This window comes from Salvia splendens, chromosome 18 (genome assembly GCF_004379255.2).
Source record: "Salvia splendens isolate huo1 chromosome 18, SspV2, whole genome shotgun sequence".
Taxonomy (NCBI): Eukaryota; Viridiplantae; Streptophyta; class Magnoliopsida; order Lamiales; family Lamiaceae; genus Salvia; species Salvia splendens.
Genome location: NC_056049.1, coordinates 10,051,785 through 10,165,833, shown reverse-complemented (window position 1 = coordinate 10,165,833; position 114,049 = coordinate 10,051,785). Strand labels below are relative to the sequence as shown.

Sequence of the window (114,049 nt, the reverse complement as noted above, 5' to 3'; positions counted from 1 at the left end):
TATAAAAGTCGTGCATCTAATACTTTTTATCTTTAAATGGAGTATATTTCAACATATTTGCTAAAAGTTTACTGATTAATTTTTCCCTGTATAAGATAAACACTGCAATTTATGTAAGATAAACACTGAAAAACATATAAACCATCAAGCATTTCCCATAGCATCTCTGACCAAAAAACCAAGCTAAGTACATGAGCCCATTCAGAAAAACATTGCTAGAGTTGGTACACATTTTGTAGAGAAAATGCCTAATTGCAAAAATGTGCAGAAAAGAAACAAGTTGGAAAATAAATCAACCTAGTCATGCTGCTGAACTTGTGGATGCTCTAAACTTCCCCTGCATCCATGCTAATCGCCTCTCGCTTTTATGAGGGATTTTCAAATAAATCCAAAGCAAAAAAGTATACAGTTTGATCAACACCTTGCATCTCATCCAATATTTTTATGCATTTGCTTATGGTGAAACGCTCCTCATTTCTCATGATTGCAGCAGCTCTCATCTTTGAAGCTGCAGCTATCTCCAACATAGCATCCACAATAGCATCACCTGTTGCTTTGCGGCTTCTCTTGTGCTGCCCTGAGTGAGGAATCCTTCAAATGGTGAGACCAGAGCACAAGAGATGAAAGCAGGAATGGACCTAATTTAAGGAATATCAGATATATTAAGCTAAATGTTCCATATGTTTTGTTTCAAAGGAGTAAGAAATAAGCCTGTATAATCTCAATTACAGTTAAAAAGGAAGAGGAGGATACTAGAAGCATGTTGCTGTATACGGCATTACACGGATGTTGATAAGCATGAAGGCCTCATATATGGACCAATACATGTGACTCAAAGCTATCAAAGTATCAGTAGATACGCATAATTTGCTAGATTGGGATATATCTCAGGTACTCGAGGAACGGTCATCTTACAAAAGGTATTAAACTAAATACATTTCAAATATACAAGAAGAGTTAGATCATTTAAGCATAGAATTCTAAATAGTTAATACTCAAGCATCACAGTGGGAATTAACAGTCAGGATAAGTGCCAATTCAGATAAAAATAAAGCATATTTTGCCTGCCTTGTTAACGTTAACCCTACTAATAACGAGTATGTGAGTCAGTTATAGAGTGCAGATAAAAATAAAACATATTTCAAATATACAAGAAGAGTTAGATCATTTAAGGAAACTGATTAGCTGGGAAGAAATAGAAATACCTGATGAGAAAAATGAATTTGAGATACGTACATTCAGCAATAAATTTTATTTATTTCTAACTTGTACTAATAATAGTACAGCTTTAAACTTATTAAAAAACCAAACAAACTTTTATTACATGATTTTATATGAGTTACAACGGCATTTATAATATTTCTCATAAAACTATTCTTTTATAGTACCTCCGTCCTTTATTTTAAAAATAGAAATTGTTTCCATTTTGATCCATCCTTTAAAAATATCATTTTAGGTACTTTTTACAATTTTAATTCTTGCAAAATTTAAAGGGCACGAGTATCATTTTAGGTCCTTTTATCATGTATGTCCAAAAATATCTTCCTTGACAAAAATGTGAAAATGTGTTTTTTGGAGGGCCTTTTGGGGCGAAAATTATCATAAAAAATGTGATTTTTAGGTAAAAAAAAGATATAAAACAAAGATTAGGTACTGTTTATATAGTTCACTCTACTAATTATGCATTAAAACTCATGCCATCTAAAAGTTTTCATTTTTCAAAGACAGAGACGGTATAGATATCATGGTTTGTAGAAATAAAGCACAAGCAATATATACATTGATCATGTAGAAATGTGTGAATGAAACATCTTATTCAATTTCACATTGCTATATATGAATGTGGATTTGTTACGTGCTAACTCTTATTTCATTGAAACTCATCATCATTCTATAGCTCTACAAAGGTGTAATATTTGAATAATACACATAAAAAAAATGAAAGTTGAACAATATGAACATCCCCCTCTTCAGTTACATGTCGTCCATGGATTGATGCTTGAATTGAGAGGGTAAGGGAGAGCAGCACACCAGGCACTCAAATCTGGCAAAATCCCTGTCAAAGCCATATAGTTTTCCCCTGAACCCTTTGGCATCTTCTTCCAATTCACCTTATAAAACACACAATTATAATTATAACTCAATTGGCAAAAAAACAAATGCAAGTGAAAGACAAGAAGCAACCCTACTTGACCAGGAAATGCTTCACACATGGCCCTAATTGCTGCATTCAGCTTCCAAGGGTCATTATCTCGAGACACCGCATCACCTTCCCCCGCACCACAGTTTACCATGAAGCGGCCTCCAGGCATCAATTTCTCAGAGAGTTGTAGCCAAGTAGCAGCCTGATCAAGAATAATCACATCATTACAAGTTTTCAGATAACAACAAAATGTAGGAAAAGGGAAGAAGTTGTATACACCTCTTCTAACTCTGGCAAAACCTTTCCCTCTGCAAACAGATCAACAATGATACCTGCATATCCTCCCGAAATAGCAGCATCGGGAGAGAAAACATCACCAATGTGAACAGTAAGCATTCCGCCCTCTCTAGTTTGCTTCTCCAAGTCGGCCAGTCCAAAATACTCTCTGGACAAGTGTATCAACTGCGAGAACGAAGATGGAGTGAGTAAATCAAGCAGTTGATTGATATTTATAGCGGAATTGAGTATGTTCACATATTCACATTACAATTTCATCTATCTCCCAGCCATGAATCTGCAGCGATGGCCACAAATCAAGCATCAAATGTGCAGCCGTTCCTCCGCCCTAACATGTCAGCTGAGCCATCAATTCAAAGACGAGACTGGGGAAACTTGAGGCACTTAATTAATTTACCAAGCCAAATATTGCAATAGGGCCCGGAGGAACCACAGGCGGCAATGCACTAAACTCATCCTGCAAACATCGACATGATTATTCGTAAGTCTTCTTTCTATCATCAAACAACACAGCACATAAACATACCCAATAGGAATCTGTCCATTTGGTCTCTTTGTTAAGCATGCTATGCACATTATCTGCAGCGTCATAGCTAAGATTAATCACTCCTTATAATTTACTACTGCTACTACGAATGAAATGCGATAGAATCGAGAGGCGTACGAGTTGAGTCGAGAAGAAGAAGCCTTGATTCAGATGTATCCACGATTACAACGTTGTTGTATCTGGTCTGGATGGCTGCCAGCACTTGGAAATCCTCTTCTTGCTGGGCCGCAGTAGCATTCACCTTCAATCTGCTTGATTTCTTGAGATTTCTGCCGCCAAATGCAACGATACAAGGTGTTGATTTGAATGAATTGGCGGAGGGAGAAGGAGAGCAAGCAGGAAGAGGGCATCGCATGGAGGCAATCATGATTTGAATGAATGGTCACGATTGGCTAAGTTTGGATATTACAATTACAATAAATTAATTGTCAAGCTGCCTAGTTGAGCTGTGGGCTGATAATATAAGCCCAATACGGGTATCGACGTCAATGCAGCCTAAATTTTGTGGACCAGACTCGGATAGCCCAATAGAAAAAATAACTCGATAAGTGCCAATTAAGATAAAAAAAAATTAATCATATTTTTCCTGTCTTATACTAATAATTAATGAGGATGTGAGTCAGCTGAAATTTTGAGTGGAAATTGAAAATCAGCACAAAGAGAAGTTGCGTAATCAAATGAATAAAACAGAATTAATTGAGAAAATTAGCAATAAAACTGAAATTTAGGATTATGATTAGCAATAAAAATGAAACGCCAACTGAAACGAAGACGATGATTTTCGAATATTTACACGCTTTTATTATCCGTTATATTGGGCGGAGGTTAAACTGGGCCATATTCTCGGTATTTGGAAGCCCAAATTAATGATCCACTAAAACTATCTACAGCTCTTCCCTAAAGTCAATCTCTCACGTTAATTATAGGTCCCATATGGTGCAGATTCAGACTTTTTTTAATTAGGTGTACGAAATTTTAAATAAATAAATACTCCTACATAAAACACAAAAAATACTATAAAATTTATAATGTTAATTAATAAAATAAAATCAATTCCCTAATATCTAAAATAGATATTAGAAACAGAAATTAAAGTCATTTAAATACATTAAAAATATAATTAATTGAAAAATAAAATATACTATAAACTACATAATGCTAACGAAATAAAATAGAAAGAACATAAAAAACTACCTAAAAATGCAATTATAAAAACTATTTAATCATATATAAAAGAAATAGGATAAGTATGTAAAAGTATTAAGAATTACAATAAAAATACAGACAAGAGTGCGAATCGAACTTGTATATAAAGTAGGCCTCTAATGAGTCGGGCCTAGGTCGGGCTTAGGTTTACAAAATGGCCCAAATGGAGCTCACTTCAACCAATGAGCCCAGTTTAGGCCCGCTCTGTTTCACTATGGATAGGGCCTGGGCCTGGGGCCGGGGGCCGGGGCCGACCTAGTTGACAATTCTAATTTTCCTCTCATCTAGATGATCCGCCGGTAGTTCCACGCCACTTTATACTTAAACTCTTAATCAAGAGATCCACACGCCATCATCTCTTCCTTTTGATTGTTCATGAGTCTCACAACCACAATCTACAATTATGCACCGTATTAATAGGAGTTTTATGCATTTCATTTATAATAAAGATTATAATTCAATTCTTTTTAATATATACATATAGATACGTGCATTCAACATAAAATTTATTGATTTCTAGTAATTCATAAATCGCTCCTTTGTCCCACGTTACTGAGTCACTACTTTTTTACACATATTTTGGAAAATAATACTACTAAATAATTAAAATGAATAGAGAGTAAAGTAACAGAGAGAATACGAACGAGATGACTCTTTTACTATTTATTACTCCATCTGTCCCAAAAGAATACACACTGCACGGGTTTTAATGTAAAATTGGTAAAGTAAGGGAGAGATAGAGAGAAAAAGTAATTAAAATATTGTTAGTGGAGAATCTCACCTCATTGGAGAGAAAAGAGCTTCCAAAATTAGAAAATACATATTCTTGTGGGATGAACTAAAAATGAAATAGTGCATATTCTTGTGGGACGAAGAGAGTACTATTATTTTTCCAAAACGAGTGCGGAAAAGAAATGACTCAAATAACGTGGGACGATATTTTATTCAGTGGTTTTTATCGGTAGTTAACTATTGGTAAAAAAAATTTAATTCTATGTTCTTTTTAATTAAGTATTTAGGTGTTAGCCTTTAATTTGTGTTGTCATGACATTTTATTTTACTCAGTAACATAACAATTTTAAAATGTTAAAACTAATGGTGATATGGAAAATGAGGATGGGTGAATTTATACGACAGACTATTACAGGCAGTGACAGATCCTGCTCAAGCCAAGCCACCGCTCCAGCGAGGGCTTGGCCGGCGAACTGCTAAGACCACCAGAGATCACAGCCTTATAGGGGCACTGGGATCAGGTTGCAGAAGCTGAATGAAGATGAAGATGAACAGCTTGAGTTTTAATTTTGATTGGTTGACTGAAAAAAATATAGGAGTAGTAATAAAAACTAAAAGGCCCATAGCCCTATATTGTTTAATAAACTATCCCTAGTTAATTAATACTCTCGGAATTAACTTTTATTCATTGCTGTCCTTAATTCCCTATGAATGCCTAAAAATTAGGCGACTATGAATAGGGTGTGCATTCGGGTTTCGGTTCGGTTTTTTGCCAAAACCGAACCAAAACGAACCGAAACCGAAAAATTGAATTTAGTTCAAAATTCAAACCGAACTGAACCCGAAAAACTGAAAAACCTGAACAAAATCGAAAAACCCGAAAAACCAAAAACAAAACATATAATATATATATATATATATAATTTATTTTATTTTATTTTATATATACTAATAGATTATATATATATATATAATATAAAATTAATAATACATATAATATATATTATACAGTAGAATATATTAAAAGAATATATATTATACTCCCTCCGTCCCCAAAGATATGCACTTTGGGGTCTGCACGGATTTTAATGTAAAATTTGTAAAGTAAGAGACAGGTAGAGAGAAAAAGTAAATAAAGTATTGTTAATGGAGAATGGGTCTCACTTCATTAGAGAGAAAAGACTTTTCAAAATTAGAAAGTGCATATTCTTGTGGGACAGACTAAAAAGGAAAGAGTGCATATTCTTGAGGGACTAAGAGAGTATATAATATAATATATTAAATTAATAGAATATATATATATATATATATATATATATATGTGTGTGTGTGTGTGCGCGCGCGCGCGCGCGCGCGTGTATGTGTGTGTGTGTGTGAAATTTTTGTATTTTCAAAATTGAATTGAACAGAAAACTGAAAAAACCGAACCGAATTTTAAAATTTCGATTTGGTTCGGTTCGGATATTCGGTTTTCGATTTTTTTGCTCACCCCTAACTACAAATTCTCTAACTCTAAACCATGTATTTTCTTTATTCATTAATTGCTACAAATATATACCACTATCAATTCCTAAATACAATCCATGAGTCTTTGCATTAATTTGATACTTCCTCCGTCCCTAAAGAATATGCACTTTGGGTTCGGCATGAGTTTTAATGCAAAATTAGAAAAGTAAGAGAGGTGTAAAGAGAATAAATAATTAAAGTATTGTTAATGGAGAATAGGTACCACCTCATTAGAGTGAAAAGAGTTTTCAAAATTGGAAAGTGCATATTCTTGTGGGACGGATTAAAAAGGAAATAGTGCATATTCTTGTGGGATGGATGGAGTAATTCATAATATCAATTTATGTATTTATTACGTGTATTATTAGGTGATGTTCAGTTTCTAAGATAAAATAATATCAAATTATAATATAGGATTGAGTTCTGAGATTATTTTAGTCATAATGAGTTAGCTATAACTAATTATCCCATGAGAATATCTTGGATTGAGTTATCTCATGAACCAAACACACTACATATTTAATCCCGAGATACAATCTTGCAAACCGAACACCCCTTTAGGATATATTGTTTTGTATAATAAGTGGAGAGAGAAGATATATTTTTATATATTGACGTAAAGAATTATTTTTTTTAAAGGAAGAAAATATGATATTTTTTTGAAACAAACTAAAAAGAAAATTGAGATATATATTTAGGATATTATTTAATTATTCTTGAGTGTGAGTATATGTTTTAAAATTCTCTCAGTTAAGATTTACTATGAGTCTATGACATATAAATATAACTAATTTTACTCGTTATTCGTTGGAGAGATGATTGCATTCCCTATTGTTATCGACATTGAATTTTATAATAAGTGTTACCTCTGTCCCACAGTAGGAGTCCTATTTGGATTGGACACATGTTTTAAGAAATGTAAAAAAAAAGTTGATTGAATAAAAAAAAGTTGATTGAATAAGTTAGTGGAATGTGAATCTTATTTATATATATTAGTTTTATAATAAAATGTTAGTAAAATAAGTTATTAGAATGTGGGACATACCTACCATAAAAGTGAAATAAGATTTTTATTGTGGGACGGACGAAAATGACAAAATAAGACTCTTATTATGAGACGGAGGGAGTATCATATAATTTACCGTATATTTATTCTTTTATATGTTATATAATTCAGGATCATTTAGAGTAAAAAAAGTTAATTTTCACTGTTATATTTTAGCTTGATCAGCCCAATTCTAATAAACTAGCTCGAAATCCAACATCTAAGGTAAGGATCATAAATTTTTAATACATGAAAATTACAACTCAATCAATTAGCAATCGATTAGGCCACAATGTGAGTAGAAAGGCCGGAGATCCGGCCGGCCTAATTGTATTTTCAGCCGATACTAATGGAAGGTAAAATTAATGAAGAAAAGTGTGTTATTGCGATTGGTGGTTGGTTGGACGACAGGACAGGTAAGATTTAAATACTCGTAGTGCAAAAAAGCGTGGGCCCCTAATATTTTCACCAATAAATTCAACAACAGCCTTTCCCTACCCTCCATTAGCTCGATCGAATTCGAAATTGATTTAGGATTTTGGGTGATGGCCAAATCCGCCGCACACCACCCTCAGCTCCCCCTCAAGACCCGCATCAGCCTCTTCTTCCTCAGCGCCGTCACCGACGCCACCATGCGCCCCGACGGCACCGTCAACCGCCGCCTCTTCTCCACGCTCACCTACCTACTAAGGGTCCCACCCTCCCCCTCCAAGCCCCGCCACGGCGTCACTACCTCCGACGTCCCCGTCGACCCCTCCCGCGGCCTCTGGTTCCGCCTCTTCGTCCCCCGCGACTCCTCCGGCAGCCTCCCCGTGATCGTCTTCTTCCACGGCGGCGGCTTCGTCTACCTCTCCCCGGACTTCAAGGCCTACGACGACGTCTGCCGCCGCTTCGCCAAGGCGGTCCCCGCCGCCATCGTGTCGGTGAACTACCGCCTGGCCCCGGAGCACCCGTACCCGGCGCAGTACGACGACGGGTATGACGTGCTCCGGTTCCTGGAGGCCGAGCGGCGGCGGATCCTCCCGGACACGGTCGACCTGTCCCGCTGCTTCCTGGCAGGGGACAGCGCCGGGGGGAACCTGGCCCACCATGTGGCTCTGCGGGCTGCACAGCGCGCAGAGCCACCAGGTGAGCTCAGGGTAGTTGGAGTGATCGCAATACAGCCCTTCTTCGGGGGAGAGCAGGTCCGGAAATCGGAGATTGAGCTGGAAGGGGTGGGTTTCGTTGTCAACTCAGCCCGGACGCAGTTCATGTGGAATGCGTTGATGCCCCGGGCGGACCGCGACCATGAGGTCATCAATGTGAGCGGGCCCAACGCTGTTGATATTTCGAGTATTCGTTTTCCGGCCACCATGGTGGTGGTGGCGGGGTTCGACTCGCTAAAGGACTGGCAGATGAGCTACTACAACTGGCTCGTTGAATCCGGGAAAGAAGCTTATCTCGTCAACTACCCCAACATGTTCCACGCGTTCTACATTTTTCCGGAGCTTCCTGAATCTACGCTACTCATTTCGGAAGTCAAGAACTTCATCTACAAACTATCTAACTCTACCTAGTTGAAATTCACCATGTACTATCACTCTTTACTACCACATTATTTCCTGATGTACTCTTTTTTTTTTTAAATAAAATTGAACACCATGAAGTGAAGGTGGAGAGTGTAGACGGGACCCTCAAACTCAACCTGTCCATTTCAATCGAGCTAATAATACTATAATTACTTAATTAGGGATATAGACAAATTCATACTCTATCGCATAACTGAAATAGTTACAAAACCGTCCAGTCTCACCACATAACAGGAAGGTGCAACAAGGTGTACAAAAGGCTCTCAACAAATTACCGCTTGCGTCCCTGATCAGACCGCCCCCTCCCGCAGCACCCGACGTTCGGTAGAAAGAGCCATCAGCATTGAATTTGATACCACGTGTACCTACTCATTGTGTTTGTCATTGATGGTTGGGCGAATTTTTGATAGTAGTAAATGCAGGTAATGAATATAGATCACGACACAAGGAATTACGTGGTTCGATTTACTGAGGTAAATCTACGTCCACGGGAAGAAAGTAGGGCAAGATTGTATTGCTTGATCTGGTTTTCCAGCTTACAAATACAGACTTGCTATCTGATATTTAATGTCTCGACCCCTCCTCTATCTGATCTAAGTTCTATTTATACATTGAACTAAGATCGTGGCTTGCATCACCACTAACTAGGTCGTGGCTTGCATCACCACTAACTAGGTAGTGGATGTCGTGGAGGTCATGAGATCCTGCATGGGTCCACTATCTCTTTGTTTGGTCCGCTATCCTGCATGAGATCCTGCATGAGTTGACACCACTAAATAGATCGTGTAGTGGAGGTCGTGGAGGTTCTGCATGAGTCCACTATCTCCCAGTTCGGTCGAATACTGAGACCGAACTTCTGAACTATTGCCGAGCAGCTTTTGCCGATCTGAGAGTAGAGCTTGATTGGTCGGCTTTTACCGAGCTGTAGGCTGGGGCCGAACTCTTTGGTAATGCGGCTGGGGCCGAACTCTTTGGTAATGCCGAACTGATACTCTTCCTTGGGCTTTGGGCTGATGGGCCGTCACTGCTATTGGGCTTGTTTAGTACGTACTCCATCACTACCCCCCCCGAAAAGCGAAGTGAATCACTTCGGCGAAGCGAGTCACTTCGGCATTCTGGATAAAGGTACGGGGGAGGCTGACGTCAGGGGACGTGCCTTGCGCGTGACTGCATTAAATGCGACAGTAAAATCCGGCCGTTGAATCCTGAAAAGGTGGGATTCGAAACGGTGCGATGATTTTGAAATCTTCTCCGAATCTGATAAATACGTCCTTTCTTCATCATTTGAATACTTTTGCTATTGCTTCTTCTGCCTTCTCTCTCTTTTGCGCAAAAATTTCCTTCCACTTTCAAGAATTTCTTCAGAATTTCTTCAGACTTTCAAAGAGTAAGAACCATGTCTTCTTCTTCTTCTTCTTCTGAGTCAGGTAGCGGTAGGAAAGGGGGTAAGGGGTCTTCTAGCCGGAAAGAATCCGGGGAGAAGACCGTAGAGTATTTTCACAGCATCTTGAGTAAGGATACTGTGATATCCTTACACGAAAAATATTTTTTTCCTGGGGGGAAGGTTGCGATTCCTGACGACCTTCATAGGGCTGACTCGCCGCCGGAGGGTTACGCCACCGTTTATGAAGCCGGCTTGGAATGCGGGCTTCGCTTCCCTCTTCCCCCTGCCTTTGTAGAGCTGCTAGATTTTTTTCAACTCCCTTTAGGTCAGGTGACTCCGAATTCTTGGAGGCACTTATCGGCCTTTGCTGCCGAACTGCGTAGGCTAGATAAGGATCTGTCTCTGAGGGCAATCCTTAATTTTTTCCAGTTTAAGAGGAAGGGATCTTGGTTTTACTTGATCCCTTTAAGCCCTTTAGAGCCTTTTGTAAAACCAAGTGGCCAAAGTGGCAGCATCGCTTCTTTTTTTATAATAGGACAGCGGCTCCGGGCTTTCCCTGGAGAGGGCCGAAGTCCGTGATTCCTCATCCTCGGTTAGAACCGTTGGACGAGCTCGAGGGCGAGCTCAATAAGATTCCTATGATTAGGAAGCAGTACCTGGAGTCTGAGCTCGTCAAGGGCGACTTCGTGTTCGACTCCTCGTCTTCGGACGAAGAGACTGAGGGTGAGGAATTCTTTTTTATGCATTACTGCCTTGACGACGAAAACTAACCTTGTTTTCTTGCTTTTTGGCAGTGAACTTGCTGAACAAGATTAGCCGCAAATCCTCCGAATCTAAGGAACCGGAGAGGCCGAAAACCAGCAGCTCGGCGTCTGATGCCGAGAAGAATCCGAAGAGGCAAAAGACCTCTTCGGATCCAAAGAAGCCGGAGTCGACTTCGGCAAGTAGGAAGGGGAAGACCCAGAAGCCCCCAAGAGCGCCGGAGAAAGACGTGGTCTTGGCTCCTCCTTCGGAACATATCTGTGAGCCCTTTTTATGGCCCACGGACTTCGCCGAGGTGAATTCTCTTCTTGATTTTCTGGCCTTGCTTTTTTTTCTGTATTTTGTGTGGCCCCTCGGTTGACTTTTTCCTTTTTCCATTTTCAGAGGAACGATATGCTCCAAGCTCGTCGCCGTTGAACTCTCCAAAGCGTCCAACGATTATGCTGAGATGCAGAGGAAGTTGGCGGCTGCTCGTCACCAGGCCGAACAGGCTAAGGCAGACTTTGAGAAGGCCCGAGCTGCTAGGATCTCGGCCCAGGATGAAGCCCAGTTTGCCAAAAACCAGCTCGTCATCCAGCGAGAGCAGACGAAACGGAGGGATGCTGCTGCCGTGGTTGCCCAAGGGGAGGTTCTTCGTGCTTTCGTGGAGAAACTCTTTCTGAGCAATCAATTTTCGGCCTTTGTCGGTGATCTGCTGAAACTGATGACCGATAATGCCGAGCAGGGGCCCGAAGTCGTCCTGCCGCTGTACGGCCGAGAGATAGCAGCTCGTCTCCAGAGTCTGCCGCTCCTTGAGGAGCTTGCTTCGTCCTCGGTCCTGCTTTCTGCTGACCGAGTTCGTAGTTGCCGAGCTGACCGGGATGAGAATATGGAGGCTATCTTTGCCTCCTTAGGGCCAGTTTCACCCGCTCCAATTTTCCACGGAGAGGGTGAAACCGAGCAGCTTGATCAGCAGACCGGAGACAGGCAGGCCGAGCAAGAGGTGCTGCTGATCGGTGATGGGGGCACCGAGCAGGCTGGGGGGAGCAAGGAGGCCGAGGCTGAAGCTGAGGCAGACAAGGAGAAGGAAGCTGAACCTCACCGAGGAGCCGGAGACGAAGCTGGCGGAGTATGATTTCGTCTCCCTTCTCTTAGTTTAGTTTCTTCCTTGTTGTAAAATGGCCTTGAAGCCCTCGTGTAAAAATTTTTTCTTATGAATGAAAAAATTCTTCTTTCTGCACTTGTGTCTTCGTATAGCTTTTCGTACTCTCTTTTACTCCTGTTGTGGTTTACTACCTGCTCAGTAAACTGAAATGCCGAACTGACATAGGCTGCTTTGTATTCTTAACTCTTAAGGAGCTGGAGGTACTTCACTGGAAGCGGCTGTACTCTTCCGCTTTAGACGAAGCTGAGAAAAAAGCCATAGCTGACCAGATGAAGAATGACGAACTCTTGGCTTGTTTAGTGAAGCTGGAGGCCGACAATAAGGACTTAGAGTCCGAAAAGAAAGATCTGGAGGCCGAGCTGAACACTGCCGTCGCTGAGAGGACTGCGTATGAGGATTTCATCTGCAGGCGCGGGGGAATGACCATCTCTGAAGTTCAGGAACGAGTTGACGAACTGTGGGAGGAATATCACGTACTCCGGAGGAACAATGCGCTGGAGAGCTCGGCTTGCCAACAAGTCGTGAAATCATTGCGGCGCTGGGCTTCTCGGTACGACATCATTCTTTCCCGGCGTCCCTCAATCGAGAGATTCCTTAGGCATTTCCCGCCAACAGATGATCGCACTCCAGCTCAAACCCCTGATTCACTTGCTCAAAACCCTACTCCAAGTCAGCAACGAACTCAGGAACAGCCGGAAACGTCAAGACGAGAATGGACTCAGGAGCAACCGGAAACGTCAAGACAAGGACGGACTGAAGTTCGTAGAGGAGCTGTGATTATGAGTGAACAAGATCAACAAATGCTTCGTGAAGAGACTCTTCGCCGCCGAGGTGCTAGAGCTTCCCGGGCTCAGGGAAGAGGCAGTAGGTCGATTAGAGCATCTCGTCGACCTGCTTATTCTTCAGCTGCCGAGAACGCCCGAACTCGGCTTCACGAGGATTTTGTGAATAGATGGCTCAACTTTAGCAACCAGGGACAGTAGAATAGTCCTTTGTAATAGCGTAACGTCTTCTCGTATGGCAGCGGAGTTGTATGCCGAACAAGTTTTAATAAATGAAATCTTCATTTCGCTTCTATCACTGCGTATTTACAGCTCAGCGAAAAAATTTCATCGTGCTCGTCCTCGGTCTTATGAAGTAAACTTCTTTGACCGGACTCGTCCTCGGTCTTATGAAGTAAGCTCCTTTGACCGGACTAGGTCCTCGGTCTTATGAAATAAACTTCTTTGACCGGACTCGTCTTTGGTCTTATGAAGTAAACTTCTTTGACCGGACTCGTCTTTGGTCTTATGAAGTAAGCTCCTTTGACCGGACTAGGTCCTCGGTCTTATGAAATAAACTTCTTTGACCGGACTCGTCTTTGGTCTTATGAAGTAAACTTCTTTGACCGGACTCGTCTTTGGTCTTATGAAGTAAATTTCTTTGACCGGACTAAGCTTGTGTCCTAATTTGGCGAGTTTTATCGCTCGGATCGGACTTTCCCTTGTCCTAATTTGGGGATCGGACTTTCCCTTGTCCTACTTCGGCGAGTTTTATCGCGTGGATCGGACTTTCCCTTGTCCTAGTTCGGCGAGTTTTATCGCGTGGATCGGACTTTCCCTTTGTTGCAGTTCGTTTCAGACGAACTGCTTGTTTCTTAAGCTGAATTGTGGTCTTGTATCCTCCTTAGAAGCTTGGACTCACAATCGTTGGCTTATATATGTTCTAAAAAGGGGATCAGCCTTCGAAGAACAAGATACCTCAGTAACATTTGTAAGAGACGACACGCATATAGACAGACAAAACGCACATAGACAAACATGAAAAACAAGTAAAAAACAAAGAAAGCACATACCCCTAGGACCGAACTAGACACAAGACTGACTGACCGGACTGTCTCTTACAAATGGAACTTCTTGAGGTTGGAAATGTACCATGTTCGGGGTACTTGTTCTCCTGACATGTGAGTCAATTTGTAAGACCCTTTGCCGAGGACTTCTGACACCCGATATGGACCTTCCCATGTGGGTTCGAGTTTGCCCAGCTTTTCTGCTCGGCTTACTTCGTTGTTTCTCAAGACGAGATCTCCCACTTGAAATTGCAGCTTTTTCACCCTTTGGTTATAATACCGGGCTACTTGCTCCTTGTACTTGGCTGCTTTTATGCAGGCCAATTCTCTTCTTTCTTCGGCCAGATCTAGTTCGGCTCTCAGTCCGTCATCATTCATTTCTGAGGAGAAATTTAGAGTTCGGGGACTGGGTACGCCGATCTCAACCGGAATCACGGCTTCAGTGCCGTACACCAGACTGTACGGAGTTTCACCGTTGGAGGTTTTGGGTGTAGTTCGGTAGGACCATAGGACTTGAGGGAGATTTTCTACCCATTGTCCTTTGGCTTGTTCTAACCGAGCTTTTAACCCTTTCACCAAGATACGGTTTGTTACCTCCGTTTGTCCGTTTGCTTGTGGGTGGGAGACCGAAGTGAACCGCTGTTGAATATTCAGCTCTTGGCACCAATTCTTGAATGTCTTGTCGGTGAACTGAGTCCCATTATCCGAAATGAGGATGTGGGGTATGCCAAATCGGCACACTATGTTCTTCCAGACGAAATCCAATGCCTTCGAGCTCGTTATCGTAGCTAATGGTTCAGCCTCCACCCACTTCGTGAAGTAATCCACGGCAACGATAAGGAATTTCATTTGCCGAGGAGCTTGTGGTAGTGGTCCTACTATGTCTATGCCCCATTGCATAAAAGGCCAAGGGCTTTGCATAGCACATAGATCGGTCTGCGGCATCCTTGGGATATTTGCATGAATTTGGCACTTCGTACATGTCTTGACGAGCTGCACTGCTTCTTGTACCAAAGTTGGCCAATAATATCCCCATCTCAGAACTTTTTTAGCGAAAGCTCTAGCTCCGATGTGGCTACCGCAAGATCCTTCATGAACTTCTCTAAGGATGTAGTCCGTCTCTTCTGGTCCTACACATCGCAATAACGGTTGAAGGTAGGACTTTCTGTATAGGACTCCTTCATGAAGTTCATACCGAAGTGCTCGGCATGTGATTTTCCGAGCTTCTCTCTTATCCTCGGGCAGTTGTCCTTGATCTAGATACTGTAAGATCGGCGTCATCCAGTTCGGCGAGCTGGTTACTGAATGTACCTCAGCTTCATCAATGCTTCGGTGTAGTAATTCATCCACCTTTGAGCTCGGATATGAGGCCAACTTACTTAAAGTATCTGCTCGGCTGTTTTCCGCTCTGGGAATGCGGATTATCCGAAAATAAGAGAAACTTCGGCTAATGCTTTGCGCTTTGTCCAAGTATTTTTTCATCCTCTCATCTCGGGCTTCACTTGTACCCAGCATGTGATTCACTATGACTTCTGAATCACAATGGATTTTGAGAGATTTGACAAATAGACTTTGCGCTAATTGAAGTCCGGCAAGGAGGGCTTCGTATTCGGCTTCGTTATTAGTAGTTGGGAATAAGAACCGAAGTGAATAAGTTACCTCGTGTCCGTCGGGAGCGATAAGTAGAATACCAGCTCCACTTCCCGTCTTATTCGAAGCTCCATCTACGAATCCACTCCAGCAGTCCGGCGGTTCTACTTCGGATTCGTGGGGCTGTGTTAGTTCGTCATTGGCAGGATTTTTCTGTTCGGCAATAACAGGGATTGCTTGATCGAACTTTGCTTCTGCGAGAAAATCTGCCAAGGCTTGTCCCTTGATGGCTTTCCGAGGTAGATATTCTATTGAGTGTTCTCCCAACTCTATGGCCCATTTGGCGATTCTGCCTGATGCTTCTGGCTTGGTCAAAACTTGCCGAAGTGGCAGATCGGTTAAGACGCATACCTTGTGAGCATAGAAGTATGGCCGCAGTCTCCTTGCTGCATTTACTAACGCCAGAGCAATTTTTTCCAGAGGTTGATACCTTGTTTCTGGACCTCTTAATGCTCGGCTTGTAAAGTAGATGGGAATCTGCTTTAGGCCTTCTTCTCGTACAAGCACCGCGCTAATGGTTTGATCTGATGCCGCTAAGTATAAGAATATCACTTCGGCATCTGTTGGAGCAGAGAGAATTGGAAGCTTGGATAAATAACTTTTGAGCTCGTCAAAAGCCTTTTTCTGCTCGGCTCCCCACTCAAACTTTGGTGCCTTTTTCAACACTTTGAAGAACGGCAGTTGCTTTTCGGCTGCTTGGGAAAGGAATCTATTCAGTGCGGCTAGACATCCAGTTAGTCTTTGCACATCATGTATGGACTTCGGCATCGCCATGTTCTGAACAACTTGAACTTTTGAGGGATTTGCCTTGAGTCCGTCCTTTGAAACCCAACAACCCAGAAATTTTCCCGAATCTACCAAAAAGGTACATTTTTGGGGATTGAGTTTGAGGTTGGCTTTTTTGAGCACGTCGAGGGTGGATTTGAGGTTGTCTTCGTACTCCGAAGTGCTTCTGCTTTTGACGACTATGTCGTCAACATACACTTCAACCTCTTTTCCGATCAAATGCCGAAAAAGCTTATCTAACATCCTTTGATATGTGGCTCCGGCATTCTTTAAACCGAATGGCATCTTTTTATAAGCGAAGATGCCGAAGTCAGTAATGAAAGCCGTTTTTGAAGCATCATTCTCATCCATTAAAACTTGGTGGTAGCCTTTGTATAAATCAAGGAAACAGAAAATTTCGAAGCCGATCAAAGCTTCTACTTTTTTATCTATGTTTGGAAGGGGATAGCAATCTTTAGGACAGTGCTTGTTTAGATCGGTAAAATCTATGCACATCCGCCATCCTCCTTCTTTTTTCTTGATCATCACAGGATTGGCCACCCAAGAAGGATATTTCACCTCGAATAATACATCCGCTTTCAATAATTGGCGGACTTCGTCATGGATGACTTGATTTCTTTCTGCCGCAAAGAGTCTTTGCTTCTGTTTTATAGGCCGGACTGAAGGATCAATATTTAACCGATGAGTGATTACCTCAGGGGGCACTCCGGTCATGTCCAACGGAGACCATGCAAAGACATCTTTGTACTCCTTGAGGAGCTGGATGGTCTTTTCCCGGAGTAGAGGCGTTCCCGCGAAACCGATCTTGACCGTTCTGGATGGATCATCTTCGTATAACTGAACGGTCATTGAGTTCGACTCTGGTGTGACTTCGGTCATTTCGCTTGCCTCAGACTCCGGCTGCTGTGATTGCTATGCTTGATGATGCCGATCTGATTGCTCGGCACTTTTAAGCGCAATCTGCAGACACTCTTTTGCTCTCTTTTGATCACCTCGGATGACCGCTATCCCACCTTTAGTGGGAATCTTGATGGTGAGGTGATAAGTAGAGCAAACGGCCCGAACTGCGTTGAGCCAGTCTCTTCCCAAGATGATGTTGTACGGGGACCGAGCTTTTACTACAAAGAACTCGATCATCGTACTGGAGCTTGTAGGCGCTTTTCCCACTGTGATCGGAAGGCTGATAATACCTTCAGGGCGGGTGTCCTCCTGGGCGAAACTTTTCAGAGGAAGTGGAGCCGGACTGAGCCGAGCTGGATCCACTTCTAGTTTATCGAAACATTCTTTAAAAAGAATGCTGACTGACGCTCCGGTATCCACAAACACTCTGTGGATCAGTTTGTTTGCCACTCCGGCTTGGATGACAATAGCGTCTTGATGAGGAGAGATGGCCGGGACGGGATCTGCATCTGAAAATGTAATCACTTCGTCCTGCTTCAGCCTTTTATGCGTTGGCTCCTCTCGATTGAAGCCTCTGCGCTCTGACTTCAGGGACGATTTAGTCTTCCCGGCAGGGAGAGCATCAATAGTCAGGATTACTCCATCATATTGCAGCTCGTCATCGTCTTTGGGGTCCGGTTGCTTTTTCAGATCCTGAGGAGCGCAGTTTGCACCTCTCTGCTTTTTGTTCTTTTTCGGCTGCTTGCTTTGGTATTTTTTTAACGTCCCTGCTTTCACAAGAGCATCAATACCTGCAGCCAAATGTCGGCACTCCTCGGTATCGTGACCGTGGTCTTGATGGAAGGAGCAATATTGATCCTGAGGTCGACGCGCGGCCGATTTCGTCATCCGCTTTGGTTTTTCGAACATATCGGAATGCAGTTCGAAAATTTCCGCTCTCGACTTGTTCAATGGTACGAACTGAGCGGGCGGCTTCTCAGGATTAAGACGTGGCCCCAATCGGTCTTGCACCGGAGCCCTTTGAATCCTTTCAAAAGGAGTTCGGCGAAGATGTCCCTGATCGCCAAAAGGAGTTCGGCGAGGATGTCCCTGATCGCTATGATCGGGCTTTCTCCTGTCTCCTCGGGATGAGCTGTCTAAAGACCGTTTGCGACGGTCTGCCTCATCGGCACGGGAGAACTGGTCCGCAATGTCCCACATCTCTTGAGCTGTTTGCGGACTGCATTCCACGAGCTTTCTGTAGAGAGCTCCGGGCAGGATTCCATTTTGGAATGCCGAAATGACAAGTAGATCATTGAGATCATCTACTTGTAGGCATTCCTTGTGGAATCTCGTCATAAAGTCGCTGATCTTTTCGTCGCGACCTTGACGTATAGAAAGCAGCTGAGCCGAAGTGATTCGGGCTTCCGCTTTCTGAAAGAACCTCCTGTGGAAAGCATCCATTAGATCTCGGTAAGATCTAATGCTGCCTTGGGGGAGGCTATCGAACCACCTTCTTGCGTTCCCGATAAGCAGCTCGGGAAACAGCTTGCACATATGGACCTCATTGAGACCCTGGTTCGCCATGTTATACTGATAGCGTCCCAGGAAGTCATGAGGATTCTCTAACCCGTCATAAGTCATCGACGGAGTTCGGTAGTTCTGTGGCAAGGGAGTTCGGGTGATATCGTCCGAGAACGGAGTCTTCAATGCTCCGTACATGGCGAACCCGACATCTCTTCGGTATGGAGGAGATGGAGTTCTCCTGTGATTCCGGTACCGAGGAGGAACAGGAACATGTCGGGGTTGAGGATTCTTCTTCCTGGAAGACACAGCACTACTGCGGTAGTGACTTTCATGTCTGGATGAGGAGGGAGAATCCACCGTTTTCGTCTCCGGCTTTTGGCTCTTTTGCAGGAAAATTAAGAACTCTTCCTGCTTCTCGGCCAAAAACAATTTGACAGCCTCGTTCAAATCGGGCTGCTGGGAAGACTCGGTGCGATGAGTCTTTGAGCGGCTTGTTCCTTCTCCGTGAGAACTGGAAGTAGATTTCTCCCGAGGCTGTTTTCCAGACCTGCGGGCTGGACTAGCTTCCTCAGGGTTATCACGAACGGTATTATGGGTGTTATGTGATCTGGTATGCATTTTTTTTTTTTTTTGGGTGGAAAAAGGGTCAAAAATTCGCTTTATCACAAATTTGGTTCTCTGTTTCCCACAGACGGCGCCAGTGATGGTTGGGCGAATTTTTGATAGTAGTAAATGCAGGTAATGAATATAGATCACGACACAAGGAATTACGTGGTTCGATTTACTGAGGTAAATCTACGTCCACGGGAAGAAAGGAGGGCAAGATTGTATTGCTTGATCTGGTTTTCCAGCTTACAAATACAGACTTGCTATCTGATATTTAATGTCTCGACCCCTCCTCTATCTGATCTAAGTTCTATTTATACATTGAACTAAGATCGTGGCTTGCATCACCACTAACTAGGTCGTGGCTTGCATCACCACTAACTAGGTAGTGGATGTCGTGGAGGTCATGAGATCCTGCATGGGTCCACTATCTCTTTGTTTGGTCCGCTATCCTGCATGAGATCCTGCATGAGTTGACACCACTAAATAGATCGTGTAGTGGAGGTCGTGGAGGTTCTGCATGAGTCCACTATCTCCCAGTTCGGTCGAATACTGAGACCGAACTTCTGAACTATTGCCGAGCAGCTTTTGCCGATCTGAGAGTAGAGCTTGATTGGTCGGCTTTTACCGAGCTGTAGGCTGGGGCCGAACTCTTTGGTAATGCGGCTGGGGCCGAACTCTTTGGTAATGCCGAACTGATACTCTTCCTTGGGCTTTGGGCTGATGGGCCGTCACTGCTATTGGGCTTGTTTAGTACGTACTCCATCAGTCATCAATAAAAAAACTCTTTTTCGGACCAAACATGAAGCTTATGTATGAGACCGGGAGAGGCACTCTGCTGCAAGCACAAAAAGAGAAGACGAAAGAGGTCACCTGACCTAAGGCCGGAGAGGATTTATAGAAGCATGCTGGAGAACCGTTCACCAAGACCGAAAACCAACATGGGTTGATGCATCTGTTTAACGAGGCCGGTCCACTTCTCCAAAAATCCCATCTGTTCAAGACATGTGATGCGAAGCATATTTCCTATTCTTTACCCCGGTTTTTATGTTAATTGTAACTCACCGAGTCGTGCTTTGAGTGTAGTTTCGGGTGTTAGAAGCTGGAAGTTCGTCGGAAATGCATAGCTGAGATTCCAGAAAGTTCGCCCGGTCGGGCGTTTTGAAGTTGCTAAACGCCCGGTCGGGCGTTTCCCGCGAAGCCATGCAGCAGCCTTTCGCCCGGTCGGGCGATTCCCTCTTATAATTTCGCCCGGTCGGGCGTTTCGGAGCAGAACTGCAAATCGGCAGTTGGATGTTTAAAAAGGAGAAAAATCAGATAGAGGGGGACGGTTTTTGAGCAGGAGATTAGAGAGAAAAACAGAGAGAAAGGAGGAGAGGAAGAAGAGAAGGAAGGCATTCCGACCGTTATTCCGACCATCTATTCCCAAATCCCGACTCCACTCGACGAGAGCATCACACCTATGGTTTTATTTCTACATTCTACTATGTGTATAGGCTAGGCTCTCTTCGTTGCTCCGAGTTGTAATCTAGGCTTGTGCATTTGTTTTAACACCTTGAATCGTATGTTCGATACCAACAATGTGTTTGATAATTAAAATGCTACGTTTTTGGCTAATGATGTAGTGTTGTTAAATCTTAACTATCGTCTCTTTAACATAGCTTGGGATTGATCGTTTGTTGGTATGCTATCGATTTAGAACTGTTCAGGGGATAAATTGATAGTGGATTAGGTAAGTAATTATAGTAGACGACGTTTGCTCCCGCGCATCTGCAGGAATTAAATGTCGTTGAAAGCTGGTTCATGGAACAAGTGTTCAGCTGACTGTGAACTATACGTCGTAGACATGTTCAGTGCACGCGATTAGGTTGATAATTTTAATCCCGTCGTATGGTTCGTTGTAATGGTGTGTAACAACGCAAGCTTAGAGAGCAACTTGGAGTGACTCGTCTTTCACGTGTTAAAAACCTCACTTTAGTAGCTTAAGTTAGTTAACCTTCTCAAAATCAAAACAAAATCTTTATATGCTTTGTGTCGTCTTATTAAGTGTAAGCAATCTCGCCTCCCTGTGGATCGACACTTGAAATACTACTACGATACTGTATTCTTGCAGTAGTGTAGTATTATTAGAGTTTAAATAATTGAACTTGATAATCTTTATACTTTGTTTGAGAACTCTAAAATACCACATCAAGTTTTGGCGCCGTTGCCGGGGAGGCAATAGCTTGTTTATGCTTAATTGTTTTAGTTTTTATTTTGTTTTGTTTGATTTTTCTTTTTGAGTTTTATAGGTACATTATTCGTGTTCTACGGTGTGATAGCCATCTACCACGTCCGGACTTGAAGACGAAGGAGTGTATTATTTTAGGTAATATTTAGCTAACTCTTAGTTTAGTTTTAGGTAGTTTTGTTTGCACACTAGCACACACGATTTATAGGACTTACCCCGAAGTTGTCGAGAGGTCTCGCTTTCGGTAATTAGGAAATATATTGTGCTTGTGCTTGGTGTATTTTCTGTTGTGTAGGTACTAATAAAAAATAATAAAAAAAGTGAATGCACACGCGATCACAGGGTACACCACCGTTTGGACTACTCTGTTATCAAAGAAGGAAAGGGTCAGGAAGTTCAGCCGGGTTTGAAATTCAACAGGATTCGCCGAGTCCAATCAGAGATAACCCATTGTTTGAAAGTAGTGACAGTGATCTAGAAGCTGAGTCGATGGCCGAACATAATAACAACAACGCTGTCCCACCACCTGGAGGAAGGTTCGGTGACACTCTTAGGTCGGGAGTCGACTTTCTAGGAGAATTCGCTTACGCGAATGACAACGTGAACATTCCTCCTCATTACATTAGCTTGGTGAACGGGGGAAATCTCTTCCATGGGCGAGACGATGAGGATCCAATGAGCCACCTCAACGCGTTCTACGAATTGACGAACTCTCATCGACCCCCGAATGTGGACCATCATCAGATTAAGAGGGCCTTATTCCCTTTCTCACTGAGGGATAAAGCACGGGCGTGGTATGATTCTATTCCGGGATACAACATAGCCACATTCCAAGAGTTGAAGATGTTGTTCCTCTTGGAATATAACTCTCCGATGAAGATTGAGAAGTTGAGAGAGGAGATCACTACCTTCCGACAGAAATATGATGAGTCTTTTGCGGAAGCGTGGAAGAGGTTCACTGAATTGCTTAGGAAATGCCCGAGCCATGGTCTTGCTCCAGGGCATGAGCTACTCAAGTTCTACAAGGGACTCAATAATGAAGGCACGGGCTTGGTGACTGCAGGCTCTAATGGGAACTTGGACGACTTAACTCACGAGGAAGTGAGAGCCCTGTTCCAAAGGTTGGCGAACAACCAAAGGAATTGGCATAATCCAAGAAGAGCGGCTGAGAAGGTAGGAGATACATTTGGTGCTACCAAAGATGCGGAAAGAGTGACAGCCATTGAGGCTCAATTGGCGGACATTAGTACCCAGATGTCTTCAATGACGAAAGCAGTGAAATCTCTTCAACTAACTCCTCAACCTCAAGCAGTGACCGTTATGAAGTGTGGGTTGTGTCAAGGTGGACATCATACTGATCAATGTCCAAGTCTTCAAGGACCACCCGTCGAGGATGTGAACTATATTGGCAACAATCGCCAAGGGTTCAATCAAGGCAACCAATACAACAATCAGCAAAATTGGAGGCCTCAGCAAACGGGATGGAATCAGGCTGGTCCTAGCAACAACTCGGGCAACCAATGGAGAAACAACACTCAACCGCCGGGTTATGAGAAGAAGCCAACCGTCGAGGATCAGTTAGGACAGATTCTCTCTTTTATGACTAAGAGTCAAAAGGAGAACGAGAATTTCAAGGAAAGGACGGTGGAAAAGTTTGGGCAGATGGAGGCGACAATGAGGAATCTTGAGACGCAGATTGGGCAGCTTGCCACAGCATCACACACAAGGATTCCTAACACTATCCCGAGTAATACTGTACCCAATCCGAGAGGCAATGAACAGTGTAAGGCGGTGGTCTTGAGAAGTGGTCGTGAGTTGGATTCGACACCAGCAATGGACAGCCAAGGTACTTCCGGCATCTCACACGCAGGGGCGGATGAGATGTTAGGCTTGCATTCCTCGCACGCAGGGGCGGACGAGGCATGTAAGGGAAGTCCCGCGTTGGTGCAGGGTGCCCAACATGGTCAAGAACAGGCTGCATCCGGCAGCAAGGAACACGGTGTAGAATCCGAGGTAAGTGAAAGGTTTTCAGCAGAAGAGAAAGGAAAGAAGAGTGTAGAGATGGAATCAAAGAGACAGATGATGACAAGTCCCGCACTAGATCCGAAAAGCAAGTTCAACTTCCCCGATCACATTCCTCCTCCACCGTATCCATCCAAGAGGAAGAAGAGGGTCCCTAAAGAGAAAAGCTTTGAGTGGATGATGAACGTGATCCGTAAAGTGAATGTGGATGTATCATTGGTGGACCTCTTCACTAATTTCCCCAAGTTCTCCAAGTTCTTCAAGGACATGATGGCAAACAAGGAGAAACTTCAAGACGAGGGAATAGTGGCTTTGAGCATGAATTGCTCACAACTGATTTCAGGAATGATGCCAATGAAGAAGAGGGATCCGGGAAGTTGTGTGATTCCTTGTGAGATAGGCAATACAATTTTCACCAAATGTCTGTTGGATCAAGGATCGGGGATCTCACTGATGGCGTTGAAAACGGCACGTGCCATTGGACTGGAGAACAGAATGGAGCCCATCGACATTGCTCTACAATTGGCTGATCACTCTATTGTGAAGCCCACTGGAATAGTAGAGGATGTCTTGGTCAAGGTTGATAAGTTCGTCATCCCTGTCGATTTCATAGTATTAGATATGCCCGAGGACAAAGAGGTACCAATTCTGTTTGGTAGACCGTTTCTTGCCACGGGGGACGTGTTACTAGGAGCTAAGGACAACTCTGTCACATTTAGAATTAATGGTGAGCAAGTGACCATTAATGTGGAGAAGGCGATGAAGCATCTTAGTGATGCATTAGCGTGCTTTAGAGTCGACGTCCTCGATAAGTGCATTTTTGACAAGATGTGTTGCTCGGCAAGAATAGAAGGAAGCGTGTATGATAAAGGAAGTTTGGAGAGAGACTATGGTTCGACACTTAAAGTAGATTTTGATGAAATAGAAGATTCTCAAGTTGATCAACCAAGTCTCGAGAATGAATGTGTGGTGGATACTTTCACGGCAGATGTGAAACCTTCAATCGAAGTACCACCAAAGCTAGAATTGAAGCCACTCCCGACAAATCTGAAATACGCATTCCTTGGTGAGGGTGAATCTTTACCGGTTGTGATATTGGCGATGTTGAATGATGAAGAAGAATTGAAGTTGATAGAGCTACTGAAGTCACACAAGAAAGCTCTAGGATGGTCCATTGCTGACATCAAAGGGATTAGCCCCGCAATTTGTATGCATAAAATTTTGATGGAAGATGGAGCTAAACCGGTAAGAGAAAGACAAAGAAGGTTGAACCCACTCATGCAAGAAGTGGTTGAAAAAGAGGTGAAGAAACTGTTGAAATTTGGGATGATCTATCCCATTTCCGATAGCGCGTGGGTTAGCCCGGTGCAATGTGTACCGAAGAAAGGGGGAATAACCGTGACCGTTAATGAGAAAAATGAAGTGTTAGCAACTCGATTGGTGAACTCATGGAGAGTTTGCATGGACTATAGGAAGTTGAGCACGGCGACGAGAAAAGACCACTTTCCTTTGCCGTTCCTAGATCAGTTGCTCGATAGGATTGCGGGTTATTCCCACTATTGCTTCTTAGATGGATACTCGGGGTATAATCAGATTGCAATTGCCCCGGAAGATCAAGAAAAGACGACATTCACATGTCCTATTGGTACATATGCCTTCCGCCGGATGCCTTTTGGTTTATGCAATGCACCAGCTACATTTCAACGCTGCATGATGGCAATATTTTCCGACATGAATGAAGATATTATGGAGATCTTTATGGATGATTTCTCCGTCTTTGGATCCTCATTTGACTTGTGCTTAGAAAACTTGAGACGGGGTCTTGCAAAGATGTGAAGAATCAAATCTCGTGCTTAATTGGGAAAAATGTCAATTCATGGTCAAAGAAGGCATAGTGTTGGGACACAAGGTGTCGGAGTTGGGATTGGAGATGGACAAGGCGAAAATCGATGTGATTTCGAAGTTACCTCCCCCAACGAATGTGAAGGGCATCCGTAGTTTCCTTGGTCATGCAAGATTCTACCGAAGATTTATAAAAGATTTTTCAAAGATTGCAAAGCCGCTTTGCAACTTGCTTGAAAAGGATGCCAAGTTCGTCTTTGATGGAAAATGCCTTGAGGCATTTGAGTTGTTGAAGAAAAAGCTAGTCGAAGCACCTATTATTATCACACCGGATTGGTCGAAGCCATTTGAATTGATGTGTGATGCTTCGGACTATGCTGTGGGGGCCGTTCTAGGCCAAAGGAGAGACAAGGTCCTACACGCCGTCTACTACGCTAGCAAAGTACTCAATGAAGCTCAACTGAATTATACCACGACAGAGAAGGAAATGCTAGCAGTTGTGTATGCTTTCGAGAAGTTTCGTGCTTACTTACTTGGCACGAAAGTGGTAGTGTTTACGGACCATTCAGCTATCAAATATTTGATGCATAAGAAAGATGCAAAGCCTCGGTTGGTGAGGTGGATCCTCTTACTACAAGAGTTTGACGTGGAGATTAAAGACAAGAAGGGGACCGAGAACTTGGTAGCTGATCATTTGTCTCGGCTAGAGGGCTTGGAAGAAACGGAAGATGAAAGAAAGAAGAGGATCAATGAAAAATTTCCCGACGAGCAAGTGTTGCAAGTGGAAGCTCGGGAAACATATGTGTCGTGGTTTGCCAATTTGGCGAACTACCTTGTCACGGGCATTATACCCGAAGGGTTGTCATCTAACCAAAAGAAGAAGTTTTTTAGTGACACTCGCACATATGTTTGGGAAGATCCGTTTCTCTTCCGCATTTGCAATGATGGAGTTATTCGAAGGTGCGTTGGAGAGCATGAGCACCTTCAGATTTTGTCTGCATGCCATGATTCGTTGTATGGCGGCCACTTTGGAGCACGGCGAACGGCTTTTAAAGTGCTTCAGTCCGGATTCTTTTGGCCATCGATCTTCAAGGATGCAAAAGCCTATGTAGAGAGATGTGACAGTTGCCAAAGAACCGGCAATATCTCGTGGAGAAATGAAATGCCGATGAATAATATTCACGAGGTAGAACTTTTCGATGTTTGGGGAATAGACTTCATGGGACCGTTTCCCAAGTCTAATGGGCAGCAATACATTCTCGTTGCTGTTGACTATGTTTCTAAGTGGGTAGAGGCAGTGGCCTCGGCGACCAATGATGCTAAAGTGGTGTTGAAGTTTATCAAGAGTCACATCTTTAACCGCTTTGGGACACCACGAGCCATTATCAGTGATGGAGGAACTCATTTTTGCAATAAGTTATTTGAGAACCTCCTAGGTAAGTATGGTGTCCAACACAAGGTTGCTACCCCTTATCATCCCCAAACGAGTGGTCAAGTTGAAGTCTCCAATCGTGAGATAAAGCGGGTGCTTGAGAAAGTTGTAAGGCCGTCTCGGAAGGATTGGGCTCAAAAGTTAGATGATGCTTTGTGGGCATATCGAACGGCGTATAAGACTCCGATTGGAACTTCACCATACAAGTTGGTCTTTGGAAAGGCTTGCCATTTGCCGGTAGAGCTTGAGCATAAAGCTTTTTGGGCTTTGCAAAAGCTTAATTTGGATTATGATGCTGCAGCCGAGAAAAGGGTGTGTGATATGAATGAAATGGACGAGTTTAGGCTTCATGTATACGAGAGTGTTGATCTCTACAAAGAGCGTGCTAAGAGGGTACATGATGCAGCCATTAAGCCTCGTCAATTCCATGAGGGACAACGGGTCCTTTTGTACAACTCTCGGCTTAAACTGTTTCCGGGCAAGCTCAAGTCAAGATGGTGGGGGCCTTATGTGGTGCACAAGGTATACCCCTATGGTGCTGTGGATGTTCAGGATGAGAAGAATGGGAGCATTTGGAAGGTGAATGGCCAACGCTTGAAGGCCTATGTTGGAATTGAAGGTGGCATGGAGACAGAAGAGGTGGTCACACTAGAGAATCCGAAAGTGTAGACCAAGGATGAAGGAGGTCGAGCCAACGACTATAAACAAAGGCGCTGATTGGGAGGCAACCCAAGTTTTTATGTTTTTATTTTTGGTTTCTTATGTTGGAGGTTTTGTTTGCTCAATTCTTTCCTCTAACATTTATTTTGAATTGAGTGTTTCTTTTTGTAGTTTTTGTTCTTTTTGTAGGAGCATGATAGAGTTTGGATTGGAGCTTAGGAGGAAGCACACCCGCAGAGGATTTTTACACCCACCCACCCACCCGAATGCACTATGGATATCATGCCAAGTTTGGGGGAGTACTCTGTCCCTTTACTTTTTATGTTCTTCTTTGCATGCATTGAGGACAATGACGCATTCAAGTTTGGGGGGGGGTTGTTTGAAGTTAAATGATTTTTATGCTTGATGCATGTTTTTGGGTGTATTGTTTGCTAAGGTGTTGTGAATCATGTAATTGACGGATGCATGCTAGATCTTCGGCTTTCTGGTTGGGAATTCTTGCTTGATTTTTCTTGATCTTTGAAGCCTAGGATGAATGGAATTTGTGCAGGATTTATTTGAAAGAGCATGTTGTGATTACATCCGATTTCTTGAGTTGAGGAGAGTATGAAAATCGCATGACTTGTGGAAATTATCTTGGATTGATTTGTTTTATCGAGTGAAGTGCTTGCGTTCGTTTGTGTTAACGATTTGGGAGGATAAGGCACTAGGATGAACTCTATGGCCAAATGATCACATGCCTAGTCCATCAAATGATCCCCTAGATGCCACCTTGAGCTTAATTCCCTATTCTTTGTGTAAACACTTAACCAAACACTTAGCTACTTAAATAAGCCTAATTTTAGCCTCATCAATAGACCCTGCTACTATTTGGGTGCTAAATACAAGTTGAGCTTTGTGTTTTGAGTTGTGAGTGTGAGGTGGTGGATTGTAAAGAATAGACTTTTCTAGACTTGATAGAAGGTGAAAAGAATGAAGTTCTAAGAAAAAAAAAAGCAAGAAAAAGATGACCTCCAAATTCACAAAAGTCGAGGTCTTTACAAAAACAGAAAAAAAAAAGAATAAGTTGTTGAAATAAAGATAGAGCTTCTATGTTTGTTAGTGTAATCTCGTCTGGAATAGATCTCAAGTTTGGGGGGGGTCGTTTGTTTGGTTGTAATTTTTCGTTGGTTAATCTTTGGAAGGAAGTTGTAGGAGGGAAGATTTTGGCACTCAAATGTGTAGCCTTTGAGCTCACTATCCATATTGATCCTACCTCGTCCCTAGCCCCATTACAACCTTGAAACAAGACCTTGGACCTTATCGTTGATGCTTGTGGATGTTGTGTAAATAACTTGGTAGAGTTAAAGAAGTTCGGTTTGAAATCCGTGTGTCTATGTGATTAGTAGTGCTTGATGAGTCGATGATGATGGTTTGAGTTGTTTGATCGCATGCTTGGACTTATTTTGAAGTGCACCTTAACTTGACGTTCTAGGGGGATGAGTGATTGTTCTTGAGAGTGGGAAATCTTGATTGAAAATGTTGGGGGTTCAGATTTTGTTACTCACGTCCCTATTTGATTCTTTGTGATGAAAATTTCTTTGCGGGGTAGACTTGTGTTGAGTTTTTGTGCTGAAAATAGACCTTGCTCGGGGCGAGCAAGAGTTCAAGTTTGGGGGTATTTGATGCGAAGCATATTTCCTATTCTTTACCCCGGTTTTTATGTTAATTGTAACTCACCGAGTCGTGCTTTGAGTGTAGTTTCGGGTGTTAGAAGCTGGAAGTTCGTCGGAAATGCATAGCTGAGATTCCAGAAAGTTCGCCCGGTCGGGCGTTTTGAAGTTGCTAAACGCCCGGTCGGGCGTTTCCCGCGAAGCCATGCAGCAGCCTTTCGCCCGGTCGGGCGATTCCCTCTTATAATTTCGCCCGGTCGGGCGTTTCGGAGCAGAACTGCAAATCGGCAGTTGGATGTTTAAAAAGGAGAAAAATCAGATAGAGGGGGACGGTTTTTGAGCAGGAGATTAGAGAGAAAAACAGAGAGAAAGGAGGAGAGGAAGAAGAGAAGGAAGGCATTCCGACCGTTATTCCGACCATCTATTCCCAAATCCCGACTCCACTCGACGAGAGCATCACACCTATGGTTTTATTTCTACATTCTACTATGTGTATAGGCTAGGCTCTCTTCGTTGCTCCGAGTTGTAATCTAGGCTTGTGCATTTGTTTTAACACCTTGAATCGTATGTTCGATACCAACAATGTGTTTGATAATTAAAATGCTACGTTTTTGGCTAATGATGTAGTGTTGTTAAATCTTAACTATCGTCTCTTTAACATAGCTTGGGATTGATCGTTTGTTGGTATGCTATCGATTTAGAACTGTTCAGGGGATAAATTGATAGTGGATTAGGTAAGTAATTATAGTAGACGACGTTTGCTCCCGCGCATCTGCAGGAATTAAATGTCGTTGAAAGTTGGTTCATGGAACAAGTGTTCAGCTGACTGTGAACTATACGTCGTAGACATGTTCAGTGCACGCGATTAGGTTGATAATTTTAATCCCGTCGTATGGTTCGTTGTAATGGTGTGTAACAACGCAAGCTTAGAGAGCAACTTGGAGTGACTCGTCTTTCACGTGTTAAAAACCTCACTTTAGTAGCTTAAGTTAGTTAACCTTCTCAAAATCAAAACAAAATCTTTACATGCTTTGTGTCGTCTTATTAAGTGTAAGCAATCTCGCCTCCCTGTGGATCGACACTTGAAATACTACTACGATACTGTATTCTTGCAGTAGTGTAGTATTATTAGAGTTTAAATAATTGAACTTGATAATCTTTATACTTTGTTTGAGAACTCTAAAATACCACATCAAGTTTTGGCGCCGTTGCCGGGGAGGCAATAGCTTGTTTATGCTTAATTGTTTTAGTTTTTATTTTGTTTTGTTTGATTTTTCTTTTTGAGTTTTATAGGTACATTGTTCGTGTTCTACGGTGTGATAGCCATCTACCACGTCCGGACTTGAAGACGAAGGAGTGTATTATTTTAGGTAATATTTAGCTAACTCTTAGTTTAGTTTTAGGTAGTTTTGTTTGCACACTAGCACACACGATTTATAGGACTTACCCCGAAGTTGTCGAGAGGTCTCGCTTTCGGTAATTAGGAAATATATTGTGCTTGTGCTTGGTGTATTTTCTGTTGTGTAGGTACTAATAAAAAATAATAAAAAAAGTGAATGCACACGCGATCACAGGGTACACCACCGTTTGGACTACTCTGTTATCAAAGAAGGAAAGGGTCAGGAAGTTCAGCCTGGTTTGAAATTCAACAGGATTCGCCGAGTCCAATCAGAGATAACCCATTGTTTGAAAGTAGTGACAGTGATCTAGAAGCTGAGTCGATGGCCGAACATAATAACAACAACGCTGTCCCACCACCTGGAGGAAGGTTCGGTGACACTCTTAGGTCGGGAGTCGACTTTCTAGGAGAATTCGCTTACGCGAATGACAACGTGAACATTCCTCCTCATTACATTAGCTTGGTGAACGGGGGAAATCTCTTCCATGGGCGAGACGATGAGGATCCAATGAGCCACCTCAACGCGTTCTACGAATTGACGAACTCTCATCGACCCCCGAATGTGGACCATCATCAGATTAAGAGGGCCTTATTCCCTTTCTCACTGAGGGATAAAGCACGGGCGTGGTATGATTCTATTCCGGGATACAACATAGCCACATTCCAAGAGTTGAAGATGTTGTTCCTCTTGGAATATAACTCTCCGATGAAGATTGAGAAGTTGAGAGAGGAGATCACTACCTTCCGACAGAAATATGATGAGTCTTTTGCGGAAGCGTGGAAGAGGTTCACTGAATTGCTTAGGAAATGCCCGAGCCATGGTCTTGCTCCAGGGCATGAGCTACTCAAGTTCTACAAGGGACTCAATAATGAAGGCACGGGCTTGGTGACTGCAGGCTCTAATGGGAACTTGGACGACTTAACTCACGAGGAAGTGAGAGCCCTGTTCCAAAGGTTGGCGAACAACCAAAGGAATTGGCATAATCCAAGAAGAGCGGCTGAGAAGGTAGGAGATACATTTGGTGCTACCAAAGATGCGGAAAGAGTGACAGCCATTGAGGCTCAATTGGCGGACATTAGTACCCAGATGTCTTCAATGACGAAAGCAGTGAAATCTCTTCAACTAACTCCTCAACCTCAAGCAGTGACCGTTATGAAGTGTGGGTTGTGTCAAGGTGGACATCATACTGATCAATGTCCAAGTCTTCAAAAATCCCATCTGTTCAAGACCTAAAATACCACATCACATGTAATAGGAATTCCCAAGGCCGGTCCACTTCTCCAAAAATCCCATCTGTTCAAGACCTGTAATAGGAATTCCCAAGGCCGATCCACTTCTCCAAAAATCCCATCTGTTCAAGACCTGTAATAGGAATTCCCATGAACCTTATCATATGCTTTGGCCATTTCCAATTTCAGTGCCACATTCGGCGAGGGGTCGCATTTGTCAAGTTCATGTATCACCTCTTGCGCCAATAATCATGAGCGCAACCCCTCGTCAAATGTGGCACTGATATTGTATATGGCCAAAGCATATGATCGGGTCACTGGGGATTCTGTGATGTACTCTTTGGCATAGAAGAATATTACTTCCTTTGTCCTCCCTATTATATGTTGACGGGAGCATGTTCTACGTCAAACGCCAAGTGGATGCCCTCTTGGTGCTGACGTCAAAACTAAACATTTTTTTACTAATCGCCATCTCTTCAAAACTAATTTAACAATTCTAATAGATCGTACACCATCCAAGTGCAACAATACTCCGATTGTCTGATCACAGCATGGATATTGACTCATCCAATGGTCAGTTCTTATCCGATTCAATAATAGATTAACTAGCCCAACGGTTTAGCTATGCTTCGGTCTGACTCTAATGCGCTCACATACTACATGGTGCGTATGTTGATTGATGCAGGGCTATCAAACATGGAAAATGATGATAAGCAACACGAAAGGCGAAGTTATTGTGCATGGTAGGCTGAATCGATTCATAAAGGAAAACGAACTGAACGTTGGGGTACGATGCACGTTCCAGCTCATGGTAGTGACAGAGCCTCACTTTCAGGTCACATTCGTCCGAAAATCTCACCACAAAACCATGTACCATCAACCAGACATTTTGGCATTACTTATTGTGTCTGTGTAGAACACTTATGCCGTATTTTGTCAGCATGCTTGGGTGTCCAGTGATCACACTTGCTGAAAGTCTTCTTGTTTTTCAGAAGTAGTATTTGTGGGTATTAATGGAGACTTGTATGCATTTCATATTTACCAGCAACTTATCTCATAATTTCATGCACAAAATGTATACAATGAGAGCCGCTAGATCATACGGACAATAAACGCACGCACATAGATAGAGGACAATATTGTTTAAAATACTAAAGAGTCCCCACAAGCTAACGTCGCAAATTCTTCATCACGACACTCAACCACATAGTAACAAAAACGAGTCTATCAAACGATGTGCTAACATCATACTATTAGTTTTCCTATAACAGCTCCGAGCAACACCAATACAATCGCCATGAACCCGTAAACATCACGAGAGAAATATTTTATTGCAACTCTGATGCAAATGGACAATGAAATCCGGAGTGGAAGTAAATCCAATTGTATTGACACAAAAAAACAGGGGTAACTTCAGGAATCTACTTGTATTTCATGGTGCACTTCCCAATGCCGTAGTGATACACCAAGGCACTTCACATTTTTTTAATTCTTGCCAATTCTGTTATGGAGTGATAAGGCAGTAAGAACCAATGGATAAACAACTCAAAGATAAAAAACAGAAAATGACTCAAGCTTTTGTAAACAAGAACCAACAGAACTTGGAAATAAAATAGATAATAATCCTCTCACCGAGGCCTCGGTTTTCACCGCCTAATAGCTTTGATCTCTCTGGATACATTCTTTAAGCTCCCCTATGAAATATATAGGAGTGCAGTAGACGATAATCCCACCAAATTTGCTCTAATTAATTCAATTATTCAATCAATCCCTAATTTATTCAAATCCCATGAAATCTAACTTTCTTAATTTAAAACTAAATCAAAGATAATGCAATAGGCCTAGAAATCAGCAATCACTTGGAACCAATCACCATCATTTCCATTCCTAGTAATCTATATCAATTGCCTCCCGGATTAAAACAGCCTTGTCCACAAGGCTGAGGGCCGAGATTCTCGTCCATCCCTGCTTCGAAGCTCTCATCCGCATCATTATCATCATCATTGAGCACAATTACTTGGAGAGTTTTGGGTGGACAGCGATGCGTTGGGCTGTACTTGAGGCCGCTTTGGAAACATGTGCCTACGGCCCTATGTTTATTGTATTCCTCCTGAGACATGTTTCTGAACCGGTGATTGGGACGCTGCCCTGAGGACAACGGGAATGATGAGGCTGAGTCCGAGTGTGAGAAAGTGGAATTGGGGGTACCAGAGTTGGGCACTGCGGTGGAATTGGGCGAGTAGGTTGCTGGATGTTGGGGTGGCCGAGGGTGTGCCTGAGGGTGACTCGAACGCTGTATAGAGGACCGTTGAGTGGAGAAATTACCTGAGTCATTCTTAATCGGCCAGGTTAGAGGCGTCGACATACGCTCGATATGTTTAGCCATCTTAACTGCATCCGAATAAGTTGTTGGATCACTTAGCTGTAGCCGAATATGTGGTTTAAGCTTTGCTAAAAAGAAACCCAGGAATTGGTTGTCGGTAAGATCGGGCAGCTGGGCTAAGTGTGACTCAAATGAAGCAATGTAATCTGCCACAGACCCATCTTGTTTGGTAGCAGCTAAGGCTTCATAACTATCACAAGCCGAATCGTCGCCAAAGCGAAGGAGAAGTTCACGTGAAAACTGGTCCCAAGAGAGGGAAGGGAACCTACGACGGAGAATCTGAATCCAGGGGAGCGCTGGTCCAGATAAGGCAATGAGTGCAAGGTCCATACGACTGGCATCAGACGTTTTATTGACCATGAAGTATTGGCCAGCCCGTGCAAGCCAACCTAGAGCATCTGTGCCATCAAATGAAGGTAACACCATTGCTGGTAGAGTACCGCTTGTGGGAATCGGGCTGGAGGCGTCTGGATCAGAGACTGGATCCCGGGACATGTCTGGATGAGTCTCCGGTATAGTCTCCCCAATGCGAGGCCCACGGAGCTCTCGTAGAACAGGTTCGAGGCAGCGAAGAATTCTTTCATCAAGTGACGTATCTAAAGAGCGGACATCAACAGTAAGTTCTGCCACTACCTTCTCCAAACCCTTGACACGTGAGAGCATGTCATCCGAGCGTGATACAGAGGAACGTGTATCGACCATTGTTCACCGCACCAAATTGTTATGGAGTGATAAGGCAGTAAGAACCAATGGATAAACAACTCAAAGATAAAGAACAGAAAATGACTCTCAAGCTTTTGTAAACAAGAACCAACAGAACTTGGAAATAAAATAGATAATAATCCTCTCACCGAGGCCTCGGTTTTCACCGCCTAATAGCTTTGATCTCTCTGGATACATTCTTCAAGCTCCCCTATGAAATATATAGGAGTGCAGTAGACAATAATCCCACCAAATTTGCTCTAATTAATTCAATTATTCAATCAATCCCTAATTTATTCAAATCCCATGAAATCCTAACTTTCTTAATTTAAAACTAAATCAAAGATAATGCAATAGGCCTAGAAATCAGCAATCACTTGGATCCAATCACCATCATTTCCATTCCTAGTAATCGATATCAAATTCGCAATGAACAGTGCTGGCCAAAGCTGATATCTCGGGCCACCAAACAATGGGTTTTGTGACTTTTGTCTAGTTAGCAACTCATTTCTTGCCATTACTACTAAGGCAAACATGCTCCACCTACATCACTTGGTTTAATAGTTCTAACAAAATAATCATGATTCATGGCTATTGAGTCATAAAACTAAATCCTGTTCTGAAATGCTAACCTTGTAGTACATGTACAGTAACTCCATGTTTAAACCACTAAACTCATGATATATCTGTAAGAGTAGATAGCTAAACATGACCAACTATAATGCACACTGCTATCTCAGCTAACTCTAATTCACACCATAAATACTGTATGTTTGTTACATGTGCCTCCACTGACAACAGCAGCTTCCAGCAATGAATTTCCCTATGGTAGGTAGTTCAGTCAACCCCAACACAGGAGCAATAAGATTGCATAATAATCAATATATATTCACACACCACCAGCTCATTGTAGCACAGCTTATTCTTTTTCAAATGGGACACCAATAGTTCATCGCAACCGAAACTTGGGTCGTACCATGATAACCCCAGGCCTAGTCTCATCGAAATTATACCTGCAGAGAGTATACTAGTCATCAAATACCAGGACATTTTGTTCCGCTGTACTATCTTGATTCAAAACTTCCTCTGCCAAAAGTATTATAGGAAAGAAGGAAATCTCACCCTTTCTCACTGAGAAAGTTTCTGATAGCTGATGGGAGTGCAGCTGATCCCCGGCTATGATTACCCTTTCCTGCGAGAGATGCAAATATATGAATCTATCAGAATCAGCCTTATTCCAAAGGATTCCTTTTTTTTTCTGGCACATACCTGTTATAACTTGTAACAATGTAATCCTCTGCCTAGAAGTTGGGTGCCGTCTCCCGAACTTCTCCATCTCAAGCTGACCAGATAATTGTGCAGATGCAGCAACTGACACACTGGATTCCTTTAGCATTCCTTGCTGTGAAAGTAGGGATTCAACGCTCATTAAATGTTCATGCAATGCTTTAACTGCTTCTGCTGCATGAAGACCATGTAAATCTAATGACCATGGATCATTTTTACAATTCCTCAAATCCAGAATTTCTTTGGCTGCATTAGCATTGAACATCTCAGCAGCAGCCCATTCCTGTTGAGCTTTAACTGAGAAATGGTGAGCGGCTGCATGGTCACCCCTTATGTATGCATCATTAGCAGACTTTGAATGACGAGATGCTGATCTGATCACATTAGATGGAACAAATAAAAAGGCAAGAAAAGATTATTGAGAATTCCTGTTTGGATGTGAGACCTTTTTCATTTTCCAAGTAATAACTTTAATATATTTGCACGGGCAGGCATTTTATTCTACAACATCAAGAATTCTGCATTAATGCATTTGAACAAGTCAATTAACATAGTGGGAGATGATTCAGGTTTACACGTGCTAATAGAAAACGAAAGTTCAGAAAGAGCATTTTCTTGAGCATCTCATTTTGAAGGAACAGAGTCGGTACTTTATTCTACCAAGCTAAACAAATCATTACTTTTCACCTTCAACCACTAACCAAAACACACAACACAACCAGGCAGAAAACAGAAAAGGTTAACCATGCCATCGGCTGACAGGCATTAGACAACAGTTGCTTTCAGATGGAAATGGCTCGACTGAAGCAGACCTTGAAAACAATGACAAATATAGCGAGCAAAGGACATAAGAAACTAAAACAGTCTGATGCAATATGTTTCTAGAAACAGATCATAAGAAATTAAAAGGATATACAATATTATCCGCTAGCTATGAGACAATGGTCTGAATCAATACTTATATGATGCACAAAAAGTGAAGTAAATCAAGAAACATAGTACCTCATCATCCTTATCGCATCTTTCCGGTGAATTAGATAGATATCATCCTCTCCCCACTCAGGCTCGGGTTCAACAGGTAAAGACTTGATGATATCCAGTAACTGTAATGAAGATCCCTCATCCACGGATTGTCTGTGATTTCCAGCTGAAGAGTCAAAACTATTGTAGCTTGCTTCAACTTCCTTCTTGTCAACTTGATGATGATCAGTGACGACCATTGCTTCTAGTAAAGACAAAGCCTCATCGACATTGTCGTTTACACCAGCCAAAACATCCTGAATCAAGCTTTCATCTGCCCAAGGGTGGTGATCTTTAAGCTTTCCATAAGCTAACTTAGCTGTGGCAGCGGTGGCTGGAAAGTTGCTACTCTTGACATCTTTCAAGGAAGGAAAAGCAATTGAAGGGGCAAGCACGGATGAAAAGGGCTTATCTAAAAGGGATTCGTTTTTTCTCGGTGCGGTTAGGGCTGACAAGGAAGGATAAGGATTGGAATCATGATTGTCGGCAGCACCTTGCTGCTTCCTTCTCTGATTAAGGTCAAAATCAGTCCAACCGGAGATGCTTTGAGCCTTAGCTCTGTTGCCAGCACCACCACTGCTCATCTTATTTCCCTTTCAGTAGAAATCCGCTATCCAATTTGGAACAATTTAGGAAAAACGGAAAGGGAACAACTGCAATTTTCCACAAATAGAAGAGTTTTGTGGAATGCTGCAGTAAACAAAAAATATTTTCTATCACAACAAACAATAAGGATTCTTAATTACCTATTAGGGATCGGAGAGGGGATATTGGCGTATCCTGAGCGAAAGGGGGTGAATTGAAGCTATATAATTGGAGGTGGAGGATGATGGAAGAGCAACAACAGATGTATAGAAGGAAGCGGCGGCGGAAGAGGAGCGAGAGCTGAAATCCATAAATCCCGATGAAAATCAACAGATTGAGCAGAAAACTCAGCCGGCGGATGAGAGAGATCCTCCTTTTTTCTTCCTCTTTCATTGAATGTTCGCAGGAAACCAGTAAATATGTAAGATGATATATGAGCCCACGCATATTAAATGTTTTCATTTTTTTAAAGAAAATAGTTTAGGATATTTTAAAAAATAAAAATACTAAGAGGTGTTCGCCTTTTGCTTTAGCCAGATGCCAGAAATCATTATGGATCAGATATATAGGTGGTAGGCCCCATAAATACATAATTCAATTTGTATGTTCAGTCAGCATGATTTGGTTCACAAGTTTATAAAAAATATGCCTTAATGTACTGTGTTGACCAAAACACCCCCATACTCCTTTTTTCCTCTTCGGTTTCATCTCGCATTCCTCCGCTGCCACCGCGCCACTCCCTCCGGCGGTCGTTGGAGCTAGATACCATCTTCAAACTCCTTTTGCACCTTAGCGATCTCTTCTTCCTCATCGATTTCTCACTCCGCCTCGATTGGCGACGCTGCCGCTTCCTCACCGCTGTTGAAGCTGAGGTGCTCGATCGATTAAATTCTTCGCCGATTTTGGCCAATTCTTCTCCGTCAGCTTGTTTGTCCCGGTTCTATAGCGAGAGATATTTGATGCCAGAAATGCTTCCCGAATAAGCAAAAAACAAAAAAAAAAGTTCAGAGTTTATGTGATGGATCGTAGTCGCCATAGATTCTTAACTATGGAGTGAGGTATGTACAGATTTCCGACAACGGAGGGAGGGATGTATTCAACACCGGCTGTGCGACGGATTTGGGGGTAGAGCTGAATCAAATTTCAAAACGAGGGATGAAGAGATACAGGTGGAAGTGCAGGGTTAAAGACGTGAAAAGTTTGAAATGTTTATAAAAGAGCTAATATTAAGTCAACATAAAAAATCTTTTTCATTTACGATCTTCAACTAATTAATATATCTGGAGGTGTATTGGAGAGAGGTTTTCAATACACGCAATCATTTTTATTGCAGATACAATTTTTCTTAATATATCTCTCTAATTTTCAGCAGAGAAAGAAATAAAAAAATAAAAAAATAAAAAAAAACTATGAGAATTTGGTGAAACATATAGGAATCTCAAGATATGTTTTGCATTAAAAAAATATACCTAAATCAAAATATAAACTTAATAAGGTCATCATATCCATCTTTTAACCATATGTTCCCTTTACTATTTATGGATCCCACAACACTTTTTAATATATTTCTTGATTAAGTGACAACACCTATATCTCGCCAACTCCCCCTCCCTAGCGAGCAGCCCTGCTCGACCCTCCGCTTGCAATGTTGGCTCGTTGCTGGCTCGTCTCGGCGGGATGAGTCCGAGCCCGCAAAGAACGGAAGCTCTAAGTGAACACTCCAAAAAAAAAAAGGACTAAAATTTGAGATATTTTGAAACACTTGCTAAAGCTGTCACTTTACCATTTTAGATGTGACCTTTAATCTTTTGGCCAATTACTCATACTCAATAGTTTAAATTTGTTTGACAATAAAATATCATGACTTGAAAATTTTGTAGGGTTTGGAACACTCTAAAAATTCGATTCCTACTACCTATTTATAGGGGAGTGGATCAAATTTAATCTCCTATTGGAGAAGAAATTTGTTTCATTATTTGATTTTCATGTGTATCTATATCTAGTATACATGACGCACATTTATTGTTCATGCAAAACACACGTATTGTTATCTGATTATCCTCCATATTTGAAGAGTAACTACCGAGCTTGATCCAAACTTCTTTTAGTTCGAATCAATTTCAGTTTGTTGACCTAATTTAAGTTTATTTATTTTTTCAAAGTGATAAGAATTCTGATGACTGTTATTTGTTATAATATTATTAATTCCAACTAACTAGGTTTCTATACTATAATAAAACTTTGAATAGAACATCTCATGGGGACAACACCAGATTTTGCGAACCGTGACATGATTCTATAACTTAACAATACTAGTCATTCTCGAATATTGACCACTGTTATCCAGATGTTATGTTATCGGTTAACGAAAAACTCGCATATATTGACAACTTAAAGTAACATATTACCAACACGCTCAATGTTACTTGTATAGATTTATAAATGAATACTTACCGAAATCTTGAACTTAATTTACATGGCAAGAAATAGTATCTCAACATGATGGGTCTATCGACCAATCTACAATATAAAAGGACTATTTATTCTATTATCAATTATTTTTCTGTGAATTCTCAATAGATAATGATAACTGAATCATTTGATAAATAAATTTATTCTTATAAATGTATAAAACTAAATTTTACAATGCAAAACAACATAAAATATGATTTTCAATATAAACTCACATTATGTCCTTCAATATGAACTAGCATTATTTCCTTCAATTATGTTCTCCTCCATATTTCATACCACCTCACAAATAAATGGTAAATGTGATAAGCGTGACCTCCAGGACTAAGAGTCTAAGATAATAGTATGAGCTACAAAGCTAGTGTGCTAATTAACATATAGTTGTGAATTTAACTCAATTTCCGTTTTCTACAGTTTATATTTTCATGAAATCAATCCTATAATTCTACAACTATTAACATCAGAGTCAATTAGAGTAACCGAGGAAAGTCTTCAATAATTTTATGTTTGCTATAGGAAAATATACTAACCAACAAACAGAAAAACTCAAAATCGATAAAATCATAAGTATCATATTAGATGCAACAGCTACCACTTTCTTTACCTCAAATAAGTGTTAATTATTTTCCTTCCCTATCATTCCATCAAGTACATCCGTCCGCACGATGCGGCAGGAATCTTACAACCCGACCTGGGCTTAATATATAACTTAACGATTCGATGAAGGTGAACACCTGAAGGATGTTGTATTGTACAAAAACAAACAACATGAACTAGAAAACCATGTAGCAAGTATGATTTGGCTCCTAAACCTACCGATTTACAGCATTGAGTTCGCTATCTATAAAATACCGTCAGAAACAGGAACGCATGCTGTGTTCGGCACATCCAACACACATCTATCTTTGGGAAAGAAAATGTGCACGAGCAAGTTGGTATTCTTTGCCACCAATCCAGGCACCAGTTTGCGACCAAGCTATCTCATCCCACTCTAGATTATCCTCCAAAACCTAGCCAGACCAAATACAAATTAGCAACATAAATAATAGCTTATGTTGTGAACACTTCATATCATAACCAACAATACTCTGAATAATTTTCTGAGGAAAAGGACACCTACAGCGTGAAAGAAATGGCACACGAAGATTACCTCTACATGTTCAAGAGGCAATGGAATTCCAATACTCTGCATACTTTTCTGAGGAAGGGGACGCCTACAGCGAGACCATCGGAATATGTCTACCACAGTGCTTTCACCATCTACACCACTCCGTTCACCATTAATGGGATGTGCATTGTTAGTTTGAGGTTTTCCAGTTTCAGATCCGTGTGCATGAGATGCTGTTGCAGCTTTTACTACTTTTTCTCCATTAAAGCAGAGTTCATACCTAAAAATAGCTCCATTAAATAAGATGAGATAGAGATGGTGGATAACACTCTGTTGTTCATATTAAAAAACAAATCAACTCATCCTTCGCAACTACTAAACTGAAAAGACCATGATGACATTGTAAAAGAACAGCCGTGTCAGATATACTATCACAATATTTATATATGTACTGTCCACCCTAAGAGTCATTTCTATGATCATGTAGCATATGAATGGAAAAAGACTTGACAAGTAATATAATAAAATCTTGTTGGTAGGGAAATCATATTAGAAGGTAGAAAATCTACTGACAATTTAATTTGTTTTAACCCAAATCATGTACCTGCGATAATGAGTCTCTACATATAGCACTTCTCCCTTCTTTAGGCGTGCAGATGTAAAGAGGGACTTTTTCAGACCTTTGTCAGCAACAGCACTAATGCTGTATTTCAACCTAAATATACCAGAAAGCAACAATAAGGGAAAAGTAATAGGTATAAATAAAAAGTAGTACATCAATCATCATACCATAACATTTTTTAGCCTATTAGATACTTCACTAGGAATACTTATGACAAGGATTTATGACAGAATTGTTACCGAAACAAACAATCTTAAAAAGAAGTGTGTATATAATTTGATAGTGTAAACTTTAATTTAATTTGCCCAAGCATAATAATTTGGAACAATGCAACAAATCCAGCCATTGACAAGTATACTGCTAATCAAACAAGGCTAATAATGGTGATCATAGAAAACTTCATACACAAAGCCCTAGAAGAGTTCAAATAGTACTGCTGAAAAGCACATAACATACCAAGGCTCCATGCAGAGGTTGAACTGAATTGTAACTTCACGCACAAACCTTTGCTGGCGTAATGCATTCTGGAAAAAAAAATTGACATAGAAAGAAAGGTATTCCTTATCAATAAAAAACGAAGTGTGTGCTTAGATATGATAAAGTAGATACAACATCATGATGCAATTACCGAAGCTGCGGCTCTAGTAGTCATTGTGCGCTCCACTGCAACCGGAGCTAAAGTAGGCTCCATAGTTGATGAATGTGTAAGACAAGGTTCAAGATCAATAATCCCACCTCCTTTCTGATACAGAAGCATATATAAATACATGCAAATAAGTTAAAAGTAAATAGCAGAGAGAGAGAGAGAGCAAAGGCAAACATGGAAATGCACAGAAACAACCTTTACAATGCAACACCGTTCAACACGATAACTGCAACCAATCGCAGCACCCCATGCACGCGAACGGACATTATTCCTCAGTGTAGAATTATAACCTGACATATTTCATGAAATAGTGTCAATTAAAATGAGGGTAGAACCCTAGAGAAATAGAATAGACAAACTCACTTTCTTAAATTAAACATGTTAATTTCCTCACATCGAGAAAGATACTGTTTAGCAGAGCAACAAATCTTCAATGGAAAGAGTACAGACCAATAAGTGCACAAATAGTAAGGTTTGCAATGACTGTAGCTGTGTATTTGTTTTTGAAAATGTACATGTATAGCACACAGAGAAAGAGATACTAGTCAACATAATATGTGTACTGGCTTAACAAGCTTCACTAAATACTTAGTTCTATCCATCCGCATGTCTTCACACAAGGAGCCTCGGTGTCTATTAATAATTTAATATACTTCAGGTATAACAACAAATATTATATTACTATAGATAAAGTTTATGTAAATTGGGATAATGGAAGCATTAATAGGATGACAGACGATTCACTAGCCACCAGTGCTATAAGCCAGGTAAACTGTGTTATGAATTATGATCACGCACGCCATCCGTCCCTATTCTCCAAAACCTCAAATCATACTCGCTCTCCTCAATGATACGTCTAGTGAGCATCCCCCTCCCCCTTGTCCCCGTGTAATGATAATTCTATTGACCAGTGTGAAAGAAAGCTTTACATTGCCATGCATTACATTTAACTAGCGAAAATTAGGCCTTCAGCAAACATCTGTTTAAAGAGCAAGAACTATTTTTGACTGGTTAACATACCATCTTGTGGTGGCAGCACTCTGATAGTAGCCCTTAACTCCTGAGTAGCAGATGGAGGAGGAGAAGCCGTTGGGCGACAATATCCTGTATGCATAAGAACTAAACAAGAGTGCTTAATGTTAGTCAAAGTCACATCAAGTACCTATGGCCAATGGTTTATACAACATACGAAGCTGTAGCCCAGTAAAAAATAAGAACAGAATAGAAAGAAAACTGCAATATATGTCACTGAGCATACCAGCCACCAAATCAGAATCCACTGTATACACATCAGTCCCCCAAAGCTGTCCACCTCTAACCTGCACCGGCAGCATTTAGGAGCTCAAAATAATGGTATTTACTTTAGGGTAAGGGTGGATCTTTTCAGGAAAATTTAGCCTCTTTATTGGTCAATGCATCATTTGATGATTTAAGCTACTAACCATTCAGTTTGTCAATCAGAACTCAGAAGATATAAAATCTGGGTTACTCACAGTTAGGTCCTTCAATATGAAGCCTCGCCAAACTTATTAAAGCTTGTATCTCATGCTTATACACAGTTTGTAATGCTTGTAAGAAGGAATATGATTTACTGGTAGGCAATTCAGAAATACAAATAGAAAGCTTAGCCTGCTTTTAATTTTGACTACTAAGCTATAACAAAGCAGTTCATTCACAAACAATACAACAGCCAAAATATAAGAAAATCGTATAGAAGAAATGAGTGTTTAGTGATGGAACTGGACAAAAGCATGAGAAATGAAGGCATAAACATCTCAGGGTTCAAAATTGTAACTTACCTATAGTAGGAAATTTAGAAAGACAAGTAAAATTTATAAAGTTCAAACAGTGAGTAGAGCCACATAATAAGTAAGAGAAAGGAAAATATATAATCATCTTACTTGGCGATTAGTAGCAGTAACATGTTCTGCTGGTATGCAAATTTCTAAAGTAGGGCCATTTTGAGCGCCATCACATGCTTTATCAGCTTGCAATGATTCATATTCCTTCCACAATTTTATGAGTTCTTGCATGCACTCACCAATTTTATAAACAACATAGGACACCCCAGTTTTACCTGCAAATGGATATCATGAATTCCAGATAGGCACTACGATGCAACAAGAAATTTCATAGAAAATCATAAAGAGTGCAACATGGTATATTCAAATTTCAATAGCATATGTAGTATGAAAACAGCGGAAGAAAAAAGCAAATATCCAGCGGAAACTTGTGATATTTGAGGTGCCAGCCTCCGACTATTCAAGATACAACGAAATTGCTGCTTTATAGAATGCATTGAAAGCCAAATTCAAGCAAAATGAACACTTCTGCTGAATGGGATCAGCTGATCAAGGAGTTCTTATCGTCCTGTCATTCATGAAGTACTCATCTAACAGAATATTAAAGCAAACCAGTAATCCAAGTCAATTGTGCAAATGGAACGTTACAATCATCCAGTTTTATTTGAGCATTACCTTGTGACCTGCACAAAGGTCAAAACAAACCAAACAAAACAGAAAAAAGTTAGGAACATCTCTGCAAGAGAAGTAAAACAAGAAAATCAAATCTTGGTGCATCACAGCATCAAACTATAGATACATTTTATGATTAATCAGGGGAACTTATAATATGCAAAATGCAAGTAAAACAAATCACCATGCTTAATCAAATCATCAAAGTTTACATAATGTGCAGAATTACATAGGCTAATCATCATCTGACCAATCAGAGCAGCGATGGAAAGAATATAAGAGCGATGTAGAATACAATAGTAAAATCTGTCTTTTCTCCAGGAAGGGGTTTATATCATTTTAATCTATAAAAATGAAGTTCAAGTTGTCTTATTTTGGGTAATCGGGGAGCAAGGGGCCTCTACAGCTAACCAAATAATGTTCTAAAATGTGGCACACGAACTTTGGTAAAGAAGGAAAGCATAAGAATGCTTCGGGATATATTTATTTTATCTTGAATGTTTCTGTAGTTAGTTGAATGCAACTCAATTCTAACCAAGAATTCTCTAAAAGAAGGCAATCGGGAGCACAAATTCTTTGTAAACAAAAAATGACCATGAATTTATCTCGCTATTTTTACCTATGAATATCTTATCTTTTATGTAACTTATCAAACAAACAATGTTCCACTCACACCCATTCCCCTCTCCGATGATTTGGCAACAGTGGGGAGCTGCTGAATTCTAAGATCACAAAACCATCAATTCTCTCCCTCCCTTTGAGAAATCCCTCATCCCCGACAAAGTGCATAAAGCATACAGTACACAAATTCTATCAGGCCGATTTCCTACAAACAAATATGGAATTAATCTAATTTAGGTAAAGAAGATCAAATCAACTTACCGGAACATATGTTACCACTGAGAAGAAGACAGATTTTGATAGAGAGCGAAAGAGAATGAAATTTCTGACAAGGAAATTGCAAAGCCTATTTTACTTTCTTCGAGACCCGAAATATTTTCATTTGATTTGATTATTAGATTTGGGTTTAAATTGACAGTCATAATCATTTAATGGGAAAAAGAAAAGAATTGTTTAGCTTTATTAAAGAATAAAGAGTTACTAAAACTGAACACTGGTCATTTAGTGCGTATAAGTGCTTCTTCATTCTGTTCTAAAATACGCGCCCAGCACGGCACCTCTGAATTACACAGCCCAAACATGTAAAAGTTAAATCAACTGCATATGTTAGCATGCCTATCGCAGCATATATAAATATATTACGGTTTTAATAAAAACATCTCATTGTGATAACTCCGAGAAAACTCTTGCACTGAACCTATTAAGCAATTAGCAATATTTGCTGAGTGTAGCTTTCATTTATAGGTTCAGTGCAACCGTTCTCATATACAAAGGTTTTGATGAATCCATCCCAACTATATATCCCAATCCATATCAGGTTTGATGTCTGCTTGATCTTAAAAAATTTGATGATAGTATAGGTTTATTCCATGGCATCAACTCTTGAATAATATAACTCTGTGAGTATCAAAATAATGGACAAAGTGGCTTAAGTCTAGGAGTAAGACTTTGACACAATAGTCTATTAAATATTAGGGCCTCCACACAACTCCAACCAGCATTGATCGGCCTGTTTTGGCAGTATCACTCCTACCACAACTTTAATTTAATAACAGAAAAGGTCCACGTAGCACTAGGAATTCATTTTATCCCCACTTTTACCTTCAGATTCCTTCCCCTATATCATATTTCATCATAAAATAATTGATAATTTATTTCGTTTGATTGAAATAATATTTCTATCAATAATAGGTAACCCTAGAGTAATAAGCAGAAACCAAAACACTTTATGTTAGCATTTGTAATAAGCATATTGGAAATAGTCAATAAATGAAAAACTTAATTATAACATCCATTTTAAAAAATAATCTTGAAGGGGCTTGTAATGGTTTACAGCAAATGACTCATATCAATGCATAAGGCAAATATGATGCAGTACATGGAGACGTCCTTAATATCTTACTAGATTGCATCATAAAGTGTTGATTGGATTCTATACAATTAGAAAAACAACTTTTAGATGAAAATAGACGCAGATAAAAAGTTTGGCATTTTTTTCTTTTTCGCTCATCCACAGTGGAAGCTCCCCCCCAAGGGCTATAATTTTTTACCTTTCTTTACAACTCCAATACCATATATGGATATATACCACATGAGAAGCATTAATGGTTCATATACCAGTCAGATGGAAAAAAATATGCACTAACATAAAATGGTGATTTTTCTCAAAAGCTCCCGCCTTCATGTAACAAATGCACTCAGAATTTAAAGCTGTCACAGTGGAAAGGGAAAGATAATAAAACCATACCCTTCATTATCATTGGCGCCAGATCTAAATCGTGAATCACGATTCCCCAATTGAGGACTACCTCTCGGCCGCAGCATTCTTTTTCTCTGCTGAACCCCACAATTGAAAACTTCTCTTTCCCGTTCAGTTCCTCCTTCAACATGCATACTGTCTTCTAGATCTTTTTCATTATACCTATTGCGTTTATCAGGTCTATCTGATTCTAAATCAACATCTCTTTCCTTCTTTTTCTCTCTTGCCTCCCTTTCAACATTTTTCCAGTTATCATGATCTTTCTTCATTGGTTCTAAAGTGGAGTTTTCCTGTTCACTAGATTTTCCAGGAATTTCTATGAGCTCCTTCTCATTGTGAGGAGGAGCCTCTTTGTCCGACCCATTCCATAACTCCTTCTTCGCATTATCTTTTTCATTAAATTTTTCCTTCTCTTTATGAGGGTCTTTCTTTTCAATTCCCCGCCTCTCAGACTCTCTTTCCTCCCTTCCAATATCTTTATTTTCATTACTGCTATTAGCATGCTGCATGATGTTCCGTCGATCACTTCTTTCTTTATCTCTTTCCCCTAAATCCCAGTGTTTCACTTCTTTCCGCTTTCTATCTTTTTCCTTGAACTTGTCATCAACTTTTGTATCGACCTTGTTCTCCCCAACTGCTTCACGAGCTTCAGCAAAGTCCTTGTCATCAACATGTGAACCTTCCTTACCAGCATCGACCGGGCCATGCAAGCTACTTCTGGATGTTTGCCAGGTTTCAACGTTTCCTCCTGGGGCATCAGGATATTGTTTCAGACGGTGTTGTTCTTTCACATCTTTCCAATTCAACTGGCTGCTAGATCCAGTATAACCATCCTTATCTAGCTTCTCATTGCCCTTAGGTTCAGAATATGTGTCTCTTTCATGTTTTGATTCTTTACTATCTTCACCTCTGCTATCATATTTATCAGATTTGGCAGTCTGCGGCAACTCCCTGGACTCAGGCTTCATGTTGCGATTCTCAACCTTACTCTCCTTGGTGCTGTCCTTTGAATCCCGGAACTCCATTCTGTTCTCTGAACTAACATGATCAGAGTGTGAATCATTTGGTGTTGGCACCCTGAATAACATATTAGGAAGCAACGGAGATCTCCGCTCTGCATCACGAGACTCATTGTTACGCGGTGCAATCTTAGGCATGCGACCTTCCTGGCCAACGTCATAGGGAGCATGGTAGTCATGCCTGGATGACACAACAACCTTCCCACCTGTACCAGAATATGTTCCCTGGTCATCATGTGGATACTTTGAAACAGAGGGGTGACCGTGATTGACACTACCACCAGTATTGCTGCTGCTTCCATTGCCCCCATCTTCATGGGGCATTCTATTAGGAGTTCCACTCATGTTCCAATCAAATAAAAACCCTAAATTAAAAAGAAAAGTACATAGTTAGAGTAATTGACAGCTGACACATGCATTAAAGTAAGATATTACTATAAGATTAGCCACAGTCTCCGATGAGCCCATAAATTCCACCATATCTTTTCATAGGAATCCAGCTTTTATGGATTTATTGAGGAACACGGTGAAAACCCTCAACCAATTACTTTCGAAAACATAGGACATGAGGAAAATTGTAAAGCCCGAATTTTTGGGAAAGATGCTTCAATTGTGAGAATGTTAATCGAATTAAAAAGTAGTGATCGAAGCAAGTTTGAGAAAATTAGCGGCGAGTAGCAAGGCAGGGTCTTCAACCAATTATATACAAAATCAAGTTAGGATCCATGGAAACAGTAATGCAATTACAACTTTCAAGCAAAAACGGTATGCGTATTCAAAATTGTGCATTGAAACGATAAGGAAACGAGTAAATTTAGGTAAAACTTACCTCCGTAGTGGCGATTTGTGGACGAAGAAGGGAGGGAGTGGGTTTTTGCTTTTTCTTACTCTAATATATTCTCGCAAATTAAATGAGATTGCGCTGAAATGTAATGTAATCGGTTGTAGTAATTAGGGCACCCGCAACGCTGTGTCGTTGCGGTTCCTATGCCGTTCCGGCGGAACGGTTCCGCGGCGGAACGCGTTGCGGGGTGCGTTCCGTCGCTGTTCCGTGCCGTCGCCATTCCTATGCCGTGCCGCGTTCCGTTCCGGAGGAACGCGGAACGGAACGGAACGTTCCGCCACGCGCCGAGGCGACGTGGCGGCCTCCCATTCGACGCGTGAAGCCCACTCGCTGCCCCGCGAGTGGGCTTCGTCCGGTGACGCAATAATTCATTTTTTTTTTAAATTCGAATTTAATAAAAAAAAAATTTTTTTTTCAACGGTAATGAGACCGTTTTTTTTATATCCGTTTTTTTTTAATTTTTATTTTATTTATTTACTCTATAAATACTCCTATTTCATACTCATTTCAATCACAAACACACATCTATTCCTCTCTATTTCCACCCCAATTTTCATCTCAAATCAACTATATTTTCCTTCTCCCAAATTTAATCAAACTAATGGATCCTTATGAACAAATGCGTCAAATATTGGAACAATCACTTGAAGAAGATCGACGACGGGAGGCGGAAGAAGCCGCGCCGCCCCAACGACGCTCCCGTACGTACATCCATCGTAACCGGGAGGAAGCCGCCGCAAGGTTAGTACGCGACTACTTCTGCGATAACCCGGTTTGGGGAGATACGTACTTCCGTCGCCGTTTCCGCATGGGGAAACCGTTATTTCTCCACATCGCGAATACTTTGGCAGCCCGGGAAGAGTTCTTCCAGGAAGGGTTCGACGCGGTAGGCCGTCCCAGCCACACGACGCTGCAGAAATGTATTGCAGCAATCCGCCAGCTTGCGACTGGACAAACGGCCGACATGTTCGACGAATACCTCCACATCGGAGACAGCACTGGGCGAATGTGCTTGCTCAAATTCTGCCAAGGCGTCCGAGCAGCCTTCACCGACGAATTCCTCCGAAGGCCAAGCACGACCGATTGTCAGTTCCTGCTCAACCTTCACGAAACAGTGCACGGATTCCCCGGGATGCTCGGCAGCGTCGATTGCATGCACTGGCAATGGAAGAATTGCCCGGTGGCGTGGAAGGGGTCCTACACGAGCGGCCACAAAGGCACCCACCCAACCGTTATACTTGAGGCCGTTGCCGACTACCGCCTTTGGATCTGGCACGCGTACTTCGGGGTCCCCGGGTCGAACAACGACGTAAACGTGCTCCACCAGTCTGACCTCTTGACCGAAGTTTTGGATGGTAAAGCGTCGGCCATCAACTTCGTCGCCAACAACCGGCTTTATAAAATGGGGTACTATCTCGCCGATGGCATCTACCCGAAGTGGCCTACCTTCATGAAGACGTGCAGTGGGTCTGCGAACCCAAAGCAGACTCTTTTTGCGCAGAAGCAGGAGGCTGCTCGCAAGGATGTGGAGAGGGCGTTCGGGGTTCTCCAAGCGCGCTTCAACATCATCAAAGCCCCGGCTCGTACGTGGTTCATGGAAAACATGGTCGACATCATGTATACGTGCATAATCTTGCACAACATGATTGTCCAAGACGAAGGACTCGAGGCGGGAAATTGGTTCGACGACGAATCCCCCGGAAGCTCAACCGCAAGTAGTCCGCCTCGAAGTGGAGCGCATCCGTCTATACAAGAACGGTTATCTATTCGTGCAAGGACACGCGACTCTAGTGCCCACACCCAACTCCAACATGATCTAATTGAGCACATTTGGGCAAATTTTGGCGGATGAAATTATTAAAATTGTGTACTTTTATTTTTTTAGGATTTTAATTGTGTGCTTTTTATTTTTTTACGTTTAAGTTGTAATTTTTTTTAATGTTGTGTGTTTTTTAATAAAGTGTGTTTGTTTTTTAAAGTGTGTTTATTTAAATTGAATTGGGTTGGAAATAAAAAAAAATGAAATTGAATGAATAGTAATTTAAGGAACGGTTAAGGAACGGTTAAGGAACGGAGGGTTGCAGGTTCCGTTCCTTAGTTAAGGAATGGAGTAAAAAAGTACAGTGTGGCCCTCAAATAGTGGTTTAAGGAACGGTATAGGAACAGCGTTGTGGATGGCCTTAATAAAAGTGAAAAAAAATAAAGAATAAATACATATTTCCTCATCCCAATCAAATTATCCACTTTTCCAATTTTTTTCAAATTTATCTCATCCTTTCGTACTCAATAATTTCACCTGAATCTCGTCACATTTTCTTAATTTATCTCATCCTTTCGTGCTCAATAATTTCGCCTAAATCTCGTCACATTAAAAAAAATTGTTTCTTAAATACAGCAGAAGTAGTATTATACTACTCTTTTTGTTTCATCATTTATGTTGAACATATCATTTGAGAAAAAAAATGTTGTTATCGAGTTAGATCAGAAGAAAATAAATTATTATAAATAATAAAATCGATGATTAAAAGGATAATAAAGTAAAAGTAAATTATATGTTATGTTGTAAGATTAAATATACTACTATTATTTTAAGATTTTAATTTTAAATATTATGTTTCATATGTGATGTTTTAAATATTATAAATTGATTAGTTTTCCAGCTAAAAGTGATGGTATTATTAAATTTTAATTGCCAGTTCAATTTTGACACAAATAATAGCCAGGTAAAAGTGACGGTATCATTAAATTTAAATTGCCATTTCAATTTTGACTCAGATAATAACTTAAAGTGCGTATTAGTGAAACCTCAAAACACTTGGCCAAACTTCAATTTTGTTCTAAACACATAATTATTATTTTTATTCAAAATATTATATTCTTCCGTCCCGTAAAAATAGAATTTTTTTCCTTTTTACTTCGTCCCCTCAAAATCGAAACTTTCTTTTTAGGAAATTTATTTTTCTCTAATGAATTGAGACTCATTTTCCACTAATACACATTTCTTTTTATATCTCTCTTATTTTACCAATTTTGTATTAAAACTCGTGTTATTTCAAAAGTTTTTATTGGTAGGGGATAGAGAGAGTACTACTTATCAAATTTGGGTCCTAGATATTATGAACTGGTCCATTTTTTGCCAAAAAATTGACAAAGACATTAAATTTGGATTGTGCTAGAGTTTCATTTGCGAAATTCCATCTTTTATAAACAAAGAGTGATGAAACCATTAGTAGTCTTAAAAGCTCATCCTTCTAATTTTAAAAAAACTTTAGATGTTCGGCCATGAAATCCTACTTAGGCGATTAATTTTTGAAGCGATATCGGTACATGAATTCGCGCATGAGGTAATCTTTTTACCAATGACCTCCAATTGAAGAAAAAATTCACTAGTCCACATACCAAATGGCATAATGAGGTGGTATGTCCAATAAATAGATATTTGATAATGGGAAATCTAAAAATGTTATATACCAACTATATGTAACTCTATATAGAAACTAATGAATATAAATCATAAATTCAATTAGTACTTTAAATTATGGAAATTTCTCCCAAAATTTGGACATTCCTCATATACATGTTCCCAATTGCATATTGTATTTAATGGGAAAAATATAAACGTACAGTTATAACTTTTACATGTTATAAAAACTGTACAAAAAAACCAGAAATAATTAATAATAATATAATACTACATCGACAAAATTTAAATTAATAGCCAAACTTTATTATTTATGTAGAATATACGTAGTACAAATAAAAACTAGAAATAATTAATAATAGTATAACACTACTACATCAACAAAATTTAAATTAATAGCCAAACTTTATTAATTTATGTAGAATATACGTTTTTATATATAATATCATGTGTATATGTATAGGAACTTCCTTCTACGCATTGTTTCATGTCAATACAAAAAATTCATCATACTTCATGACAGTAAATTGGAATTTCATGATATACCTATTTTTTATTAAGTTACTATATATATTTAAACGTAAATTATATATATAGTAAATAAATGTAAATTATAGTATATAAATAAAGAAGTGTGGCCATTAACTTAAATTTTGTTAATATGATTAATTAATTTTAAACTTTTATAGTTTTGTAGCATGTAAATATTCAAAAAATATAAAAAGAAAATAGCATAGGTATGTATAATGTACGTATATATTATTCCTATAAGATTCAACATGCACTTGCGAAGGTTCAAAATTTATTGAGAAATTTCCATATTTTAAAATAATGAATAAGTTTAGGATTTATATACATTAGTTCCCATATATAATTATGTATACTTGGAATATGACATTTTTAGAGTTTCATTTGTCAAATAACTATTTTTTGGACATACCATCTCATTATGCCATTTGATATGTCTAGACTAGGGAATTTTTTCTGCTCCAATTGAAGAGAAGAAACATTAACGCATATGCAAATTCTGGCATCAACTTAGTACTCAAAATTCGCTACAAACGTTCAATTCCATAGACAGGCATCAGATGATTTTTGTAGAATGAAAGATGAGCTTTAAAACCCTTAGTCGTTTGGTTTGTCTGATTAACCCAGATTAAGATGGGTATCATCCCTTAATCGGATGTTTGGTTGGCGCGATGGGTAGCACACGACCCGACGGTGGCCCGTAAGGCCCGCACTATTCACACAACTATCGTCGGTTTTGAATCACCATTTCAGCCTACGTTTATAATCATACATCGATTGATGTGTCAGACACTTGTCCCTAATTGTCCATTTTGCCCTTGCATTATTGTCGATTTCAAATGGGCTCCTCCACATCAAATCATTTCTCCTCAACCTTGTGCCCATTTCAGATTTGGAGCAACACTGCATTCCACGCCGACGATCTTCTGAACAGTTGATTCCTCTGTTGAACGACGAGCGCACAGTAACCTCTCTCGCTTCATTCTTCCCCAACTTATTTATATCGTTTTACTTGTAATTGGGTACAAACCCTAGCTTACCGTTGACTCTGAACACAGGAGTACATCTGCGGGGAGTGGAGTACCACCCAACACCCGAAGTTCACACACATAAAATTGGAGTGGTACTTCGTTGTATAGAACTGTAAGTCTTCGAATCTGCAAATCAAAAGCAAACAAATGTTCACAATAGTTGCGATCTGTTTTTATTTAGCCCTCTCATCTCATTTTGGAAAATTTCCAACCTATGCCCTTTTCATATTTGGATAGATTTGCTATTTCTGCGCACTATTTCAGTATGATTATGCCACTTTCTTGAGTTAGATCGAAGGCGTATGTGTGTACAATACTTAAGTGCTTTTTAAAAAATACCTCCGTTGTCCATTATTTAGTTGTATGATGTGTAATTTGTTGGATGAGTGAAGTGTAACATCGTGTTGTTGTGATGCTAGTTGGGTGAAATGTAGTTGTTGGCTGTGTTGTCAAGCAGTTTTTTTCCTAAATTCTCCCTGAGTGATGGCCCGGTTGTTTCGTTTACACCTGAGCGTTCCCGATATGGTGGAAGACATACTTAACCTGTTGCGTATTCAATCGATTCTCATCCTGTACATATACTTGAAAAGAAGAGCACGCTTACGTCGTCGTGTTACGCACCATGGGGTTAGGTATTCTCTAATAGGCCGGGCACCTCCTCAACTGATGCATATGAACAGGCTCGTATCAATTAGTGATGTTGACTGCTTTTCCAAACTACGCCTGGATAGGAATGCATTTGGTCGTTTGTGCATACTGCTTAAAGAATAAGGTGGCCTACGAGATGGTCAATTTGTGTTAATAGAGGAGCAAGTAGCTATTTTTTTAAGCATTCTAGCCCACCATAAGAAAAACCGTATAACTGGTTTTGATTTTAAACGCTCTGGTGAAACCATATCGCACTATGTGCATGCCGTGCTTAAAGCTGTACTCAGACTCCATACTATTCTCCTGCCTAAGTCTGAACCAGTAACCAATAGTTGTGTAGACCCGCGTTGGAAACACTTTAAGGTAAACTACAATTACTTCATTTATTAGTTCAATTCTGGTGCTTGTGCTACAACCTTTGTGTTGGTTTTTATTGGAAAATGTGTGTACTGTGTTAGGGTTGTATTGGCGCCTTGGACGGGACCTATATAAACGTATTAGTCAGAAGCGTCGATAAGCCACGATATCGGACAAGGAAGGGCCAAATCGCGACCAATACACTTGTTGCCTGTGACCGCAACATGAAATTCTTATATTTTCTACCAGGGTGGGAGGGGTCTGCCAGGGACTCTCGAGTGCTTAGGGACGCTGTTACTAGAAGGGGGGGCTGCGAGTAACCAAAGGTTTAATTGCGAAGATCCTTGATTAAAATTTAATATTGTCCACTTCCATTCTAAATTTTTTGTAAAACTTATGAACAATCCCTCCGTTGCAACATTTGTGGTTTTAGGAACTTACTTTTTGTGTGATAATGGCTATGCAAGTTCCGAAGGATTCTTGATTCCATACAAACACGTGAGGTATCACTTGAAGGAGTGGGGTGTTGGCAGTGAGAGACCTCAAAATGCAAGAGAATTGTTCAACCTACGGCACACCAGAGCTCGTAACATTATCGAGCGGGCTTTTGCCCTAGGCCGAACCCCAAAACTCTCCACAACACTGCCCTAGGCCGAACCCCAAAACTCTCGGCCAACACACACAAACCACCCGAACCAAACGCTGTTTTCCCCGAGCCATCCCCTGGCCAAACACATCCACATACCTCACACTATCGAAGCACCCAGAATCACCCCCATTGCACACAAATACATCCCCCAAAAACATACATCCATCAGAAAAGCGCAGTTTACTTACAAAAATCATTATAAAATCATCCGACATCCAATGAAGCTGAAATTTACACACCACATAGAAGACACACCAAAGTTTAAACAGTTAAAAATTTCGTACTAAAAGGAGATCGTTTGCTCAGTCAAAAAGGGGTCGGAACCCACTGTCAGTCACCACCGAAGACATACCCCACACCAACACATAATCACAAAGCCTATTCAGCATCTAAAACATTCAAAACGTCCTAAATGCATGTGTTTTCGAAATTATCATGAGTTAGGGTCTTGGGTTACCTTTCCCGGATAGTTCAAACGTAGTTCAAACGCTTTACTTCCTCTTCCGACTCCGATTCACAACGAGAGAGTAACACCTTGAAGAATCCAAGATTCGATGAGAGGGAGTGAAAGGAAAAAGGTGAGAACCGAGGGGGAGAAAGAGAGAAGCCTTACCGGTGAGAGAACAACTTCGAGAGAGAGAGAAATGAGCGACGGTGAGAGGGAAAGGTTGAGAGAGAGTAGATAGTTTTTTTTCTATTTTGGATCGGTTGTGAGGAGTGGGGAGAGGTTGAGAAATTAGTGGGAGAGGGGGAGGGGTTTTCGAAAAAGAGAGAGGGAGAGGGAGAGAAAACAATTAGTTAATTAGGATGTTTAATTCATTGATTAATTAATTATCCCAACTAACAAATGCTTAGGTAAAAACATATCCACAAAAAAAATAAAATAAACAAATAAGATTTACCAACCATATCTTAAACAAGATATTCACAAAAATTCAAACCTTACTTAAAAGAATAAAATTCTATATATTTTTTTTTCGGATATTACATTCCTCCCACCTTAAAAGAAATTTCGTCTCGAAATTTGCCTAGATTACTCAAACAGCTCCGGAAACTTCTCTCTCATCTTGTCTTCTAATTCCCATGTTGCTTCTTCGACCCCATGATTCCTTCACCGTACTTTCACCGAAACAATTGACTTATTCCTCAATTCTTGCACCCTTCGATCCAAAATGGCCTCGGGCTTCTCCTCATAACTTAGATCGGGATTTAGGACCATCATCTCTTCTTGGTGAACTATGTGTGTGGGGTCAAACACGTACTTCCTCAATTGTGACACATGGAAGACGTTGTGCACATTTCCAAAGTTTGGTGGTAGGGCCAATCTGTATGCTACCGCGCCGACTCTATCCAAAATCTCGTACGGACCGATAAATCGGGGTCTCAGCTTTCCTTTCACACCAAAACGAGTTATTCCCTTAGAAGGGAAAACTTTCAGAAAGACCTTTTCTCCGACCTCGAATTGTAAATCGGTCCTTCGAACATCCGCATATGATTTCTGTCGATCCTGTGCCTCCTTGATCCTCCCACGGATTTGTCGGACAATCTCTATCATCTCTTCTACAGAGTCTGGTCCGAGAATTCTTCTCTCACCCACTTCATCCCAATAAAGTGGCGATCTACACTTCTTTCCATACAATGCCTCATATGGAGCCATCTTGATCGTCGCCTGGCAACTATTATTGTAAGCGAACTCAACCAAAGGAAACACTTCTTCCCAACCCCAACCTCGATCTAGCACCACGGCTCGCAGCATATCCTCTAAGGCTTGAATCGTTCTCTCTGACTGCCCATCGGTTTGTGGGTGGAAGGCAGTACTAAAATTCAATTTAGTCCCCAACTCGCGCTGTAGGCTCGTCCAAAACCTAGAAGTAAATTTGGCATCGCGATCGGATGTAATTGTCGCTGGTACTCCATGCAAGCGTATAATCTCCCGCACATATATTTTAGCCAACTCGTTGGATCCATAAGTAGCACGAACCGGTACAAAATGAGCAGATTTGGTGAGACGATCTATAATCACCCAAATCACAGTGTTTCCTCGCTGGGATTTTGGCAGTCCTATCACAAAGTCCATTGCAATATGTTCCCACTTCCATTCTGGAATCTCAAGGGGTTGCAATCTCCCATAGGGCCGTTGGTGTAGCGCCTTTACTTGTTGACATGCCAGGCATCTCTCCACAAATGCTGCAACATGCTTTTTCATACCGTTCCACCAAAATTGCCTCTTCATGTCTTGATACATCTTGGTACTTCCTGGGTGAGCAGCGTATGGGGTTTCATGTGCTTCTCTCATGATTTCGATCCTCAGGCCTTCATCCTTAGGCACACACAACCTTCCCTTGTATGTGAGACCATTATCCGCTGCCTCACGAAAGTTTCCAGGTTCACCCGTCCTCACTTCTGAGCGAATCTTCTCTAGTAACGTATCTCGCCGTTGGGCTTCCACAATTCTGGCTCTTAAGTCGGGTTCCATCACCAACGTGGCTACTATTCCTTCCACAGTCTCGGGCATTCTCACTACTTCCAACCGCATCTTACTGAACTCTTGGATTAGACTCTCCTCGATAGTAAGAAAGGTGGCCAGCTGTGATTGAGACTTCCTACTAAGAGCATCGGCCACTACGTTTGCTCTTCCCGGATGGTAATTTATACCACAATCGTAGTCCTTCACCAACTCGAGCCACCTACGTTGGCGCATGTTCAACTCCTTTTGCTCAAAGAAGTACTTTAGACTCTTATGGTCCGTATATATCTCACAACGGACTCCATAGAGATGATGTCTCCAGATCTTCAGTGCATGTACCACGGCTGCCAGTTCTAAGTCATGTGTCGGATAATTCAGCTCGTGGGGCTTCAATTGCCTCGATGCATATGCAATCACTTTCCCCTTCTGCATAAGTACACATCCAAGTCCCACCTTCGACGCATCCGTGTACACCGCATAGTCAGTCCCTGACTCCGGTACAGCTAGAATTGGTGCGGTGGTCAATTTCTCCTTCAACAACTGAAAGCTCGCCTCACATTCTGGTGTCCAAATCATCTTGACTCCCTTTTTCAGTTGCTGTGTCATTGGCCTGGCTATCTTCGAGAATCCCTCAATGAATCTTCGATAATAGCCCGCCAGTCCTAAGAAGCTTCGAATTTCATTTTGTGTAGAAGGCGACTTCCATTCCTGCACCGCTTCCACCTTGGCCGGATCTACACGAATTCCATCTGAAGTTACTACATGTCCAAGAAAATTCACTTCCTTGAGCCAAAACTCGCATTTACTGAACTTGGCATATAGTGTCTCGTCCCTTAGGGTTGCTAGGACGGTTCTCAAGTGCGCTTTGTGCTCCTCCACGTTCTTTGAGTAAACGAGCACATCATCGATGAAAACTAGGACAAACCGATCCAAATACGGTTGGAACACGCGGTTCATAAGGTCCATGAACACTGCCGGGGCGTTCGTCAGTCCAAAAGGCATCACAACGAACTCATAGTGACCATATCTTGTTCGAAAAGCCGTCTTGGGTACATCTTCTCGCCGAACCCTCAGCTGATGGTACCCAGACCTCAAGTCCATCTTAGAGAAGACTCCTGCCCCTCGAAGTTGGTCAAACAAGTCGTCTATCCTTGGTAGTGGATACTTGTTCTTCAGCGTCAGTTTGTTTAGCTCTCGATAGTCGATGCACATCCTCATCGTTCCATCCTTCTTCTTCACAAACAACACTGGTGCTCCCCATGGCGACACACTAGGTCTAATGAATCCCAATTCCAGTAGCTCTTGTAGTTGCACCTTAAGCTCCTCCAACTCTTTTGGCGCCATCCTATAAGGTGCCTTGGATATTGGTGCCGATCCGGGCTCCAGATCGATCGTGAATTCTACTTGCCTGTCGGGTGGGGGTCCCGGCAATGCATCGGGGAAGACATCGGGATATTCACTCACTATCGCCACATCTTCTATCTTCCTGTCTTTCTTCTCCTCCCCATTCAAATAAACAAGGTACGCTGGACATCCCTTCCTCATCATTGTAGTGGCTTGCAGCGCGGAGACAATGGACTTGCGTCGGTTCATTGAGATTCCGTAAAACCTCGTCGGCTCTTTTCCTGGGGTTTCAAACGAAATTTCCCTTTCTCTACAATGAAGGGTAACGTGGTTCTCCGCTAACCAATCCATACCCAAGATTATGTCTACGCTACCCATCGTCATTACTTGTAAATTATGAGCCAACAAACTGAGTTCACCTATTCCAAAGTTCACACACGCACAAGATCGGGATATATCTATAGTCCCGCCTACCGGTGAGGTCACACTCGTAGTGGGTTCGGTCTTAACAGTAGGTAATCCTAATGTATCCACACAAGAAGTTGATATAAAGGAATGCGATGCACCCGTATCAAACAAGACAACTATAGGCATGTTGAGAAGTGTGCCCATACCTGCCAAGTTTCCTTGCCCAAAGGTTTCTTTCCCGTTTGCCGGCTGTTTCCCCTTCAAGGCGTAGGCTCTTGCTTGCGACGGCAGTCCTTGGCGGCGTTGTTGCGGTTGAGGTGCAGGTAGTGCCTGGGATGGTGGACGGAAACCTAACTGGTTCTGTCTCGCCCCTGTCCCCATGTCCTTATTTGGGCAATTTCGGAAGTAATGGCCACTTCCACCACAGCTGAAGCATCTGGGGTCTCGACACTCTCCGGTGTGGTACTTGAAGCATCTTCCACATTGAGGGTTCCTCGGCGGAAAGCTTGCCCTCGGGTGATAGGTATTCTGTCTCCCGCCATTGTAGGGTGGGTTCTTCATGTGTTGTGGCCTCTTGCCACCATACTGAGTTTGATCACCATCCCACCTCCTCTTCTCTTGATGACCTGACTGAGCTTGTAGGGGTGTCGCGTTTGTTGTCGCCACCACTTTTGGTTTAGGGAGTGCATCTTCCACGTCCAGTGCACAAGTCAAGATCTCCGAGTAGGAGAGTTCTCCTCGACAAGCCAATGCGGCCTTTATCTCATCCTTGAGCCCGGCCCGGAACTTCACCGCCCATTTCTCGTCGGTGTCCATCAACTCGGGCGCATATCGTGCCATCTGAGCGAGGGCTCGGTCGTACTCAGTTACAGTCATTCGGCCTTGGCTCAGCGTGTGGAATTCTACCACCTTGGCCCGTCTGTACGTCTTTGGGACATACTTGTTATCAATCTCCATTTTAAACTCCTCCCATGTTAACGCTTCCAAGCGTGCAGGATTCATAGTTCTTTGCCGAGTCTCCCACCAGTAATCGGCATCACCTGATAGTTGAAAGGTGGCGCAAGCAATGCGCTCCCTATCTGTGCACTCCATGACCCTGAAAATACGCTCGAGGCCGCGTATCCACTCTTCGGCTTTTGAGGGATCTCCCTGTCCATCGAATTTAGGGGGATTCTGCCTGGAGAACGTAACTATGAATCTTTCTTGCTGAGGCGGGGGTGGAGGTGGTGGTGGAGGTGGTGCCTCCACGTTGGGTCCTTGTCGTGGTTGGCGTACACGTCTTGGCGGCATTCTGATTCAATATCCAAAAAGTGTTACTACAATTCTCATCCAAAATTACCACTTTCTCAAAATTTTCTCATAATCTTCATGTAGTAAGATGCAACACATAGGATATATATCAAAATCAAATTCTCATTAAAAGAAAGGAGGTCAAACGTTGTTTCCCAAGAGCAGATCGTACTAAAAACAAAACTAAAAAGACATCAACTATTCTATTTCTAGACTACGACTCGATCATCCTCATCCATAGGCCCTTCCTCCGGGTCTTCGTCATCGTCCTCCTCGGGGTTCCCTTGCGGAGCCTCCTCGGGTTCCTCCTCATAGTCGTCTTCAAACCCTTGCTCATCCTCGTACATACTCACGTACTTGTCCTGATACACGATCCTCTCTTGCACATCCTGTGGGGCCTGCTCCTCGCGAGAGTCTACCAATGCACAATACATGGCCTTCCGAAAGCCAGCCATGTCGCCCACCATGTCATCGGTAACGGGCTCATGCCACGTGTACCTCCTCGCCGTTCTTTCAGCCCACTCCTTCCAGCTGTCAGGGAGCAATTCTATTAGCTTCTCAATGCCGTCATGCTCTGTCACTCCGAACTCCTGAGCTGCCCTCCAGAGGGTATCGAAGTGCGCTACGAACTCAATCAACGGTATGTGATCCTTCTTCCGGTACACCCTATACTCCCTGAGCACCCTCTGTGCCCTAAGTCTATCACGATCACTCCGTCGCGGGGTTCGGAACATACGCGCCATCTATAGAAAAATAGAAACAATCGCCTCGCATATAAAAACAGGGTGCATAACCGAAGAAGAGAGAGATATGTGTATGCAGACGTATCGTTGTTCTAATTCCAAGCCCGCTGGTGTTCAAAGGCCAAAAGTCCTTATCTACTATAGGTCCAAGAAGCACTAGTGAAACCTCTCACGTCTAAGTTCAATCATTCAAAAGGCCAACATATTCACACGTAAAAGCTCACATCAACATTCACGTCATCATAGCATCACACATCAGCCACATGCTTTCATATAAATTCAACACACAATAACAGTTCATAACTCTCATAATTTTCAACTTTTCACATCACTTTGTACCCTTCCACATGCATCAATATTTACTTAAACTTTCCAAAAATCATTTTCAAAACCCAAAATCACAATTTCCTCCACTTCCATATACTTTCCAAAAAATTCAAAATTTTCATTACCTCATTTCAGGTTGAGTGCGATGAGTCGGATGTTGAGCCAATGACACTTTTGAAAACTTACTCAAAACAGAAAAAGACTCTTGGATCCAGAGCAGAAAGAAAACCTAGGCTTTGATACCACTCTGACACGCCCGCATTTCCTAAGGATAGGAAGTACGGTGGACCGCGACTAGGGGAGGAATAAAGAAGCGGGGAAGAAAGGGGAGAACAAGAATACTTGACCCGAAAACGTTTAATTAGAGGAAGTTCACTTCAAAACAATGTACTGTAGCGACATTTCTAAAGTTAAAGTAAACAGAGTTTAAATGAAAACATTGTATCGGATTACAAAGCAGCGGAAAAGACCAAGAGATAGATAATGCCGGGTATGACGACACGACACCATCCAAAAGGCAAAGTAAAAACACAATTTTGACTTTAATTGCTCAACATCCGTCATCCCCATCGTCGCTCAACCTGCACATTAAGAAAACAACATGCAGGGCTGAGTACTTATTGCACTCAGTGGACACACGCCAAAATCATAGTTTGTCATGCCATATCAGTGTAACCTTGGGGTTTTAAGTGTAAGAAAATAACCCAAGTACACTAAAACATATTTCATAAATTCGACTGCGCAATCATTTTCAGATATTGCCACCCTTATTCCCACCATCATACACTATCTGATCCAACGGGTGACAAGGGGCGTGGCCACACCCCAGGTCAACTAGACCGGCCAACTTGCTCTTAGATGGCTCCCGATCTCGTGTACACTAGCCTGAGGGTTCGTAGCCCAACAGACCCGAATTCGATTAAACATATGTGGTAAACCACTTCAGATAGGTTTCAAAACAAAACAGTTGGCAAGACAAACAGTTCATCTCCACAAACATTTCCGGAACAGCGTCCGTATTAAAGATAACCCACAAAATAGTAGGGTAGAAAAGCCCACCTCAATTGCTTAGCTTTTAAATAGTTCCCTTCTTCAACCACAATTTCCTCGTAAAAGATCACCCTTTTGAAAGATAAATAAATATCATAATTAGAGTCAGGAAAGACGAGGTTTAAACGACAATGCATGATTCCTACGTGGATGACTTCAACATCTAGCACGTTACACGTACACACACTTAACAACATCTTATAAGCCAATCACACAAAATCACCCGTCCGGAACACACCACGCACGCACCCGACACGCATACAACGTACTCAAGACGCGCACACGACACACACGCAACACTCATACTCCCGGCATACCCTCACTGTGCAAACGGCTCACTTGGCTCGGAAAAGGTTCGGAAAAAGGATCGGCGTCTCGGCCTGGCTCGGTGTCTCGGCCGCCTGGCTCGGCACCTCGGCCGGCTGTCTCGCCGCCTGGCTCGGTGTCTCGGCCGACCGTCTCGGCTGCCTGGCTCGGCACCTCGGCCGACTGTCTCGGCCGCCTGGCTCGGCACCTCGGCCGACCGTCTCGGCCGCCTGGCTCGGCACCTCGGCCGACCGTCTCGGCCGCCTGGCTCGGCACTGGCTCGGCGTCTGTCTCGGCATCTGGCTCGGCACCTAGCGCGGCACCTGTCTCGGCACTGGCTCGGCACCTGGCCCGATCAAGTGTACACCCGTTTTCCCCCAACCCACGATTCTCAAACCTTATACGACATTCCCACCATACATTCTACATCCCAAAACACACCCAAACCCATGGGATCAACCCTTCAAAACTCTCCACAACACTGCCCTAGGCCGAACCCCAAAACTCTCGGCCAACACACACAAACCACCCGAACCAAACGCTGTTTTCCCCGAGCCATCCCCTGGCCAAACACATCCACATACCTCACACTATCGAAGCACCCAGAATCACCCCCATTGCACACAAATACATACCCCAAAAACATACATCCATCAGAAAAGCGCAGTTTACTTACAAAAATCATTATAAAATCATCCGACATCCAATGAAGCTGAAATTTACACACCACACAGAAGACACACCAAAGTTTAAACAGTTAAAAATTTCGTACTAAAAGGAGATCGTTTGCTCAGTCAAAAAGGGGTCGGAACCCACTGTCAGTCACCACCGAAGACATACCCCACACCAACACATAATCACAAAGCCTATTCAGCATCTAAAACATTCAAAACGTCCTAAATGCATGTGTTTTCGAAATTATCATGAGTTAGGGTCTTGGGTTACCTTTCCCGGATAGTTCAAACGTAGTTCAAACGCTTTACTTCCTCTTCCGACTCCGATTCACAACGAGAGAGAGTAACACCTTGAAGAATCCAAGATTCGATGAGAGGGAGTGAAAGGAAAAAGGTGAGAACCGAGGGGGAGAAAGAGAGAAGCCTTACCGGTGAGAGAACAACTTCGAGAGAGAGAGAAATGAGCGACGGTGAGAGGGAAAGGTTGAGAGAGAGTAGATAGTTTTTTTTCTATTTTGGATCGGTTGTGAGGAGTGGGGAGAGGTTGAGAAATTAGTGGGAGAGGGGGAGGGGTTTTCGAAAAAGAGAGAGGGAGAGGGAGAGAAAACAATTAGTTAATTAGGATGTTTAATTCATTGATTAATTAATTATCCCAACTAACAAATGCTTAGGTAAAAACATATCCACAAAAAAAAATAAAATAAACAAATAAGATTTACCAACCATATCTTAAACAAGATATTCACAAAAATTCAAACCTTACTTAAAAGAATAAAATTCTATATTTTTTTTTTCGGATATTACAGCAAATGTATATATGACTTGCAAATTCACAAATTGAAAACAAATAGGGGTAGAATGGTCAAATTTGTTTAACTATCTAAATTAAAAAGGCCAATCAAACATAGGAATGAGATGGGCTCTAAAACCCATTAAGGCAACCAAACATCCTATTAAAAACTATCAACAACTATGCCCATCTCAAGGCCCGAAAGGTGAGCAATACCCATCCTATTAGGGTGTGTTTGAGAACATGGAATTGGAGCTATGGAATTGGAATTGGAATTGGAATTGGATGCTTTAATTCCAATTCCATTGTTTGGTATCACAAAAATGTATAGAATTGGAATTGAATTATAATTCCAAAATTCTCAATTCTATGATTTGAATTCCATATCAAAAGTGGAAAATTGGAATTCCAAATAGATAGTTTCACTAACCACTACACACATTCCACATAAACTACACACGCTTCACACACTACACACACTACACAAATTTCACACACTACACACATTTCACACACTACACACACTACACAAATTTCACACACTACACACATTTCACACACTACGCAAATTTCACACACTACATATACTACACAAATTTCACACACTACACACACTATACACATTTCACACGCTACACAAATTTCTCACATTTCACACTATACACGCACACGCACTACACAAAATACACACACTACATACACTCTACACAAAATACACATACTACACACATTACACACAAAATACACACACGACACAAATTTTACAAAAAATACACACAACGCATACTATACCTAGAATACACACACTATTCACAAACTAAAATTTTAAATTTGGTTCGGTTTAAACTTTCAAAAAAATTTAGTTTTTTGATTCATATCCGAAAAAAAATCTAAAACTGAAAAAAAATCCAAAAATCGGATGCTTGAAATGTGTAAAGTGTGTGTAAAGTGTGAAGTGTGTGAAATTTGTGTAGTGTGTGAAATATGTTTAGTGCAGGAAATGTGTGAAATTTGTGTAGTGTGTGAAATGTGTGTAGTGTGTGAAATTTTTGTAGTGTGTGAAATGTGTGAAATTTTGTAGTGTGTGAAATGTGTGTAGTGTGTGAAATTTGTGTATTTTGTGAAATTAATGCATGTGTGTAGTGTGTGAAATGTGTGAAGTGTGTGTAGTGTGTGCGGTGTGTGTGAAGTGTGTGTAGTGTGTGCGGTGTGTGTGAAGTGTGTGTATGTGTGTATAGTATGTGTATTTTGTGTGAAGTGTGTATGTGTGTATAGTATGTGCATTTTGTGTGAAGTGAGTGTGAGTGTGTATTTTGTGTATAGTGTGTGTGCACCAATTATTCAAATTCAATTTCATATCAATTATTTAACTTTATCAAATATAGGATTTGAAATTGAATTAGAATTCAATTTCTTTCAATTCAATTCCATAGAATTTCAATTCCAATTCAATTCCAATTATGTGTACCAAACGGAGCCTTAATATTTTGTTGCTTTTGTCGTCGATATTGGTCAAAATTTAGATTGGAATCATAATGATTCACATCACGAATGAATTTCTAACACTGTCCAAATTTAAGGACTGTGATTTTTTAGCAAAAATTAGACCAATTCATATATTGTTGAGGACCTAGAATTGATAAACAAAATATTCTAACCAATATTATAAAATTCTCATATGGTCATGATGAAAAAATGAACTTTATTCTAGTATTATAAAATTACGATTATAATTTCGCAACCTAGATATACAAATGGAATAGACGGGTTAGCCCATTAGGATGGCTGGTTAAATGGGTTGACCCAGACTGGTTGAGGGTTAGCTCAATTGGTTGGAATTTTTAATTACAAAATGACTAAAGCCCATTTTTAGTCGGTACATTTGCCATAAAAAACTTTTTGGTCCTATACATTAAATTTGTGACATTTTGATCTCAAACAATATGTTTTGGATGAAACTTAACTTTTTCCGTTAAAATAACAATCAAATGTGTTTGACCAAATTAATGACTTAGTTATAATCTAGTTAAATTAATTAACTTAATTAATTTAATATTAAAATTTATAAACAAATTAATTATAATAAAAATTGATTAAATTAAAGGCAAATTTACTTAAAATAAAATATTGACTTAATTATAATCTAATTAACCTAATTAACTTAATTAATTATTATTCTAAGAGTAAAGACCCAATTTGGTCCTTAACATATTGTGATTTATTGATTTTGGACCAAAACATTATCTTTTGAATTATTTGGTCCCTCACAAATAAAAACGGGTCACATTTGGTCCGAATTTGACGGAACCGTTAAAAGTTAATGATCAACGAATCTTAATTCGATTTTGACCGCATCTCCGCCGTCTGGCTCGCCGACACCGAGCTCCTCCGCACCAGCGCCTCCGAGCCCACCCCTCACGTAATCTCCTGGACCTTCCGCAAAGACATCGCCCGCCACTCCTCCCTCCTCACCTTCACAACAATCAATTCCAGATCATTCTATAGCTATTGCATAACACAAATTAACCAACAATTCATAACTAAAATGGTGAAGTCAACCCTAATTGGTGATTGGTGAACAGAAAGTATTTGGGGGAAATGATTGTTTATCGGCGTATTCACAGATAAATCTTCCGGCGGTGATCAACTCCGCCGCATAGAGGCCCTAGCCCTTTTTCTCGTGTTTTACAATCTTCAACTCCGTCGCACAGAGAGTCACACTTGCAACTCGGTCTGCATTCTAGATTCAAGCAGGGGCAAAAATCATCGCCGCCGCAGCCTTTTGTGCAGTCGCAACCGGTGGCGCCGTCGACGCGGAATAGAAAAGGAGAGGGGGATCGGGTGGGGCATCGTGGTCGGAGCCCCATGGCTGGCGGAAGTGGGTGGTAGTGCGGAGGGTCTGAGATGGAGTGTAGAAAAAATAGGAGTAGGCGTGGGGGTCGCCGGGGATGGGGTTGTGGAAAGGGATGAGAAGCTTCTCAAAACCTCTGGAAGCGTCTGAGGTTCCGCGGGAAGTTACGTTGGTGGAGAGGTGGTGCAAGGCTTTGCAGGTTGAGGAGATGGAGACTAGCTCGGTGGGATTGAGGTAAGGAATGACGATGGGGGCGCATTGGAAGAATGGTTCGCCGGTTTGATGGTAGTTGATTTTCCAACAATGTGGTTCCTCCATTGTAGAATTGGGCGGAGGTCCAACCGTCTGAATTCGTAGAATTGGGAGGAGGCCTAGAATTCGGTGCCCGCGAGCCAGACGGCGGAGATGTGGTCAAAATCGAATTAAGATTCGTTGACCGTTAACTTTAACGGTTCCGTCAAATTCGGACCAAATGTGACCCGTTTTTATTTTGAGGGACCGAATAATTCAAAAAATAATGTTTTGGACCAAAATCAATAAATCGCAATATGTTAAGGACCAAATTCGGCCTTTACTCTTATTCTAAATTTAAAATATAAAATAACATTTACAGGACGTTTAATAAAAATAAAAATAAAAATAAAATTTACGGGACCACTTCTTTTCGACCCATCCCCATATATCAACCAATATTCCATGTTATTTTTGGGTGGTTAAGACCACCTCCAATAATACACCGAATCCCATTTTTAGTGTAAAAAGTTTTCCAACCATATACCATATACAAACTCATTTTTTATTTTTTAATAAAAAAACACCAAATTTAGAGTAAACACCAAAATTGAATATCTACTACAAAAATTTTTAGTATTGCATGATAGTCCTCATTATTATTTTGAGATAGTTGAATTAGCCGGCCATATTTTGCACATATTGAGTAGTGTTAACGAGGTTAGTTTTATACTAGGAAATTTGTTTACAAATAATTTTTTCATGGGATTTGCAAATATTTTTCATTGAAAAATAATTGAATATGAATTAGCAAGATGAGACCACTATATTATAATAAATTATGTTTCTTTTTGAAAATAATAACTAATTCCTATTATAGTGTAATTTTTTTGAATATGAAGTATATTTAATACATAAATATATTAATAAGAAAATTTTGTATAATTATTTAATTTACATAAATTATTGATAAAAATATTATGGGATTAATATGTAATTTAAATAAGTATGTAGGTATAATTGAAAAAAATATAAAAAGTAGGTGAATATAAATATTCTTTTGGGTTTGAATTTGGAGTAAATGATTGAGGTCGAATTACTTTTTGGTGTGACTCATACTAAAAAATGGGTTTGAGTTTGGTGTAAATAGTTGGAGATGGCCTAAGTCCCGTAAATGTTATTTTTATTAAAGTATAAGGTATAATTTTTATAATATTAATTTCGAACTCCTTCCGTCCCACAAGAGTATACACTTTTGATTGGGTACGAGTTTTAATGCACAATTGGTAAAGTAAGAGAGAGAGAGAGAGATAGAAATAAAAAGTAATTAAAGTATTGATTGTGAAGAATGGGTTCCGCCTCATTAGAGAGAAAAAAGTTTCCAAAATTAAAAAGTGTGTACTCTTGTGGGACGAACTAAAAGAACGAAAGAGTGCATACTCTTATGAGATGGAGGGAATAATAATTAATTAAGTTAATTAGATTATAATTAAGTCAATTTGTTATTTTAAGTAAATCTCCTTTTAATTTAATCAATTTTTATTTTAAGTAAAAAATATTTTATAAATTTAATATTAAATTAATTAAGTGAATTAGGTTAATTAGATTATAATTAAGTCATTATTTGGTTAAACAAGTTTGACGTTAGTTTTAATGGAAAAAAATTAAATTTTAACCAAAAGATATTGTTTGCCCCAAAAGATCACACACTTAAAGTCAATCAAGATAAAATTGAGAATTAGCCCATCAAAATCTAATATATTTATCGTTTTAACAGTGATTCTTGGAAGATGGAGCATGATTTTTAATTTTCATAAATAATTGATTATGAACAATGCCAAAATAATTACACGAACACAAGTTTTAAATTAAACTGATTGCACTTATTTTGATTTATCTTCGTTTATGTTGTAATTGATTAAGATGGAAGACTTCTCTCAAACTATTATTGAGTAAAGTCTTGAAAATTTGAAAATATTATGTAATTCTAAAGCTAAGAAGAAAAAATATCAAAATTTATAATCATTTACAAAGGAAATTTTGATTACGAGAGTTTATTTTTGAATTTTTTTGCCTGAATAGCCCGATGTATTAGCCCGGAACCCGGTAGATTATGGTTAGGATTGAAACTTTATAACTCAAAAAATTCATAACCAGAATAACCCGCACCCAATAGCCTGACAACTCGAGTGGGTTGGCCCGAACCCGAACATGTTAGCCCAATTGACATCCTATCAGCAACCTTGTATCTTATCCATCTCTCGTCTTCACTATTTATGGCCCCAACGCCACTTTTTATTCCATCTCTTAATCAAGAGATGACATCTACATCTCTTAACTATCTCTTCTCTTAACTATTCATGGATCCTGCCAATTTGATTTGATTTTAATTTTTTTCAACAAGTTTAATACTTCCTCCGTCCCCCAAGAATATGCATTCTTTCCTTTTTAGACTGTCCCACAAAAATATGCACTTTCTAATTTTGTAAACTCTTCTCTCTAATAAGGTGGGACCTATTATCCACTAACAATATTTTAATTACTTTTTCCTCTCTACATCTCTCTTACTTTACTAATTTTGCATTAAAACCCGTGCCGCACCCAAAGTGCATATTCTTTGAGGACGGAGGTAGTATAAAATTAAAAAAAATTAATAGTAATTTTTATTGATTTTTTTTAAAAATTACATAATTCAAATCCTAATATTACAAATTATTTTAATCGATGAGGTACATAGTCCTAAATTGAACGATTCGTGGAAATCAGCTACCACCACTTAAGAGTTACCCAAGAAAAATGTTATTGGAGATCGGCTAATGGTTGTCAAATCTCGTCCAAATGTGCTCGATTAGATCTTCCTAGAGTTGGGTGTGGGCAGTGGTATCGCGCGTCATTGCCCGAATCACTAATTTCTCCCGCATCTGGACGTGGTGGACTGCTTGCGGTGGAGTTGCCAGGGTTTTCATTGCCGAACCTATTTTCCGAATCCAACCCTTCGCCTTCAATTGTTATGTTGTCCATGGTAATACATGCATATATGATGCCGGTGAGGTTTTGCACAAACCAAGAACGACCCAGAGTTTTGATGATTGTGAATCGTGCTTGTAGAACCCCGAACGCTATTTCAACATCTTTCCGAGCAGACTCTTACCTCTTCGCAAAAATAACCGTGTGGGGCCTTGCGGCATGTTCAACGTCTTCACGAAGATCGACCACCTCAGATAGATACTATCGGCGAGATAATATCACATGTTGTATTGCCGGGCATTGGCCGTGAAGGCTATCATCGGTGCTATACCTTGTAAAACGTCATTGAAGAGGCCAGATTGGTTGAGAATGTTGATATCGTTGGTCGATCCAAGGATTCCGAAAAACACATGCCAACTCTGTAGGCGGTCTAGGATGAGAATAGGGTGGTTATCTTTGTGGCCACTTGTGTATGCACAAATTGGAAATGCATGCCAAATAATTTACTATCTTCGTTCCATAATAGGAGTCACTCTTATTGTGGTCACGAGTTTTAAAAAAATGTAAAGAATAATGAGTTGGAAAAGTTAATGGAATATGAGATGTACTTTTTAGTATTGATTTTATAATAAAATGTGAGTGAAGAGCATTAGTGAAACGTGAGATCCATTTACCAGTAAATAGTACGAATTGAATAATTCATAAAAGATAAAATAAAAAATTGTAGGCAGCTAAAATGAATTGCGTGAAAAGTCGGAAAAACAGAATAAGCTTCCAGTTTTGAATAGAAGAACAAAACCAATAGTCCAACTCTGACCAAAATCAAAATCCCCAAAAATGGCAGCTACAGATTAGAAATTCGCCGGATAATTCGTCTTCGTCTTCCCCCTCCGGCAATTGAAAATGGATCCGGAGCAGACCTTTATACGGGTGCAGGAGCGCTTTTCTGAGATGCTCACCCCCAAAATCAGAGCTAAGTTGGAGTACTTTTTCCTCTTATTGGCCATCACCCTCTTCTGTATCCTCGTTGTTATGCACGCCAATTATGTTCAGCAGGTTTCCCCCTTCATCATCTCTTCTTCCTTTTTTTCAATTCGAGAAAAATTGTGGCTTGATGGTGGTTAGTTTATCAAATTATTCACTGTTTCCAGTGGGAATTTGGGCTTAATCGTATCAATTCCATATTACTACATCACTACCCTTTTGTTAATACTATGATGTAAACTTTACTCTTTATTATCACTGGATTCTGCAGCCTGGCTGTTCCAGTGAGTTCTCTAGTGCCCAAATGTCTGATGCTCAGCTTATTCAGATTAAGGTATGAAATGATCATTCTCTTCTCCTTAATCTGACTGCTGAGCTGCTGCTATCTTCGTATAACTTGGAAAACTTTCTTGTTCAATGGATTATAATGGCTTCTCAGTTTTACTTGCTCTCCTGCAGATCACCAGCGCTGGCTTGTGGGCTCATAATGAGCCCAATAATCAGGACATAGACGTTCATAATAAAGAAACGAGTGCTGAAAGTGAGGAACCTACCAATGTGGATGGCGGAGGTCCACCTCATTTGGCTGCAAATTCATGGTTGAGCTGGATAAGCTCTGATGCAAAGATGGTGAAATCTCAACTAGAATTTTCGAAGACTGATAGTGATGTTTTAGAATCCCAAAGAGAAAATTCTATCAGCAGTGAAAGGTTTAAGCCTGCATCTGATGACATGGTGATAAAAGCCAGTGAAGACGTGCCCCGCAATAGGTTTTTCGTTTCGCCAAAGGAATCTCTTAGGGCGGCTATATGTCATATTGGTAGAAAGTGGCATGGCCGTTTGTCTTTCTTTCTGAGATTAGCAAGGCGAATTCTTGGAGGTTTATGGGTTAGATTATGATGATAGCTTTATTCCATTCCCTTTCTATGAATTGGTTACCAATGAAATCTGATATGTCAGGAAACCATGTGCACTTCTTTTTTGAGATATTATTTTACGCGGCAGACATACTTTGCAAAGCAGTTCTAAGTAACCAGAGCCCCATACTCATGCAGGATGTTGCTGGTATTAATCTGAATTTCGATATTCCAAAGTGGCTAAAGATCTTACATTTGGACAGGTTCAACTCCTATGCAGGTAGATGCTTTCTCTGCCCATATCTTTACTAGATTTTTGGCGACATTTGGTGCATGGTTCTGGTCCATTCAATTTTGAATGATGAGATTTTAGATCTTTTGTTCTTCAATCCCGTGAATTTAGTTATCCTTCTCAACCTATTCCATAATCCTAGAAAATCAATGCTGGGATGTTTTAACATCGAAACCTAATTTGTTTCTGTTAGATTATCCTTAATCCTGGCATGCTTTTGTTTCAAAGTTTTCCTAAAGTTTGATTAAGGTTGTTACATGAGTTCCTGAATGTGTTTTACTTCAGAGAGTGTTTCTTTGTGGACATTTCAAGAGTATAATACTCCCTCCGTCAACAAAATTTGCTAAGTTATGGATGGGACAAGTTTTAATAAAATAGTTGGTAGTGTGTGAGTGGAGTAAGGGTAACACTTTAAATGTGTGATGGGCACTGTGAGGTGTGTGACCCGACTTCTATAAATGGAAAGTGGCAATTATTTTAGGATGGGCGAAAAGGAAAATTTTGTGGACAGAGGGAGTATATCATTCATTCTCATGCAATCTTATTGATCTTTTTATTAATATCTCAGTGCAGTGGCTAGAGAAGAGAAGCAAGGCATTTGAACCAGCTTATTTGTATACAATGGAAAAGGTTTAACTTTATAGGTTCATTTCATTTCTCGTTTACTTTTCTCCATTGAGCCATTCCCTGTTTTCAAAGAATATTGGTAAATCACATTTTGCATCTGAAACTTTTTAAGATTTACCCTTCAAGAGGCAGAGTGTCACTTATCCTTCTCTTCAGCTAATTTTGATGTGATGCATTATTGTGTAGGGTTATTTTTTGTTGCCTGAAGAGGCTAGATCAAGGCATGGAATTCGTACAATTAATATCAGTATTTCAGCTCGACATAATTGCTTTGGCAACCGGTAATATAATGTTGCTCTTTCTTACTTTCTAGCTGCTCATTTGATTGATATTTTCCTTTTGCATAGTTTCAGCTATGGTTTCAAAGTCTTTTGTCTACTCTGTACATAGAATAGGTTTTGTTGTTACAATATTATGGAACTGTAAAAAGAGTGCCACCGGTTTATGCTGTTACTACCAATAGTCCCTCGCATTCAGGTATTGATTGATACTTTTACTGGGCTAACCATTGCGAGTTGCATGTTTCTACGAGTTAGATATATCTGCATCATTTTTGCGATGCTCTATTAGCTTACACACTTGTATGTATAGTGCACAACTGCACATTTGACTGACGTTAGACCAGAATTCAAAACGATTTAAATTTACATGTAGACCTTTTCACCAAAGTTATTCACAGTTCAATACGTGAATGAAGTAGAAGATAGCAAATTAACTTGATATATGTATTCAGCTTCCAGTAAAATTTATTTACTTGAAATGAAATAAAATATTGGATAATTGTGCCATTACCACATTAAGGCAACTTAGATATTATGTTTCGAGATATTAACTTTAAATTGATATGGTTTTTATTCAGGTGGCAGCAGTTGTTGATAAACAGGGTTGTAGGATATGACACTATTTTGATGAATAGTTTATTGAATTCACCTGGCCAAGGTATCGAGTACTGTATGGCGTCAGTTTTAGCATAAATTTCCACCACAAATTTGAAGTTATATTTATACTATGTTACAGGAAGAACTATTACACTCACGTGCTCTTAGTTATATTTTTCAAAGCTTGAAAATTTTCCTTGGTTTTTTGCTCTTTAATAAAACCATTCACTGGTTATTGTATAACAGACTGCCACCCCAATTTGAATCTTGCACCTCTCTTCTTCCATGTGTCTCTAAGTTAATTAATGGGTTTTATCAAATCAGCCAGTTCATGGTGTAGTTTTATTACTTGCAACCGTTAAAAACACTTATTTCATACTCCCTCTTTCCCATAAAAATAGGGGCACTTTCTTTTTCCGTCTATCCCATCAAAATAGCCCATTTCCATTTATGGAAAGTTCTCCCCAACTCATTACCCATATACTACATTAATTTATTTACAACTTATACCATTAGGGTCCATTAAACACTAATAATAATGTGGGTCCCACTATCACTGTCGCTGTTGTAATTACCCTTCTCCTCCTCTCTCTTACTTTACCAATTATGCATTAATTCCAGTGCCGTCCCAAATATCCCTATTTTTATGGGACGGAGGGAGTATGATTTTGCTATCTTAATCAAGCAAGGCTTGCCTAGTCTCGAGTGCTGTTATATTTGTGTTTCCTTCCATTATAATAGATGTTTTGCTATTTGGCAGGTTACCTTTTTAATTACCAAACAAAGGAGTTTTATAACCTTACCTATGCTCACGAGCAGCCTGAAAGTTCTGCAAAATTTGGAGGTTTAGTGTTTTACCACTTCCTCACTAGATTCTGGCATATCTAAGGGCTGTCTTCTAAAAAGTAAATGTCACACGATGATAAAACATCACATGCTCTTCTGCTGCTGTCTTTTGCAGACTATCTTGTGACCAAGTGCGGTGTATTATTGATGTCACTATTTGTTTTCTTCACAACCACAATGTCAATTTCATTTACACTGAGAGAGACGCAGACGCGTATGCTGAAGTTTACAGGTTTGTTTTGACAAATGAGCTTTTGTTTAAATGATTATTCTTGTAAAAGTAGTGCATCATTAATTAAGTTTGCATCATGTAACTAGTACTCCTTAGACCAGTCAGTTTGAGTCTTACATTATGCTTTCATTACAAAAGTTACATGGTTGAAGAAATAGAGTTACACGACTTGTTTTGAAATACATATTGACCTTGATTAGAGTGTTGGGTGATATATTGAAATGTTTCTTTTTGTATCCTCATTTCAGTGCAGCTCCAGCATCATGCTCGACACAGGCTTCCAACCTTTCAACTGATTTTTGTGCATGTAATAGAATCGCTTGTTTTTGTACCGGTGAGCATGCAACTTCTTTTGGTGATCTTTTACTCCTTGTCCCCCATTTCAAGTGAACTGACATGTCTCCTTATTCTGTATCCAGATAATGATTGGAATACTATTTTTTCTATTTGAGTTTTATGATGATCAGCTTCTGGCTTTCATGGTCTTGATTCTTGTCTGGATCTGTGAACTCTTCACACTTATCAGGTGGTTCCCTTTCCCTAGCTTCTACCTAACAACAAAAGAAATATGAAAAAAGCAAGAGAAACAAGTTAAACATGTGTATAATATTTGACTTCTAACTAATGAAAGCCACCCGGTGCCACTCTATGCTATCTATATGTCTAGGGTTGTAGTAGACTACCGTGTGTGATCCACACCTGACAACACACTTAACAGCTGCTGCCTGATAATTTTTATAAGATGTTTGGTATAAGTGCAGATAAAGTACTCAGACTATAATTTTAATCTTCTATATGCAACCAACTTTTGAGCATTCTTTTTACTTATACAGTTTTTTCTTTTATATCTTGCAGTGTCCGTACACCAATATCAATGAAGTTCTTTCCTCGCTTCTTTTTGCTCTACTTTTTAGTGTTCCACATATACTTTTTCTCCTATACATATGGTAATATTCTAGTATCTTAGCGTCACATGATCACATTGTCCAAGTCATGATTATTCACTGACAAGCATGTGCATGCAGGGTTTTCTTATTTAGCTCTCTCAACTTCTGCTGCATTTATGCAACACCTCGTCCTCTATTTCTGGAATAGATTTGAGGTATAACATGCTTCAATCAGTATATGCTCTTTTATTATAATGCAGTATCTTGGAAGGTAGAATTCGAGTTGTGTGTTTGAGGGAAAACAATGTGAAGATACTACTGTTGAGTTGTGCCTTCTTTAGTTAAAGCTCAGTACCCACCTCAAGTGCTGTTGTAGAAGTAATACTATGGAAACATTTGTTGCTAGATACCGGTAATCGGGTTGAATTCTTCTTCGTGTCCTCCCATTGATTTCTAATAAACTATCCTGGCAGGTTCCTGCTTTGCAGAGGTTTATGCAAAATCGCAGGTCACATTTTCAGCATCATCCAGATTTTCATATCACATCCTCTACTATCTTGGCGTCAACATTACGCATCACAAGATTAAATACAAGGAACCCCGGAGCTGTGAACACAGATATGGCATCTGCGCCAGTAGCTCGAGGTGGAGGAACGCCTAGAAATGCTGCAGCTGGTCCTGAGGAACAGCCTAACTAATAGGTTAGTTAGGCAATCCTCCGAATGTCGGCGAGCAACCTGTCATTCGTCAGCCGGAGGGCGGAGGGAATCCTGGGGCCATGAGTTCGTTTAGTTCGCTGCTGTTGTGGATCCTTGGGGGAGCTTCATCAGAGAGCCTCAACTCCTTCCTGTCCATATTTCGAGACTTGAGAGATCAAGGCCAGGTTTACGCAGAACCTCCACGGGCACCACAGAACAATGAATGAGGTATCCCTGGATATCTATCTAATACCTCTGAAAGTGAGGATTAGCATCAACACATGGAGTCAAAATTCAGTAGAGAAAGCAATATACCTAATACAAATGTTATTCTACTCTAATACCATGTACATAACAAGTGAGTAGCACTTCCAGAACTTCCAAGTAAAGAAGGCAGTTTCTATGAGCAAATCCAACTCTGTTTTGTGTTGTGACTTTGAAATACAAAAATAGGGAGGAATATCTATCAGTTTGTATGATGTAGTAACAATGACTTGATTTTTGAGAAAATTCAAAAAGCCATAGACAGAAAGTAGGGATTTGTTTAGAGATATGGAGAATTTATGTAAAGACTAAACTACATATTATCTGCACTTATACTATCCATTTTGCTAGTTTCAGGCGCTTTTGCCTTTTTTCAAACACTTTTTCGGACGAAAAATACTCCTAGATCCATTAGGGACATTTTTGTACGTACATTTTTACCCTCCAATAACCAAAAATGAAATTTGTTATGTATATTTAATATTAGTAGTGAATATACTCTATGACCAATCAAAATTAATTTTGTTTTCCTATTTTAATTAGTGTATAAATTTATATGCTTTAATTTATGATAAGTTTCTCTTTCGTATAAGGTTTTCGAATTTGATATACTACTTTAATTGGTGTATAAATTTATATGCTTTGACTAGTTTACCGACATAATCTATACTTAAGTCATCTATTTTACAGTAATACCTAATAACTTTCAATTCTGTGTATTAAAATTATCAACACAAAGACATAATTATATCAATACAACATGTAAATTTAAATATAAATACAAAGACATAAGTTTATCAACACAAGTAGATTGATAAAGTTATGTCTTTGTGTTGATATTTTTAACATACAAAATTGATATTTAGTTATTAGTTATTACTGTAAAAAGTTAGTATTTGATCACACACCATATGTTTTATGCATGTACACTTAGTATAGCTATTTTGAAAATTATATATTTTCGTGAGAATGTGAAAATATTAAGTACTGTGTAGCACATAAAACTTCACCGTGTCTATAGTAAAATTAGTTATATGTATATAATTTCAAATCTTTAATATGCACGTATATAACTTTAAAGGCTTAAATATTTAGCTATTTTGAAATTAAATATGTTCGCAAGAATTACATCCTATAACAAATTTTATTTCACAATTGATAAATCCAACCAAACTATGGATTCATGAATTGGATTGGCTCAACTATAGATTCATGAATTGCACTATAACCATTCCAAATAATAATTAGTAAATAATTCGAATAAATCACAATTCAAATACCCAAAAACATATTAATTTCACTTAGGTCCTCGCAAAACAATTTTCATTTCAGGTGATTGGAGAGTAATTGCACAAAAATGCCCCTAATAGATTTGGAGTATTTATCTGAAAAAGTTCAGAAAAAGTACAAAAGCACCTAAACGAGCAAAATGGATAATATAATGACCACGAAAGTGCCACATATAGTATATGGCCTAAAATATGTAGCCCTTTCTCTCTTTTGTAACCTCCTAAACTACATAACCATTCCAAATAATAATTCATAAATAATTCGAATAAATCACAAATCAAATACCCAAAAACATACAAATTTCATTTAGGTCCTCACAAAACAAATTTCATTTCATGTGATTAGAGAGTAAATGTACAAATATGCCCCTAATAGATTTGGGGTATTTTATCCAAAAAAGTTTTGAAGAAGTACAAAAGCACCTGAAACAAGCAAACTGGATAGTATAAAGACCACAAAAGTGCATCGCAAATAGCATAGGGCCTAAAAATGTTGCCCTTTCTCTCTTTTGTAACCTCCTAAACTAGAGTATGATTTTTATTTTATAAAGTGAACTACAAATTTAGGAGATATACTTTCACTGATACATATTTGCGGTACCTATACTTTCAAAATATCATTTTCGGTCTGTATGCTATACTTAATGCATTTTCAAGGTCCGATTGACTTTTTCTAATTTTTTTGGACTAAATCACCCTCAATTGGGTAGAGGGCAAAAATGTACAATTCAATCATTTAGAACCTTTCGACGATATTTAATGCAAGTTTAATTTTTCCTCGCTAATTCCAATTTGGGCATCTCTTAATAGGATTTCGCTGTAGTTTGGGTATGCAAAACGAATAGTCAACTATAAATATTTCGGGATTTTCACCAAAATATTTGTTGCAAGCTACAATAAATTCTCCGACAAATTTATAAACAGAAAATTATCATTTAAATCATAACTTTTGATTAATTTTTGGTCAAACTTTAAAAATAATAGATTAAAACTAAATCATAACTTTTGTACTCTTCATTATTACTATATCTTTACCACTTACATAATACTAATAGTCTAAAAATTGACAACCTTAATGTAGAACAATGCCAAATTTACTTAGAAGTAACAAAAAATTATGATTTAAACGATAAATTTCATCAAAATTTTAATGTATGAGATAATCGAGAAATATACAAAGTTAGTCTAATTTAATTCGCTTATTTTGAAAGCTATGAGATTGACTAGTCAACCGAAAGTTATGATTTGTACGGAAAATTTTCCGTTTATAAATGAAAGAGCGTAATAATAAAAGCGGGCCATTTTTTATTGTTAATGAAAACAGTAGACTAACTTGTGCTTACTCATTGTCAAATAAATCCACTCCTCCTAAGTTAATGAAGGGCACCTTTATGCTAATCCTGCCACTGCCTTTCAACTGCTGATTAAATGAGATTTGCTATACAATTCATCTCTCATTTGTTATATAACACTAACATGAGTAAGTATGGTTAAGAAGTAAGTGCTCTTTTCTCTCCTTAGTCATAGAATAGTTGTAGAGATATGACAGGTGAGGAGAAGAGCATGATCACCCCACCACCTTATATGTTCATGGAGTGCCTCAAGAACCATGCGGCCGCCATTGGTGGGAGCGCCAAGGATGGCTGTGGCGAGTTTATGGCTGGCGGAGAGGAAGGCACCCTGGAGGCCTTCAACTGCGCTGCCTGCGTCTGCCACCAAAACTTCCACAGGAAGGTGAAGGTGCCTCAACAGGTCCGAGGAGGAGCGAAGAAGAGGTTCAGAACCAAGTTCACCAAGGACCAGAAGGAGAAGATGCGCCGATTTGCTCACAAAACTGGATGGAAGATATACAATGCAGAGGATGCCGAGGTGCGGAGCTTCTGCGAGGAGATTGGAGTCAGCAAGAAGGTTCTGAAGGTCTGGATGCACAACCACAAAGGGAACAACCTTCCTACTGCTGCTGCTTAATCTCATCAGATCCAACTATTGAGTACCCTGCATCTCTTGTTAGTGATGTAGCATTTTGTTTCCAGTTATTTGAATGCAATAAAAATAAAGTTGGGTTTTCTACAGTAATAAAAAAGTTTGTGCATAATGCAGATTGTATGGATTCTTCGGCTAGTGTCAGAAACAGGGGTTAGAAATTAGATTTGGTTTTCCAAATAAGGGAATACATCACATAGCTAAGCTACAATTTTCATTAGATCCATTGAATTCAAACAATACTCAAATAGCCTAACCTCTGGATTCAATTGTCCCACACTTATTTATGTTAAATACTCCATTCGACCGTGAATAGGAGTCTTGTTTTTTCATTTCGGTCCGTTTGCCCGATTCATTTTACCGTAAATGGTAGTAATAAACAACTTCGTAAATATATGGAAAACTGAAAGGATCCAATTCGAGCAAGTTTCCAATTCAAAAGCAAAACTTGTTGAAATTGATCCCATTTTTTTCCCATTTTTTCCCCTTCCTACCCCCAAAAAGGGGTCCTAGTTAACATTAACAAAGCCAAAAATTGCAATGTGATAAGAGAAAGTCATTTACACCCAAATGCTTTTGTCAAAGAATCGGAAAGATAAGGGAATAAAGTGGCCCCACATTCTACTAACTCATTCCACTCACATTTCATTTAAAACTAATACTCCCCCTTCCCAAAAAAAAGACATTTGAGACGGTGTGAGAATTAATGCATAATTGGTAAAGTAAGCGAGATAAAGAGAAATGTAGTTAAAATAGTGTTAGTGGATAATGATTATTAGTGTTTAATGGTGGACCATAGTTGTATAAGTTGTAAATAAATTAATGCATATGGGTAATGAATTTGGTAGAACTTTCCATAAATAGAAATGACATATTTTTATGGGACAGATGAAAAAGGAAAATGTCCTTATTGTTATGGGACATGGGAGTATATTAGGGGCATCGAAACGGGTACCCGCAGGTATCCGCACCCAACGAGTCGGGTACCTGCTACCCGTTTCGGACAAAATGGCAGTCACGATATCCGTCCCACACTGAGTCAGGTATAACCCGATACCCGTGTCGGGTATCCCGCACCCGACGCTGCAGGTACTCGACCTGAACATGATTTTTATTTAAATCTTATTTTTTCATTTATTCTTGGGTAAATGGCCAAAAAACCATGAAGTTTAGTCAAATTCTAGTATATCCCGCAACTTTTAAAAATGGCCAATTATATCATAACTTTGACAATTTTCTCAATTGTCACATATAAAAAAGTTCATCATGCCACGTTTCTGAATTTATCAACGTAATGCGTATATATGTAAAAATTAAAGACATAATTTACTAAATGTATTAATGACATCGTTTAAATAGTCAAATGTATTGTTCGTATGATATTTTTCATTTGCCAATAACATACATAATTTCTCCAGAATCATTGACTTTGGGATAATTGAGAAAATTGTCAAAGTTATGATATAATTGGTCATATTTTTTAAGTTACAGGATAAATCAGAATTTGACAAAACTTCATGGTTTTTTTTAGCCATTTACCCTTTAATTTTATTATAATATTAAGCTTATTACTATTTTCTTATATATGTACTACATTTTTTATATGCTAACACTTCAATAATTGAATGAGTATTGTTTTGTAGTTGGAAAATGATTTAAGTTTTTATGTCTCTATGAGGTCTCTATCTATACTATCCAAACATTTTGAAATACGATTTTCAGGGAAGAAATGACTAAGAAAGTCTATTCATGGTAAATCAATAATTCAGATTTGCGAACATATGTTTGAACTTTATTTCAGGTGGCTAACTGGCTGGTATAGTGGTATTGATTCTTCTTATATGATCTTTAAGCCAATTCCTCCATTGAAAAGATTTGCAAATGTTTTGGAAGAAACTATGTTCACTTAAAACTAAAATTTAAAATTTTAAAAATACTTATATAAATATCGGGACTAACAGTTATACCTGGACATGTATTGGGTCCCGTGCGGGTATACCCGATACCTCAAAATCCAAAATAAGAACATGATCCCATCCCGTTTCCCGATTTGGTCGGGTAGCTAGTACCTGATACTCGGTGGGTATCGGGTCAGGTTTGGAATTACCCGTTACCCGCTACTTGTTTCGACACCCCTAGAGTATATGCAAGTGGAACTCATACACCACTTAACTTTTTTCTACCCCACTTTTCTTAATATTTCTTAAAAAACCTGTGCCGGAAAGAAATGGGACTCCTCTTCGAGGACGGAGGGAGTAGCCCAACACGCTTTTTGTGATTTGAAGCCCAAAGTATGATATCATTATAGATCCAAAATCACGTCCATTAAAAATTGGAACTCAACCAAGATAATTCGAGTAACCAAAACAGTTGGATTCGGTTATTAGAAATGCTAATCACCCATTACATTCTACAATGGCAGAGAGTAATCAAAATAACCTCAACAAATTCGCTTTCTCCAGTGAACCACTTAGCTCTATCATTTTGCAGCTGCAAGTTGTGAGCCTGTTGTTGTGCCCTAGAACTCAGTGTCGAAGCATGCTAACATAAGTTTTGAAACCATGGCCCTCGCAAAGGGGATGTAGCTTGCACTATACCTGTACATAACAGAAACGGCCACTAAGATATCACACCAACCACAATACCAATCGTGTGTCCTCTATATATCAAAATAATGGAAAATTCATGTCCCCAAATAAATGATAGGCATGGGTAGACAATTCCAGACACGAGACAGATCATGACAATCACATGGCATGTTCAAGGAACAAGATGATAGAGGTCGAATGATATCTCATCAAATAGATATAGCCTTACCATTTAATTGAATAAATTAATGTTGATTTGATTAGCCTACGATTTGTTTCCAAGATTAGGTTGAGTAGTCAGGATTTGATATGCTGTTGATTTGTTTGATGTTAGATAGGGATATCTTTGGAGAAGATCATTATTGGACGGAGGTAATCCGTGGGTGGAGAAATCCGAGGCCTCGCTAAAGGAGTGTTTCATTTTAGTTTCTTTTCAGTTTATCAAAGTCAAGTTCTTGTTGGCGCATTTTATCAATAAGTTTCCTGCGTTTTTCCATTCTCTGCCTTTTACTCCATATCACAAGAATTGTGAAGGAGGAATCTGATGGATGCTAGAGCAATGGTTGGTTGGTATCAAATCCTTTCGAGGATAATAGGGGTGGGTTTAAGAATGTGAAGGATCTTCAACCCACAGCCCATGGCCATCAGCAGTCAGGCTGAACAAGTCATAGTTCTACCTTACCAACACTAAGGAGATAATATTGCGCTCCATAGCAACTATAGCTTCTAGAGAGATATTAGTGTTTCATGATACTAACAAGTAATAGGTCCAAGTTTCGATCTCCCTATTGCTGGGGGTGACTACAATAGATAATAGTGCATAACCACAAGTTATATAGATACATCAAGACATACCAAATAAGAGCACCAAACTCCAGCACAATTGCCAGAAGCGTCAATAGCTTGTTGCGGACCTGTGACATTTGAGTGAGACTCTTAGGAATGTGGAGAAGAAACTGTTAAAAAAATTACATTCCAAAACATTAAACTAACTGTATAAGAAACTCACATATACAGCACAAAAAAGAGCAATTATGATGCTAGCAATATACATTGCTGTAGCATATATACGGACTGGGTCAAGCATCATGGTGAATTGTCTTTTTGGGCCAATAAGGAATGCTGTGCTGCCACCGAAAAACTTCAAAGTTAGCATTTGAAATATACTTCTACTGGATTTGAAAATGATCATAGAAAGAGTAATGGCATAAAAAACTATGAGGTGAATGGATAGCAATTAAGCAAGCAAGGAATGAGAACGAAAAGACAGAAAAATATCAGTCTCAAGTGATCAGTCAACAGAAACTAAGAGCTCCACAAGTAGCAAAAATCATAGTCCTTAATGGGCAAGAACAGTTGTAAGCAGCACGGCAGTCGGCAGGATTTAAGAACCAAGTGCCAGAAAAGGGCTTCCTTGATAATCTATAACACGAAAACCTAGAGATAATTTAATATCTCTGAACCATCTTTGTAATATATATAAACTAGAATGTGGGGTAAGGAACTGTCATGTAGTAAGTCGTAACAATCAAGTTTACAGAAAGAAAATGTCTAACTGTTTAAGTGATGAGATCTTAACAAAAAGCATGTGATTGCCAATGCCGAAATGTGTATTCGGATGACATATTGAGAACATACATGTTAGAATGACAAAAGCAAAGCGGATTTAGCTCGTAGCATCATTGAAATACGGACCTTCCAAGAGCAAGCAGATTGCCTAATGAGAATGTTATCCCAAATTTGACAGGATGGAAGAAAACAAGCATCGACTGCGAGGCAGTAGACAAAATCACAAAATTTGTTGATTTCAGTGCTTCATCTGTTGGAGAAATGATTTGATACAAAGAGATAATTTCATCAACTTCAATTTAGGTAATCAAAATGATTAGGAAACTTACCAAGAGTGTGCAAGTTATACCAGCAGATAAGCAAATTGCAAAACCATACAGTCTCTGCCAAAAGGAAGTAGAAATAAGCTTGCAAGTTCATCAACAAGAGTTATCCAATTGCAGGGAGAAAAGAAATAGCAACTTCAGTCCAGAACAAATCGCGGTATAATTTGCAATTGCAAATTCCAGAAAAATAATAAACGATTAAACAAACTTTTACCTGCTTGGTTGACAAAGTGCAGTTGCGATTGAAATCATCCATGTACGAAGACTCTTGCTGCTGCAGCTGCTCCTCATCATCAACCTCCATCCCCACCAGCATCTTCATCCTCTCAAATGCTTGATTCATCTTCTCCATTTTCCTCAAATTAATCTATGTTGTCAGGAATCTAATGGAACGGATTGATGTTTTCTGGTAGATCTGAAATTCATCAGTCAAGGCGTTGGATTTTGTGAAATCGATTTCCAAACCAAGTGGGCCAAGCTCGATAGTTAGCTTCAACTTCAAACTTAAGAATTTATAGTTTAGTCCTCGTTTCATTTGCGACAAGGCCCTCATACATCATAAAATATTCATTCTAACCCCTCAAATTTCCTTTATATACTAACCATTCTTTTTTTTTTACTCCGAACTTAAAATTCAGAATTCTCTCCTCCCTCTCTCATTTCAACTCACGCGATAAAGCCTTAATTCAGGAGCAGAGGCTCGAGATCATCTTCCACAAATTGATATGGTAACGGTTCCAATTCGATCCTTTTTTAATCGATCATTTTTCGTTACTTAGCAATCTTCATCGTTTCATCCATTTCCCTTCCTCTGTTCGGGTATATTCGGTGAGCGCGGTCTCTAGATGAGTAGTATGTTGTTTTCACGCATTTTCCTTCTTCCGACTCTTCATTACGAGATTCTGGTAAAAAAATGTTTTTTTTTAAAAAAAATTAGCCGCATTTAACGAACCAAGATCGACCTTTCAATTTCTTGTAAACGACAATCAAAGAAGGAGAACCCAAAATTGGGTTTACTAACTTGTATTTTTAGGGGTTTCCGTGATAGGAGCGTCTAGGTCAACCTAGTCAACTTCTGGAAATGAGACTGTTACTCTTTATTTATATGGTTCGCTATTTTGCTGGTTGGAAGTATAGTCTTCTTCAGATTCCAACATTTTGGGTCGATTGTTAATGTACTTGCAGTTTTTCTAATCAATGTGTGACTGTTACTACCAGAAGGGAGGTCAGACAATGGAATTATTTGGTTTAACTGATGCAATTCCATATGAACTTATAGTGCATATTTGTCATAGTTCAATTAGCTGACCATTGTTTATTACCAAAAAATTCATCATTGAGAAAATTATTTTGATCGTCCATCCCAAATATTTGAGAATTCAGCTTATTTGACTTCTTTTTTGCTATCTTTGATGGAGCTCCTATTGGTGTGATAGTTGTTTATGTTGATATGGCTGGTGCGTACGTACTTTAAGAATATTTGAACAGCCTATTAATTTCAGTGGAAATTTTTTGAATAAAACACAATTGAACTAAATTACAACAAGAAAAGAAAAATATTTTAGCAATCATTCTTTCTTTTTTGTAGTATATTCTGTTATAGCTTTAAGATTTATCATTAGAAGGAGATAAAATTTGATTTGACATAAAGAGTTAAATTAGGTTCATGCATTTGAGTACAACGAGGTGAAGCCACTTTCGTATGTGGTTGAAGATTGGATGAAGTAGGAGAACGTGGAAGTTGGCTTCTATTGACTTCTTAGATCAATTTTTTATTTCATAAGTTGAACTGGATACAATGGCATTTAAAGTGCAGATTTTGAGCATGTCTGTTCCCTGTCATTCCAGAAATCTCTTCAATCTCGCCTTCCATTCTTTCTTTCTGGTTTTGTTCTTCTTCAAACCATTACATGATTCCTTTTTACATTCACCTATTGCAGTCTTCTCTTTACCGGGGAATGTCCAGGAAAGACAAACCTAGAGGGCGCCCTCATGGGTTAACTCAACAGAAAAAGCAGGAGATTAAAGAAGCTTTTGAACTTTTTGATACGGATGGATCTGGTACTGATAAATCTATAACAAATGAATTAAATGTCAATGCAGTTGTCTATTCTTATTGGTTGTATTTCTTCAACTAATTGCATGCAGGAACAATTGATGCAAAAGAGCTGAATGTTGCAATGAGGTATATTCTTCCTTCTTTTGGTGTGTGTGGACATTGGGGTTTAAGATGTACTTGTAAGTGGAAGAGTTATTGCTTGCACTAAATCACTGATCTTGTTGCTTTACAGGGCTCTTGGTTTTGAAATGTCTGAAGAGGTAATGACTTATTTTTAAAATCTTTTCTGGTGGTTACTCTCTGAACTCAGATGTGTAATGAGTTGTGTGATTATACTTTAGGAGGAAAGCATAATATGTAATTTTGCTTCCATTATATAGTCCACAAATGCTGCATCTCTTTGGCACCAAGAAAATGTTGGTGATTTTTATATTTTCCATAGTGGCACATGCGTACTTCAAGGATTATGCTTCTGTCGTCTTTCTATGAAACATCACATTTAGAGTGATTGTGAATTCTGGGAGGCTCAGTGGCTTCTAAAACATATCTCTCTGTTTTTATCTAAGGTATAATAGAATTACTTATGATTGAATCATTTATTTATTCTATGCCTAGGTCATGTTGGCTGTTAAGTTGTTACCATTGAAAGTTCATAATCGATGCCTTTCATACTTTGCATTTTTATCTTTGAGCCCCTGAACAAATGATTAAGGATTTAGCCTTAATATGTTTTGCTCAGCTGATTAACCACATCTAGTTCTTCTAGCCGTGATTATAGTATAACAATTATCATGTTACTTGTGTAAATAATGAAAATGGTCATGTCTGAATGTTTCTAGCTTTTTACTACAGGAAATTACTCGAATGATAGCTGAAGTCGACAAAGATGGAAGTGGTGCAATTGACTTTGATGAATTTTGTCACATGATGACTGCCAAGTTTGGAGAAAGGGACACCAAAGAAGAGCTCATGAAAGCTTTTCAAATTATTGACCAAGATAAAAATGTGAGTTCTCTAGTATCTTAAACTCTACTTCATCTTGATTCCCATAAATAGGTGTTAATCAGTTGAAACTTGAGTGCAGGGCAAGATCTCTACTGCGGATATTCAGCGCATAGCCAAGGAGTTGGGTGAAAATTTCACTGAGAAAGAAATTCAGGACATGATCGACGAAGCAGATCGAGATCGTAAGCTTGCTCTGAATATTTTCCTCTAGCTAGACATGACATGCAAATAGCTGTGCTTATTAAATTTGTTTGTAGCATTATGGATTTGTAATTCTAGTTAGTTTATGTTGAACATTGTAGTAATCTCCCATGAAATTTGCAGGTGATGGTGAAGTAAATGCTGAGGAATTCATGAGGATGATGAGGAGAACATCATATGGATACTAGATTCTTTTGTGTAATTTGTTACTAGTGGATGTTGTGTTGTAATATAGTAGTAGTATGATTTTGAATGATATCTGAATTCCTATAATAAAATCGTAGTAAGTTGAAATGACTTGGCAACATATAATAGCATCCATTTGCTTAAAATTTTCGTTTAAATGAATGATATGGTAAAAGAAACTTGGAAATCTCTGAATATTGACTATGGTTAATATTTATTGCATTACTTTGAACATTCAACATGGTCACATTTAGATATTTTAATACAAGAAGGATAGAGAAAACAAAGATGTCCTTGTGTGATTGATTATACAAATGAATTCAATTGACGACGTGACAATTACTTCTGATCTCTCCACTGGTGCCTTCCTTGACATCTAACTGTCCCATTTTAATCATGGCACGCTGGAAATCCATGTTAAACATGGCTCTGTTGAAGGAATACATATTGACGAGCCCTCTTGTTGCTGGAGATTCAAACAGCGTCTGGTCGGAGAAGAGGACCCCTGCTCGTCTCTGCAGGGCGCTGAAGTAGTTAGTGTCGAAGGTATTTCTGGTCGAATCAAAGGGCTGCTCCGTGTCATCCCCGCTGCTGCATGTCTTGGACAGGGTTTTAGCGAACGAAGTGTCAATAGTGGGGTCCGCTGCATCCAGTCGGAACTTGAAAGACGAACATCTAGCCACACCCAACGTGTGCGCCCCTATAACAGTAGTTGATGTTTGTAAGACGCACGCTCAGCGAAAAGCGAGGGTTGTGAATAACGTACCTGATAAAGCGACCATATCCTGGGCATTGAAGCCGCGCTTGCCAAACATTGAGATGAGCTCGGAAGCGTTTAAGGATGGTGCGGGTAAATTAAAGGTGTCTTGTATCTTAGATCTCGTTCCGTCTCTTCTCCCTTTAGGAATTTCATATAATGGACCACCGGACTGCACGCATCATATCATATCGTATCGTATCGTAAAAGTAAATAGTAGGAGTAGTAATGAATAAAAAGCACGCATACGAAGAAAACAGCATCTCTTGCAGCCATGGCGACGATATCAGCGCAAGAAACAACACCGGGGCACTGTCGCTCCAATGCACGCTTAGCAGCATCGATGATTTCATACCCTCTCAAGCTTAAATTCGCTGGAGAGTCCTTCTCCGCAGTGTTGCTCTTGGTCGAATCGATTAGTACCGATCCATCACACCCCTGCACCATACATGAGTTACGATTCAAGGGTGGTCTTACCAACCAAAAATTAGTAATATATATTAGCAACTTGACTGACCTCTACAAAGCAGTCATGGAAATGCATCCTAATAAGGGCAGCAGCAAAAGTGGGATCAGACTGCAGAGCTGCTTGGACAGCATTCCTTACAATAATATCAGCAATTGGGCATGTCATGATGTAGTAGTTCATGCTCAACCCATTTGCCATCCATCCATTTATAATCAAGATTACAACCCCAATTGCTATATTGAGAGCCCCCATTTTTCGAATACGAGCAAGAGTATTAATTTATGACTAAATGCTCACATGCATGGATTTATATAGACCCCAAAAGTAGATGGTGCATGGGAAAAGTTGATTGGAGTTTTTTACATTATGGGCACTAATTCTATTTATCAAATCTTAATTAGTTGAAAAAAACCCCATGGCTATGTGGTCCACATGTGTTAAAACGATTGGATAGTCCAATTATCTTAGTTTAATTAATTGCATGGAATGTTGTGACATGCTAAGGGGCACTACATTCTCATATGTGACCAAGAAATTAAAATTAGTGCAGATTAAACAATGTATTAGGTGTGTGCCAAATTTGACTTGTTTTACCTTGAGCTAACAAGATGAACAAAGTGGGGAGCATTAACAAATCACATGTACTTTTAGTTTTGAGAAGAAGAGGAAACAAACAAACAAGATATGTATAAAGTCAAAACTGAAGTGGGGAAAATAAAGGGATAATATAATAATAAGCAGTAGGGTGGTGCTGCTGCATAGCTGGTTTCCATATATTTTCAAAGTGGGATGAACTCGTTTCCAACTCCCAGAAACAATAATAGCCACAAACAATAAGAGCCACAAACATCCATTAATTAAGTCATCTCCGTCACGTTTCCTTGTATTCTACTTCATTTCTGTATTGTTTCATAGACTCTTTACAAACATACATATTATGACCTCAGAGGAAATCGGTTTCAGAATTTTTAAAATTTTGAACAAGTTAAAGATATGTTATGAGATCGTTGGAGTTGGAGTTGGAGTTGCAACTTGAACACAAGTTAGAAAAGTAGGATGAAGAAAATATTACCAACACATATAATCTTTTCGAAATGATAGGTTCAAGTTACTTGAAATGAAATCTGTCCAATTTAATGTGATCCAGAATTAATACTGTTCCTTCCCGATTTTAGCCAAGTGTTTATTGTGTTCAAGATTTCAGAAATGGTTGCAGATATGGGATTTTACATTTTTTTCTTTTTTGTTTAAAATTTGCCCAGATTCTATACTCCCTAATATGCCCTCACTCGTTTTTTACGAGCCCGCCACCGAAATTTGGTACGCGGAATACCTATTCAAATTCAATTCAAGTTTGGGGATAAATAAGAAGCTGCTATTGTCTGCAAATTGATAGCTCAATGCAGCGATGCAGTCGGGACACCAGCACGGGAAAGGTATGACCGAGTCTCTCCGATTTTCCATTCCTTTAGAAGGACTGTACATTACAAGCTTTAACTCTCTCTATTTGTTCAGTGCTTCATGTGTTACCCCAAAAAACTTGATTAGTACTGATATATTTTGTAACATATGCGCACCTAATGGTGTGCCGTCGGCCACCGACATCGTGATGTGCTATTTATTTTCGCATCAATTGCTGAATCCGTGGCGCCACTGAAGTAGATATGCTATCTTGTTTGCAATTTTGTATTGACATTGCCGAGTTCCAGCTTTGATTAAGTGATTGTTTTAAGTGAGTATTTAATCGAAAGGCTTCTACTTAAGGTCTGTCTCCGTTACCCGGTGGACCGAATGTAGGTATCCCCAACTCTGGAAAACGTCCATGGGGTGGTAGCTCTAGCACCATGGCTGATTGCGATGGTATGTTCACCACTCTGTTTCAGTTAACGCCGTCGTTGTTGTCACGATGCTTTTAGATGACTTTCTTACTGGGATGGTGGGTTTTCTGTTCCAATTGTGACTGCGACGCCGAGGAACAAGTTTCGCAAGGGGGAAAGATCGAGACGAATGTGGACTCCGCAGGAGGAAGACATACTAGCAGCGACATTGCTAGAGCTCACTGCAACAGGTTGGAAATCGGACAATGGTTTCAGAGCGGGGTACCTAAGTAAGATAGAGGACAGCCTCCGTGCCGAGTTCCCCAACACGGACTTGAAAGGAAACCCGCACATCAACTCCAAAATCGGGGCATGGAAGAAGAGTTATGGCCTTCTACGATCCATAATGAGCCGAACTGGGGTAGGGTGGAACCATCACGGTGATCACAAGTTTGATTGTAGTGATGACAAATGGGAACGGATTGTGCAGGTATTATGCTATCAACAATTGTCACTTTGATAGTTTAAATGTTACTTATCAATTGGCCAACAATGCAGGCAGACAAAGAGACCAAATTTATGCGGAACAAATCGTGGCCATTGTGGGAGACGTGGAAGACTATATTTGACAAGGATCGTGCTTCAGGTGTGGCTGCTGAAGAGATAGGTGCAGCTGCGAAAAGTCTCCATGGCCAGGTTTCTGGAGGTAGCCAGGTTCACGAAAACGACTACCACCCCTCCTTTGAAGATTTCATCCCTGAACCGTATACACCGGTGTCCAACCACAATGAGCCACACGATGATAGCTCCAAAAATAGTGGGAAACAGGCGTCGACTACCAAAACTATACCTCCGAAGAGGAAAAAGCCATCCCCCGATGCAGAGCTTATGGAGTTCCTTGGCAACCTCCATGAGAGAACAGATGCTCGGCTTGAGATGATTTCTAAACGCATTGGATATGAGTTCGACATGGGTCAAGCACGACAGGAAGTGTTTGATAAGCTCGGCACCGTTGAAGGCCTTACACTGCCCCAACGCTACCGTCTGTGCAATATTTTGGGTGACAAACCTCAACGTCTTGAAGTTTTCATTGGCATGCCGGCCAATGCTCGTCTTGGCTATCTCCTATGCCTTATCGAGGACGAACAGAAGAAAGGCTGACTAAAGCACATCAGAGTATGATTTAGTCCAAACTACCTTTTGCCTATGTATTTACCCTTATGTCCATGCTAGTGCACATATACTTTATCTTTTGACAACTAAATCACATGGTTTTTATTATCTGTAGCAACTGATTCACTATGCAATTTGATTCTGAAGTAATTAAAGTTTCAGATATGGAGGCTTAGTTAGGTTTTCTTGCAAGGTTTCTGTCTAACTTCATATCTTTTGCTTGTGCCATGGGTAAATGGCTAACCTCTTTGCTGTAAAGCTAATACAATGAAATTGTTTAATTTAATCATACACGAAAAAAAGAGTTCTTAAATGCTTGTTGGGATACTTTTTTAAAAAAGCTTCACTGAGTGTGACTATTACTAGTTATATGGACATACAGAAGTACAATGGAGTTTGCATACCTATGAAAGTGCAATGGTTCTACTTCATGCACGACATTATACAAACCCCTACTCCCACTACAACGACATCAGTTTATACCCTATTTGCCCAGCAACACCACCACATTGGTATTACCTACAAAATATATTTTTCACCCTAGCTTAGAAGCACCTGGAATAATAGGAAGTAGTAAAAAAGAACAACCCTTGATGAGTAACTATGGTAGGTGAAACGAGGATTTTCTTCTTTTATCGCGTGTGCACAGAAATAGATCACTGCAAGCGCTTGGTCAAGACACCACGCTCCTTAAATCCACTAGAGCACAAGGTCTAGGAACTTAAGAGAACATAAAGTGCTTGGTCGTTGGACACACATCGACTCCCCTTCAAAAAATATAAATCCCTCAACCCGAATACTATGAATTAGTATAGGGAAGTGGGGTCGATCCCACAGAGATGGACTCGCAAAGTAGTGCTCAGAGACTTTGGACAGACAAATGGCTGCTGCCACGCAACAAAAGGGTTGAGAATTTTAAACTAACTCTAGACCTAGGCAGAAAATGTAAATGCTAGACCTAGGACATGTTAAACTTGTAAATTCAGACTTCGACAACAAGAAACATAACCACTTCCTAGACAGTGTAAACAACTACCTAATCTAGCTAAACAGAATATGACTGAAAGTGGGGACCATAATTCCAAAAATGGCAAGTACGGAAAGAACTGCAGATTAACAAACTCTGACGCTAGCTCGCAGCAAAATGCATCTTCTCCACCCAATTGAACTTGCAGATGAACAAACAGAGCAAAAAGCGAGATTCGAACAGAATATAGAGATTTGGGCGTCGTTATCTTGCTGCAACTCGGAAACACATCAGATCTGCGTACACTAGACGGAATGAAAGAAAAACACGTAAACTAAGCATGAAAATCAGATCGAAACTACTCAGATTCACGTCAGAATGCTTGATCCACTCCGGATCCAAGACATCCGAACCCAACAACCAACAAATCCAGCAAATCCAACCAAAATTCTTCCACAATCCAACTCCAATCTCCCAGATCTGACTATTAACCTGCAATAACTCAGTAAACAGCTGCGAAACGCATCCAACTCAGACAATTTAAAAACTCCAAAATCTCAATAAGCGAAACGATCAAACCAGAAATCAACACAATCGCCATAACGGAAAATCAAACTTGCTTTTAAACCAGAAACTATTCGGTGAAAACAGCGAACCGAGCTTCGAACAACGAAGCTCGGCAGAGTAAGCAAAATGCGGAAAGCGGAAAATAAATTGTTTCTTCGCTCCTAACAAGAGCGGTGTTACACCATTTCGGAAGCTAAGATGAAACCCGGACGTACGAACTGAGATCTCCTCAAAACTAGTATCAAGTGTGTGTGTGGGAAAGTGAACTAAGCAACAGGCTGTGGTGAGGTCTCCCCCGGGAAGATCCCTCCAGCTTGCATGCTTCTGCCTTTTATAGATGCGGACATAGCCCTTGAGTCTTCGTAGAAATCTCTATTCTACCCTTCAACTCTGGAGCTTCCTCCGTCGAGCAATTCTCTTCATAATCGTTCACTAAATCGCCAGTTCCTCGACCTTGTGATTTTTTGGTCTTCTTTCCTGGACCTGGCGAATTCCTTCACACACCTGGCTTAAAACGTGCGTTAGTCCTAGTAAAATCACGAATTAAATCCCTAGACCCATGCATGAAATTAGCCTTATCAAACTGCTCACACTTAAACCATGCTTGTCCTCAAGTATGAAAGACAAGAAAAAGAAATAAGGCGAATTTCAATGCACGGCCCCCCCCCAAGTACTATTCTACAAACAAAACAGACTCCTAGACCTAGACAACTACAACACGAAACACATAAAAATCACAAAAGAAAAGAAAACACATAAGCGCATAAACTGGTATTTTCCTAGCAGCCATCCCCACAAGTTTAAGGTCAATCCAAGCGTTTACAGCCTCAGATTCCTCCCCTTCCCTTCTTCTATCTAGTCGAGTTGTCAGTTCGTCAAGATAGCCTTCTGACTTCCCAATTGTTAGATTCACTCGATCACTCATTCCTCACCAGGGATGTTAGGATCGGATCGCTCTTAAGTTAAAGTTACTCCACTGATGCATCGGGTTATGAGAGTTTCTCCTTCCTACCGTCTCCTTTTTATTCCTGGGTCTGGTTACTACTGCTTCCTGCCCTTAAAATTTTTTTTTTTTTTTTTTTTTCCTGGACTTCGTCCAGCTTATACCTCCGGTTTTATTATTTTAACTCCTCCCCTGGACTTCGTCCAGCTTATACCTCCTTTTCCTGGACTTCGTCCAGCTTATACCTCCAGAAACCCTTTTTTTCCGTCAGACTCTTCTCCCTAAGCATCAAGTGGTAGCCCATTCTTTTTACAAGTTAGCTCAAAGTGTATAGGCTTATAACTCGCTCTTATAGTAGGGCTGCACAACTGGGTTATCTAAGGCATCCTCTATCGTTCTCACTTCATCCAACTGACTTTGATTTATTAAGAGAAAAGGATTCACAATTTAGCATGTATTTTCTCTTCAATTACTCTCCCTAAGGGGCTTTTTGCTATTCATTTTACCAGTTATGCAAACACGAAACCTAAAAAAAAACTTCTACAAACTCCTAGACCTAACAGAATATGTACAAGACACTATCTGCACTAACTGCGTCCCCCCTCCCACTTCATTTATGCTTGTCCCCAAGCAATCCGTATGAAGTGGAAAGCAGGCCAGTTAGTGGCGACATGAAACGAACTCAACAAAACACAAACTTCTCACACTTAGACCAAGCATTGGGCTAAGTGGGAGAAGGAACAACATACAACACAAAACATGTTATGACATATAACCCCTTCTCACACTTAGACCAATGCCTGGTCTAAGTGGAAGGGTTCAACACATATATACAGAACCTAGCATGCTGACAGGTAAAACAGAAATAAAACGAAAGAACTGTTAAATAAAAGAAAGAAAAAGTTACTTGGGTTTGAGGGGAAATTCAATTCGGTGTCTGGCCCCCGTGGGAGCCAAACTTTGGTGGCACCGTCGGCTGGGTCACCTTTGCTTTCTTCCTGGCCGGCATCTCCGGCTTCACTGGTCTGTCATCAGCAGGTCGGGGTATGGCTGTCCTCAGGACCACGGGTCTAGCGGAAGAGGGGGTGATGTGAGGCCTCGGGCCTTGTGATGGCTTCTGCGCGGATACACTTTCTGGACTTAGCGTTGTAATGTTGCCGCTAGACCCAGGAATAGTTTCTGATGCATCCGGGAACTTTTTGTGCAGCCATTTCAGCATGGTCGTCATCAAAGCAACACCCTCCGCCATCCTGTTGGTTTGCTCACTTGACGAAACCACCCAATCGGTGATACGTCCCCTCAGGACTGCGGCCTCTTCCCTGCTTTTTCCGAATTCCCTTCGGATCTCAGTCATTTCCTTGCGTACCCCGTCGATTCCTTTCCTTACCTCCTCAACTTCTTTCTGAACTCCCTGAACCATCAGCCTGACTTCGTCCTCAGTGGCTTGATCCTTTACCTCCACACCATCGGGTTCCTGCTTGACTTGTGCCTCTGACTTACCGACCTCATAAAAACACACCTCCTTCCCTCGGGCGATCAACAACCCCTTGTTGAAAAAAAAAGTCGAAATTGAAGACTTCCGGGGCTGAGCACATCTTTACTACACGGCAGGTCTTGCTGATTTTAATTACAATGTTGCGCTGCAAATAGGCCCCGAGAAGATGGCACGTGTACAGATGCCTGGACGGGTTGGAGGTGACTTGATGGCAGGCTTGGGCTAACCAATAACCCAAATGAACTCGTACTCCTGTGGCCATGCACCACGTAAAGTATAGGTCGGCGGTCGTCAGGGCGTTGTTGGCAGTGCCCATCAAGTTGTAGCTAACAAAAGTTTGGGCGAATCGCAGGACCCGATTTTCTATATGGTGTGCCTTCGAAAAACTTGTTTTAAATTGACCCACTCTTGAGTGAGTCAAGAACTCCCACGCACCTTGTGCCTGAAATCCTGGCGTCAACTTCGGCGGACCAACCATTCTGTCGTTCCACAGGCCCTCATCATCTTCTGTTCTCGTTAGCAAGCCCATCCGCATACTCATCCTATGTTCTTCATTAAAAAGCCTGAAAGCTATGGAATCCGCATCCAAATCGGCGGTGGATTTGAACCGGAAGGTGGAAAAGAATTCACGGGCCGCGTCGACTGGAACTTCGAAAGTGCTGTGCTTTAGTAACCAATCAAAACCGATTGCATCTATATACCCCCTGAACTCATCGTTAGAGCTAATATGTTTGAGTTCCGCCGGGTGGTACATTTTTCCGGACTTCGCCACCTTTCCCTCAGCACTCTTTTCCTTGTATATGGCCACACGTTTTGGATCGTCAAATCTTCTCATATTGTCTAGCAGCTCGTTTGTAATCCAAATCTCCGTCGGCTCAAAGTTCAGTACATCCTCGTCTTGCTCCTCCTCTGAATCACTGGACCTGGCAGGATTCTCGGGGTCCGTGGCGTATGGTACCTTGGCGGGTGGAGGAAGTGGAGATTCAGTAGATTTCCCCCTCTCCTTCTCGGTCGAGGAGGAAGCAATTTGTTTCCCTTTCCTCTTCTTAGCCCTCGCGCGGCGCCCCTCTTCGTCACTCTCCCTTCCACTCGGCCTGGGGGAGTCTTCCTGCGCAGACACGGCTGTCGCTAGGTCCAGCGTATCCTTTTCCTTTTGTTGGGCAGAAACGGCAATGTCATCAAGAATACTCCGACGTGTCCGTCTCCTTGTTTCCCTTAGATTAAGCTGCGAATCGGCCTCCTCAGAGACCTCAGTTAAATCCACTATCATGTTGAGTCCTGCATCGACAGTTTCTTGAGCACCCTCAGAATCGAGTGCTCCACTTTCCTCTGCTAACAATGGGGTTGCCCCCGTGATATAAACAGGGGTTTCTAACCCCGTAAGATTTCCTTCAGGTTGGGCTTCAGTGCCCACAGATTTTTCGGGAGTCCTTCCCGCATCAACATCTTCCTCAGTAAATTGGGCTTCATCTCCCCCAACTACGTCTAGGGTTTCCTTTTCAGAATTTAGGGCTTCGCCGCCCACTTGAACATCATCATCATCAACAACGGCATCCCTCTCAACAGACGCCTCCAGAACAGGGGTTTCTCCCTCAGCCCTACTAACAGTAATGGCGGTGTCTTCAACTACCGCAACAAGAGCATCTACCCCCCCAACAACACTCTCCACCAAATTCACAGCAGAAATATCAAGGTTTACTCCCTCTGAAACACCATCACCTCCAAACTTTAAAACAGGGGATTCCTTCTGAGAATCAGAACCTAACCTGGGTTCACCTACGGCCAATAACGTCAGTCCCGCGGCCAGATCTGTCTCTACTTCGCGAATCTCCGTAATGGGTGATCCTGGAACGTCGGGCACTGCATCGTCCTCCGGCCTGGTGGCGGTTTCTGGGACTGTGTCCTGGGCAGAGGTGGTTTCTTCTGGAATAATGTAGCAGCCTCCGGCGCGGTTTCTTGTACAGCAGTGGGTGGTGTCTCGACAACCTCCGGTTGTGTCACGGTGGTTGTTGGAACGGCTGGCATGGGTTGTCCCATTGCAAACATCGCGAACGCTTGCATCGCTTTATCGGCCCCTCCGAACTTCTGAAATAGTTCATTCATGAACTCCGCCGCACTCTTCTCGGCGGATCCAGAAGCGCTGCTGGTTCCTTGTTGGTTATCCATGGTATTCTGCAGAAAATTTTGAAAAGAACTTGGGCGAAATTTTCAGATTAGGGTTAGAGAGAGATTGAAATTTGGGGTTTTTTTTTGATTTGGGAGAGAGAATATTTGGAGAGAGAATGAGTAATGAAAAAAATAAAAAGGCCAAAACCGGTCATAGTGTAGGCATTGGAGAGGACAGTTCCTTTTGCAGGCGGGTGCAGGTGGTGACGCTAGCGACCGTACGCCTCCCCATAAAGTGCTCTTTGAAATCCGGACCGGTGCCAATTCCCTCCAAAACTCTTTTACCCCACAATTCCTTGCTCAAGTAAATTCCTTCTGCCAAAACACACTAAAAGAAAACATCAAACTAAAAAAACAAATATGAAACGCCGAACTCCCCGGGTTTAGGATATGACAGCATCAAAAACATCCCCGATGGGTCTGGTGTTTCGAAAATATTTTTGGAAGAATAAAATTTTTTATTTGTTTGGATTTTTCTTGATTTAAAGAAAGCAATTAAATATTTACAAAATTGTTGTAAAGTGTTCTCAAAATTTCCTGGATCAGGGTATGGTCAAACTTTTAATTACTAGACCCAGGAGATATTTTAAAAACACTTCCTTCCTAGACTGGCTAGGTGATATCAAAGAGTGCGCGTAGTGGCACTTCGTCCACTACACACAACTCTGAGCTATCCCTAAAGACCTTTATCCTATGTCCATTGACAAGAAAAGGTATGGAATTTGGTGCACTTCCCTGGATTTCAACTGCTCCGTTTGCTCGAAGTCCCATGATGATGTAAGGCCCAATCCATTTAGACTTTAACTTTCCAGGCATCAACTTGAGCTTGGATTGAAACAAAAGGACTTTCTGTCCTACCCTGAGTTCCTTGACCCGGAGATTTTTATCATGCCAAAGCTTAGTTTTTTCCTTATACCACATGGCAGATTCATAAGACTCAAGCCGTAACTCTTCCAGTTCCTGGAGCTGCATCTTCCTCTCTTCTTCACAAGCCTGCGGATTCATGTTGATCTCTTTGACCGCCCAGTATGCTCTATGTTCGATTCCCACGGGTAAGTGGCACATTTTTCCGAATACCAACCTATATGGTGACATACCAATAGGTGTCTTATAAGCTGTCCTATAAGCCCATAATGCATCATCCAGTCTCTTACTCCAATCCTTCCTAGACGGGTTCACCGTTTTTTCGAGAATGGCCTTTATCTCCCTATTTGATATTTCTGCCTGGCCATTGGACTGAGGATGATAAGGTGTAGACAACCTATGGTGGACTCCGTATTTCTTCATGAGAGCCTCTATTGTACGGTTCTTAAAATGGGTTCCTTGGTCTGAGATGACAGCCCTAGGGATCCCGTACCTGTTGAAAATGTTAGACCGCAGAAATTTGGCTACTTCCACAGCTTCGCAGGAGGTCGTAGCTTTTGCCTCTATCCATTTCGAAACGTAGTCCACCGCCACAAGTATGTATGTATTCCCATATGAAGATGGAAATGGACCCATAAAGTCCATACCCCAAACATCGAAAATCTCACAAACAATCACCGGAACTTGTGGCATTTCGTCCCTTCTAGAAATTCCTCCAATCTGCTGACACCTTTCGCAATTCTGGCAGAATTCGAATGCATCCTTATGTAATGTAGGCCAGTAGAAACCACTGTCTAGAACCTTCCTTGCAGTCTTCCTAGGTCCAAAGTGATCCCCACAAGCTAAAGCATGGCAATGATTCAGCACATCCCTTTGCTCCCACTCCGGAATGCATCTCCTAATTACCTGGTCAGCTCCCATTTTCCACAAATACGGATCGTCCCAAAAGTAGTATTTGGCTTCACTTTTTAATTTCATCTTCTGGGCCCGGGAAATTTCGTCGGAACTGGGCACTTCTCTAGTGACCAAGTAATTTGCTAGATCAGCGAACCATGGCTCTGCATTCGCCTGGCATTTCCTTTTTTCAGCATCTCCTGGACCTGTTGCTGCCATTACTTCTTCCCAATTGATAGGTCTAGGAGAATCGTTAAAATAATAAAGATGTTCTTCCGGGAACGCATCAGGTATTGCTTCATCCGTCTCACCTTGGTAAATGCGACTCAGGTGATCAGCCACCTTGTTCTCCGTCCCCTTCTTGTCTCTGACTTCCCAGTTAAACTCTTGTAACAGTAACACCCATCGGATCAACCTTGGCTTAGACTCCTTCTTTGCCAGTAAGTACTTTATCGCAGCGTGGTCTGTGAAGACTATCACCCTCGACCCGAGCAGATATGGTCAAAATTTTTCAAAAGAGTACACGACTGCCAACATTTCCTTCTCCGTGGTGTCGTAATTTTTCTGGGCTTGATTTAGCGTTTTTGACGCATAGAAAATCACGTAACTTTTTCCATCAACTCTTTGACCTAGCACCGCCCCTACTGCATAGTCACTCGCATCACACATGATTTCAAACGGCAAACCCCAATCAGGTGCTCTGATGATGGGGGCAGATACTAATCTGTCCTTCAGCAGCTGAAAAGCCTTAATGCATTCCTCATTAAAAACAAACTCAACATCGTTATGCAACAGATGAGTGAGTGGCTGAGCAATTTTTGCAAAATCCTTTATAAATCTCCTGTAGAATCCTGCGTGACCTAGGAATCCCCTCACTTCCTTTTGATTTGTCGGGTGGGGCAGTTTTGATATCACGTCCACTTTTGCTTGGTCCACCTGTATGCCCCTTTCCGAGACTACATGCCCCAGGACGATTCCTTCAGGGACCATGAAGTGGCATTTCTCGAAATTCAAAACCAAGTGCTTCTCTTGACATCTTCTCAGCACTACATCCAAGCTCGCCAGACATGAATCAAATGAATCCCCGTATACAGTGAAGTCGTCCATAAAGATCTCGATGCAATCTTCCAGCAGGTCTGAAAAAATACTCATCATACATCGTTGAAAAGTGCCTGGTGCATTGCAAAGGCCAAACGGCATTCTCCGATATGCATACGTTCCAAACGGACACGTGAAAGTTGTCTTCTCCTGGTCCTCGGGGTCCACGTAAATTTGGAAATACCCACTATATCCGTCCAAGAAACAGAAATATTGCTTGCCTGCTAATCTCTCCAGCATCTGGTCGATAAACGGAAGGGGAAAATGGTCTTTCTTGGTTGCCTCATTCAATCTTCTGTAGTCAATGCACATCCTCCAACCGGTGACTAGCCTGGTCGGTACCAACTCATTCTTGTCGTTCTTGACAACCTGGATTCCCGACTTTTTGGGTACCATGTGTACTGGGCTAACCCATTCACTGTCGGGTATGGAATAAATGATTCCTAGGGATAACAACTTCAATACCTCCTTCAATACCTCTTCCCTCATATTGGGATTCAATTTGCATTGAGGGTCTCTGCAGGGTTTCGCTCCTTCATTTAATCGAATGTGATGCATGCACAGATCAGGGCTAATCCCTACCAAGTCAGAAAGTGTCCAACCAATAGCGTTCTTGTTCCTTCGGATGACTTTCAGCAGCTCCTCTTCCTGTTCCTTGATCAAGTTGCTGTTGATAATCACCGGAAAAGTCTCATTCGCCTCAAGGTAAGCATACTTTAGGCCTGGCGGAAGTGTTTTCAACTCCTTCTTGGGAACATCTTTTTCCTGGGGCAGGGGGTTCTTTTCTGCTGCTCCAGTCGTCATCCCCTTAGTCGATCCAGGAAGATCTTCCTTGCTTGCCCCATAAAGTGTCTCCCTCGATCTGGCTAGCTCGGGCTTGGTGCAAAATTCCAGAATTGCTTCTGCTAGCGCTTCATCTGACAACTTGCTCGTATTCATTGCTTGGCACCAACTGGCCACCTCCCTATCAATAGCATGACTCATCTCTGAGTTCTCAATCTGTCCCTGCATTAATTCAGTCTCGAGGTATTCCTGGACCAAGGGGTTAATGATATCTACAGAATGCATATTTTCAACATCAAGTGGCTTCTTCATTGCCTCATCTATGCTGAATGTATATTTATCCCCATTGTAATCGAGACAGATAGTACCATCAAAGACATCAATGATAGTCTTAGCAGTTCGCAGGAAAGGTCTCCCCAATAATACTCCGCCAGACTCTACAGACTCATTATCGCTCATCTTAATCACATGGAAGTCAGCCGGGTACAGGAAGTCGTGTACCTTGACTATTACGTTCTCGAGCACTCCTTCAGGGCAGATGCATGACCTGTCCGCCAATTGGATCACAACCTTCGTATCCACCATACCTACTCCCACTAACCTCTTGTATATGGACAGGGGTAACACATTTATGGATGCTCCCAAGTCACACATAGCATGCTCAATTTTTACATCGCCGATGGAAATAGGCAAGGTGAACGTACCTGGGTCATTGCATTTCGAAGGCATCCTCCGCTTCTGAATTACCGCGGACACATTCTCGCCTATCAAGATTTTTCCACTAGGTCTAGCCTTCCCAGCTATAAACTCTTTGATGAACTTGCTGAAAACTGGCATTTTCAAAGCCTGTAAGAAGGGTAGATTTATCTCCAGTTTCCCGAAAATATCCATAAGATCCACTGGCTCATCCTTCTTTTTCTTTGCCTCTCCTCGGTTTGGGAAAGGTTTTGGTCGTTTCCCGGTTCCGGAACATTCACCTGCTGAAGATTCATCGACTCCTTTTTTCTCTACCAATTCCGGTTCTGGATCTAGGAAAAATGGTTCGATTGTCCTGGGCAGCCGTTTCTCTAAATCTCCTGCCTGAAGTTCATCTCTAACTGCAGGGTTGCTTTCAACCGAGTTTCTTGATTCAGTGGTTTTTTCCTCTGTTTCCTTATCCTTAATGGGGGTCGTGACCTCCCTGTACCTCATGACCGGCCCTTCGTACTCCTTCCCAGATCTCAGCGTGATCTGGCTAATATTGGCTTTGTCAGGTGGTCTTACCGATGCAGGGATCTTGCCCTCGTTTCCCCGCATATCACTCAAGGAAGTAGCTATTTGAGACAACTGTTTGGCCAACATATCCATTGCCGCCTTCTGTTCTTGCTGCGCATCCTGAAGCTTGTGGACCACATCATTGTTCGACTGTAAATTGTTCTGAATGTGCTGCTGGGAACTAACGAGGTCGTGAACCATCTCATCAAGGTTCCTTGGTCTAGAGCTTGGCTGACTAGGGCCTGGCCCTATATTTTGGTTTGTTCCACTTCCTTGGCCTGGGCGAATGTGCCCTTGACCTCCTGGATTGTTGTTGAAATTGCTTCCTTGACCTGGGTAAGGTGCTTGGAAATTCCTTTGATGTGGTGGTACATAAGAACTCCCTTGATAATTTTGATTCTTGTTTCCCCAGGTCGAGTGATCTCCTTGATTACGGTTGTTCCAATTTCCTTGCCCCTCATGATTTCTCCAGTTACCCTGCCTCTCGGGCTGCGGTGCGGACTGTATACTCAGTTGGGGTGCTGGCTGGCTTTGCTCGTTTTCAGACCATCTAAAGTTCGGGTGATTCCTCCAGGGTGCATCTCTTTGTCTTCCTTGGTTCCAACTTCCATCAGGATTCCAACTTCCCATCGCGTTCGCCTGGGCCTGGTAATCACCTTCCTGAGGTCCGTAATATTGCTGGAGTTGATTATCTACTGGACCTAACAACTTAGCAGTTTCCCTTGGTGCGGCTGTATTAGTTTTTTCGATAGCATTCAGCAAGGCTTTCTCCAGCCTATCAATCCTTGCTTCAACTTTGTCATCCTCCTGCTCCCTCAATGCATTCACAGAGCCTTTTCTCACAGCATTCCTCGTACTGTCATACGCCTTCTTGGCGTCGATTAATCTTCCCAAAATCTCTCTTGCCTCACTTCCTCTCTTTCTTGTAAAATTCCCCCCGCTCGAGGAGTTCATCAAATCCTTAGACTCGGGAGTTGCCCCTTCATAAAACAGAGAGTAGGTCTCTGCCTCTATCATCCGATGATTCGGGCATGCGTCCAGCAATCCCTTGAACCTTGACCAGTATTGGCTCAATGACTCATCGTAATCCTGCTTGCATTCCACTATCTCCTTCTTCAGAGCGTTCGTCTTGTTGGATGGAAAGAAGTAATCTAGGAACTCCAATTTAAAGTCCCTCCAGGTGCGGATAGAATCCGGGGGTAATCTCAACAACCATGTATTTGCCTCCCCTTTTAGAGTGAAAGGAATCGCGCGCAACCGATAGTCCTCCTCTGTCGCATCATTAGGCCTCCTTTGAATGCCACATAACTTGCTAAACTCGTTCAAAAACTCGTACGGGCATTCACTCCTTCGCCCAGAAAATGTTGGCAAGACACCTAACACATTCGTTTTGATCTCAATAGATCTCTGACGTGGGTTCATCACTATTGCGTGTGCTGGTTCTCCATCGAGATGAGCCGTTAGTGACCCTATTTCTGGATCTGGGTCCGCTACGTGTGCCATCTCAACTTCCTCTTCCTCCCCTGTTTCTGACTCTGTTTCCGATTCTGGTGGGGACTCCGGATCTGTTCGTCCTGAAGATTCCCAAGATTCGTCACTCAAAAACTCAGTCGGGAACGGATCTCCCGTCGTGAACCCTGATCTGGTAGTCACAGTGGAGGCTGTATCCTTGATCTTCCAAACGAACTGACCGTATTTCCAACCAGACGAGTTACTCCGGTGGAAGCTCCTGCTCATGTACTACAAAGAAAACGGAAAGAAAAAGTAAATTAAAATTATTCACACCAAAAACTCTAGGCACTAACACAAAGTACGCCATCCATCCCCGGCAACGGCGCCATTTGAAACGAGGATTTTCTTCTTTTATCGCGTGTGCACAGAAATAGATCACTGCAAGCGCTTGGTTAAGACACCACGCTCCTTAAATCCACTAGAGCACAAGGTCTAGGAACTTAAGAGAACATAAAGTGCTTGGTCGTTGGACACACATCGACTCCCCTTCAAAAAATATAAATCCCTCAACCCGAATACTATGAATTAGTATAGGGAAGTGGGGTCGATCCCACAGAGATGGACTCGCAAAGTAGTGCTCAGAGACTTTGGACAGACAAATGGCTGCTGCCACGCAACAAAAGGGTTGAGAATTTTAAACTAACTCTAGACCTAGGCAGAAAATGTAAATGCTAGACCTAGGACATGTTAAACTTGTAAATTCAGACTTCGACAACAAGAAACATAACCACTTCCTAGACAGTGTAAACAACTACCTAATCTAGCTAAACAGAATATGACTGAAAGTGGGGACCATAATTCCAAAAATGGCAAGTACGGAAAGAACTGCAGATTAACAAACTCTGACGCTAGCTCGCAGCAAAATGCATCTTCTCCACCCAATTGAACTTGCAGATGAACAAACAGAGCAAAAAGCGAGATTCGAACAGAATATAGAGATTTGGGCGTCGTTATCTTGCTGCAACTCGGAAACACATCAGATCTGCGTACACTAGACGGAATGAAAGAAAAACACGTAAACTAAGCATGAAAATCAGATCGAAACTACTCAGATTCACGTCAGAATGCTTGATCCACTCCGGATCCAAGACATCCGAACCCAACAACCAACAAATCCAGCAAATCCAACCAAAATTCTTCCACAATCCAACTCCAATCTCCCAGATCTGACTATTAACCTGCAATAACTCAGTAAACAGCTGCGAAACGCATCCAACTCAGACAATTTAAAAACTCCAAAATCTCAATAAGCGAAACGATCAAACCAGAAATCAACACAATCGCCATAACGGAAAATCAAACTTGCTTTTAAACCAGAAACTATTCGGTGAAAACAGCGAACCGAGCTTCGAACAACGAAGCTCGGCAGAGTAAGCAAAATGCGGAAAGCGGAAAATAAATTGTTTCTTCGCTCCTAACAAGAGCGGTGTTACACCATTTCGGAAGCTAAGATGAAACCCGGACGTACGAACTGAGATCTCCTCAAAACTAGTATCAAGTGTGTGTGTGGGAAAGTGAACTAAGCAACAGGCTGTGGTGAGGTCTCCCCCGGGAAGATCCCTCCAGCTTGCATGCTTCTGCCTTTTATAGATGCGGACATAGCCCTTGAGTCTTCGTAGAAATCTCTATTCTACCCTTCAACTCTGGAGCTTCCTCCGTCGAGCAATTCTCTTCATAATCGTTCACTAAATCGCCAGTTCCTCGACCTTGTGATTTTTTGGTCTTCTTTCCTGGACCTGGCGAATTCCTTCACACACCTGGCTTAAAACGTGCGTTAGTCCTAGTAAAATCACGAATTAAATCCCTAGACCCATGCATGAAATTAGCCTTATCAGTAGGACTTCGCCCAACCATGAGCTTCTTGGAGCTCATGGTCGTTTACATATCCGTGTGTGTAACCACTTCATCGGGAAGTTTAAGCCGCACGAAATTGCACGAGGGGACTTCGCGGTTGATGGCCCGGCCCCTTCATTATATGGTTTGGGGGTTGATGCAGAATCCGACCCTTCTCTTCCCGAGGTCGCATCATCCCGTCTGATGTTAAGTCGATGAAGTAGATTCCGGCAGCGGTACTGGACTCTCGATCATTAGGAACTTGGTCATCGTCGAACAACTTCCGGCACACCTTTGGGCCAGGGAACACGGCTGGAGAGTTAACCTCGTCTTCTCCGTCGACAAGAGCGTTAATAACGAGTGCATCCTCATGTATCTCTTCGGTGTTGTCAGAGATGACGACCACTTCCTTTTGTCCCTTAACCTTCACATCGTCGAACCCAAACACACATGTGAGGCGTGCCCAAATGGGTTCTTCCTGATAGAAGTACGCACCCACAAAGGAGTTCATCTGCATGTTTTAATACAAGTTAAAGCTTTGGCCAATGAGTGGTAAGTTTCGAAATTTTAACAACCAGAAGCGATACAATACCTTCAACATATTGTCCCACGATTCATTTGGTGCTACGACCGCTTTCGTTTGCTGGTTCCAGTATGCACCTCGGAGACGGATGACTGCTTTGAACGTGTAATACCGTTTCCGCAACAGGTCTACCCGCTCCTTCAGCTCCAGCTCAGAGTAGTTGACACATGCTTTGTTCTTGATCCAAGCTGACGCCGTAAGCAGGATCCATGACGGGAATTCGGTGGCCTTCAAGTTGTTCTCCTCCTTCAGCATGATGAGGCAGTCCACCAACACATCGTCGCATGCCGGAGACCACTTGCCTTTATACAAGAACTCTGATTGTGCAGGGATTGCCATGTTTGTGTTTACGGTGGGATTGTATGTTGCTATAGTATGGGACAATAGCCACGACATATTAGTCTTTAAGTAGGATGAGTTTGAGTAAATTTGATTGACACTTATCTACCAATTCCATAAATGCAACACCCCACCCTCCATTCAAAGTACCATTGAGCCACACAATCTTTGACTCATTGTGCATATGGCAGTCGTTGTGCATTCAATTCATTCAAACTTTAAATCAACAAAATAAATGAGTCACTATGCTCATGCAAGTGGATTGTTGATCGTCTAACACGAAGAAGGATCGACATCGCTTGTCCTGGGACGAATGGAGCATGATTTGAAGCTAGTTTTGGTTGAAATGTGTTATTGGTCCATTCATAGAACTTAATTTTTTTATAGTATAGTGCCTTGATACGAAAATTAGTAAACAAAAAATACTTGCTTTAATTGAGAAAAAGAGCACAGAAAATACTTAAACGAAACCTTTGTGCTTCAATAATGTTCAACGTCTGCGCATACAAAACCCTAGACATGAACTTGATACAAGAGAAAAAAAGTGTTAACTAAAAGACACAAAAAGAGTACAAAAACGCAAGTCGCGCAAAAAGTAACGTCGGGCATTTTTTTGCCATTTAAAACGCCCGATCGGGCGAACTCTCTGTAGTTCGCGACCAAGATGATTTCAAAACGCCAAATTTATTATAATATATTGTATTATTCTATCGTGGTTTATTCTTACTAATGTATAATCGGTGTAAGTGCATGATCGTGCGATTGGATTTTGTGATAAATTGTTGAGATTGTCACTCCATTCATACATCCACCCTATCTAAATGAATTCAATATAATCACCCCCAGTAATATTGTTTTTTCTTTGTAAAATATCATGATTCTTTCACCTTTTAATTCAACCCTCAACCACCATCGGGATTTGCGACAAGCCATGCATGCCCAGTTTCCCATGCCAGCTACTAGTTGCTCACCCACCGATGCAGAAATCATAAATTTTCTCCACCTTCCTCACTCTTTCTCTTTAATGCAAAAGGTTGTCTTCTCCATTTCAAGGCTATATAGGAAATACGCATCTAGACGGATAGGCAACATTCAACACTTAGTCTAACACTACCCTAAATTTGCATCACATTCAACTTCAAATGGGAGATGAAGGTTCTAACTCCACCTCGAACGTCGACCCGGACTACCAAAGACTCCATGCATTCATGAAGGTGTTCCACCAGGAGCGATGCAAGGATGATATGGTATGTGGCTCTCTATGTTGATATATTACATATGAAATTGGCCGAATGTGTGTAAGTAACTTCGACTTGAAACTTGCAGCGACTTCCTCCCGAATTCGTCGGGATTCACGGGCATGACCTACCGTTCGACTGCAAGCTCGTTTGGCCGAATGGAATACGATATATGGTGTGAATTCTGAAGCTTGCCAATGGGTTCTTCTTCTCCTCCAGATGAAGAGAGTTTGTTCGTGCTACCGCCGTCGTACACGGCGATCATCTCACCTTCACTTTGGTGGATGTTGGAATTTTCAATGTAAAGCGGTTTGATAGCGCAACGCATTGTCCACCGCAGGGAGACGTGGACGGTAAACTCACTTGAAGTCATCTACTTGTTTCATGCGGGACTAATACATAAACTTATTTTATTTGTAGTTGTTGAAGACGACGATGTGGAAGGTAGCTACTCCCCGGACATCGATACGTCCGACGATTACGTGCCATCGGAGACTGAATCTGCAACAACTATGGATGATGACTACGTGGACGATAGCAGGGCACTAAACATCGACGGCTTCCCTACATTCTTCATTTCGCTCACCCCGACGAACATCAATCGCAGCCTTGAGATCCCATATGGCTTTTGGCAATGCCATATCCCGATGGGGGCAATACAAGCGGGCGTGTAACTGGTGACCGAAGGGGCATGTGGCTATGTACACTCAAACACAACTCGAGGAAGATATGGGTGAAGCATGGGTGGGCTCGATTCAAACACGAGCACAATCTGGTGGAAGGGGTGCGTTGCCATTTTGAAGCTCGTTGATGCCTTTGTTGTCCAATTTCAAGTGTGGTTAGACCGTCCTTAAGATCGTTGGGAGTAAAAACGTTAGCTATATGCAGTAGTAGTAAGCTCCTTATTATCGTAATGTAGGTGATAATGAGCGGTGTGTACGCTCATTTGATGTAGGAAAATTTTCATATTACTTGCTTTAATGCTTGATCAATGGGTTTAATGTATGGTATTTTGGTGAATGTTTCTTAATTATGGTATGGCTCTAAGGCACATTTAGCTATAAAGTCAGACATTTACTAGTGATAAGACACATATCACCAATGAATGTTTCATTGGTGATTTCGCATAATAATCTTATACCGATTTCACATAATAATAATGTGCTAGTGCATATGGAATACTATGAAAACTAACCATCCGTTCACTAATTAATTTACATGTACCAGAAAATACATTTGGCATTAGTGTTGGAAACTTAGCATACGAGGAAGCTACTAAAACTTAGTTTTAGACAGTTTTCCGTATCAAAATTCTGACCATTACCAACAAGAGTCCGGTGCACAAAATCAGGACATTGCTCTTCCACTCCAACAGGTGAAGGGTGTTGTTGTAAGGAGCACTTATCACGGAGTGGGACATTGCTTCAGATATAGTCTCTGTTCCACATACATCTCGAGTGCGTTTACCTATTTCAGCCTGGATATTGCAGCTGCGAAGCGAAGTGTCACTGACCACCTCGCCGTACCACTTAAAAGACCCAGGATGCTTCCCTTCGACTGGACACTTTAGGTAAAATCGTCCTGCATTGATCGCTGACGGCCCGGCATGCTTAAGTTCCATTTTCCCGCTACCGCAAACGCATTCTGGCTTTTCTTCTTTAGGATGCATACTGCTGAAAAACAAAACAGAAGACAACATATATCTACATCATCAAGACTGATTAGTGAAGGAGGAATCATAGAGCAACCATCATATCACATAAGCAGTAGCAAATGCAGTGCTATCGTATTACAATAAGTTCAATTAAAACAAAACGGTTTAATCTCAATTCCAAGTCACTTCTTTTCTAATGGATGACTCATTCATCTGTTATTCCACATGTTGAGTGATACACTATCTCTGAACTGAGTCCAATCGGAAGACGGCTCAACACAGTCAACATACTCCCCACCAACGTTATCTTCCTCCATGTTCGTTATGTTCATGTTTGTGTCTAGCTCAAGTTCCACCGGATCCACCTCCATTTCACGTCGAATGAAATTATGGAGTAAGAAACATGCCATGATTAGATGGATTTGCGTTTTTATAGGATAAAATGAAGCGCTCCTTAGAATGCCCCACCGCATTTTCAAAACTCTAAATGCGCGTTCAATCACATTTCGAGCTTTTGTATGCCGCATGTTGAATAATTCCTTCGGGGTTTGGGGACTCTCGGTGCCAGGACCCCACTCCTTGAGATGATAGCGTACTGCCTTGAATGGTGTGAGGAACCCATTGCAATTTGTATAAGCATTATCGCAAAGGTAATAACAACCTATAAAACATAAGGTGGAACGCGATTAATGTTACAGATGTGAAGAGAGCTGAATATATAAACAATGGGTGTAAGTAATATGCTACCTTGAGGTACTTTTAGCCCACCGGCATGTGAAACTGCATCCCTGAGGACGCGGGAGTCTCCTGCAGAGCCTTCCCAGCCAGGGAGCAAGTACACAAATTGCATTTGACGATCACACACAGCTAGCACATTAGTTGCTATTTGCCCTTTCCTCGTCCTATACCGTGGTTTGTCATCATTCGGAACTAAGACACTAATATGGGTGTCGTCCAGCGCGCCGAGACAACCCTTGAGTTAAACAAATAAAAGGTTAAACTTTATTATTTGGTAAGCAAAAAAACATATATCCAAAGTGGATATTACAACAAAATATACCCTTGTGCCCGTATTACCTTAAACCACTGCCAACAATGGTCGGTGCAATCATCCGGAACGGGTGCCGACTTCGCAAGGAACACGGGATAAAGGCTAATTACAGCAGCAAGTACCTTATGCACATAATACGATACAGTTCCACCTGAACGCCAAAAAGTAGTCCCAACAACTCGATTCTTCTGATGGTGTGCCAATACAGATACAAATATTACCGTTTGCTCCTCGACACCAAGGCATTTACCTACTGTCAGCCCCCCCTCTCAGAAAGTAAACGACACAACCTACCAAACGTGTTACGGTCCATGCCTAGATTGGATACACAGGCAGAATTTGTGACATGCAGTAGCCGGTCTAAGTACTTCAACTGTGCAGGGATCTTGTTGAGCACGCTGTGTCGCCAAGCGTGCTCAACAATCTGACTCCTCTCCCGTCTACACCGGGCACGGATGTAACGATGTAACAATGTTGTGGTTTCTTCACGATAAAGGAGCATAATGTCCTCGAGCAACAAACATAGATGCGCTGGTTTGGTGGAGTAAAGACTCATTTTCTAGATTTGTATATTGGCCTTAACTAGATAACAATGTATGAGCAAATTGTAGGATTATCAACACAGCAACCAAGTACAATGACACCCAAGATTAACATAAACGTCGTCACTGGGAGCAGTTGTATTAACTGGCTGAAATTTCAGAGCTAAACAAAGTGGGGCTGGGTATTACCCCAAACGACGCAATCAGGAGCACGATGTTTGGCAAGAAGAATAAATAGCGAGAAAAATAAAATCATGAAATTTTGGATTAATTTCTGCTTACCTAGTCTTACAGAGGACCAGATCAGGAGCACGATGACGACGTCTAGCCTCTAATTTTGTAACTTTTCTGATTCTTGATCCTACGATGTGTCCAAGAAAAAAATCCAAAAATTACGGTGGGTTTTTCAATCTGCTTGACCATATCCATGTGTGTAAATTGCAAGGGATAGCTGACAAGGGCATACCTGGGGTGATTGGGGAAAGTCAGCGTCGGAAATCTTCAGTTCACAACCAAATCAGCCCTGAGCTCCGCCAAAGAATCGAGTTATGCAGATTTAGGGTTGGGTCGACATTTGT

At 40.8% G+C, this 114,049-nt stretch overlaps 10 protein-coding genes, 2 non-coding genes and 1 pseudogene across 14 annotated transcripts; 4 read left to right on the top strand and 9 right to left on the bottom strand.

Moving 5' to 3' along the window:
- Window positions 1-1,837: 1,837 nt before the first annotated feature.
- LOC121776168 (probable polyamine aminopropyl transferase) lies at window positions 1,838-3,361 on the bottom strand. Its single transcript, XM_042173311.1, has 7 exons — window positions 3,105-3,361; window positions 2,967-3,019; window positions 2,838-2,897; window positions 2,691-2,768; window positions 2,423-2,605; window positions 2,190-2,345; window positions 1,838-2,111 (listed from the first exon to the last, which is right to left on the bottom strand). The coding sequence occupies exons 1-7, from the start codon at window positions 3,352-3,354 to the stop codon at window positions 1,971-1,973; spliced, it is 921 nt and encodes a 306-aa protein (XP_042029245.1). The 5' UTR covers window positions 3,355-3,361; the 3' UTR covers window positions 1,838-1,970.
- A 4,604-nt stretch (window positions 3,362-7,965) lies between these two features.
- On the top strand, window positions 7,966-9,126 carry LOC121776119 (probable carboxylesterase 18). The gene has a single exon (XM_042173262.1). It carries the CDS (start codon window positions 8,022-8,024, stop codon window positions 9,030-9,032), a length of 1,011 nt encoding a protein of 336 aa, XP_042029196.1. The 5' UTR covers window positions 7,966-8,021; the 3' UTR covers window positions 9,033-9,126.
- Window positions 9,127-22,725: 13,599 nt separating this feature from the next.
- Window positions 22,726-22,832, bottom strand: LOC121778030. The gene has a single exon (XR_006045601.1). It is a non-coding gene; the product is annotated as a small nucleolar RNA R71 (small nucleolar RNA).
- Window positions 22,833-31,565: 8,733 nt separating this feature from the next.
- LOC121778029 lies at window positions 31,566-31,672 on the bottom strand. Its single transcript, XR_006045600.1, has one exon. It is a non-coding gene; the product is annotated as a small nucleolar RNA R71 (small nucleolar RNA).
- A 4,084-nt stretch (window positions 31,673-35,756) lies between these two features.
- On the bottom strand, window positions 35,757-39,298 carry LOC121777668. 3 transcript variants are annotated; one of them, XM_042175005.1, is made up of 5 exons: window positions 38,216-39,298; window positions 37,452-38,079; window positions 36,432-36,823; window positions 36,285-36,354; window positions 35,757-36,175 (listed from the first exon to the last, which is right to left on the bottom strand). In XM_042175005.1, the coding sequence occupies exons 2-5, from the start codon at window positions 38,051-38,053 to the stop codon at window positions 36,112-36,114; spliced, it is 1,128 nt and encodes a 375-aa protein (XP_042030939.1). In that variant the 5' UTR covers window positions 38,054-38,079; window positions 38,216-39,298; the 3' UTR covers window positions 35,757-36,111. The 3 variants fall into 3 exon arrangements, with proteins under 3 accessions (XP_042030939.1, XP_042030938.1, XP_042030937.1); XM_042175004.1 differs by having other exon boundaries at window positions 37,452-38,122; window positions 38,216-39,297; XM_042175003.1 differs by having other exon boundaries at window positions 37,452-39,297.
- Window positions 39,299-41,078: 1,780 nt separating this feature from the next.
- On the bottom strand, window positions 41,079-49,728 carry LOC121777093 (U1 small nuclear ribonucleoprotein 70 kDa-like). Its single transcript, XM_042174235.1, has 12 exons — window positions 49,605-49,728; window positions 47,745-49,140; window positions 45,380-45,387; window positions 44,804-44,979; window positions 44,161-44,221; window positions 43,923-44,021; window positions 43,098-43,192; window positions 42,885-42,998; window positions 42,713-42,780; window positions 42,239-42,349; window positions 41,677-41,914; window positions 41,079-41,536 (listed from the first exon to the last, which is right to left on the bottom strand). The coding sequence occupies exons 2-12, from the start codon at window positions 49,118-49,120 to the stop codon at window positions 41,426-41,428; spliced, it is 2,457 nt and encodes an 818-aa protein (XP_042030169.1). The 5' UTR covers window positions 49,121-49,140; window positions 49,605-49,728; the 3' UTR covers window positions 41,079-41,425.
- Window positions 49,729-67,969: 18,241 nt separating this feature from the next.
- Window positions 67,970-68,821, bottom strand: LOC121776724 (annotated as a pseudogene).
- Window positions 68,822-72,468: 3,647 nt separating this feature from the next.
- On the top strand, window positions 72,469-78,616 carry LOC121777363 (membralin-like protein At1g60995). Its single transcript, XM_042174601.1, has 14 exons — window positions 72,469-72,757; window positions 72,957-73,019; window positions 73,145-73,565; window positions 73,646-73,822; window positions 74,403-74,464; window positions 74,648-74,742; window positions 75,321-75,400; window positions 76,100-76,183; window positions 76,301-76,417; window positions 76,666-76,751; window positions 76,837-76,943; window positions 77,273-77,364; window positions 77,443-77,519; window positions 77,778-78,616. Exons 1-14 carry the CDS (start codon window positions 72,605-72,607, stop codon window positions 78,000-78,002), a joined length of 1,839 nt encoding a protein of 612 aa, XP_042030535.1. The 5' UTR covers window positions 72,469-72,604; the 3' UTR covers window positions 78,003-78,616.
- Window positions 78,617-80,908: 2,292 nt separating this feature from the next.
- On the top strand, window positions 80,909-81,627 carry LOC121776597 (zinc-finger homeodomain protein 4-like). Its single transcript, XM_042173793.1, has one exon. The coding sequence runs from the start codon at window positions 81,098-81,100 to the stop codon at window positions 81,521-81,523; it is 426 nt and encodes a 141-aa protein (XP_042029727.1). The 5' UTR covers window positions 80,909-81,097; the 3' UTR covers window positions 81,524-81,627.
- Window positions 81,628-83,845: 2,218 nt separating this feature from the next.
- On the bottom strand, window positions 83,846-86,486 carry LOC121777945 (vesicle transport protein SFT2B-like). The gene is made up of 6 exons (XM_042175282.1): window positions 86,236-86,486; window positions 86,025-86,078; window positions 85,822-85,895; window positions 85,136-85,253; window positions 84,982-85,040; window positions 83,846-84,135 (listed from the first exon to the last, which is right to left on the bottom strand). The coding sequence occupies exons 1-6, from the start codon at window positions 86,371-86,373 to the stop codon at window positions 84,057-84,059; spliced, it is 522 nt and encodes a 173-aa protein (XP_042031216.1). The 5' UTR covers window positions 86,374-86,486; the 3' UTR covers window positions 83,846-84,056.
- A 166-nt stretch (window positions 86,487-86,652) lies between these two features.
- LOC121776131 (caltractin-like) lies at window positions 86,653-89,580 on the top strand. The gene is made up of 7 exons (XM_042173272.1): window positions 86,653-86,749; window positions 87,962-88,082; window positions 88,170-88,206; window positions 88,313-88,340; window positions 88,933-89,085; window positions 89,165-89,267; window positions 89,410-89,580. Exons 1-7 carry the CDS (start codon window positions 86,747-86,749, stop codon window positions 89,472-89,474), a joined length of 510 nt encoding a protein of 169 aa, XP_042029206.1. The 5' UTR covers window positions 86,653-86,746; the 3' UTR covers window positions 89,475-89,580.
- An 87-nt stretch (window positions 89,581-89,667) lies between these two features.
- On the bottom strand, window positions 89,668-90,987 carry LOC121776130 (peroxidase 47-like). Its single transcript, XM_042173271.1, has 4 exons — window positions 90,747-90,987; window positions 90,479-90,667; window positions 90,239-90,401; window positions 89,668-90,172 (listed from the first exon to the last, which is right to left on the bottom strand). The coding sequence occupies exons 1-4, from the start codon at window positions 90,948-90,950 to the stop codon at window positions 89,793-89,795; spliced, it is 936 nt and encodes a 311-aa protein (XP_042029205.1). The 5' UTR covers window positions 90,951-90,987; the 3' UTR covers window positions 89,668-89,792.
- Window positions 90,988-112,087: 21,100 nt separating this feature from the next.
- Window positions 112,088-113,485, bottom strand: LOC121776723. Its single transcript, XM_042173899.1, has 4 exons — window positions 113,224-113,485; window positions 112,956-113,080; window positions 112,626-112,851; window positions 112,088-112,539 (listed from the first exon to the last, which is right to left on the bottom strand). The coding sequence occupies exons 1-4, from the start codon at window positions 113,483-113,485 to the stop codon at window positions 112,088-112,090; spliced, it is 1,065 nt and encodes a 354-aa protein (XP_042029833.1).
- Window positions 113,486-114,049: the final 564 nt, after the last annotated feature.

Bases quoted from the DNA above. Each gene is read 5' to 3' on its own strand.
- LOC121777093 (XM_042174235.1), bottom strand. From the start codon at position 49,120: ATGAGTGGAACTCCTAATAGAATGCCCCATGAAGATGGGGGCAATGGA. The intron at 43,193-43,922 runs GTATGTTAACCA...GAAATATGTCAG, and splicing joins AGTGCTGCCACCACAAGATG to GTTATAATTCTACACTGAGG. The intron at 41,915-42,238 runs GTACATGATTTG...AGCTATTTTTAG, and splicing joins GTAGAGACTCATTATCGCAG to GTATGAACTCTGCTTTAATG.
- LOC121776131 (XM_042173272.1), top strand. The intron at 88,341-88,932 runs GTAATGACTTAT...TTTTTACTACAG, and splicing joins GTTTTGAAATGTCTGAAGAG to GAAATTACTCGAATGATAGC. The intron at 89,086-89,164 runs GTGAGTTCTCTA...ACTTGAGTGCAG, and splicing joins TTATTGACCAAGATAAAAAT to GGCAAGATCTCTACTGCGGA.
- LOC121776130 (XM_042173271.1), bottom strand. From the start codon at position 90,950: ATGGGGGCTCTCAATATAGCAATTGGGGTTGTAATCTTGATTATAAAT. The intron at 90,402-90,478 runs GTATGCGTGCTT...TGATGCGTGCAG, and splicing joins CAAGAGATGCTGTTTTCTTC to TCCGGTGGTCCATTATATGA. The intron at 90,173-90,238 runs GTACGTTATTCA...CTACTGTTATAG, and splicing joins GGATATGGTCGCTTTATCAG to GGGCGCACACGTTGGGTGTG.
- LOC121776597 (XM_042173793.1), top strand. From the start codon at position 81,098: ATGACAGGTGAGGAGAAGAGCATGATCACCCCACCACCTTATATGTTC.
- LOC121777945 (XM_042175282.1), bottom strand. From the start codon at position 86,373: ATGGAGAAGATGAATCAAGCATTTGAGAGGATGAAGATGCTGGTGGGG. The intron at 85,254-85,821 runs GTCCGTATTTCA...TTTCGGTGGCAG, and splicing joins AATCTGCTTGCTCTTGGAAG to CACAGCATTCCTTATTGGCC. The intron at 85,041-85,135 runs GTGAGTTTCTTA...CAAATGTCACAG, and splicing joins CTCTTTTTTGTGCTGTATAT to GTCCGCAACAAGCTATTGAC.
- LOC121776168 (XM_042173311.1), bottom strand. From the start codon at position 3,354: ATGATTGCCTCCATGCGATGCCCTCTTCCTGCTTGCTCTCCTTCTCCC. The intron at 2,346-2,422 runs GTGTATACAACT...ATTCTTGATCAG, and splicing joins TTTTGCCAGAGTTAGAAGAG to GCTGCTACTTGGCTACAACT. The intron at 2,112-2,189 runs GTAGGGTTGCTT...GTGTTTTATAAG, and splicing joins GTGAAGCATTTCCTGGTCAA to GTGAATTGGAAGAAGATGCC.
- LOC121776723 (XM_042173899.1), bottom strand. From the start codon at position 113,485: ATGAGTCTTTACTCCACCAAACCAGCGCATCTATGTTTGTTGCTCGAG. The intron at 113,081-113,223 runs GTAGGTTGTGTC...TTTGGCGTTCAG, and splicing joins CATGGACCGTAACACGTTTG to GTGGAACTGTATCGTATTAT. The intron at 112,852-112,955 runs GTAATACGGGCA...GTTTAACTCAAG, and splicing joins ATTGTTGGCAGTGGTTTAAG to GGTTGTCTCGGCGCGCTGGA.
- LOC121777363 (XM_042174601.1), top strand. From the start codon at position 72,605: ATGGATCCGGAGCAGACCTTTATACGGGTGCAGGAGCGCTTTTCTGAG. The intron at 73,566-73,645 runs GTTTATGGGTTA...CTGATATGTCAG, and splicing joins AGCAAGGCGAATTCTTGGAG to GAAACCATGTGCACTTCTTT. The intron at 77,520-77,777 runs GTATAACATGCT...CTATCCTGGCAG, and splicing joins ATTTCTGGAATAGATTTGAG to GTTCCTGCTTTGCAGAGGTT.
- LOC121776119 (XM_042173262.1), top strand. From the start codon at position 8,022: ATGGCCAAATCCGCCGCACACCACCCTCAGCTCCCCCTCAAGACCCGC.
- LOC121777668 (XM_042175005.1), bottom strand. From the start codon at position 38,053: ATGAGCAGTGGTGGTGCTGGCAACAGAGCTAAGGCTCAAAGCATCTCC. The intron at 36,824-37,451 runs GTACTATGTTTC...TAATGTGATCAG, and splicing joins GATGCGATAAGGATGATGAG to ATCAGCATCTCGTCATTCAA. The intron at 36,355-36,431 runs GTATGTGCCAGA...CATCTCTCGCAG, and splicing joins ATTGTTACAAGTTATAACAG to GAAAGGGTAATCATAGCCGG.